General features: G+C 42.7%; 1 protein-coding gene across 1 annotated transcript; it reads right to left on the minus strand.

Annotated features, from left to right (window-relative positions):
- Positions 1-53,262: 53,262 nt before the first annotated feature.
- Positions 53,263-115,546, minus strand: LOC147465571 (SOUL heme-binding family protein). The gene is made up of 8 exons (XM_086511877.1): positions 115,295-115,546; positions 67,556-67,642; positions 67,225-67,295; positions 67,042-67,143; positions 66,859-66,963; positions 66,608-66,740; positions 66,366-66,475; positions 53,263-53,578 (listed from the first exon to the last, which is right to left on the minus strand). The coding sequence occupies exons 1-8, from the start codon at positions 115,473-115,475 to the stop codon at positions 53,504-53,506; spliced, it is 864 nt and encodes a 287-aa protein (XP_086368003.1). The 5' UTR covers positions 115,476-115,546; the 3' UTR covers positions 53,263-53,503.
- Between the last annotated feature and the right edge of the window lie 28,633 nt (positions 115,547-144,179).

A 144,179-nucleotide genomic window follows, 5' to 3' on the forward strand; every position in this document is an offset into this window, starting at 1 on the left:
AAAAAATTTGAATTTTAGGGTTTTTGGATGCACGTTTCGACTTTTTGAGATCAAAAAATGCTTTTTTGACCATAAAATAGTTTAAGGGAGGTTTTCAGAAGATGAAATTTGAGTTTTAAAATTTTTGAAAAATTTTAAATTTTTGGGATTTTTTCAAAACTGGATCAAAAAGGAGGGAAGTTGGAGGTTCCATATGGCCTACCCCCCCCCCCAACCCCCCCCCCCCCCCCCCCTCCCAACCTTCTCACTAGGGAAGAGCCCATTTAAGAAGTGTAAGACTACTTTGTCCCCCTACATTTTTGAGGGCATAGAGTGTGTCCACCACCCTCTTCTCATTGGCTGGCCTCTAATTAACCTTAATCCCAAAGGGCCCCTAGAGGGTTCATATTTTTCCTAATGTTATAAGAGTAATCACTTGGAGTAAAAGAGATTGTTCGAGATCTTGCCAAGGTTTGTAAAGTGCGAGTGTTAGCATATCAATTGGGAATTGCATTGTGCATTCTAATCCATGGTGTTTCCAATATTATCTTTTCTTCAAGCCAGGAATCAAGTAGCACATAGAATATATGTGGGCAAGTTTATCTATATGACTTATGTCAAGGATTTTGCACAAAGATTTGTCGATAGCCCTGAAGTTCATATAAAATGTCTCTATTGTCACCTTAAATTAGGTTGAGTAATAAATGACATTGGCTCTTACACTTGTCTCTAGCAAGGCCCTTTTGTGTAGCTTGTAGATTAGGCAACACATATTTTGACATCCATTGTATCGAGTAATTCTTTTGCCGGTTGTACCTAATTGATAGCCATAGTCGGTTAAATTCCCATTGTCATAAGGCCTTATGCTTCAACATGTTGATGTGAGATTTCTCTTGAGTCTATTCAATCACCTCCTACTTATACTGCTTCCCTTCCCCGGTAGTGTGGATCTTCTCCAATATATCATTTGTTAGCAAAAGATGGTATCTATGTAATCGACATCTGTAATCCAATTGGCCATGATATTCCTATCTAAGATTGCTAATTTGGTAGCTCCACTAGATGACATATCTTTCATGACAAACCGTCTGTTCCCCTTCTTTTTAAATTTAGGTATGTGTGGTTCCAATGAATATATGAGTACTAGGTTTCCTTTTTTAACTCCTTTGTTATTAGCTTAGAGTCAAAGAACTAATTATATGCTCGTATATTTGTGCGTAAATCAAAACAATAACTGCAAAACGTTGCTTACCCTATTGTTCTAGTTCTTCAAGTCTATTTGATAATTTGTGGCCTATCCATTCCAATGTATGTGCTACACTTAGTGTTTATAAGAGAAATTCCATGGACAATATAACATCTAAACCAAACACTATGGAGTTTTATAAGCTAATGCAAAATGCAGTTGCATCTCTGAGTGTGTTCTTCCCAAACTCACAATCTTTGTGAGTGTTGAGGTCAAGATTTTATTAGTGTGTTTTACTTGGCCATTAGCTTGTGGATGATATGGTGGAGACTAGTTAAGAATGATCCTGAACGCCAAACTACTGACATGTCAACCACTGAAGATGAGGGGGGTTAGGACTCCTTGGCCCTAACCCTAGCCAACCTACAAATCCTGTCCGAGGGGCCTAAACCCTAGTAGAAGCAGAAGAAGAAGAAATGCTCACCAACTTATAGAGTCGGCCGGTTGAGGGGCCTAAATATTTGAGGGGTTAAGACTTTAAAATCCTAACCCTACCAACTTGTGGTGGGGCTGAGGGTCCTAAACTCTAAATAAAGAAAACACACACACACACACACACACACACACACACACACACACACACACACACACACACACACACTTACAGATGGCATGAAGGATGATGATGTGGCGTGTTGTATTGGGAGGTCCGTGTTTTGCAGAGCTAGGTGCTGATGTGGCAAAAATTGTATGGACAACCCTCTAGGCACGAGCTATTGGACCATATTCTTTTAGAAGCATTGCTTTTCATATATTGCTTTTGTACATGCCAAGGGGCCATTAAATAAGTGGGTTGGGATTTCTCTCTCGCATTTTGCTATGTGGAGAAGTGGAGAAGAGCTAGCTAGTTGTTCCTTGTTGGAGCAATATAAAGAAATATTGAAAGGGGCACCATAGTTTGGGCTATTGCAGTAGGGGACTGGAACTCTGCCACCCCGTGTCTTGTGTGGATACTCTCTCTTTTAGTTCATTTATTTTTAAAAGCCTAAAGTTTCTTCAATCTGTTCTTTTTGGGACGTGGTGCCGTCCCATTATAGTGGTATCAGAGCTTCAGTCATGAGCTTTCCTTAAAGCATATCAGTCCTCCCAAGAACAAATAGAGCAAGCTGGCGCTTCCAAATTCTATTGATTTTTTTTTTCCTTTTCAGGTTAGAAAGATGGAAGCAGAGCATTATAGTTCCTACATGTGTCATTTGCCATTTCAACAAGCAAATTGGCCCTACATCAACCTCTATATGGAAGCTATGGATTTGGATAAAGAAGAAACGAAAAAAAGGAGAAGATGAAGAAGGAGTTTGGTTTTTCCCTAGAATGCTCTAAAAAAATGCTCTTGATGCTTTTCTATGCTGTAGAGGCCATTAAAATCTCTTCCAGGGTTGAGAATTTGGATACGCAATAGAAGTCAGAGCTAATCCTTTCAACGAACCCTACGCGTTGACATGAACGGATATTGATTTCGATGATTTTAAAAAATTAGGGTTTTCAACAGTAAATCAGGGTTTTTGTAGCATTGGTCAAAATTATGTTTTGGGTGCTTTTTGTAGACTCTAGGTAGCATGATGGAGGAACATGGCGTTCTAAGCATGGAAGATGGAAAAGCAATGAGTAGAACCACCCATCTAAAATTTTCATTGAGATTTTGAATATTATTTGAGAATAGTTTTGGAAATTTGCTTGAAATGGATTTTATATGTTTTGAACTTGTCTTGGTGCCAACAGAGATTGCTTGATTCTTGGGTTGATGCTAGTTTTAATGTTTTTTTTTAATCACTCACGGTTCGGGCTTTCTTGGGAAGACTATTTAAGAGGAAATTGTGCTTAATAGTGTCTGAATATATCATGGCTCAAGCTTTCCTAGGAAGAGTATTCATGTTAGTTGTAGAATCTCTAAACCACACAAAGTGTGGTCTAGGGAGCATTTAGTTGTACGGTTGGATCGTATAAACCTTACAGACTGCATCATATGAAGGTATTGACTTTTTCCTTTTACCATTGGCATAGTTTCTTCTTTTTTTGTTTCATCTCTCATCTCTATTGGTAATATCTCTATCTATTCCATCTTTAATTTGGGAATTAGAATTTTTTTTTCTCTCTGTCTCTAGCCTACATTTGTGCTCTATTTTGTTCTGTTTTAGAGTCAAATTCACTTGTTGTGAGGGGATTCTCTTCTGTAGCATCGTAGTATGCTTCCATAGTTTCCTGTTGCAACAAATCCAACATTTTGTATCTTCAATACAAACATCTCCTTGTTTATGCATTGTTCCTAAGTATCATTTTCAACTGAGCTACCTTCTTGGTTGTTAAAAAGCATTTGTATGGGGATAATATTGTAACCCTCATCATTGCAAAATTTGGTAGGAGTCATTTCCTTTAATTTCTTGAGATTGATACATACTCTCATATTACTGTCCTTTTTGTGTATGACCACTATGGGCGAGACCCAATCCATATGTTCTATCTGATTTAAAAAAATTGCCTCCTTCAACTTCTCTATCTCATCCTTGATTTTTCTTGCAAAGGTTTCATTATAAGTATATGACCTTCGATAAGTATATGACCTTCAATAATTAGGCTTAGCGTCATCTCGCATAGGAATAGTATGGTAGTAAAGATTTGGATCCACTCCTTTGAGGTCTTTGTACAACCAAGCAAATCTGTCTATGGACTCCTTCAAAGTTTCGAACAAAATCTCTTCTAGCTATGTAGGCCGCTTTCAATTCCTATCTAGGTTGGTTGAATTAATATGTTTTGTATCCTTTGACGCATCATAAGATTTTGTCTAGCTCTTGTAACTCTCTCATTGGCTGTTGTAAAATGATCTTAAGATTTTTTATGACATACATTTTGTCATGGGAAGGAACACTTATTGTATCACCCGTTTTTCCTCTTCCCTTTCCATTTCAATTGTCCATGCTTCTTTTAGCATTCTCTTAAGCTTCCTATATTTAGGTTTACATTCCGTTTTGGTCAACTTCAACTCTTGTTCAAATGTTTTGCTTTCATGTTTTTGGTCACCTCTTTCATTTTGTCTCTCTTTGGTTTGGTTTCAGTCACTTGTGACAAATAACAACCTATAATTTTTTCCAATATACAATCGCGCACATTCACCATCTCAAGGTATTGCCTTTTCCCCTTTTACCATCGGCACAAGTTTTTTCCTTTGTTGGTTCAATGTCTTATGTATTTGTCTTTGGTTTGATCATTCTTGGGCCAATATTTGTGCTCTATTATATTTATGGCCTTGCATTGCTCAACTGGTGTAATACACATTCCAAATCAAAGATCAATTGCAACACATGTGAGAAAACTACAAACAACTGAGTAAACTTGAATAGAGGAAGAGAGGGAGAAGAGGACAGTCAACACGACGCGGTGGGGTTTCGAGCCAAAATGCACTATCCCCAAAGATTGGCGCCCTTTTCGGTATCTCTTTATTGTTACATTGCAAGAGTACAATGTCCAAGGGCCCTTTCTCTCTCTCTCTCTCTCTCTCTCTCTCTCTCTCTCTCTCTCTCTCTCTCTCGTAGTGCTCCCAAGCTAATGTGTAAGAGTACAATGTACTTTGCAAGAGTACAATGTCCAAGGGTCCTCTCTCTCTCTCTCTCTCTCTCTCTCTCTCTCTCTCTCTCTCTCTCATGTAGTGCTCCCAAGCTAATGTGCCCAGACAAGAGCCCATGGAAACTTATTTAAAGCCCTTGGCCAAAAAAACACCAGAACAGTCGTGTTTCCAAAAGCACTAGGTACCAGAAGCAGTAACCCAAAAATTTGGTGCCCCATGGAGGAGAAATATGAACCCTCTAGGGGCCCTTTGGGATTAAGGTTAATTAGAGGCCAACCAATGAAAAGAGGGTGGTGGACACACTCTATGTTCTCAAAAATGTAGGGGGACAAAGTTGTTTTACACTTCTTAAATGTAGGGGGACAAAGTAGTCTTACACTTCTTAAATGGGCTCTTACCTAGTGAGAAGGTGCGGTGGGGTGGGGGCGGTGGGTGGGCCATATGGAACCTCCAACTTCCCTCCTTTTTGATCCGGTTTTGAAAAAATCCCAAAAATTTGAAATTTTTCAAAATTTTCAAAACTCAAATTTCATCTTCTTAAAACCCCCGTAAAACTATTTTATGGTCAAAAAAGCATTTTTTGACCTCAAAAAGTCAAAAGGTGCGCCCAAAAACCCTAAAATTCATTTTTAAAAAAAAAACTTTTGAAAAATCTTTTTTTGCTATCCAAAGATCCCCCAAAAGTAGTTCTTAGGCAAAAAGTGATTTTCTCTCTCTAGAACCCCTTTTCCAACCCCTCCTTGGTTGCAACCATCACACTCATCCTCTACTCCAACACTCTCTCTCTCTACACCATCTCCATTGCTGTAGCAAGGAAGCTCCTCTCTCCTCCCCTACCACCTTCCATTGCCACACCAAGCAAGGGTTATCCACCTTCTCCTCCCAGTGCCACACCAAGCAAGGGTTGTCCACCTTCTCCTCCCATTGCCACAAGGGTTATCCACCTTCTCATATCACTTTATCCTCTGTACATTGTAGCAACAAGCAAGGTCCTTCTCCTCCTCCTAGTTTTCTTTGCTCAACCATGGCCAACTCTACTTCGCAAAGGCGGCCAAAGGATGAGGTCACAACACTTGCATCCCACAACACTAGAGGTGTAGATGATGAGTGGGTGCCACAAGAGTTCACCAAAGGTGCTTGGGTATACATGCAACCATCTGCTATTGGCCCTCATCGTGTGCGGAATCGTGCAAACTTGGATCTTCATTGGAAAGGAAAGCTCCTTGGCTTCAAGAACCGCAAAGACAAAGGGACCGTAGCCATTGTGCAACATGTTTTCTCAATGTCAACCATGCATTTGCAACAACCACCTCGATTTCCAACACATTGTAAGTACATGTTTTGAGAATACAAAGCTAGGTGTGAAATCACAGTGTAATGTTATTATGGATTCATACTTAAGATTTGTCATGCATTTATAGTCATATTTCCATCCACGTTGGTGGAGGAGCAGCCACTACATAGTCTCTCCGACACATCCAATGCTATACATGCGGATATTGGAGCAATAATGTTTCCACATCTTTGTCCAACCAAACTGGTTCAAAGAAGGATTTTCTTCTATTCTCACTCCTATATTGTCCCTACTTCTACACAAGCGTTTGGAACGCTTGAACCCATCAAAGTAAGTGCCTTATTAAGTATGGAGTGGCCGGTGCCAGATTTGTGGTCGATAGCATCTTTCAAGCAAAAGATGATAATGGATGTCCAAAACTCTTTGAAATACTCTAAAGCTTCTAGGTCTGTGGGCTTGAGTTGGTGTTTGCCTATTCATTGTTTTGTGCACATTTTTAAAGAGTTTGGATTTTTGGAGACTACCACAATGCTTGTATGTAAAGATGCGCATAATACCGCACCTCCTTGTACATACGATTTCACTATGATCGTTGGATGTGCAAGCTTGGAGTGTGGACTTCCTTACAGAGTGTAGACGGCGCTATTGCAAGCTTTGACATTGCAGTGAAGATGCCCAACGATGCTTTGGAGGCAGTCCAAGTGAACAAGCATTGGACTCTCAGTAATGTTCGAGAACATTTGGTTATTATGGGTTTTGAGGCCCTTCAACAAGCACAATTTCGTTTACAAGGTCACAAGGTGAGAATCCTTCCACCACATTTTCAATACATCATGGTTTATCGATCATTGCATGCTTATTATAATGAATGTCCGTAGATTGGGAAGAGAATGGAAGAAAAATTGAAGGTCGAGGAGGACTGGGGGATAGATAGAACTATGCTATCGATCTTATAACTTTGTAACTCTTGCAATTTTCATATTGATCCCCGCTGTAATCAACATGATTTGCTTTGGCAAATCATGCCTTTGAATATAATTTTTTGCATTGGGATGAGAAATCATTTTTTGGTGAAAGTGCCTTTTTTTTATGTCTTAAAAAAAGGGTCCATTATAAAAGGGGGGCCACCTAACTCATTCACTATTTTCACTTTTGCAACTCTTGAGCTCCTCCACTCTCTATCTACACCCCAGGCTAGACATGGATCCTTCCATAGCCTCTGCATCTGCAACCACATCCACCCCTTTGTCACGCTTCATCCTCTTCCTCGAGGACACCAAATACAAAGGGAAGCTAGACCTCCACACCTTTTTTACTCATCTCCCTGACCTTGATGCCACAGTTGCCCTTCACATGGATGCATTTGCCGAGATTTTTGCGTTCAAGGAGGAGCACATCATAAAATATTCTGTATCTATCCCCCCACATGTAGGGATCTGGGTGCCTTGTGATCTTTTGCGTTATATACACAAAGGTGATCGCCCATTCTCCAAGCAGTTGCAACGATTCCAAGAAATTGCAACCGATGCAGGCCATTACTTGGACGAGTAAGCCCCAGGGGTGTCAGGGCTCAAGAAGCGCAAGTTGGGGGTGGAGTACCTTTCTCGGCTCGCAACATTTATCTTCTTGGTGAGCGAGGAACCTGATTTGGAGGAGCTTCACTTACCACACCTTTAGGTTGGGTCCTTTATCAAGGACACCAAGGAGCAACCTGTCCCTTAGTAAATTTGTGCTTTTTAAGTACCCTTGGGGGTAGATAAGCCTACAAGGGGCAAAAAAAAGCCTGACCACAAGGGCGCGCAAATGGCCCATCCAAAACTGATGGATGGGCCATTTGCGCGCCCTTGTGGCCAGGATTTTTTTTGCCCCTTATAGGCTTATCTACCCCCAAGGGTACGTAAAAAGCACAAATTTACTGAAATTGATTGAAATTACATACAGAACTTGAAATTACAAAGTCATTTCATTACAAAGATAATAGACACAGTAGACACAACTGTTGATCATATTGTCATTGGAAAGTCAAATCATTACAAAGATAAGGGTCTGCAATACAAAAAGAGGGGTAACTTTGGCTAATGCTTGAAGTCTTGTCGCAATTGATGTGCAAGTTGCATATCTTTTGGCTGTATTGTCACTCGCTTTGCATGTATGGCGCATAGGTTGGTATCTTCCAACACCGAAATGATGTGGGCCTTTGCAGCTTCTTGAATAGCCTCTAGTGCTATTGCTTGCATTCTATACTGATTTCCATAGCTTTGAAGCACCTCCTTCACAGTGAGAGCAAAGGGGGCGTGTCGAATCAAAAGCTCAGTCGTCTTCTGGTAGTGGCGGTGTGAGCGGGATGGAAACACACACAACGCCTCTATAATGACCCGACACACACTCTTGGGATGATACACACACACATTATGGGGCACCACTCGGCTTACACAACCAGCCTGGCCGAGACAGGAAACACACAGACGGAGTGAGAAGAGAGAGATTTCCCACTTGCCCACTCAACACTCACACATACACACTCACACACACACTCTCAATTCAGCTCAAAGGAGGCAAATTGCTATTGTTTAGACTCAATGAAGCTCAGCCCAACACCAATGGGGCAAATAGTTTACACAGTATTGAGGAAATACACCAGATACAACCACAAAGTTAAGCGGAGGCTTCACTCACCGGAGAAGATTACACAGAAAAACAGCAGAAAATATATGAGGAATTTGGCAAAATGGACAGCTCTATTGCGTCTGGAACGTCCAAAAACCCCACCCTACAATGTCACAGTGCTCAAATCCGACCTCGGATGAGCAGTTTAGGGCCAAAAAATGCTCCAAAAACAGCAAAAACACACTTGCGGTTGTTCCTCCTCTCTTCTCCACGTTTTTTTTGGTCTTCTCTCAGTTTTTTCAGTTCCCACACTTAGATTTATTAGTTGGGCACCCGTGGCCTTTTAGATGACCTCAAACGGACCCCGAACAGGCCAAAAACTGACCTCGCAGTGCATAGTTGTCACCTTTTTGCATCATCCGCACACCTGGCACTCAGCTTTTCCAAATAATGCATCCCTCAACCACGTGAAATGGCCCCAAAAAGTGGTCCTCATGATGACCTTTCTGCATTAGTATCACAAGAAAACACCCACGTCGTGTCCATACTTCTCCGCGTGCAAGTATTGACCCCGTTCGACCTCTTGACACCACTCGATGCCATCTGACGTACCTGCTTACCTCATGTCGTTGGCCCGCGGATAGATTCCTCGAGAAGTTTTACGCGCTTCCAACTCCTCCTTATTGTAGAAAAAACATAGTGGTACTGGTAATAGTGAAAATCGATGCACTATGTACACCTTGTCCTACCTGTACACATGTGGGCCCCACGTAACCACCTAGCTCTGAAAAATGGGCAATTCTTTATTTGATGCACCATGCATGTATATGTACATATGTGCAATCTCTTGCTCCAAAAAACTCCTGACAGCGGATTTCTGCAAATGCCCTTGCTATTTTTCGGCACCGCTACGGTTGTCTTGGGGGCACTTGCACATTTGCTAGCGGGCGGCGTTTAGGCTTCTTGAAAAACTTAGACTTGCGCCTGTTTACATGCTTAGGGGCTGGTTTTGCAGCCTCTTCTGATTCTTCCTCTTTCCTTGGCTGCCGATCTTGTTGTGTGGGGAGAGATCCCTGGCCTCCAGGCAATGTCTTCCCCCCAACGGCCACCCGGTGTGTGCGCGGTATTTTTTCTCGCAGCCATGGTGGCTCACTCTCTGATTCAGTGTCTGTATGGACCACCCGAGTCCTGGATGGTCCTGCTTGTGATTGGTGGCGCGACGGCTGCTCCCTATCAGACTCTGTTGTTTGCTGGCCCTCTTCTTCTCTCCAGCGCTGGGCACGTTGCTTCATTCTCCTTCTAGGTGTTATATCTTGAGGAGGTGGAGATTCAACAGTCCTTGATGACTCTCGTGCCCTACCACCATGCCCACTACCAGATGAGTTCCTGGAACGGCCAGGCGTTCGTGGCCGTTTTCTTGTGCCTTTAAGCCATGACGGCTTCTCACATCCTTGGCGGGTGTTTTTGTTGGCAGGCGGATGCTCTTTCGCAGTTTGTTTGGTGCGCACCATTTCGTTTTTGTAAGAGCTCACCTGTTCTTAAGAAATGAGTGGTTTATGAGAGCATGCAATATTTATAAGGGCCCATTTAAAAAGGGCCCTGTTCACACTAATTTTTTTCAAAAAAGTATTAATTTTTAGATAAACATGTCGCTAAGAGTTGGACCCTGCGTTCACGTTTAGTGACTCGTGCAGTATCCACTTTGATCCTTGTCGCACTCTGCATCGCCGCCATGCAGCATGCTTGGTGGGACCTTGCGACATTTGCCACTTGTTGCTATGCTCTTGACGACTCCATTTCCGCACTTCAATAGCAATCTTGGATTGTCGCGCATGCTCCATTGTGAGCTTACAAGCAAATGTTGTGCGAAAAAACCAATTGAACATCTCCTCCAAATAATTGGATTGCACCAATCCACCACCATGTCGAGTATTTTTGAAGTACACTACCCTTGCTCGATAATGGGACTTCTCCATGCCTTGAGTGCTAAAAATTTCAAGCGATCCATACTTGTGCATAAAAAATGCACCATGCGCAAACAAGATATGCTGTTCACATGAGTAAACGATCCACATTATTAAATAAAAACAATCCCTTGTAATGAATACACCATGTAAAATGACTTACCATGTAATGTGTGATGTTATTTTCACCCCAAGAAAGGGTGAAGACCTTGGTAAAATCCGTCAAGGCTTCTTGAAATGATTGGCGTTGTTCTTCTGTTGTACTATTAAGCCCATAAGCTTGACCATTTTATCAAAATGTGCCCAAACTTGCTTGCGCTTGTTTGCAAGCTCGCCATTTGAATCATTGTCGGTAGTAGCTTTGCATAACTCCTTCCAAAGCTCCCAAAGGTTACCTGCCTACTGGTTGGAGCTGTTTTGAGCATCATATCGACTTGGCTGGGAAACTTTCTTCAAAACGTGTCTAGCTTTTTGTCCACTCATTGACACTTGTTGAGCAATTTCATGGGCCTCCCCTGTGTTCTTTGCAGCAACGATAGACACATTTCCACCGTGACAGCCAATGGAATTCAAGAGTACCTCCACTCTTTCGATCGCTTCCTGGGACTTTTCCAACGTTTTCATTGTGAAAGCATAGTCAATGTGGAGCTTCAATAGCCTATCAAAAATGCGCATGAATGCGTGTAATGTACAAAAATGTACATTCGATATAGGAAATTGAAAGATTGGATTCCAAGCGTGGTCCTTTTGATCACGGTCTGGGGCATTGAGCATGGGAGATCTCAGAATAGACGCTTCCCATTCTCTACCTTCATCTCCGACATCACGACAATCTAACCCTTGTTCTGCATGCCCTTGCCATGGAAGCATGGAACCGGCCTTTGCAGTGCTCTTATGTGAATTTTTTCCATTAGGTTTGTACCCTCGAGTGCAAAATGGACAAGGCATGAGAGAAGAAGCCCCTTGTTTACAGCCAAGCAAACACTTTATGGTCTTCAAATCCCCAGCTAAGTGCCACTCCACATCATAACTACCAAAACCCTCAATCTCCAACTTCTGACCTGCAATTTGGGAGTGTATTACTTCTGTGATCCATGGAGTTCTCTCAAAAATCCATGAAAGTACTCCATTGGTCTCTTTGGGCACCACAACAGCACCCAACCACCAAATGTCTTTCTTTGATTGCACGCTAAAAGATGAGGTGGGAGATGGCTCGACTGAATCCCTTTGCTTGGTTTGCAGAAGGGTCTCGTTCATTAGAGTAACACTTAGCCTCTCTAACCTTTGTCCTTTAACTATTTGACACTCATTGAGTTTCAGCACAAAAGAGACTTTTGTGCCAAGCACTACAAAATAAATAGTGCTAAGACCTTAAACTTCATAGTCGATGATAAGAATAATACCAAAGAAAAAAGTAAAGTGTGTCACCTTCTTCAGGTAACTCGTAAAATCTAAGCATGGCTTCTTGAAGCCTTCTAAGATCCACGAAAATATTGTTCCACATTGTGTAACGAAAGCCCTTCTCCGAAGGTCTTATGGATTGTTTCTTACCTTTTCCCCTTGTCTTTGTTGCACACGAAGCATAAAGGGAAGTTGGCATTGTGTCCTCAATGTGTAGGTATGTCCCAATGCGGGAGAACACATCTTCGTTTGTGGCCTTCTTTGCGACTTGACCTTGTGAGGAACGGGAAATAGGTTTTCCACAATGCCATGTTCTTTGAGGGAATCCTTTAGGAGTTGGAAAATAGCCTGATAGGCTTTGGTGCTGATTCCAGCCTCATCACAAGCTTGTTGAACGTCATCATCACTAACCACATTTCTTAATTTATGCATAAGGTCCTTGGTGACTGCATCCTTAATGTGCTTACCTCCAGGTGATTGTAAGATAGAAATCACGTCCTGGGTATTGAGACAACTAGTGAGAAGGTTGACTCGATCATCTTGGCTTGTTCCACCGCATGCCTCCTGGATGAAGTTTCTAGCAACAAATAAACATAAATGTTAGAAAATAGTGTGAAGTAAGAATGCATCATGCAAGTAAAGACCAAATCACCTTGTGGCTATAACTCGCCGTTTGCGTGCTCCTCCCAAATATGCAAGAGTTTCAATGGATGAATACGTGCGTTTGCGTTCCCTTGCACCAAGGGGTGTTTCTTTCAAGTATGTGATGGTGTTGGTAAGCTTCTGGATGTGGGACTCCTTTTCTTGTATTTGTTGCTCAAGAGTTTTAACTACCCTCTCCGAAGAGGCAACACTCTCTTGTAATGCCGTCGTCTTGAGGTGAAGAGCTTGACATTCGTGCATCCACATATGCAAAGAAGCACCTGCACCCATACACAACCGCTTGCAATAGCCTAACAAACCTGCTTCTCCCCTCCCAAGAAATTGAAGAAATGTGGAAAGGCTATTAAACGGTGGATGGAAGCGGGTTATAGGATCGAAAGGGTACAAATGGCCATCCACCCAAATGTCAACATTGGTCTCACAAGCGGTGCGACGTTCCTGTGATGACCTTTGATCATTTAGAAATCACATCCAAATCATGCTAATCTTGTCATGGATGTCTTGATTTACTAAATCTCATGACTATCACATTCACATCACCCCTCAGGTGACTAAGATAAAATGCTACATATATTTCATCTTTTTGATGTATACTCAAACAACGAGAGAGCACTTGTAACATACTCTTGATAATATGGCGTAGTAAAATCAGCCATCACACCCAAACCACGCTGACCTTTAGAGGAGTGTCTTGATGCACTAGAATTACATACCCAGGAAATCTCACCCAACTAGGAATATTCCATATGTCATACATCAGGATGCAACACAGATGCTTACATTTGCATGCTACAAGAAACAACAAACAACGCCGTTGAGCACTCCTCCCAAACAAGCTACTAATGCATGGAGATACTCTACGACTACCTCCTCACTCCCCCTACAAATAACCTAAAAAGATCCGGGCCATGAGCTTAGAGGATTGATACAACCAAACACTCCTTAGATCACAATCAGGCGGGCACCACATGCCAATTAAAAAGAACAAACTTGAAACGACATTTAGCACTTCAAACCACAAAACTAAAAGAGAGAGAAAATCCACAGTATACATAAAGTGGCAGAGTTCCACTCCCAAACTATAGTGGCCCCAAATGATGGCACCCCTTTTGGTATTTCTTTATACTGCCTTCGCAAAGTACAAATCTCTCAAAACTCTACTCTACTTTTCCACACGTAGAGTGCCAGAGAGAAAGCCTTGCCAAAACTCAAAAGAAGTTGATGAAAAGATTCTCTTCCAGAAACTTTGGAGTCCAAAAGCTAGCACCCTCAGGGACAGTCTGTAGACTAGCACCATGTGACCAGCCTTTCATAAAACGCAGATCGTCCACATCATCAACTTCTCTATGAAAATCTTGAGAGTGTGTGTGTGTGTGTGTAGGTAGCTTTCAATAAAGGAAACCAAGGACATCAACTTAACACAAGTACAATACAAAGATTCTTCAAAAAAAGATACTTCCATTAGGTTGGTAGTTACAACAGAGTGCTTTTTAGAAGAATTTGTGTGTAGAATATAGAAATCCACACAAATGATACATGGATCCATTATGAGAAAAACAACAAGTTAGTACTTCACTCATTCACTACAGGTGTCTTGTAAGTGGGCACTTGTCATTGATGTCCTACTATATGCTAAACAAAAATAAGAGGAAAAAATACTCATGTTTTTCCTTAAAGTTGAGTAGGGAGATCCATGTAAAATTGGTTGGTGCTGTAAGGCCCAATGAGGAAGTCCTGCAAGCTGAAAGCCTCAAAATCAAAGACCACCACCTTCATATATAGTTGAAGGTGCTCCATGCATGAGAATATTGGCGGGATTTGAAGGCAGTTAGAATTGTAGAATGTGGTGGTGAAGGAGCACGAGGGGTGGGAGAGGTGGTGGAGCTGCAGGAGAATTTTCTTCTCACACCCGCCATGCAAGGTTAAAGTCCAAATAGTGGGATAGTGATTCATGTAGGGCGGTAGTTTGATTTAACTCCTCTTGCATAATAGCTTCCTACATCACTTGGCACCCTTATAGATTTAGCCAAAAATCCTGAATGGTAGGAATTTTAAAACTATGGGTAGGTTCCTACATAGATCTCAAGTGGAGAATTTTTTTGGTGTGTGTAACCCTCCATCCGAACCCGCACTAGGTCAAGAATATGACATTTTACTAATGGGGGCACTAGGCCCCCATTAGGGACCTAGCGCCCACCCTTTGAGCCCAATCTTTACAAACTTGCAATGTGTGTGTGTGTGTGTGTGTGTGTATGCGTGCGTGCGCATGTTATTAGTCTTATGTCCCTCAATAAGGGTTCTATAAGTTGATCAAAGATTAGGATTTTTAATCTTAATCCATTTTAATAATAGGGCCACTCGGCAAGAACTTGGAAGTTGGTGATGAATTCTTCTTCTTCTATTTCTATTAGAGTTTAGGCCCCTCAACCTGAATTTGCACGTTGACTAGGATTAGGTTCACGAGGTCCTCACCCTCTGGGTCTTCAGTGTGTTGACACATCAACAATTTGTGACACCCCCTCTTCTTGAAAGAAGAGTAATCATCCATGATTACATTTGAAAAACAAAAGTTAGATCAAAATATCCAAGGGTCAATCCTGAGGGTTTCAAAATTGTCCGAATCAAAATCCAATCGTGTCTATTTTAATAATAAGGCCACTCGGGCAGGAACTTGTAAGTTTGTGATGACTTCTTCTTCTCTTGTTTTTGCTATGGTTTAGGCCCCTTGCTTGGAATATGCAAAATGGCTAAGGTTAGGCTCAGGGGGTCCTAACCCTCTGAGTATTCAGTGGCTTGACACGTCAGCAGTTTGTGATAGTCTTTCACATTAAATAACCTTTCTTTAGAGCATTAGGAATAGAATGAGCTCTAGGAGGGCCTCTTTATTTGGCGGTTTAAGGGAGTCAAAGCTCTAGTATTAAAAAAGCAATCAAAGGACAACTTTTGAATTCAAATAGAAAAAATGGCTAGTTTATTTGAATTCAAAATTTTCTCCCAAAAATTAAATTTAACACCATATCATGTAACATATATGGGTGAAAGCATGTAGGTGGACCGCTTTTCCCACTATATAGTATATAGTTTTTGGGGTTGAGAAAATGGGTGGTTTAGGCGTTTGAAACAGTGGGATTAAATTCAAAATTTATGGAAAAAAAGGGTTAAAATTTGACGTGTACTAAGTGAAAGCGCTTAATGGTTAATGATAACCTCAAGGTACTTTTAAGCACTTAATGCAAATATTCTCTCGAGTCTCGTCCCTCCCTCTCTGTCTTGCTCGTTCCTCCCCCCTCTCTCTGTCTCGCCCGCGCCATTCAGGTTTTTGATTCCCTCTTTCCTCCCTCCTTTGCGTTTCTCTGCTAGCCGAAGCAACAAGCAGCAACATCACAACAACAGCAAGCAAATTCAAGAGGAGTACTTTTTGTTGGGCTGGTCATCAACTCTAGTAAAAATCCCCTGCAACAGCAACATGTATGTGGCATCATGTAGCTTGAAGCATTCTATCTCGAATATTGGTTGAATTTGAATGTGGCTAGTTTTTCTAGGTAGCATTTCCAGGTAGCATTGATCCATGTTTTAACATGCTTTGAGCAGATGTAGAAGCGCTCTATGCTTGTCTCTGAATGTGTGGAAAGATAACCAAAGGGGGCTTGGCCTAGTGGTTAAAGTGAATGGGTGGGTGCGTAAGGACCCAGGTTCAACCCTTGGCGATATGGTCTACCCTCTGTTGGGGAGGGTATTGCAAAAAAAAAAAAAAAGGAATGTGTGGCAAGATAATCGTGGATTGTAACTATTAATGATGCATGTGTGAGTTTAGAATTTATTTCTAGAATGTATATGCATTGTGCACATCTAATTGATCACCCTTGTGAATGCTTTATAAAAATGCATCATCCTGTTTGAAGCATGAATGCGGATTTTATCAACTGTGTGTGCATGCTTATATGAATGCATCATGCGGGTTCAAGCATGAATGCATTTAACTATTGATGTTGTATCTATGTGGCATTTGTGATTTTTTCCGGATGAAGAACCAGGCTACAAAAGGACCTTCAGACTCTGACAAGGGTACACCTAGGAAGGGAAAGAGCTCTACGCAGGAATCGCCTATCAAAACAGGTTAGATGCATCATGCATGCATTTCTAAAATTGGTTTTATGTCTTGTAAAATTTCTAAATTTTTTGCACATGCATGCTACAAAAAGAACTTCCGAGTCCCCCAAGGGTACACCTAAGAAGCAAAATGTTCAGCAGGTTAGATGCAGGTATTTCCCCCATGGATTCAATTAAAGTGTTGCTTTAGTAGGAAAAAGTAGTGTGCACACCACTAGTAAATATCAAGTGGGTGAACCCCACTTTTTATGGGTACAACACCATTGATAGGCTGTGTTGAAGTTGTGCACCTGCAGCACCCTTTAAAGTTGGGCATAAACCATGGTTGCATCACTACATAGTTATATTGATATGGTGCACCATCTCTTAAAAGTGATACTGGACCACTTTAAAGTGCTGGGCAACACTAAAAAGAGGTAAGGCTCTAGTAAAAACTGGCTATACAATGGGTGCATCACTTTCCAGTGGAAAACCCTAACTATTTTGTGGTGAAGCATCACTTTTAAGCGAAGCATCACGATGGTGCACCACTTTTCAGTGGTTCTACACACTTTTAAGGTACCAATAACGTTCTAGTTAAGAAGCACCACTAGAAAGTGGTGAACATCACTATAAAGTGGTGATTCTTAACTAGAACGTTATTCGGTACCTTAAAAGTGTGTAAAACCACTGAAAAGTGGTGCTTCTTAACCTGAACGTTATTTGGTATAAAGTGGTAAACACCAATAAAGTGGTGTTCACCACTTTTTGTGGTTCAAATCACATTTAAGTGGTGGTGCGTGATGGTCAACGACTTTCAGTGCTGTAGAACCACTTTTTAGTGATGCTTTACAAAAGTGCAATAATCTTTAGTTCTGCATCTTTGCTAAAAGTGGTGGTTAAGTGCTTTTAAGTGATGAAGATTTACAAGGAGATACCACATTCTATTGGTGTAGCACCACTTTTTAGGAGTGTAGCACCAATTTTAAGCTATGTACAACAATTCACATCGGTGTAGCACAACTGAACAATGGTTCAACCCACTTTTATGTGCTGGAGCACCACTTTAAAGTGGTGAAGAAAAACCAAAAGGTGATGTCACACTAGCAAATAGTGGTCTAGCAGGACTTTTTAGTGTTACCTAACCAGTTTTAAGTGGTTGAGAACAATTTAGTGGTACACCACCACTTAAAAATTTTGCAGTACCATTGAGAATGTTGCAGAAATCATTTCAACCACTTCTTATTGTTGATAAAACAAGTTTAATTATGGCTCATTACATACTAACATGCATTCATATATGTTTTTACAGGGAGGTGGACAGTACCACGAGTGGCCTTACCCACTCAAACAAAATTTTGCTTCACCAAGGAAGATTTTCATACCGAATATGGAATATGCTTGGTTGGCTAGGATCCAAAGCTCCTATGTGATGATGATTTCTCAGATGAGGAGTGGCTTAGGGTATGGCTTTACAAGCGCCACCAAAAGGAGAAGATGCATTTAAAGGGGCTGAGGCCTGAAATGTATGAAGAATGTCTCCTGCTATACCACAAAGTATATCAGGGAGCTCCCCCGAACAACGAGATAGGCGTGCATTTTGCACATGGATTTATGTGGCAGAAGTGCAAGGGCGCTGAAGATTCTGAAGGTTTAGTTGCATGGGCTGTGTATGCTGAAGGTGTTATCAAAATGTTACGCCAACAGAAAACTTTAAATAGGAAATTGGAGAAATGGAGGTCCACAAACGGTCCATGTCTTGGAAGCGAGTGGAAATTTAATGGAGAAAATATGCCTAATTACACTGACAGTACTGGCACAGGCTTTGACTGGCCGACATACTCAGGTGGACATCAATTTTCAGGGCAGGCTAAGGAGGAATTTCTAAAGAAGCGGGCCTTTGGCTCGATGGGAACATTTGGAATGTCAAATGTTCCTCGACTACATTTTCTGCGTCAACGGCTTATGTAGCACCTATTTCTAACATGAAGGCTAATGCTGCTGAAAAGTTAAAAGAGAAGCATCAATGTCTTGAAGCAATAAAAATTGCTTTAGATCAATCAAAGACAAAGAGAGATGAGCAGGTTGGTTTGATGCAAGGCGCCGCCAAGATCATAGAGAGACTGAACAAGGATATGGAGGAACTCAAGTTGCATAAGGTTGGGCTTGTACCAAACGAGGAAGCAATGGCAAAGCTTGAGAACTTGATTCAAATCAGAAAGGAGGCTCTCAAAGACATGGGACTTGATATTGAAATGCACAATCTCGATAACCTAGTTGAAGAGGTAGCACAGTTACAGGTATGTAAGCTTGATTGATTCACCTAGTAGTAGTTGATATTACTTAAAAGTGGTTAAACTCTAATTAGAAAAAAATGTTTAGAGACCATTTTATATGGTAAAAGACCACTTAAATGTGTTTATATATCACTCTTAAGTGGTACCACATAAAGTGATGAAGACTCTTGAAAGTAATGCACAAACACTTATACTGTTTTATAAAGTACGCAGTGCTATTTTTTTACAGGGTCAGCATGACACTTTGTTATGGGAAGTAGAAGTGGTGACAGGGCATCTTTGATTTGTGAAAACGATTATTAATTTGTTCAAGTCAAGAAGACTTTTATTTCTTGCTGTCACGCCGCGTGTTCATTTGGGATCGGACAATAGCTGTGTGCAGTTAGGTGATTGTGTTGCTTGTGGGATGTCTATCATGCAGACTGTTGTTACCGGTGTCTACACGCTCCCGTGTCAACATCTGTATCACCCACTTTGTTTTGTAATTGCCTGTAAGTCTCCCGGTCAGTGTCTATTTCATGGATGTGAGGAACCTTTAAAAGATGTTTTGAAGCTGCTGGCACCTGGAGAGGCAAACATGGATGAGCATGTTGGTACAGGTAATTGATGTTTTTATACCTTATGATATGAAGTTGATTGTAGATTCATTTCTTGACCATTTTGTTTCTTTTCTCCATGTAATTGCAGAGAAAGATCCAATGGAAGGCATCTTTGGATCTCCTGTTGATGGAATTGATAATATTCTGTGGAACATTCTTCTCTTTGAATGTTCACATAACTTAATATTGAGTATTATTACATACAACAGTGAACTTGTCTGATGAGGACGCGGATCTTCTTATTTTAGATGTTTGTGTAGAGATTTTGGGGCGTAGGAAAAAGAGGAGAAACACTGAAGAGCGCGCCACACCAAAGAAAAAAGCTAAGGTTGCATCCGAGCCTCCAGAGCCTACTCTAGGAGGTAAAAAATCCAAGGAGCCTTCATCTGCTCGGAAAAAGACTAACCTCCAAGCACCCAACCTTAAACCTCCCAAACCAAAGTCTTGCAAGAAACTTCTGTAGCCCCTATTAACCTTTTGTGCTTTGTAGCCTCTTTGTAATTTGGTCTTTGTACTCTCATTTTGATAATAATGAAACGACGGCTTTATTTTTTGTTCACTAGTTGTTTATTGCTCATTGATTGTCTATTTATTGTACTCATATTGTTCATTGACTGTCTGTTTATTGTACTCGTATTGTTCTTTCCGACATCATCATGAGCATCTTCAAGTAGAGCTTATTTTTTCTCCAGTGTCTCCTGCCAAGTGGACTGTTGTTGCCATAGAAGTTCAGGAAATTAATGAAATGGAAATCAATAGCCTGGAAGGTATACTTTTCAAGTGTATGGGACAACTGTATATGTCCACCCACCTTTTATCCTCTTGATGAAGACCAAGTCCCTGATTACCTCACGCGCACACTGTTTCCATGGTTGTGCAGATGGGCACTAACCCCCAATTCCCTGGAGTATACAAAGGCAAACCCCATCAGCAATCCCAAAGATGAACTTTTGAGTCTAGTCTTTGAGCACTTTGTTATAAATGGAGATGAATGAGATTGTACATCTGTAATTTAAGAAATGTTATATATTGTACATTCTTGGTGGATATGTACACGTTTTTGGATAATTGTTGTAATATACTTTTTGTAATATACAGAAGTTCTGGCACTTTACATGTCTTTGCACTATACATTTCTCTACACTTCTAAATGTCTCAGAACCACTTTTTAGTGGTGCTAAACCCCTAAAACGTGGTTAAATTTTTATTGTGTTATTGCAACAGTTTTTTTGGAACTGCAACATCATTTAATGGTGATGTTCGGTGGGAGTGGTGAAGCATTCTTAACCACTTTTTAGTGGTGCTAAACCACTTTAGCACCACTAAAAAGTGGTAAATTTTTATTGAGTTTTTTTCTGGAACTGCAACACTTTTTAGTGGTGATGTTTGGGGAGGGAGGGGGGAGTGGTGAAGCATTCTCAAAAACCAACATGTCAATTCCATCGTACGTTTACACCAATTCCATCTTGTTCAATCTTTCACTAAATGATATAAAATCAGATTTGATTTACAATTCAAAGGGCATGCTATTGTATATTGCCTCATGGTTTTCATTGGAAAGTTCGAACACTTCTCCTATGCCATCGAGCACTACAGGCTCCATAGGGAACTTTATTGCCCTTATCAAGTGGGAATATATGAAAACTACTGGCTTGTTATCCCACAGCTCATACAAGTTTGCTTGTAGGGATTTATACCAATGGCCCGTGACCATATAAGTATGCTTCTCTATCTTGTTGCCCCATGCATCAATTTGCTCATTAGTTGTTAGGCCCTTAGCTACTACACACTTCAAAATGTAGAAGTCAACAGCCTCCTCATTATTCTCTTCAGAAGTGACAACAAAATTGTCTCCAGGTGTGAGAGCATCGCTTAAGGAGTCATAATGACCTGCATAAGTGGCACCATGGAACTCCTCATCGTCTGAGTCTCCGTATGACTGGGAATCATTAGCAAGTGGCTCCAAAGTGTGATATTGCCACGTCTCCACATGTGATCTGTTCATACACCTTCTCTAATGGCCAAGCCTGCAAGGAAAACAAAAGCATGACAACCGTTTTGATCGCAATGCACAAGTGTTGTTCTCAAAATACCCATTCACACAGTGTATTGCTCTTGAGCCCTTCAATGGTTTGCATCCCCATTGATGGGATCGTTGAACATCGCCTAGCTTGACCTCCCAGAACACCCTATTGACCTCCCTCTCTTGCTTGTCATACATAGCAGTTGCTCCAGTACTGAGATGCATTCTCAAAAAAGAGACAACTTCAACTACACAAGTCAACCACACGCTATTTTGCTTCAGTTGCTCATGAGTTAGAGCCCTTTTAATGACAGCCCCAGCCCCATCATGTTCCCCCTTCCATGTCCTGAGCAAAAAAAAATCCAATTCATTTCCATGCCAGTAAGGCTCCAATATTTAGCAACAAAGTAAAACGGTCTCTTTGCTTTAAATTGTGAAGCTATGCCATCTGACCAAACCCAATGTTTTTTTAAAGCTTAGCCCTTGATCTCTCAACCATTGAGCATGTAAGAGAAAAGCATGTTGCAAAAATAAGGTGTCATGTTGTTTATCATTTGAGACAAAAAAGTGCATGGTCTTCTTTATTGCACCTGATGCGATGCGGAAATAAGTAATCAGGACAAAGATAGTGACCTGCTTAGTGTACCAATGCATTGACTGGATCTCATTTTGGTCCTTGAAGGAGTAGTTCTCTACAAAGTCAACGACGGAGACAACCACATCATCTGGAAACAAAGAAATGCAGTCCTTGAACTGTTGTGCTTGCCAGCTAAATATAAAATTGTGAGCGACATACTTCTTCAAGTGGTCTTGGTACACTCGCAAAAGTTCTCTAGGCAACATTTTCTTGTGGACAATGTCTTTCACAGTGCTCTTTCTAGCTTCATTGTTTAATCCAGTAGCACCCACTATATTTTCAAAAAACTTCACAGATACTTGCTTACTCTGCTCAACTTCTTCTCTTGGACAAATCTGAATATTACCTACACCGCATGCATTGCATGTTCCCATTAAGCATTGGTAGCTATGGAAACTATGTTCTGCAAGTATAGGGTAGAGTATAGACTCCAACAATGAAGTGGTACTCATACTTGCATTTTTGTATGCAAGACATCCATGGTTGACAACTTCATCATGATGAAGGCATATAGGGCAGCTGCACATGCAGCAAGAACCATGAAGATCAAAACTTGGAGTCCGCATGTGATTTACTATCTCTTTAAGGAAAATCATTTGTACATGCACAATACAACAGCAGGTGTAGCGATCCCTCAATTTTCGAACAAAGAACGGTTTCATAGACTCGAAGCAACGTTGCGAAATCTGAATATCTGCATACTTTGTCTTGAATCTTAAATAAAGCTCCACTTGCAATATACATATATACAAATGTTAAAAATAAACTTAGCATTCAAAACTGGTTAAATTGTTTCAAAACATTAAAAAGTGATTCTATATCACTAAAAACTGGTGTGCACCACTAAAAACTAGTAATGATACATTCAGTAGTATTGTTTTACCTGTGAAAATAATGCACCACAAATACAAATTAGTGTAGAAACTAGTAACCATACAAAAAGGTAGAATATTAAGAGGTTGTGTGAGGACAACTTAATAGTGGTGAGAAACCGCATTCAACGTAACTAAAAAGTGGTTTGGCACGACTTAAAAGTGAATTCAAACCACTTGACGGTGATGGGTACCGCCAATAAAAAATGGTGTGCACTGCTTGAATATGGTGAGCAATGATTAAAAAGTGGTGAGTAAGGACATGAAAGTTCTAGGGAAGTTCAGAACTAGCACTTAAAAAGTAGCTGGGAGGGACAAAATACTAGGCGACAGACCAGCATTAGCACTAGATAGTAGTCCAACACAACTTGAAAGTGGAGGAGCTCTTGTGAAAAGTGTTTGAGCTCACCACTTTAGAGTGGTGAGCGACTAGTTCAAAGTGGCCAGTCACCAATTAAAATCTAGCACTTAAAAAGTAGCTAGGAAGGACAAAATACTAGGCGACAGACCATCATTAGAACTAGATAGTGGTCCAACACAACTTGGAAGTGGAGGAGCTCTTGTGAAAAGTGCTTGATGACCACTTGAGAGTTGTGAGCAACTAGCTCAAAGTGGGCAGTCACCACTTGAACGCTGATTCTGGTCACTTGAATGCGGTTTCTGGCCACTTGAAAGCGGGAACTTGCCGCTTGATTGCAGTAACAAGGTTTAAGCTACCACTTGAAAGTGGTGTCTCGCCACTTGGGAGTGGTGCCTCATCACTTGCATGGCGTGATGACTGACGTAGTGACTTAGCACATGAAAGTGGTGTCTCACCACTTGACGACCACTTGAAATTAGTGAGCAACTACTTCAAAGTGGGCAGTCACCACTTGAACGTTGATTCTGGTCACTTGAATGCGGTGTATGGCCACTTGAAAGCGGGAGCTTGCCGCTTGATTGCAGTGACAAGGTTTAAGCTACCACTTGAAAGTGGTATCTCACCACTTGATGACCACTTTAGAATGGTGAGCAACTAGTTCAAAGTGGGCAGTCACCACTTGAACACGGATTCTGGTCATTGGAATACGGTGTTTGGCCACTTGAAAGTGGTGTCTCACCACTTGGGAGTGGTGTCTCACCACTTGCATGGAGTGATGACTAACGTAGTGACTTTGCACATGAAAGGGGTGTCTCACCACTTGCATGGAGTGATGACTAACGTAGTGACTTTGCACATGAAAGTGGTGTCTCACCACTTGATGACCACTTGAGAGTGGTGAGAAACTAGTTCAAAGTGGGCAGTCGCCACTTTAACGCGTTTTTTGGTCACTTGAATGCGGTGTCTGGCCACTTGAAAGCGGGAACTTTCCGCTTGATTGCAGTGACAAGGTTTTAGTTACTACTTGAAAGTGGTGTCACACCACTTGGAAGTGGTGCCTCACCACTTGCATGGAGTGATGGACTGATGTAGTGACTTAGCACATGAAAGTGGCTTCTCACCACTTGAATGCAGTCAGACACCACGTGAAAGTGTTTTATACCTGTAAGTGTTGTGTGCACCGCTTCATTGTGGTGTGACATCACTTGTAAGTGTTTACTAACAAAATGTGTTCAAACTCCACTAATATGGTTTTGGTTACCATCATAAGGTGGTGGGCACCATTCGTGCAGCAGCAGTAAAAAGTCTAAGGCACTACTATAACTGTTGCACCATGACTAAAAGCTGCTACATCACTTGGAAAAAGTGAGCTGCACCACCAAAAACTTTTGCACATGTAACACCCCTACGAGTTTGTAAAACACGTCTGTTAGCATTGGGTAAACAAGACTTTTTAGTGGGTGAACACCACTTTGTAGGGTTTACGGTGAATCATTGGTGCATTTCTAGTAAAAACTGTTTCTTAAACATTAAAACCTGTTGTAAAACATTAAAAACTGGTTCAAACACACTAGAAAGTGGTGTGGAAACACAAGTAAAAGTGCTTCAAAAACATTTAGAACTATTGATCAAATTGTAGAAGTGGTTCAGATACAATTAGAGACCACTATAGTAATGTTTCACCACTTTTTAATGTTGCAGCACCACTAGGAAGTGGTGCAAAACACCAAAACAAGCTGTAGCACTAATAAAAAGAAGTATAGAAACATAATGTTGTGGCAGTAATGAGTTGTAGCACCAATAAAAAGTGGTATAGAAACATAATGTTGTAGCAGGAATATGAGTTGTAGCACCAATAAAAAGTGCTAAAAAATATATATCAATTACCTGAGGCTCCTCAAGAAGGTGGATTGGATGCTTTACATATGAACATCTAGCTAGTCTCTTACTGCAAACGTCTTTCTTGTTGGGGAACACCCTCGTCTCATCCGTCCAAAATTGAAAGACTATGTCTTTAACAGTTTGAGTGATGTGAGTTCTCCGTGCATCATCTCTATGACACGCAGATGCAGGGAACGAACCATCGGATTCACTTGACACTATTAAGTGATGTTTGGCTGAATATAAGTTTCTTTTATGGATCCCCATAAGCTTGGCACCTTGCGGTATGCTCATGTCAGTGTTTTGCTCCTTGCTTCCACTATTCACCAACATCAACATTGCTGATTTCTTCACAAAAAACTCGTCTGAAGATCTTGGGACCTTCACATGATTCAAAGTGTTGCGGATGTTTCTCAACATAATTGCTTCCAACTCTTTGGATTTACTATGCATAGTAAGGAAGCAAGGATGTTGAAGAAGTTCATCAAAGATTTCCTTCCTACCACTTGCATCCATTCGCACGGTTAATGCATCAAAGTGTTGTACCATAGATTGACATATCCTTCGTTTCTTTCTTTCATCCATCTCCCCCGTATTGCTTTCCGTCACAAAGTTGACCATTGCCTTACGTTGCTTTCGTTTCTGAGCAGCCCAATATTCCCTCATTAATTTTCTGCGTTGAATTTGAGCTTCTCTACTCAATGACAATGAGCTGATAGACAGTTCTTCACTGTGCTCCATTGTTGCAGTACTTTCAAAGGATTGCTCTACAAGAAATACAATACAAATCATAACTACACGCTATCATTTTTAATTAATACATGGAACTTCTTGCACTAATTAGCAAGGTACTAACAAAGCATAATAAGTGTTTACATACCTCAAGAATCATCAAGTAGAAGAGGAACCTATAGAGATAGAGTTCGTGAGAGAGAGAGAAAGAGTGCTGAGAGAGAGAGAGAGAGATGAGCGCGAGCTCAGACACAAGAGGAGCCATGGATACACAAAGCTTAGCAAGAGCTCTGTGAGAGAGAGAGACAAAGAGGAGCTAGATAGAGCTCCAAGAGAGATCTCAGAGACAAAGAAAACTCAAAGCAGACAGAAAGCTCAGACAGGTTGTAGCGAAAAAGAAGAGGTGGACAATAATCCAACGTTCAGCAGTAAATTACATTTAGTCTCATTAATGTTAGAAGACTTAATTGACGTACCTTAGGAGAGTGATATTCTTTTTGAGATTTGAAGCACTTTTAAAACACCCACTTTTAAGCGCAAAAAAACAATGTCCTTGACATTACTTTCCAGGCCATCTATACATGCTTTCACCCATAAATGGAAAGAGATGGCGTGTAGATTATGGATCTATAATTTTTGCTCAAATCAGAGATCGTATGTAGAAGTTATGGAAGGCCAAAAATCATAAAAGTTATCCACTCCCGTTTTTGGGGGGAAAAGTGCATCCTTTGACCACTTGTACATCTCTCTTACACAGCCACCATTCTTGCACACATGGCATGCATCTATTTGTCAATATATTAATCACCTCCATAATCTCATGGCAAATAAAGAGGCCCCCCTAAACCAGATCCTCTTTCTAATGGTATAGCTTGCAACTATCTCTCCACTCTGCAACAAGTCAAAGATGTCTACGAAATCTGGATCTGTAGCGTAATAATTAATCATATCTTCAAAATTTTGATGATGTATCGCCAAAATGGTTGATACTTGTAGCTTTAGAGACGATGCGCCTACCATCAAATTTTTCTTTCATGTAACATGAACAATTTGGAAGTGGAACCCATCTCATTTGCTCTTCCAAGAGATGTTTCTAGGACAAGAAGTATCTAAGACTCTGATGATCATTAAACATTGTAAACTTGGCAAGAAATCTCTCCACTGAGTTAGAGTATGCATCACTACTAACAACTCCTTCTCATAGACTTAACCCGCTCCAATGTAGAAAGCATTCTACTCTCATAGGCTGCAACTGTTAGGTGCAGCGGAATGAATGTTGTATTTTCTGAAGATTAGTGATCTTTATTGCTTAAGGTTCCTTTTACTTCTTAGGGAAGGAGAGAGCCTTCTGTCTTTATGGAGAGTGCTATGATCACGAACAAAGTGAGTAGATATTGTGCGTGCAAGTGAATGAGACTGAGAGAAGGAGAGAGAAGAGATACGACACCCGAGAGGTTGTAAAACCCTCCTCCAAAGGCCCCACTCTTGTCGGCGAGAGTGGTCTAACTTTGATTGCACAAAGGTGTACAATGCGAATGCAATGGACTGATGCAACTTGGACTATGCCGATGACGACGACGACGGTGGCTGAAATCTGTGGTCTTCTAACTGCTGATTTTTCGGGACTGTTTCAGTGGCTGAAATTGACTGTTTTGGTTGCGTTTTTATGTCTGAAAATGGGGGAACATCTGCAACCAACTTGGGGGTTGATCTGCTACTGTGTCATAGGCTGAAAACTGGGAGAATCCAACTGCTGAATTCTGCGTTTTTGCTACTGCTGAGCTGGTGTTTTTGACAAGGTTGAAAAGCTGAATCTGCAAGTGATGCTGGCGTTTTTGTCAAGGCTAAAAAACACTGGCTGGGATGTATCTACTGAGGTTGAAAAACGCCAGGCAAGAGGACTTGTAGGCGATGGCTTGCTGGGAGGAAACGCCAAAGGGAAGGAGTGGATGGCGAGGGTCTACTGCTGAGGGGGGGGGACTACTGAGAAGTTGCATGTTGAGCGGGAAGCTCTTGCTGCCTCTTTTGCCAGAAAGTGCTAACTTGGGTTTGCTTATATATTAACTTAGAAAAATTTCCCTACCTACTTTTGTTGGAAAGTCACTTAAAAATGATAAGTGAAAATACCAAAAATAGGGAAAATAGGCTAAATGCAGTGGAAAATTCCCTTGATTGAATCTGATGGATTTTGAAGGGAATACTGATGATCATGATGTGTGCAACCGGAGGATATGCATCTATGCTAAGTGATTGGGCATGCACGGTCTACAAATAGACTCACAAAAGTGCCAGATCATTGCTAATCTAAACTAAATGGACTGACTGAACCCTGTTGTGGTGTAGCTTGTCCACGGACACATAGGGTTGGGATGTGTCACGTGACATCCCCTCCTTTTCAAAGTGAGGTACTGGTACCGAACTGTATGGCGTCGAGGGAGATCGCCAACAGCATCCGGAATCCTGGAAGGGATTCGTCGCCGGCCCACTTTGCTGTGTGGGTCAAGCGGTACTTGAACTTCATAAAAGTCTGCAACGCTTGCTTCTTTGGGCCGCGTCGAAAGCGACTCAAAGTCTTTTGTGGATCCTTTGATGCATCAACTTCGTGGAGTATCCTGCTTCTTTCGTCTTCAAGAATATCCATGGCTGAAAATTCTTGAAACCATCTCCAACACAAAACCATGAACATACCCATTCCATGTAAAGTGAAGGAAAAAAATCTTGTCTTCTCTAAAGACTGTGTATGCAATGTAGATGAACATAGAGACGGAGTGACAAGCCGTTCATCAAACACATGCAAACAATGAGATTGAATCTTTCTCTTATGATCTAGAGCAATCAACTGTGGCAAAACACAATGGAAATGCCCATGCTTGGTGCTCACACTTTCATGTGCTCTTTCGGGTACTGTGTCATGCCAAGGAAGAGACATGGAATGTGACTTCCTTACATACATACCTTTCAGCTTTTCATGAACAATCCGCATACATTCGTGCTCATCCATGAGAGAAACGTACTCAACATACAATATGTCATGCCTAGGAAAAGGGATCACATAACGATGTTGACTAAAATACAGGAAACCTTCACAAATGGAACACTCGAACAATGCGTGCGTATCAATCATGCAAACACATAATACTTCCTATGAGAGTTCTTTGGACCAAGGCTCAAGAGCCAAGATCGCTTCTTCGGGATCTATCAAATTGTCTTCTGGGGGATCTGTGGACCTCGACTCGAAAGCCAAGATTTATTCTTGGTGATTGATCGAATCTACAATGTCATAATAATCAATATCTAATTCTCCTAAATGATTTTCTCATGTTAAACTGATCATTTAATATGGGGAAGTGCCAGATGAGACAAAGCTAGAATATTGGTTAAGCTAGCAGACCGGCCACAATAGGGATCCAAAGGAGGGAAAATAGGGATCCCAAGGGGGGGGGGGGGGGCATCTGCAAAAGATCCATGTGCAATAATGGGATAAAAAGACCCTAAGGTTCAGCCCATTAAGACTTCCAAAATGCTAAGCTTCCAAAATTCAAAGGTTGTGTCCAAAGGTCAACCTTAAGGGAATTGGATGCTTTGTGTGTGTACAAAAAAGTGTTTGCAATTCCTACTTGGGAGGGGGCGAGCCTTGCATGTAGGGGATGAGAGAGAAAGCCACACACACACACACACACACACACACACACACACACACACACACACACACACACACACACACACACACACACACACACACACACACAAGCTCCCTTTACACAAAGGGAATGAGGGACACATGTCAGCTCCCTAGGCCAGATGCCCACAAGGTATACCCAATTCCTATTGGATGGCCTTGGAGGTGGACCAATGAGAATTAGGCTAGAGTAAATCTAGTTTAATTAATTTAAAAACACTTAATAAAAGAACCAATAAGAATTAAGTCCTCTAGAAGACTATTGGACAGTCTCCCAAGGGGTCCAATGAGCATTTAGCAGCCCAATGGCTTGCCTGATTCCTATTGGCCAGGAGGCAAAGGGGTCCAATGAGAGTTTAGTTGAATTATTAAATTACCTAAAGCTCTCACAAAAGGGAAAAGGGGGACACATGTTAGAAGGCTATCACTTATGCTTCTTAATAGTCATTGGCTTGACCTAGGGAGGTCCAATGAGGGTAGAGCAAGAGCAAATAGCAAGAGGGCTTGCCCAAGAGAGAGAGGAGGCTGATTTTTGCAAGGCATTATCACACACACACACACTCTCTCACACAGTCTATGTGAGGAGTAAAGAAGACTATCTCTTCCCAAGCTTTAATGCAGAGCTCATCACCTACTCCAAGCTTGTGAGATAGAAGCCTACATCGACACACTCTTGGCATGTGGATGCAAATCCAACCAAGAGCCAAGATTCAATGCATGCTCATCTCCTCTACCATGTTGAGGAGAGGTACATCTTTCTCGTAAGATACTCCTTCTTCCTCTAAATCTACTCTCATACCCTGCTAGCTCTCACCATCTTCGAAGGTGTGTGAGGCCTTGGGTCTGAGACCGGGGATAATTGATGTTGTGTTTGCTAAGTGTTTTGCTTAGTGCATGAAGCTTTCATCTTCATTGCACTAGCTAGTCTTGAAGGAACACAAAGAATTGTATTGTACAATGTCTCTCTTGATGGGAGAAACCATAATACAAAGCCTTTTGGAGGGGGGACCGGCTCCATGCAAATCCGGTCCTTAACTATTGTCAATAGCTTAATTTCTCTTTCTTTTGAAAGTATTGTTCATGCTATCTAACTAGGTGTTATGATTTTTGTTGCTCTCTCTATCCAAGCACTCTTGTAATTCTCATTAGGAATCTATTCTAATGAAATGCCCACTATGTTCATGCTAATTTCCGCTACACATAAGTTTTTAGGCCATTAAATGTTACATTGGTATCAGAGCACAAGGTTTCTCTTTTCTTGCTCAAGAAGCGAGGTCGTCAAGCTAGCTATAAATGGTTGGTATTATTAATTTCCTGTGAGTAAGTAGAATAGGGTTTTTTCAGCCTTGCAGTGCGCCTGCCTTTGTGCAGTTAACGGGGCATCACCGTCGAGAGCTATGGTCTTTATAGTGGAGTCCTATGGGGCTTGCCTACGGCTTAACCACTATTGAGCTATTAGAAGCTTGACAGGAGCCGGTGTTGTTTTGGTGTTGAAAGACCCTCTCTTCTATTCCTTGCAATGAATGGTATTCGAGCCAGGGGTATAGTAGCTTGAGTGCTTTTTCTTAAGGGGTAAAGAGGAGTAGCAACTAGGGCTTGAAGTGCCAAAGTACACCTAAAAAGTTTACACCTAAAAGTTGCTAGAATGGCTGACAATAGTAAAGAGAGTGAAATTAATGTTGATAACTTTGATTTTGCTAATGTCTCTCTTTTGAAAGTATTGTTCATGCTATCTAACTAGGTGTTATGCTTTTTGTTGCTGTCTCTACCCAAGCACTCTTGTAATTCTCATTAGGAATCTATTCTAATGAAATGCCCACTATGTTCATGCTAATTTCCGCTACACACAACTTTTTAGGCCATTAAATGTAACAACAAGGAGGTTAGCTTCGCTAGAAAAAGCATCCACTAACACATCATCCTTGTGAACAATCACATCCTTTTCATGCAACTCATCATGCTTGTGAGATATCACATCTTTATCATGCAAATCATCATGCTCATGAGAGATCACATCTTGATCATGCAAATCATCATGCTTATCTTTGTCATCCAAATCATTATGCAAATCATTGGCATCCAAATCATCATGCTTATCATTGTCATTCAAATCATCATGCAAATCATTGTCAATCAAATCATCATTATGCTTCACACAATCATGCAAATCCTGTGTATCATGCTTTGGAGAAGAAGAGACTGAGAGAGTCTCCTTTTCCCAAATCTTTTGCATCGGTGCCTGCACTTGAGAAAAGAGTTGCAACATCTCTTGCAGTTGTGCTTTTTTCTCACGATAAAATTCTGCTTGTCTTGCTTGGTTCTATCCTTGTCTTTTTTTTTCTGCCAAGCGTGCTTGCTCGTTCTCATGCGCTATGGCTGCCATTCTTTCTTGGTACTTACGCTCGATGGCTGCCATGTCTTCTTCATAGGTTTTTCTTTCTGCTTCTCGTTCGGCATCTCTTGCTTTGTCTTCTAACTTCTTGTCCATCATCCTCTTGTCAAAAGCCTCCATAGGAGTTAGTGCAATCGGTGTCGTAGATGGGGAAGGGTCAGAAAAACCTCCTGGTGGGGAAAATTCTTTTTCGCCTCTCTCATGCTCATCACCTCCAAGCGAAGTATCCATTCTGCTTCGAGTGATGACCATTCTGCAATCGTGGATTCTTGTGGGTTCTTGGGGTCTTGGGTTCTCAAGTCCACGAGGAACTTGGGTTCTTGCGGGTCTTGGGTTCTTAAGTTCACGAGGAACTTGGGTTCTTGGGGGTCTTGAGGTTCTTGAGGTCCTTGACTTGTGAGAATCTTGGGTTCTTGAGGTTCTTGAGGGTCTTGGGTACTTGGGGTTCTTGAGCTTTTCTTTCGCTTGCAAATTGCGTTGGAGAAGGATCTTCTCTTCACCCGAGTTCTACTCCTTTCTGTGGGCGCACCCCTTGGCGGCCTTGCGCTCACACCAAGGTTGCTTTTTCCCACCTCACGTCGATTGGCCGGCCACTAAGTGCACGGTCCGCTCTCAATGAGTGAAAAGAGACACAAGGGGAGGCTGGACAAGCCCTTCTTTCTTGGGATTCCTGTCACTCTTCAACAAAACACGATTAGGAATCGCCACGCCCAAGTAAACTTGGGTTCGTGCGATCGCAAAAAGCAAAAAAATTCTTGTGGTTCTTTCCTTGAGTAATGCAGAACACTTTCAAAGCTCTGATACCAATGTTAGGTGCAGCGGAATGAATGTTGTATTTTCTCAAGATTAGTGATCTTTATTGCTCAAGGTTCCTTTTAGTTCTTAGGGAAGGAGAGAGCCTTCCCTCTTTATGGAGAGTGCTATGTTCACGAACGAAGTGAGTGGATATTGTGCGTGCAAGTGAATGAGACTGAGAGAAGGAGAGAGAAGAGATACGACACCCGAGAGGTTGTAAAACCCTCCTCTGAAGGCCCCACTCTCGTCGGCGAGAGTGGTCTAACTTTGATTGCACAAAGGTGTACAATGCGAATGCAATGGAGTGATGCAACTTGGACTATGCCGATGACGACGAGGGTGATGACGACGACGACGGTGGCTGAAATCTGTGGTCTTCTAACTGCTGATTTTCGGGACTGTTTCGGTGGCTGAAATTGACTGTTTTGGCTGTGTTTTTATGGCTGAAAATGGGGGAACATCTGCAACCAACTTGGGGCTGATCTGCTACTGTGTCATAGGCTGAAAACTGCGAGAATCCAATTGCTGAATTCTACGTTTTTGCTATTGTTGAGCTGGCGTTTTTGACAAGGCTGAAAAAACATTGAATCTGCAAGTGATGCTGGCGTTTTTTTCAAGGCTAAAAAACGCTAGCTGGGATGTATCTGTTGAGGTTGGAAAACGCCAGGCAAGAGGACTTGTAGGCGATGGCTTGCTGGGAGGAAATGCCAAAGGGAAGGAGTGGATGGCGAGGGTCTACTGCTGAGGGGGGGGTACTGCTGAGAAGTTGCCTGTTGAGCGGGAAGCTCCTGCTGCCTCTTTTGCCAGAAAGTGCTAACTTGGGTTTGCTTATATATTAACTTAGCAAAATTTCCCTACCTACTTTTGTTGGAAAGTCACTTAAAAATGATAAGTGAAAATACCAAAAATAGGGAAAATAGGCTAAATGCACTGGAAAATTCCCTTGATTGAATCTGATGGATTCTGAAGGGAATACTGATGATCATGATGTGTGCAACCGGAGGATATGCATCTATGCTAAGTGACTGGGCATGCACGGTCTACGAATAGACTCACAAAAGTGCCAGATCACTGCTAATCTAAACTGATTGGACTGACTGAACCCTGCTGTGGTGTAGCTTGTCCACGGACACATAGGGTTGGGATGTGTCATGTGACAACAACATGGCCCTCTTGCATCAAGACACACATCACAATAAATCTCAAAGTGTTTTCGCAAATTTGGTAAAATCAATATAGGACCTGTCGTCAACTTTTCCTTAAGAGTCTTGAATGCTTTAATTTCTCATGGTCTCGAAGCAAATAGAACCCCTTTCTAAGTCAAAATATGTAAGGGAGAATAAATCTCTACAATCTTTCTAATGAACCGACTGTAGTACAAACATAAGCCCAAAAGGCTTCAAACTTCATGTACATTTTTCAAACCCTTGATGGTTTCTATTTTGTTCAGGTCCATCTTTACACCCTTTGTGGAGACGATGAGTCCCAAGAAAAGTGTATTTTTGGCAAGAAAAACTCTCTCTTTTTCTCGTTGATCACCAATCTATGTTATATAGTGCCCAAAAAACGTTTTTGACGACACCATCATGTTCTCCTTCACTCTTGGAGAACATGATGATATCATCAAAAAAGGTAACCACAAATGACCTGTACTCTCTAAAAATCATGTCCATCATCCTGTTGAGCATATTAGGAGCATTTGTGAGACCAAAAGGCATCACCATATGTAAATAAGGAGTCAAAGATGTCAGGCTTAGAGAAAGAACGACAAGATTTTTTGCAAGATCAAGTTGACTCTTTCTCTAAGGGTTGCCTATAGAGCTACCTCTTGAGCGACCTGAAGATCATACAATTGATTTGCTTCCCAGAAGCATGACACCAAACCGACTACCTTATAGATTAAGCAGATCCCATAATGAGGAAATTATGAACCAAGTGAAAGAACACATCACCTTATTGTACACCAGTGCTTCTAGTGTTAAAGAATGATGGACCTTGAAGAACGTGCATTGACTATAAGCTCTCAACAACATCACCATGAAGAACATGTTTCCAATACCGAGGATCGATGATATACTTGATAGGCTATAGGGTTGTACATGTTTAATCCACCTCAAAAGTGGCTATCATTTTATTACAATTCTCCTAGAGATGTATACATAACCTTCAGGACGTTCTTTAAAGTAGATCAAGTAAAAAAAGAGACTCGATTTCATTAATTTTGAAGTGGCAAAAGCCGATACAAGTGGGAAAGATTTTCCCTTTAAATTTTACATCATGAACAATTTCCTTGCCCTTCTCATTCTTCAATGTGGCCTTTCTTGCCCAATAATCGACCACGACGTCGTTTGTATGGTACCAAGGGATTTCCAAAAAGACGTCACACTCCTCCAAAGGCATGATGTAAAAGTCATTGTCCTAAATATCCCTGGCAATGTAGCCCAAGTTTTCCTATGAGAGATGTAATGGCCTCATCTTGTCCTTGCACTGCTAGAATTGCCTCCATTGGTGGTCCCTTTTCTTCTGTTGTGATTCCAAGTTGAGCCACCAATTCAGTTGAGATAAAGTTGGCCTCGGCTCCTCCAATACAGAAGATAAGGACGTCCTGATCTCATATTTTTCTCCGTGCTTTGCTGACTCTGTACTCTCCTCAGTGTGTTTTGGGTTTTGTCCCCACAGTCTTCCCTTTCTTTGCATACTCCTCAGCCGCTTTGAAACTCTCTGGGTTTGTCCTTTGCTTGATCATTTGATGCTTTGTTAGGACACTTTGTAAGAATGTGCCCCTGCTCTCCACAACTCGTGACACTTACCCTCTTTGTAGTACTCTACACGTTGGTTGATTGACAATTTTGGACCGGTTGGATTCTTCTTCTGCTATTTTTCCTTCTTCTTGTTATCGTTGATCAAAGTTTTCCCCATTTGAGCAGACATTGTCCTGCGTGAAGTGTACGTTGACATGTCAGCATGCATATCAAATCCTTGCTTGGTGAGTCCCATAAGTCTTTGAATGGAGTCAGACTTCTTTTGTAGGCAATATTGTTGTATCTCATTGGATAAATTGCAACAACAAAACCGCTCAATTTGTTGCTTGCAGGTAATTTTCTTAAAAGAAGAGGTTGCTAGAAAAGTATCTAAAAACCTCTGGCATAGTCGTCTAAGGTGTCTTCTTTGGTCTTCCTCAGATGATTCGATGTTGTGATGACATCCTCTTCGTATTGTTCTGTGAGCCAGTAGAAGTAAAGACGCGTTTGAATTTTGATCACTTTGTAGGTGCTTCCTGTGTAATAGTAGGGTCAACCACCATGTCTGCGCATTTCCTTTCAGATAAGATGCCACTCTTCTTACTTTAGAATGTTTGAAAAAACGTCCTCCCGTTAAGACAATGTCAAATTGCTGTATGAATGCAAGAGCCCTATGGGTGTCTTTATAGCCTAAAAATGTATCAAACTTGAGTGCTTGGCCTTTAAAATCCTTCGTCTTCTTGAGTTTCTTCTCAAGATGGTCATACTAGTTTAAATGGTACCAGTGTCTTTGCTTCTTTCCAAACATTGACTTATCTGAACCGGAACTATCAAAGGACAAGGTGTCCTCGTCACAATTGTCATAGTGTCTCCGATGCTTTCAAGAATTCGTATGGGGTTTTCTCTTCTTGGTTCGCTTATTCTTCTTGCTCTTTTGGGTCTTTTTTTCCTTTTGGTGCTTCCCGTCCTCCTCGCTGGAGTCGTAGAAAGAGGAACTTTTCGAGCTATCAGAAGGTGAAGATGAACTAGGGTCATCCGCAAAGCGTACATGTTTCTTGGATATGTGAGTTGCCTCGAAAGTAGATTTTTGACTCAAATAGTTGGGATAGTCTATTGCATGACTCTTCTTCCTAGAGCTATTTGTAGTCTTCATTACCTGTTTCTCAACAACAATGTCAAATTTATCTTGTGATTACAATTTTTTCTTATATGCACTCGGCTTTGCTTTTTGTTTCATGGCCAAATTGAGAGGTCAACGAATTGTTTCTTGGATTTGTGAGCTGCCTTGAAAGTAGATTTTTGACTCAAATAGTTGGGATAGTCTATTGCGTGACTCTTCTTCCTAGAGCTATTTGTAGTCTTCATTACCTGTTTCTCAACAACAATGTCAAATTCATCTTGTGATTACAATTTTTTCTTATATGCACTCAGCTTTGCTTTTTGTTTCATGGCCAAATTGAGAGGTCAATGAATGGCAACCTGCCATCACCAATGAATCCCATCAAGTGGGTGATTCTTCAGAATCTTTATATATTGTGGATCATTGGAGTACTTGACCATCTGATTAACATAAGTGTCAACCTGCGAATTGACATTGAAAATCCATTCGATCGCACTCAATTGGCAGAATTGGGCCATACTCTCCTTTGGATTCCTAGGAAAGAGATCGGCCCTCACTAGAACCCCTCTATTGGTCTCTTCACTCATATGAGTAGGTGGAATAGCTTCCTCCCTATCGGATTCACTACACATTGTACTATGAAAAAAGGGATCTCACCCTTTGTAAAAGAAGAATCACATGAGCTCTGATCTCGATGTTGTCAAAGAATTGGAATTAAAGTGCAATGAAAATTATAGATTAATTAGAGTAATCAATCAATTGTGTAGCAGTGAGCATATTCGAGCATGACAATTGCAAAGCATGCATTAACTTAGAATCAATCACACATCACACACATGTACCGAAACTGCGAGAAAGAGAGAGAGAGAGAGAGAAGGATTTGACACCAGTTTAGGCCAATTTTTTTGAAACCGACCCCCCATTCAAAAGGCTTTTGTATTAATAAATTCTTCTTCTTCAAAAAGAGCTTCTGATCAATACAACTAGCTAATCACACTTTTAGCTGCACATATTGAAGAGACAAAAGCTCTAAAATTTGGAAGAGTTTGCGATTAGACTTTCACTTAAAATACCTTGTTGAACTCAATCTCAAGGCCCTAAATACCTCGTGGGTGATAGGATCTGCAAGGATTAAGCAAGAATCCGGTTAAAAAGAAGATATATAAGCATTAAGAAGTAGTAACCTGCATAGTTAATTATGTCTAAACTTGAGCAGCCACAGCTATAAAGACTTGTGTGTGTGTGTGTGTGTGTGTGTGTGAAAGAGAGAGAGAGAGAGAGAGAGAGAGAGAGAGAGAGAGAGAGAGAGAGAGAGAGAGAAGATGATGAGCCTTGAGAAGTATTTTTGCTTGAGGATTGCATGGAGCTTCATGAGACAGAAAGGCAAAAGTTTCCCTGCTCTCTTCGGCATAACCTTGCAAAAAAAAAAAAAAAAAACTCCCTCTTGCGGTCCTCAAATGAAAAAACTCTAAACTACAAAGTTGTTCATCTTGCTGTTTCCAATAAGTTTGACGGGCCTTTTTTTTATACAGAAATGACTTTGTTTTTTAGTTATTCAAAAAATACTCACCCTAGATCCTTAAAAAACACTTTTCTAATTTTAGAGCCACTCCTCTGACCTTCTCTTTTGCATGGGAGGCTTGTGGACCACATCCTTTATCTCCACATAGCTTTAGGTTGGCAAGTGTATAATAACACCTTGGCTCTCAATCCCACCTTTTTGTTATGCTTCTTTTTTTCAGAGGCTTTCAAGATCTGTTTTGGACTCTCTTGGACTCACTAATATCATGTCTTCCCCCCATAACATCCCAATTGAATCCTTATCAAATTCCATTGGCACTTGTGAAGAATGCATTCAAATTTTGGAACTCTCTAGCTCACAAAAACATTCCTCTGTCCATTATACATAATTGATTCTTCTACTATTTTTATTTTCTCTCGCTAGAATGGCCAATTCTAGCGAGAGAAAATTCATTTAAGTAGACTAAAAATGAAATTTGGTGACATTATCCCACCCTTGAAATCATAGTCGTCCTCGACTATGCTTCTATTCAACAGAGGTATCTTTGGTCCATTGGATTTTTGCTTAGGATCCACTTTTAGCGCATTCAAAATCGTTCCAAAGTAGATGAACAATCTACTTGGCACTCGAGAGAAAATTTGTCGTAAGCATGTCTACCCTATTGGCACTAGAACCTTCCCGCAGTAGACTGCACGTCTACTTGGTCCTTGGGAGAAACTCTGCCGCGAGTGTGTAATATTTGCTATGCGTACACATTACATTTAAACATTAATGAAAAACTTGAGAAAAGAGAGTTCAAAGATGAGAATCATGTTTTTATTCATTGCATTTTCATTGAATACATCAATGTAAAAACATTAGGGCTTTGCATGCAATTCGTTGTAGGTAGCTACAAGTGACATACTATCCTTCAATTGTGGCTCTTGTATCCATTTAACATCTTTAAAAGGGTAGTCTTTAAATTTAAAGAGATACTTCCGTAGTATCTTACCATCACGTAGCACCTTGTCTTCGTGGCAGATGATATGCTCAAGTTGCAATACCTCTTCAGTCCCTTCAAATTCTAGAGGATCTTTTACTACTAGCTCTTGTGGTGGATCACCCTTGTAGTCCTTTAGTAGAATTACATGGAATGCATTATGGATTGGCCAATGATGGGGTAGCTTAAGTTGATAAACCGTTTCATTGATTGGTCAAAGAATCTCAAATGGTCCATAATACCTGCATGCTAATTTAGCATAGTACTTTTGATGACCTATAAGTTCTCCAAGACAACTTTTTCGCGTAGTGTGCCTTATGCGAGCTTTGGGAAAATCTAAGAGAACCCAATCATTCTCTTTGAACTGAAGAGCTCTTCTATGCTTGTCAACACTAGCCTTGTGCTTTTATTGTGCGATAGAGATAGCTTTTTTTATCTTAGCGAAAGCATTGTGTAAGTCACAACTATACTCATCAGCAACGAAGATCTTCCCATGCATTTTCAAAATGGGAGGAACTTTGGGCCTTCCTTCGATTACCTCAGAAGGTGCTTCACCTACAGAAAAATGCATAATATTGTTGTATGCATATTCTACTAAAGGTATATACTTCTCCCATTGGTTACGTTGGGTGTCTACTTCCGTTATATAGGCTTTGAGTTTATCAAGCACCATGGAGTTCACAATTTCACTTTTCCCATCCGTTTGTTTGAGGATGATAGGTTGAAAAGAAGTTGAGCTTTGTTCCAAGATTCTCAAAGAGTCCCTTCTAGAAATTGCTCGTCTTTCTAGGATCTCTATCTGAAATAATACTTGCTAGCAAACCATGATACTTAAATATTTGAGAGATAAATAGTTGTGCCATATGTGGAGCCTTAATAATCTTTTTGACAGATATAAAATGAGCTTGCTTGCTAAACCTGTCTACTCCCATATTCCCATGGATAGACTTTGGTAATCCAAAGATAAAATCGATAGTGATACTCTCCCATGGAGAATTAGAAATAGGGAGTGAGTGGAATAGGCCAAGTTGCTTCCCACAATCATACTTGATCTTTCGGCAAGTAATGCATCATGTTACATATTCTTGTGTCTTATTTTTCATTGTAGACAAAAAAAAGCCTCAATTGCATTCATTGTTATCTCTTAACTTTTAATAACACATAGCCGAGATCCATAGAGAAGATAGCCATTCTGAGCCATGTATGGTTGTTGCATCCTCCCCAGTGGTATGGCAGACATAACATCTTGAAAATCTAGTTCAGTAGCATACTCATCTACCATAGAGGTTAGATCATTGTGAAAAGCTATTGACATAGCATTGCATTGAGGTCTACGTGAGCATTGTGCTTGCAAGGAATGTGAGCAATGTGCAAATGAAATTGCGAAAGGAAATTTTTCCCACCTCATTTGTTTGTTGAAACTCTTGGATTGTGTCATGAAGTGCTTGAACACCGATGATCTGTACGAATGATGAAGGGCATCCCAAGTAAGCTATGCTTCCACGTATCTAAGTCATGTAAGATAGCCGGAAGCTCTTTTTCATGGATGCTAAGAATCATCTCATCTGAGTGCAATCGACGACTCTCGTATGCTGTGGCATGGCCTTCTTGAAGTAGTACTGCTCCAAGGCAATCACCACTTGCATCACAATGGACCTCAAATGGCTATGAGAGGTCTACTAGCACTAAGAAATGTTGAGGCGTGAGTCTCTCTTTAAACCTAGTGAAGTCTTTTCTCTTCTTCTAATGGTCCTGCTATGGCCGAGAATATTGCAATGAACCTTCTATAGTATGAGCATATTCCAATAAAACTTTGTAGCTCATATAGATTCCTTGGTTCAAACCAATCATTTATCACCTCAAGATTTTGTGGATCCATACAGATATCATCTTTTGAGATAATATGACTTGGTTATTGAATCTTCTCTAAGAAGAATTCACTCTTTTTGTGATTAATGAAAAACTTATTCTCTTCCAATGCTTGAAACACTGCTTTGAGATGCTATTTGTGTTCTTCTAAGGACTTAGAGTAGACTATGATATCATCATATAAGACTCGAGTGTAATCCCTATGTACACGAAAATTATTTACATAATTTGATTGAATGTGGCTAGAGCCTTTGTCAACCCAAAAGGCATGACAAGATATATGTATAAGCCAAAGGTAGTCCTGAAGGCTGTCTTGTGAATATCTTCTAGTACAGTTCTTATTTGATGATAGCCACTTTTAAGGTCTATTCTACTAAAGTAGGTAGATCCTTGTAGCTTATCAAACAAATCCTCAATCCTTGGGAATGAAAATTTGTTCTTCACTATCATCTTCTTTAATGCACGATAGTCTACACATATTTTGTATGTACCATCCTTTTTATGCACTAATAAGACATGAGAGCAAAATGGTCAAGAGCTAGGTCTTACCATTCCTTTTTGCACAAGTTCATTAACTTGTGACATAATCTCCCCTTGTTGATCTGGTGAGACTCGATAAGGAGGCTTGTTAGAAAGAAATCTTCCTAGTATGAGCTCAATCCTTTGGTCATCATCCCCCCTTCTAGGAGATAACTCTCATGGGGTGTTATCAATAAAAATATCAGGATGTTCATTTAGAAATGAATTTCTACTTTTCATGGATCATTAAACTATACCAATATTAGTTTTAGGAACATCCTTGACAAATATCATTTAAGCCAAAATATAACTCTTTATTGATTTATCAAAGGAGGCATGAGATACAATGAGAATGGTGTGCCCCTTCTCATTGACTCATGAAGTGATGTCTCTACCGTTCTGCTAAAATGCTACCAACCTCTCCGAAAATTTGATGGAATCAACTATACGACCAAACCATGGTGCTCCAAGCAACACATCCTCATTCTTAGTGGAGAGATGATAAAACATACCCTTGAACATGAATCCTTAACTTTCCAATCAAAGGTGTGATTGGAGTCTCTTGACCTTCAAAGGATCCTTCAACAGCATGTGTTTGTCCCATCTCATGAGCATGTATCCCTAGCTTTCATGCTAATCCCACATATATATAATTGTGTGTGGAGTCAAAATCAAAGAGGATGAGTGCATCATTTTCTCTCACCTTTCCCCATGCATAACATAGGGGGTTTCTAGGTGGAAGATAGCTCTCTTCTTGAACAGATACCAAATTCTAGGGGGTTCCTTCTTTGCATGCTTTTGAGGGCATGCACGATAAGAATGACCTTGGTTCACCACATTCAAAACATCTATTATCCTTACAATAACGCTCTATATCTTCAGGAGGTAATCAATTCTTACCTTGGTAGTTAAATTTATCTATAGGCTTCCCAATTTTGGTAATAGCATTTTGATTTGAATTTTGTCATTTTTCTTGTGGCTTGTCTCTCTTATATTTTGGCTTTGAACCCTCGTCCGAATTTTGGAATTTGATGTTAGAGGCTACCATTGCGTGGTGGATAATCTTTGAAATGGTATAGTTTCTCCAATCTTCAAGGAGCTTAGCACAAAATTGTTGCTTTTGTTCTGAGAAGCTTGTATACGTAGATTTTAGATGTAGATCCCAAAACTTCTCCACATATTTTGACATGTTCTCTCCGTCAATCACTCTCTTCTCTTCTTGATTATGTGTGATGGTGCTTTGTGAATCAGAAGTTCATTGTGAAATATGACTATTTTGTGTAAACAATCGCAACTATTCCCCTTTGTGAATCAAGAGAAAGGTGTGAGTGGGTGGTGGTTGCTTGTTTTTCCTCGTGTCGGGGTTGGGTGTGTGTAGATGGGTGCGAAATTGTTTGTTTTTTTGTCTTCCTTTTGTTTTGTTGCTTTCTTTTCCGCAAGGGTGGTTGCAATGGGTTCTTCAATTTGGTGTTCCCTCCCAACAATGCACCTTGATGGATTTGTTTGGGATGAAAGCCTCCACTCCTCTATCTTCGAACCGGTGGTTTTCATCACATTGTTGTGGCTCCTCCACCAACACCCTCATTATTTCCCTTTGGTTTTGTTGGTGGTTGCCCTACCAGCCTTCAATGCCAATCTTGCTAGCTCCCTGTTCTGATGGTGCTTTTTAATGGCCGTCTGGTGGTTGAACTAAATACAAGTATTGTGTTAATGGCTATAAACTATAGATATATCTCGCGTGTTTGATGACCATTGTTAAAGATGATATGCTTATGTTGGAAGAGGAAAATGTGAATGTAGTTGGGAGTGTGGATGAGGTTTCTAGGAAGGATATGCAGTAGCTATATGCCCTAGAAATTGTTGCTTTCCATGAATAATCAACCATACTAGGAGGTTTGGGGTGTTATGTGAAGTGTCTTTAGAAAGGCAAAAATATTATCAATTATTTCTTGGAAAGCTTGCAACTTACTTTTGTGAATTGCATGTGGAAAATAAAAAATATAAAGTATACATAGCTCGTGTACATACTTTTGGGGAGTTTGGCAAGGAAGAAAACATCGGACTATGAGCTTGGAAAGCAATGCACGACTCTGCGTCTCTCGATTGATAATGCCCAGACCTTCTCCTCTCGCGGCATAAAAACAATGCACCAGTGGACTCTAGGTCGCGTGTCTCTAGAGCTATGCACTAAGTGCCGCAACCAAGACATAAATCTAGGGTACTGGGTCCAGCACAAGGTAGTAAACCCGGATATAGCAAGAAGAACCTGTTTTTTACGAAAAACCTGTGGAACCCATTTCAAAACTTCCTGTTTCGCAACTCCATGCCTATAGGTCTAAAGACAAATGCATCTACTAACATAATATGGCGGAGGGGAGTGCCCTTTACACGTGGCGCAAACTGCTAAGTGCAAGCAAAGGTCCGATTCAAATGAGCTAGAAAGACAGTGCGTGCCAGTGCCACGTAGGATCTCTTCTCCCAATTTCCTAGCTAGGAGCGCCAAAACATAAAGGCTACTGACACGTCAACTACCTCCTCCAGACTCGCCTCTGATGCGATGCACATGTGATTCTTGAACATTCCTCTGAAGGCTTAGAAGTCGAGGCTAGCTCCTATGCTATAATTACCTTTCCCTGGCCATGGTTGCTCACCTGCTCACAACCTTCACCTCCGCTCTTCATCTGCCCATCTCGCTCTGCACCCTGTGCCTACTCATCATCAACCTACCGCATGCACCACCCTCACCTTTGCCTGTAGCATCCACCAGCTCAAGGGACACTATAATCTGCAACTCTCAATAGAGAAGAGGCTCAACGAGTCCTCAGCTACGACAGACGCATATCCTCCCGCCAGGCGCCAGCACCTCCAAGAGAGGCCGTCCAAGTTGTCCATAGCTGTGTCCAGTTAATCCATCGCTTTCTCATTGCATTCTTGCGCCCAGAAATGCGTTATTCTCTCTCTCTCTCTCTCTCTCTCTCTCTCTCTCTCTCTCTCTCTCTCTCTCTCTCTCTCTCTCTCTCTCTCTCTCTCTCTCTCTCTCTCTCTCGCCTACATACAACACGATTTCTTTTCTTGTATGGAGATCCTGCCCTCAAAAGCTTCATTTGCTAGCTCTCTAAGCCTGCTTCATTAACCTCGCTATCCTCAAAAGTTAGGTCACCTAGCTCTGACTCTGGGTCATCGCCTACACCATCTTCAAGGACTCTCGCCTGTAGCGTGCCTCTCATGGGGCACTACAAGCTGTAGCTTTTGAAAGAGATCAAAGAGGCTTAATTAGCCCTCAGCCGTGGCAGTGACAAGATGAGATGCAAAATGCGAGAAGGTATTAGTGAGTGTGTGCATGTGTGTTATAGAGAGAGAGAGAGAGAGAGAGAGAGAGAGAGAGAGAGAGAGAGAGGAATTGACACTATCGTGGCTAGCAGGTCATATGTATAAGAGAGTGCAAACCCTTCTTTGTCTGAAACTTTGGGTATTGAGAGAAGGCTGCAGCATACCACTTTTGTTGTATTTGAAGTTTTGGCATTGGGTCCGTTGCAGAACTAATCTCGCTTTCTTTATGATTATGTTTTACAGTACAGCCAACACTATTTATGGGGAACCTCATTGTTTACCTTGCTCATTAAAAGCCGTGACACACACACATTTGTTTTGAAGCTCTATGTACAATATAACAAACCCATGTTGGTTTCTTTTGAAATATGATAGTGAAGTGAAGCTTTCTCTTTGTACTTAGTTTTTTTTATATTATTGTGCACTGTATACTATTATACTTTGGCATAACCTTTGTGCATATAAGTCTTTGTAGTGTAGCAAGAGTTGGGGTGACCTTTTAAGTCTATTGATAACTCTTTGCCATGAGAATTTTTCTTGATTCTTGAGATGGAAAAGAGGACGAGTCGAGAAAGGTGATATGCTAGCCAAGATCGTACCTTGCAAACTGAGTTGTGGAAAGTCATTTTGGATGCTTTTGGGGAGCATGCTAAACAAGCTCGGCATGCTAAGCAATCCCTTGATTCTGGGACCAACTGCGTGAAGGAGTCAATAGCTGATGAAAGAAGGGTAGCTCTCAATCATGTCGAATGAAGCATGCTTATAACAAGAATGGATTGCAAGTCTTTTGGCTGCTTGATACCTTATTCGCTCAATTTTGGGTTCATTATGCACATTCATTATGTAAATGGCTATTGTGCATGTTGTTTAAACCCCTATTGTGGGCTAGAGACTTACTAGAAGATATAATGCTAACACATTCCTCTTCTTCTCAATGTTTCCAAGGTTTCTCTTTTTCAATGCTTTTTTCACTGTGCCATTGGTTTTGTGCATCAATTTGTAATGGATGCTCAAAAATTTATGTAAATTCCGTATTGTTTAGATCATATTGAAGGTCACAATTCTAATCCCAATAAGACATAAGTGACCTTTGTAGGCTGTGAAGATCAATATGTTTTTTGTTGATGCACGAGCTTGCATTCGTTTGTTGTATGGTCTACTCGCAAGTAAAATTCTTAGCAAAGTGTGTATGCACAACTTCCCAAGGGTCTCACATTCATTGCCCCTTTGTTGGAAATGTCTCGCCTCTCTCTCTCTCTCTCTCTCTCTCTCTCTCTCTCTCTCTCTCTCTTTCCCCCTCAATCCCCCCTCTCTGTCTACTTCTGTATATCTGTATGGCTTTCACACGTGTCACAGGCTACAACTTGAAGGTTAAAATCTAAAGTTTGAGTTCTCCCTTAGATTTCCCATTGGCTCTTAGGTACACACACACACACACACACACATACATACATTCAGAGCGATAGAGAAATGAGAGAGATAGTGTTAGTGTTTCAGTGTGTACTCATGATTGAGCTTGAGAAATTGTATAAGATTGTCATTTTGAAACTATTGGTAAGAGCGAGCGAGACCTATCGTTCGGTGCGTCGTGCGATATAGATTATGTTTTCACAAGTTGCATTGCTCAACAAAAACACAAATGGACCAAAATAGCCTAATAACCAAGATCATTGATGGGCTTGCATCTTGCTCTCTTTTCTTCCGCTTTCGAAGGAGCTATTGAATTTGTCATGTAATCATCAAAAGGAGCCCTTGAATCTATCATGTAATCATGAAAAGTTGTGAAAGAAGTAGTCGACTAAGAAGGATTAGATAAGGTGGAAGGCTTGAGGGTAGGAGGGGTCATGCTGTCGCTGGGGGCGGCTTCGTTTTACTTATAGATGAAGGAGATAGGAATTCAGGTGGCCACATGCGAGTGTTCTTTGAGCCTCTCAAGTCAACCGGGCAAAATAGCGAGCGCGACACGCCACTGAACATGACGTCCTCTTGCTTTGCAATGAATGCTTTAAAGTGAACTTCACTCAAGAGAGTATTTGAGGCGCACGGGGAGAGGGAGAGAGAGATAGAAAGAGATCCTGGCACCTGTAATAGGCGTTGCCCATCGGCGTGAGAGAGAGAGAGAGAGAGAGAGAGAGAGAGAGAGAGAGAGAGAGAGAGAGAGAGAGAATACCCCGTCTCCGTGTGCGCGCATGAGAAAGAGCGTGTGTGTGTGTGTGTGTGTGTGTGTGTGTGTGAGAGAGAGAGAGAGAGAGAGAGAGAGAGAGAGAGAGAGAGAGAGAGAGAGAACCATCTGATCCTTAGAATTTTGAAGTTGATGGCCATGGGAAAGAAATGAAATGATATGTTAACAATAAGATTGAGGCTAAAATGATGTATTGACTTCAAGAGGCCGTCCAAAATAATATAGCAAAAATTACCAAAATACTCGTCTACTTTGTGGAATTTTCCAAAATGGCCCTCAAATTTCAAAAATTTCCAAAGTACCGTTCTAATTTGTCACAAATTCTGAAAATGCCCTTCAAATTTTCCAAAAAACCTTTGGTTGTGAGATTAAATTTCTCCAAAGATAAAGAAATTTATAGCTTCTCATAAGAAGATTGATTGTCTATCAATACAAGATGCTATAACGAAAATTTGAGTTGGTTATGTAGGCTTTCGAGATGAAATGCGTCATTATTTTCAAACATAATTGCCCTTTTTGAAGGATCTCAATTGTCAAAAAAGAATAATGATTAGAAAATCTTGATCAATCGAGGCAAAATAGATACAAGTGTGTTTTGGGGAATTTTGAAATTTGAGGGGTATTTTGGAAATTTCCACAAGTTAGAGGGGTATTTTGGTAAGGTTTCTAATAATACATTAACGTCTTCACAAGATCTGTCACACATATGTAAGTCATGCTTTTTTGATGTAGAGATCTCTTTGGGTCATTCCAAGTTTTGTTCAATTGCAAACTTGAGACTGGAGTGGAATTTCATCTATTGCACTTAGTAATTTGTCGGTTTGTTTGAACGGTGAAAGATATAGGTGGGTCTCTTTGTGCCAGTGGTGGTCTTTTCAAGAACATTATATGTAGCCCGTACGCTTAGTTTTCCATTTTAAGACCAACACCCCTCCAGTTTTAGTTAAAGCATAAGGTTTTGTTTGTAAAGGAACCAATGGGTTGTTATAGGGTATTGTCATCAATCAATGCAAGGCTACGAAGCACTCTTAATATCATGCCGTACGTTGTCGCCGGTTCAGCGCAAGGGGAAAACGAGAAATTTTGCCCCATAATAGACAAAAATAACGCAAAAGCCCAAAAAATCGTGCAGGTTCAGAGCAAGGGGAAAAGGAAAAATTTTGCCTTGAAATAGAGAAAAATAATGCAAAACCCCAAAAAAATAATGTAAATTTATAAAATTTGCTCTTGGAAAATTTAAGGAAAGAAATTTTATATGCTTGAAAAAATGATTAGTCCGGATTGTGTGAGATGGTAAGCATGACCATTGAAGAGAGAGAGAGAGAGAGAGAGAGAGAGAGAGAGAGAGAGAGAGAGAGAGAGAGAAGACTCGGGAGCAATGTTCATGAAAAATGCATCCCATCTTAATATTGTGTCATTTCCAATTTAAAAAATACCGACATTGCATGACGAGAGAGAGAGAGAGAGAGAGAGAGGGAGAGAGAGAGAGAGAGAGAGAGAGATGCTTAGAACCCCCATAGCTTTGTAGTCTGGAGTCCCAGTCTTAGGGAAAAATGCGTCTCTCTCTTAATATCACGCCGTTTTCCCCGGTTCAGAGCAAGGGGAAGACTTATCTCTATAATGCACTACTTTGTTATGTATGTGGTCAACAGAATATCTCTTTAGCATGTGCATTCTCGGGAATTGCAGCTTTACTTCGTAGCAATGGACATACACCACATTCGAGATTTAAGATACCAATAGAAGTGCATTCTGAATCAACATGCAACATCAAAGTAAATAGTCAACTTGTAGAGCTTTTGAGATTAGCATCATTGATCATTTGGGATGAGGCTCCCATGGTCCATCGTTCTGCTTTTGAGGCCTTGGACAGGACATTGAGAGATGTTATGCAAAGTGATGCATTGTTTGGGGGAAAGGTGTTTCTCCTTGGGGGTGATTTTAGACAAATTTTGCCAGTTGTGACAAAGGAAGTCGAGCAAATTTTTTTTAAGCCTCTTTGTGTTGATCTTATGTCAACAGCCCATAAATGCACTACCTTCCTTTGGATTTGAAGCAGAGAATTGGAAAGTGAGAGTGTATATTGTCGATGATACTCCAAGGTGGCTTGGACGAAGTGTGCGATACATTGGGCCCTGTGTGTTAGGGATGCGAATCCGTGTCTATCGCAAGCTTCGCCGTAAACCTAAATGATGCCTTCTACAATGGGTTTGGTTTGATGGTGATCTCTTTTTGGGCTTGGGATTCCTTATGTTTTATCCCTTATGTCTTTGATGATTACTCTCTTATCAAGAAGCCTCTTTTTTGTAACAAAACTATTGGCTCCTATTTGGAATGAAAAGCATGTTGCGTTCTTTGTGTGTGTGTGTGTGTGTGTGTGTGTGTGTGTGTGAGACAGAGAGAGAGAGAGAGAGAGAGAGAGAGAGAGAGAGAGAGAACCATGAAAACAACTAATTAAGATCATACAAGCACAACTTATGAATACCATGTGTGTCATTAATTTAATTTGTGTCATAGTAAGAGCGAGCGAGACCCGCCGGTAGGCGGGTCACGCAAGCTAGTAGAAGACTAATGGCAAAGCTTCCTCCTGGTAGACTAATAGGAATAGCTCAAACTCCTGTTGCTATGAGAGAGAGAGAGAGAGAGAGAGAGAGAGAGAGAGAGAGAGAGACTTTTTTACGTCTAATAGAGACCAAAGTTGACCTACGAGACAAATCAGATGTACAAGGATCTATGCCCTCCATCTACAGGTAAAGGACAAAGGTACAAAATATACACAAAGTAGCTGTGATACATGGTATGTGAGAGGGAGATGGAGCGTAATTCCTAGAGGTGTAAATGCCAACATTTGGGCTCATCTTTCCTAGACAGTTTCGCCTTATCAATATTGGATCTCTAGGATCTATTTTGCAATGCAGTCCCAGGGCTTTGTATCCTAGAGCTCGTGGCCGTCTCCTAGGATTGATCGTCTCAGCTTTGCTCTAGGGTGATCCCTCTTTATGTGGTGGGTGGTGGTGGTTTGTGATCCTCTGAAAGAAGTCTCTAAGCCGTGATTGTCTCCCACCCTCTAGACTACTTTAGGCTCCCTCATTGCCTTTGGGTGTTTGTCTCTCTCTAGTAGGAACCGGCCAAACTGGCGCTTATCTCTAGACTTCATGATCGATCCATAAGGTAGGCTGACCTGTGAATAAAGTCTCATATCCGCATCTATTCTACATTTGCATACAAAGTGCTCCTCACTCCCCGCCTCTCTGTATAACTGGTAGCTCCTCTATTCTAGGGATATGATCAATCAACTTTGTTCGTCTCTATTGCTAGTTCGTGTGATGATACCTTGAGCTAGCCAATCACCACCCGTGAGCTATGTGGTATGTATGTATCCATATAGCATGGTCATTGGATGAAACCCTCATCTAGTATGGTCAAAAACTAGTCCTTATAGCACAGAATCTTCGAAGGACGAGTTTGTCTAGGTGTGGTCCTGGGAAAAAACTGTGGGGAAGCCATGAGGTGAGTGCAAAAGAGGGAAGGAAAAAGGGGGAAGGAGAAGAAAACACAGTATTGGGTGGAGTTTATAAGAGAATACCTCTCAACTCCTTATTGATCATTATAACCAAATAATGTAAGTGGGCAGACACCCAACCAAACCGGCCACGGGGGTTGAAACCTAACAACCTCCCACTTAAAGGTCAACGTGGCCCAAGTGGCTAAAGAATATAGGGGCTATCATGTACAACTAACTGTACACACGTGACGCATGACCATATCTTCACCCTATTCTCATCATCTCTATTCATAGTGCGAACCGCTCTGAGGCTAGGATCTTCGTTAGAGCATCCATTGGGTTTTCATCCGTGTGAACTTTGACTAACTCAATGCGTTTGCTAGCCAAAATATCCCGTACCACATGATACTTGACCTTTATGTGTTTTGACTTTTGGAGTGAAACACGGGGTTCTTTGCTAACGCAATCGCACTCTGACTGTCACAATGTAGCACTGGAGTCTCAGATAGAGCTTCCATAAATCATGTTTGGGCACTGCATCCAAACCACTCCTCGCCTGTGAATACAAAAATGCCTACTCCCTCAACTCTAGGCACTGTCTAGAAGTCTCAAAAGCTTTGCATGTGAGTCTGTCTGGTGGTAGCTCCCTCATCCTATGGATAAAACAGATGGCCTAAAAGAGTGCCTCAATTAAAATGGGGGAAGTAGCCAACTCTACTCTAGCAATATCATGTGATACTTAGGGCTTACTATGGAGCAAGCGTGAAATCATACATATCTATGGGCTCTCAATCTGTGTCCATGAGGTGGCTATTAATCATGAGGCCCATACTTGATGATGCACCATACATCAAAGCTGGGGTGACCAATGTGTCGAAGAGCCACCCGCATGTCCTCTAGTGAGCCTATGGTGAACCGCCTTGGTGGGCTAGCAAAGGTGACTCCAGGTACACATAATATTCACCACCTCTACCTATCCACGTGTTGTGTGTGTGTGTGTGTGTGTGTGTGTGAGAGAGAGAGAGAGAGAGAGAGAGAAGAAGATTGTTTTAAGGTCGTAGGAAACTATTCCAAGAGACCTTAAAGATCTATCCAACGAGGAGAGTTGAGCTCAAGAAAAGAGAGGAGGAGGAGAAGAAGAAGAAGAAGAATGACTATTTGCCTATGAGCACCTCTTCTTTTTTGGCAGTTTTTATTGAAAAGAAAACTTGTGCACTGGCTACGATGCAATCTGTAAAAGAAAGCTGTGCATTTTCTCATTTAAAGTACTCGTTCCACATTCAGTGTTCACTTCTAGAACCTTGATTCGAGAGTTGTTGCTCGAAATTTTGATTTGCTCAGAAGGACTCGTCAGTGATTGGCAACACTTATTTCTTGACAAATTTGATGTCAGTTCACAAGATCCCAAGGCATCTATTTAGTAGGCAAATTGGACAATTGCCCTACGTACAGATGAGAGCAGAGAGTTTTGATTACATGGACACAATGAAATATCTTTTCAACAAGTGAAAAACATTGCATTAAACCTTGTAGAGATTGAAAGGGATTGGCCAAAGCATAGAGGGATGTATCTTGTTCCAAGCTGAGAACTCAGAGTGTTCACATACCAAAGGGCACTTGCCCATCTCTTTTTGGAATGCAAGCATCCATCCCAAAAAGGGGCGAGTGCCTGTTTACACACCACCTGAACCTATTTTTCTCTAGAATGTGACAATTCACATTCCCTACAACAAGGAGTGGGTGGCCTTTTGAGTTTTAGGCCACATTCGTCTTCTTTATGTGTGAGTCTCAAGGTTCAAGACTTGCCAAACATTGGGTAGTGGAGTTTGATTGCCCGAGTCCATATCTACTCCCAATTCCAAGTTTTAAACAGTTTTGTGCTGCCTAGCAGCCATACAGACACACGCACTTGTCGCTCAAACCCGTGTCTAAATGACCTTGAGTATGGAATGCTACTAGCTAGAGGATTATGGTTGGTTACACTGCTAGTAATGCTCATATATTCCAGCCTACTGGTGCCACTAGTAATAAAGAATAAGATAGCATGTCCAAAACAATTTTGGGCATGGACAAAGCACTAGGGGATTGTTCTGTCTTAGGAGGAGGACAAGAACTTGCTATGGAGAATGAGGGCCTATGTATCCTAGTGTATGCAACCTGAAAAGCGTTCGCAAACATGAGGGTACACCTACAATTATCAACCTGTCTCTTCAAGTTCTTGAAGATTCCGAGGTTGAAGCTGTTTCTCTCTCATATCTGGTTTGATTCCAAAGGTGAATGTAACAACCCCATAGCTCTTCTTTGCAGATTTTAAGTCTTATAACTGTGGGGTCAAGGAGATGAAAACTCTATCTCATTGATAAACAGCAATCCATCAGTATATTGAGATTATTTTGCAGGGAGAAACATATTCTGAAAAACACAATTTTACCCACGATACAATGGTTTATAGGAAGATTGTATTTACAAAATCATAAAGACCGGCATTTATACAGGATAGGTAACCTGCCTGCCATGGCAGGTAAATATGCAACTACACAACATAATACAAGTTCTACGTATATTAAATCTATAATTCTCAAGCTTTCTTACCTTACAAGAAAAGAACTCCTCTTTTTTTCCCTTTTTACACAGTAACACTTGCACAAGGTTGACAAAATGTGCACTCAGGGGTCAACTAGTTCCACCTCGATTGAAATCTCATTTCGTCGCATAAAAGGAAGTGTAAATGGTGGATTGAACTGCATCAAAGAACCCACTGATTAGAAAAACAGAGAGACAAAAATGTATAACAGGATAAGTGTAAAGCCAAAAATTAAATTAAATAAGGTCTTATTCATGTCTTAATAAGCTTGGTAAAAAAGTCACTTTCCAATAGCATTTTCTTCGCACCATCTAATAAGAAACCAAATCAGGAACCAGCCTTCGGTGATCAACTGGAGTTCACGTATAATATTAAAAGAAAATAGGACACACAACAGCTAGGGAACTCCCTTGCTTTTTTTGGCACCCTTTAGGCGATCGACGTAATCACTTTAAGAACTCCTTGTTAGCTCTTCCCTATGAAAGTATGCGTAGAGAGAGAGAGAGAGAGAGAGAGAGAGAGAGAGAGAGAGAGAGAGAGAGAGAGAGAGAGAGAGAGAGAGAGAGAGAGAGAGAGAGAGAGAAATGAAATGCAATGAAATGTTATATTAACGTCTTCAAAAGGCCATAGTGACCTATGAGACCAGAAAGTTACAAGGTGGTGGATCTGATACAAAGTCAGAGTATCGAAAATAACCTAACAACAGTACAAAACAAAGATATATACTATGGGATCCTAGGTTGGTCGATGTGAGCTAAGCAAAAGACTAAGCAAAAAGGGGCGGTTTATTACAAAAAATCTAGCATCGGTCGTTGGCGAATCTCATCAATTTCCTCCATGGTTAGTAGTCTGACCGGGCATCGTGCATGCCTAGCCAGCGTGCTCCGAATCTTTTGACGTAGCCTCCGTCGGTGCTGTGTAGTCCTTCGCAGTCGTGGGCGCCTGGATTTCCCCAGTTCAATCGCTCGGTCGATCAATGTGCCGCTGGTGTGAGACGAGGGGGAGCTCTGTTGTGGGAGTGGCTCTTGCGGCTGTCCTGTGTCTGCTCTGAAGAAGTCTGTGATCCGTCTTTGAGACTAGCTAGCCCTGCCATTCATCAGGCTCTCTCTGTGTCTGCGCAGCTCGAGCAAGAACAAACCTAGGCATCTCTGATCTTCGTATCCCATTACTCTTGCGAGTGGTCCAAAACCCTCTCTGAACAGGCAATGGAAGCGGCCTCGTATCTCGTAGTAGACAGGGCAGCGGCATGTATAATGCAGCTCTGTCTCCGGTTCCATGTCACACAAGGGGCATGTCCTGGCCTCTGCTGGTACTCCGCTGTATCTCCCGGTTTCAATCCGCAGCTGGTGAGACGATGTGCATAGTTGGCCAATAGCACATCGTATCCCATGAGACAAGTGGGTATCCATGTATCTTGGTCTCATCACAAAACCATCTTCCGTAAGTTGGAGAAGGTGGTCTCTGTAGAAAGCCATCTTCGTGCCCAATTCTTGTGCTGGTTGTATCCATGTCCTCCTGGTGTCTAGTTGGGTCACATCTTGGCGGATGAGCTTGGTGATCTCCGATCGTGTAAGAATGAGAGATGGTGCATCCAATGAGTACTGGAATGGTGGCAGCCTGTCTATGCTGAACCCATGCGCCTGAAACCATGATGTCATCTCCCCATACCAGCATGTTGTATCTCCTTGTATGGCTAATTGTCGAGAGGACTCAAGTGCTATGCGAGCATATCTGTCTCTGGGAAGTTCCCATGTGCGGTTTATGAAGGAGACTGATCTGGTGAGCGCCTCCACTACTAGTGGGGGGGCCGCTAGCTCTACGCGGATAATGGCCCGTGGTACTGATGCCTTGGCTCTAATGAGCCGCGAGATCATAGAGACAAGAGGTTTCTCCATGTTCCCCCATCCGTCTGTGCGATCCGACCTCCCGTGGTGATCCAAAGAGGGCCCCCATATCTCGGCCCCATAGAGCAATGCTGAGGCCACCAAGGTGTCAAAGAGCCAGAGCTTCGTCCGGGGCTCCTGAAACTGAACCTGCGAACACATCCTCTCCAATCTACCCAGTGCTACGTGGGCTCTAGTCAGTCTGGTCTCTGCTGCTCTTCTGAGTGAGAATGTGGGTCCGCTGAAAACCACTCCAAGGTAAGTGTAAGCGTCTGTGTACTCCACAGTCTCCTGGCCGTATGTGAATGTAGGTGCTGACCTTCTGATCCACTGTGGGGTGGTATTAAACACCATAACCTTGGTTTTACCAAGGTTGACAGACAAACCACTTTCGTGGGCAAACGTATGCAGAGTATCCAGTTGACGTTGCATTCCCTCTGGGGATTCGGAGATCAACACAATATCATCAGCATATAACAGAAGTGGAATCCATGTCCCTGCCAGCTGTGCACCTTTATCCCCATCGCTATCAATGTAGTCAGAAACCTCATCCACATACATACCGAAAAGAGTAGGAGAGAGCGGGCAGCCTTGCTTCACCCCAATAGTGGAGTGAACCGGTGTAGAAAGTCCCTCCGGGGTGTGTACATGCCCTACTACTGATCTGTACAATGCCATGATCCCCCAAATGAGCTCCGTGGGTACTCATATTTCCTGTAATCTGCGCATCAATCTAGTTATGGGTACTGTGTCAAAAGCTTTGCGGAAGTCCACAAAGCTACAATAGATCCGTCTCCCATGAGATCTGCCTTCCTCGATGATGGCCCTGAGTGTGAAGATATGGTCAAGAGTAGAGAAGCCTCTCCTGAACCCTGCCTGCCCAGTTGCACGCATTCCTTCCCTCTCTGCCCATCTAGTAATCTACTCAGCTGTTGCTCAAGAATGGATGCATACAACCGTGCCAGTGTGTGCCCAATCATAATAGTGCGATAATTCCCAGGCGCCATGGGGTCTCCTGCCTTGAAGATAGGTACGATCGTAGATAGGCTCCAAGTGTCCGGTAGGCCCTCACACATGGCACGGTTAAACATAACTGCTAGAAGCTCTGCTAGTAGGTCTTTGGCATGCATGAAATGCTCAGCGACTAAGCCATCATGATCATATGCTCTCCCAGTCCTCATCCTCTCAATGGCTTTTTTCACCATCTCAACGGTGAAAAAAGCACATGTGTGTGGGCATGGGTCGGGGGGGTTGGGGAGGGGCAGTTGTCCAGGTACTGTGTACAAGGATGATGCGTACTGACCTTAGGTCTCTGTGGAGGAAATTGCGGGGGGGGGGGGGGGGGGGGGGGGGACTGCTCATGAAAGAGCCACCATGCCTCCCGCGAGTCCTGACTCAAGAATAGCTGATATAGATCCTGCTCGAGTCGAGCCAAGAAAGCTCTCTTTTTCTGCCGTACCAGGCGTTGCAAGTCAATCTGTGACTGTTTGTGAGTGACATCCCCCAATAGCACCTCCCTCTGAAGTTTGGCTCTAGTCTGGTGGCACTCCTCATCGTACCAGCTGTTCTGGGGCATGCTTCCTGATCGGCGGCTCTGCTCAGGCTGGGTGTGTGGGTATGCTTCTGCTGCTGCCTCATGCAAAGTCTGTGTCAGTATAGTAGTTAGCTCCTCCAAAGGTCGCCCCGGGTCCTCAGTGCATAGACGTCTGTAGATCCCGTCCATGTATACAGAATCCGTCTCCCGTGTGAATGTGTAGCGAGTAGGGGCTGCTACCCGTGGCCTGTGTGCTACATTGAACTGGAAAGAGATGGTCATCGACACCAGAGCATGATCTACTGCTACCCTGACCGGTCTGGGCCCAACTCTGAGATCCTGGATACTATCGGTGAGATTCGGCTGTGCCATGACATAGTCCACTGTGCTGGCTCCATGCCTGTGTGGGAAGCATGTAAAACCTCCCGCAACAACAGGAAATCTCTGTAGGCCGTTCAAGATGGCCAATCCATGTGCAGTGCCCATGTCTATCAGGTGTCGCCCATACTCAGTGTATTCCACATCCTGTGATAGTCTAGACAGGCCCGTCTCCATGACATCTAGCTCTCTTAGCATCTCCTCTGAAGTATCATAAAACACTGCCTGGTGATGGGCAGTCCTAGCATTGAAGTCCCCTAGTATGATAATGTCACCATCTCTAGAGAACTCCCATATGTCATCATCTAGAATAGAGAAAGGGGACTGTCCTCTGGGTGATGCATAAACTGATGTACTCCGGGGAAAGTAGCAAATAGCTAGGTAGAGATATCTGCCTGTCTCTGCTTTCAATCTCACCCACATGTACCTAGCCTGTTCATCCCTGCGGGTATATGTATCAGTGGCTGCAGATCCTCTCTAAATAACATTGCCACTCCCCCCGAGCCCCGTTCTCTGTTCTCTGAGCGTGTCTCTTGTCTGTAAGCTGTCTCCCACCTGTATCCACTGATGTGAGGCATGGGTTGCCCACGGGCCTGGTGTGTCTCAGAGTAAAAGATGATGTCTCTTCCAGTAAAGCTATCCTCAAAAGCACCTACATCAAGACGCATAGATCCATTACAGTTCCAGGCAGCCACTTTGAGTGTGGTCCCATAAGTCTCGCACCGTCATGTGGAGCGTCGCTCTAGTATTACCACTTTTCCATCTTGGTAAAAGGCAATCTTGCCTTGTCCCCTTGCCGCTCTAATTTCCGGCATTACTTCCTGCATATGGGCGATCTGTGAGAGGGTGAGATCATCCCCGCGAAAGATGCCAGTCTCTTTAAGAGTTGGTCTTTTCTTCAAGAAGGACTTCTTCGCTTCCATGGAGGGAAAACGGAGGATGAGTACTCTTTCTTTTGAGGTTTCTCCACTGCTTCCAGTGTGTTTCTTGATCGGGCTTCGGCGAGATCTTTCTTGAGCGACGCAATCTCTGCCTCTTGAGTCGTCACTCGGTCTTCCAGCGTACTTATCTTGCTCTCTTGGATCAGCATGCGTCCTTCGAGTATGTTTATTGTGCCCCAGAGCTTGCGGTTCATCTTGGTAGTGGCCTTCGTCATTTCCTCTTTGCACTTTTGTATGGCATCCTCTAGGGGGTCGTCTTTATCGTTCAGCTTCCTCATGCTTGATCGTCGTCCGTCAAGGGGTCCCTAAGTGTACGAGTGCACCCACACTAGCAGCGGGCGCGGTGGCTGGGCGAGTGGGGGAGTGATAGAGTGCAGACGAGAGAGAGGGAGAGGGGGGGAAGAAGGGGGGGGGGGGGGGGGGGGTAAGGGGTATCAGAAAGAAAAAGGGAAATAAAATGGTATATTAATGTATTCAAAACGCCAAATTAACCTATGAGACTAAGCCGATACAACATAGTGTGCTTGATACCATGTTCGGGGGGGGGAAAAAAAAAGACTTCCTACGCGTAGAAGAAGAGGGGGGGACATCCTACATGTAAAAGAGGGGGGGGGGGGGGGGGACCCTACGCGTAGAAGAAGGGGGGGAGGGGACACTCTACGCGTAGAAGAAAGGGGGGGGGGGGGGGGGGGGGGGGGGGGGGGGGGGGGGGGGGGGGGGGGGGGGGGGCGGGGGTTGCAGAGGCAACGCAGGGGGGGCAGTACAGCGCGAGGGTGAGGGCGAACAGCAACAGCACAGCGCGAGGGCAGAGCAGCACCGCGCGAGAGAGAGAGAGAGAGAGAGAGAGAGAGAGAGAGAGAGGAGAGAGAGAGAGAGAGAGAGAGAGAGAGAGAGAGAGAGAGAGAGAGAGAGAGAGAGAGAGAGAGAGAGAGAGAGAGGAGAGAGAGAGAGAGAGAGAGAGAGAGAGAATGAAATGAAATGTTATTTAACGTCTTCAAAAGGCCAAAATGACCTATGAGACCAAACTGTTACAAAATTGTGAATCTGATACGGGTACAAAAAGACTAGAACAAAAATACTACTACTACTATCCCCATCTGCACTTTGGATGGAGAGAGAGAGAGAGAGAGAGAGAGAGAGAGAGAGAGAGAGAGAGAGAGAGAGAGAGAGAGAGAGAGAGAGAGAGAGAGAGAGAGAGAGAGAGAGATGATGAAATGAAATGTTATATTAACGTCTACAAAAGGCCAAAATGACCTATGAGACCAAACTGTTACAAGATACCATGTCTAGGTACAAAAGAACTAGAACAAAGATACTACTACTAGAATCCATCCTCATCTGCACTCTGGATGTCGAGAGAGTATGGCTCGAATCCTTTATTGTAGTCTCTATCGATGCTGTGTAGCCCCTCTCCTCAATCGTGGCTGTCTGGATCTCCGTAGCTCCAGTGCTCAGTCAATGAGAGTGTCGGTAATGGTCGAATGAGTGTGGACCGAGCTCAGCAGTAATGGCTACTCCTCTGGCTGTCCTATATCTAGTGAAAAGAAATCTGTAATCTGTCTCTAGGATTGTCTCTCTCTATCTCTCCCCAGTAAAGTGTCTCTATATCTGTGTAACTCTAAGTAGATATAGCCCAAGACATCTCTGATCCTCATAACTCACGACCCTAGAGAAAGGACTGAAACCCTCTTTGAATAAGCAGTGGAAACGGCCCTGTATCTCATAGTACACTGTGCAATGACATATGTAATGTAGCTCTGTCTCTGGCTCTAGCTGGCTTAAGCGGCATATCCAGCTATCTGCTCGTATCCCTCTGAATCTACCAGTCTCAATCTCCAACTAATGTGGGGATGTGGGTAATTGACCAATGGCACACCGCAAACCATGAGACATATGAGAAATGAAATGAAATGAAATGAAATGTTATATTAACGTCTTCAAAAGGCCAGGATGACCTATGAGACCAAACTGATACAAAAGTGGTGAATCTGTTATAATGTCTGGGTATCTTAGTACTAAAGTACTAAGTGTGAAAGTGTGAAAATAAATGTGAAAACTAAATACAAAGTATTAAATAAACTTCTTAGGAGCATTCTGGGTGTTTGGCTAGAATGCTTCTAATCCTTTGTTGTAGTCTCCTCCGGTGAAGTGTGCTTCTGCATCTCGGTTGTGGTCGTCTCGATTTCCTAAGCTCAATCGCCCTGTCAATGAGGGTGCCTTTGGTATGAATGTGGGTACTCCTTTGTGTTCGCTGCTGGCCTCTTGCTTCTCCTTCCATTCCTGCTTCTCTCCATCCGAAGAAATCTGTGATCTGCCTCTGAGGTTGTAGTGCTCTTTGTCTTCTCATTAGATTATCCCTGTGTCGATGTAGTTCCAGTAGGGACAGGCCTAAGCATCTTTGATCCTGGTATTGCATGACTCTATCTAGAGGTCCAAAGCCTTCTTTAAATAGGCAATGGAAACGCCCACGTATCTCATAGTATACGGTGCAATGGCATATGTAGTGTAATTCTGTCTCCGGCTCCATTCCGCATAACTTGCAAATTCTGCTCTCAGGTGGGATTCCCCTAAATCTTCCAAATTCAATTTCCAGCTGGTGTGAGGATGTACGAATCTGACCAATACCACATCTCAAACCATGAGACAAGTGGGTATCCATGTAGCTCGGGCGAATCACAAAACCATCTTCAGATAGCTGTAGGAAGTTTTCTTTGTAGTCGACCATCTTCGTGCCCAATTCTTGTGTAGGGTCTACCCATGTCCTCTTAGTGTCCAACTGTATAAGATCCTAGCGGATGATTTTATTAATCTCCGTTCGTGTGATTGCCATTGATGGAGCCTCAAGAGAGTATTGGAAGGGGGGTAATCTTTCCATACTGAACCCGTGTCTCTGAAACCACGAGGACAGTTGCGCATACCAGCATGATGTATCTCCTTTCATTGCTAACTGTTGAGAGGATTCGAGGGCCAATCTAGTATATCGGCAATTATTTGTATCCCACAAACCATGTATAAAGGACACTGATCTGGTAAGAGCTTCAATTTCTATCGGAGGAGTAGCTAGTTCAGCTCGGGTAATCGCGTGTGAGAGAGAGAGAGAGAGAGAGAGAGAGAGAGAGAGAGAGAGAGAGAGAGAGAGAGTGTTTTGGACATGTCTTTAGTGTTAGTATACCTACAATGCCCACCTATTAGTTTTTTCCACCATCATGTATGTTGCACAGTTTGAAGACCCCCATATGAGGAGAAGCCAACAGGGGTTCGAGGGCAGTGCCCTTGAGGCAAATTTTGAAGGAATATTCCTAAAATATTTCCTGTAATATTAGGCCATATGTACATGCCATTAGTACTATGGCTGGTAGTCGGCGGTCCATGGGCGGTGGGTTGGCATAATCAATACCACACATGCCACACACACACACACACTCTCTCTACCAATCACCCGTATCACTAATGAGGATGCAATCTCCATGAACCATGGCAATTACCTTGGCAACAAGTTCCTTACTCATTGATATGACTAGTGGCTTTCTTGTCAACCTGGGATTTTGGAGAGCGGTCATAGAGGGCACTTTTTGATGGGAAGTGTCTATCTTTTATGTAAAAGGTACAGAAGGAGAGATCTTGAGCTTTCGCAAGCAACATAGATCAGGCACCATAAGTGGATATCACTCTAGGTAGGTACACCGTGTTGATGAAGTCCAATTGTAGTATAATTGGCGACGATGATGGTGTTAGCTACCTTGTGCCAGTGATAAATGCAGGTGAAAAGTCATTTGCACGTACCATGTACTGAGCTTGATACATCAACACTTCCCCTCAAGCTCAACTCCATCTCTTGTACTCCATGCATGCTCGAAATCGCCTCAACTTCTTTGCTCCCAGGGCCTTCGTGAAGATGTCTACAACTTGCTCATCTGCCCCCGCATACCTAAGGTTGATGTTGCAAGCCAATACCTTGTCTTTGATGAAGTGGTAGTGTGCTTTGTCCTCGCGTGAAACGTTGGGTTCCGTGCCAACTGCATGCTACCTAAGGTTATCGCAGTAGATGACAACCGGCCTCTAGACCTGTATACATGTTGGCATTGTAGCACCCCTATACTTGGCATTTGTACTCGACAAAGCAACCCTCGGTTTCTTGTTGCCACTCCACGTGATAGCAATGGTCCCAAGTGAAAACATGAATCGGCTCGTGGATCACCGATCAAATAGACTATCAACCCAATCCGCATTGTGTAGTCAGAGTTGCACCTCCATGCCACCCTATAAAAGGTGCATAACCGAATGTAGCACTCACATGGACCCTAGGCTCATTTGTGAGCTATCTTGTGTGATCATCACAATTGGACTCTAGGCCCTTGGCAGCTCACACACCCATATGGGTGTGGGCTTGGTGGTATGGGACACAAGCCGAGGCTAGCCTGTTGGTTGCAGACTCCTAAGCTCGAGGGGGAACCCGTATTGGGCCTATGGCTGGGAGATGAGCTTGATGTCCGCTCTCTACACTCGTTTATGCGTGAGTATGGCTTGTGCCATGTCATGTGTGCGAGATGGATCAAGCGAGGGACTGACACTGAGACCAGCCCGTAGGACGGTAGACTTTAGCTTTCACCCGATCTTTACAATGTTAACTTTACGACACAAAGGAACTTCACGAATAAGCCTGTGAGACTGGAATTCAACACTTCAAAACAAAACACGGCTTGGTAGCTAGAGCGCTCCCAAGTAGACAACGACACCATGTAGGCCCCAAAGACTGGCGCCCCTTTGGGTAATTCTTTATTCTTACTGCAAATAGACGATCCGAACACTTACACCTAACTCTCACCAAGCTGTCAAAACCTATCCATGCTTGTGAATGCAGGATTTTGACCCAATTTTACCAGCATAAATGGGACAATTCCCCTTTGAAACGGACTAGTTTCATGCAAAAAACTATGTTTTCGCAATCCTTCGCGATAGAACTGTACGTACTTGTGGCGGATTAGCAATCAGTTAATCTGGTTCCTGTACAGAAGCCTCTTGCCTTGGCAAACGTGCATAAAACCCCAGAACTGTACATGGTCATCTGAGAAGCCCAACTAGTGGGGCATTAACATATGAGCAAAGGGGAGAGAGAGATGCACGAGAGAAAATCATCGCGTCAGCCCATGAGGGACTAACACAAAAGGAGAAGTTTACACCAAAAGTGGAACCCTCAGGTAGGTCTGTCCCTCCCGAGCCAGTTGGCTCGTTGTGAAAGCACTGCCAAGAGATCTTCGAGCTGCTGAGGAGTGTCATGTCCCTTGAGGCAGTGGTGGAGTGTGAGAGGGCTAGAAGATGAGGTTGAGGGGCAAGTGGGGGAGATGGGAAGGGTGGGAGGGGAGGATGGTGGAGAGGGAGGTGGAGGCGGAGCCAAGGAGTGGACACGCAGGGGGGAGCGGGAGACTAGCGACGACGAGGATGAGGTGGAAGGAGACTCCTCAGGTACATCCTGCTATAGAGGGTCAAAACGGTCCCTGTAAGAACCCAATGTTGCGGGCCTATTGTAGGTTGGCCACTACGGGGGCTGTATGGCGAGCATGTCCTTGGCGGTGGTGGCCATGTACGTGCTGCCAGCCATCAGCTGACTAGCCACCCATCTCTAAAGAGGTGCAAGACTGTGCACCCTAGGTCTTTGTCTGTTGTGCCTTGCCAGCCTTGGGATGCTGAGTGTGTAGCGCGGGTCGAGTCCTCCCACGAGGCAGGCCTTTGCAAGATTGACCGATCTGTTTGCATATGAAGCACTGGTTCAGGAGTCCCGAATACTCCACGCTCTGGAGAAAACAGCCGCCACTCACCTTAGGTAGAAGTACTATCTCCAGAAGCGAGTGGGTATCCCGAACTAAAATGCGTACCGTAGGTATATTGGTAGCGACTGAAGCTGCCGTACGCGGGGTCTCCAAGACTGTCCCAATCTTGGATAAAAGCTAGAGGTACTCTCTCCTCAGACCGGGGAAGCAAACTGAAAGGGGTAAATCTGCTTCCTGGACAAGAACATCAAAACTTGGGTCAAAGCCAGAGCGCCACTGTCAAAAATGAACCCTAACTGCTCGGATGGCCAACGGGCTCATTGAAATGATCTTGGAAGCCATCTTGGTTGTCTCAAACTCTGGTAGTAACCACGCACGAGAAGCTGTACATCGATGATCTTTCCCACCTCCGCGAGAAGGGGGCCTAGTGGAGGCCGTGGCAGAGTTACCGAGGAACGCGTTCCCAGAGGCCTAGAGCACCGGAACGGCGTTCTGGCAGGGCATGATTACGTGGAACGGCCCGATAAGGATGGGCGTTTCGGATGGTAGTCTGGTACCGAAATGGCTGGCTGGAACCATGGGGGAACAGGCCGGAATGGCACCAACGGGCAAAAACGGCCAGTTTTTTGAAGTTTAAAGTTTTAAACATGGGAGCCTTGGAGGGGAGCAAAGCTTATAAACTACACCCCCCCTAACCCCTTTCCTTCATTCAAGTCTCAAGCTCTCAAGCTCAACCAAAGCTCTCAAGATCTCTCTCTCTCTCCATTGCTCTACCATCTACGGTCTACCCTCAAGGCTCAAGCTCTCTGTCCCTTGCTCTCAAGCTCTCAAGCTCTCTCTCCATGAGTCCATTGCCCTCAAGCCTCCCCCTTGCTCTCAAGGAGTGAAGCCTCTCTTTCAAGCTCTCAAGGAGTCAAGACTCAAGCTTCTCTCTCAGGCTCTCTCTCAAACCCTCAAGGCTCAAGCTCTCTCTTTCTTGGATAATCCATCATCCATGGCCTCTTCTTCTTGTACAACCCCCTCCGTTCATGTGGAAACACTTAAAAGAGGAAGGAATGGTCGTGGTGGGATGAAGTGACCTCAGAGGGCACCTTGTCAGCGGGGGGAGGTGCTTGTGCATGGGCATGCAAGCTATGCTCTCACACGCCGAAAGCTATCCTCCCATGTCTTATCTCTTAACTTCTACTCTTGCAATTATTTGAAAGCTCTAATCTGTAATTGCATGTGTTATTGTGTATGGGCATTGTGTTGTGTATGTACTATCTCTTAACTTCTACTCTTGCAATTATTTGAGAGCTCTAATCTGTAATTGCATGTGTTATTGTGTATGTACTATGACCGCAGCGCCGCACATCACAATCAAGTCATAATAAGGTTGAATGGTCTTCAAATCGTGTTTTTTGTGGGTATTGGAGTCAAAGGACTCTAGTACTACTCTTATCCAAACACATAACGCTAAAAATTGCCTTATTTGGATGTTTTTTATGCCTCCCGTTCCGTGTCGTTCCCGTTCCAGACTCTTTCCGTTCCCCCTTCCACATGGGAGGCCCGTCGCCATTTCCGTTCTATGTTCCGGGTAACTCTGGACCGTGCACCTTGCCTCTGCTAGGCTGGGTGCCGATAATCTTGCAAATGACAGAGGTGGCTTAAAGGGCTCCACCTTTGTTGCAAGGCTCTCTTGCTCTATCAGGGATAAAGCAAGTCGGATGGTGGGCTTGCAGGGTCGGGCGAGGGGGCTTCGTCTGAGTCCGTCTAGGGTGGAGTACGAGCCTCTATCTATGTTTGCTGCCGAGGAGGAAAAAGACGAATCGATGGCGAGGGGGTCGAGTCGAAAACAAATCAGCACCTGCAGTCAGTCGGGGGGGGGGGGGGGGGGGGGGGAGGAGGGGGGGTTCCTCTTTGACTGCTAAATGAGGAGTTTGATACTGTCTGCAGCTCCCCATCTCTAGTAAAAGCACTTGTAAATATAAGTGCCCACAATCCATTTCTGTCATAACAATATTCAATTTTCAGCCTGCCAATCTGCCTGTATCTTCAGCATAAGCTCCCCCACCTACATTGCAATACACTCATGTATGCCCAGCTCTATGTATAGATTCTGATATGCACATGACAGCTCAAAGCAAGAGAATAATGGGCTGCCGTCTTTGTATCCAATTAGCCACATTAAAGCATCTTTCCATCTCCCCAATGTCGGCTCCAACAGAAAGCTAAATTTTTACTTGTCAGGAAAATTAATAACTCCTGCTAATAGTTTGCACTCCACTGTTTCAAAAGATACCAACTCCCTTGAAGGAAGAGGAACAACAAAATAGAAATGGTATCACATTTGATTTGTGCAACAATACCCTTATCTATAATCTACATATGCTGGCCACTATGGAAGTAGCTCTCACTCAAGATACAAGGAGGTCAAACATGAACACAAGATTTAACAAACCTGTGAAATTTCTGCTTGTGCAGACTCCTTTACTTGTAGCTTAGGATCTCTTTCCAAAAACTTCCGTAGCTCTTGTTCTCTAGCCTTTACCATATCATCTGTCACATACCCTAGAGCAAAAGGTAACAGATTATGCCTTGATAAGGCTTCAGAAATAGCCTGTCAGGAAACTTTTAAGCTAATTGTTAAACAGGAAAATACAGAATCTTCAGTCTTAAGAACAACTTTCACAGATCCGGTACCTGAAAACGCTGTGACTGCTACGACCTTTGATGGTACCCTCTTTGTAGTGACAGATTTATCAATAGGCAGTGGTACATTATCACCATACTTGGATGGCATTACGAATGCCATTTTCCATTGCCCACCATCTGTCTATTACACTCATACCATGTGACAAAAATAAAATGAGTGAAGGCTGGGCGAGAGCACAGCCAGACACAGAGTAAGCATTTGACATTTTTGGTTCTATAACACAAGCAGAAATCATTACTTGTTGAGATATAACAGGGGTCGTCATCTCCATTTTCTCGCCTTCAGACTGAATTCTTGACATAAGAACTGGTGTCGTCATCTCCATCTCCTCCTTTTTCAAGTTCTAGCATCCCAAAGAAATTACCTCAGATTTCCATCAATGCTTCTGAAGCAATCTATCTATCAAGTTTGAAGAGCATACTTTGCCAAAAAGATAGGCAGCTAAAGTGTTGAATCCTTGTGAAGAACCATAGAAATCGAATCCACTCCTTCCTGGCATAGTGGTCTCTGCCACAACATAAGACTGGCATGATAGGATGAATGTCAGCCGCGTTTAACTTGGTACATAGACTCAATCAATCTGTTGATTCAGTCTTCCGCATACCTGAACTTCACGAACTTCATAATTCTTTTCTCTTCTCAAAACTTGATAAGGAATTGTTTCCAAGTCTGGAACTGCATCCAGTCATTGCATACACACAAAATTCATTAAGCACATTAGATCACACAATATTCATTAAGCAGATGAGGGTATTTCTGCACATCCTACAATTGACTAAGAGAGGAGAATCAATCAGCAAAAGGAGGCAAACATAAAAAGAAGCATATCACTCTATAAACATGACGAGTAAACAACCTACAGATAATAAATAGATGGGTTGAAACAAATTAAGAAACCATCTAATCTGAGAGACTACTGCTTTTCATGCTCATACCCGACATCAGTGCCTCTTCCAAATTCCTTGCTTCACCTCTTCGTGGATTTGCATATTTGACAGCCTCTGAAGTCAAGCTCTGAATATCTGTAAACACATGACAATACAAGATACTTTTTGCTCAACTACAAAATTCAATCATAAAATATCATGTAATTATCAAAGAAATAAAGGAAAAATGTCACTGAAGGAACATAATAAAATCAATGGCCCTTCAGACAGTCAATACAATACCATGGGAAAACCTGCAAAGCCAAAGGGAAGCAGGCAAAGCAAGGCACAAATTGAGAGGATACCTGCTCTGTAACAATCTTATCGATTAGAATACAGAAAGAAAGAAAGATAAATAATGTTTGTAAAAGACCAAAATGGCATATGAAGATGGAAATGGCCTATGAGACTCAGAACATTGTACAAGTGTTCTGCCTCATAGTTGACTACAACCTGGGAGTAAGCAAGGACAATGCACTTCGTGCATCTATGGGAAGTAACATAGAGAGGCTATTCCACAGCCTCTAGCCGTCAAGCTTTTGCAATTTTCTAGTTGGTTCACGCAGATCTTTGTGAATCTATGCAGACTTCATCCCTAGGGGGAGCTCTTTTTTTAGGCTATTGGTGAATGATTTTGGTCACTTAACTTGGTTATATCTCCTCAAGCACTCGGACAAGGCTTTTGAGATCTTCAAGAACAGGCAGACTCTTGTGGAGAAGAAAACAGGCAAACGAGTGAAGACTGTTTGTGCAAACAAGGGTAAAGACTTCACCTCCAATGCTTTGTGCATTACTGGCCCGATAATCGACCACGGTGTTGTTCTCGTGGTACCAAGGGATTCCTACGAGGATGTCACACCCTTCCAAAGGCATGATGTAAAAGTCCTCGTGCCCTAAATACCCCTGACAATGCAAACACAGTTTGCCAATGACAGGTGTAATGGCAACATCCCGTCCGCGTGCCACTAGAACTGCCTCCGCCTATGGCCCCATTCTGTCGGGCGTAATTCCAAGTCGAGCCGCAAATTCTAGTGAAGAACGGAGCCACTGTGTAGATCCCGGCTGGGAGGCCTAAACCCTAAGAATAAGCAGACGAAGAAGAAGAAGTTCCTACCAACTTATGGGACCCCGTCCGATGGGGCCCAAGTGACATAAAGGCATTAAAATAAAGCAGGACCAAGAGAGACACACACACGCGCGCGCGCGTGTGCGTGTGCGTGGAACTGATGACGTGGTGACTGTACGGAATTTGTGTCAAGCCATTGAAGAACGGAGCCACTGTGCAGATCCCGGCTAAGGGGCCTAAACCCTAAGAATAAGCAGACAAAGAAGAAGTTCCTACCAACTTATGGGACCCCGTCCGATGGAGCCCAAGTGACATAAAGGCATTAAAATTAAGCAAGTCCCACACACACACACACACACACACACACATGCGCGTGGAACTGATGACGAGGGGACTACACGGAATTCCGGATTTTCCGATGACTGCTGACGTGGTGGAACTGTACGGATTTCCGCGTTTCACGCTGACTGTGCTAACCTGGCAGCTTGTACGGATTTCCGTGATTTACGCTGGCTGATTTTCAGTGCCAGCTTTTGGGACAATTGCTTTTGAGTTTGAATACTTTTCATGTAAACTGCTTTTGGGCCTAGGGCCTTTAAATATGAGGCTAGGGCTCTCTCTCTAGCACTCTTTTAGGAGAAGGTGCAAAGCGTGGAGTACCGGCTTATACTGTGGTGATGCAATATAAAGAAATACTGAAAGGGGCGCCAAGGTTTGGGGCCAATACTCTTTGGGGTGGAATTCTGCCACTTCGTGTCACGTGTCGTCTCTCTCTCTCACTTCAATTGTTATTGAAGTGCTGAAAGTATGTTCAGTTTGTTCTTTTCCGTTGGCACGTGGTGCCCGTCTTGCGATAGATTTAGAGTATATGTAATGTGCAACACAGGTGATTGATGGTGTATGCCCAAGATGAGTGCTCAATGCTAACTCAAGGTTCCTTTTATTTTATGAGAGAGTTCCTTTTACTTATGATAGATGTGCAAAGACTAGAGAGAGAAGAGAATGATATTGTGCACCTACACGCAGTAGAATGCCACAGAGAGAGAGAGCCCATAGTTTATATCTAAAGGCCCCAGAACATCTAAAATCAGTATACAAGAAAAGCATCAAGCCCAAAAAGCATCTGATCCCAAAGTTTTCGCCCAAAAGCTACCAGCACCATTCGTGGACGTCCGTACAACCTACCAAGCCATCCGCCAACGCAAAACGCAGGCGTCCGTACAGTTGTCACACCACCAGTTTTTATGCAAGGAATTGTGTGTGTGTGTGTGTGTGTGTGTGTGTGTGTGTGTGTGTTCATTGATTTTTAGGCCCTATTGAACGGGGTCTTATAAGTAAGCTTGGGGTTAGGATTATTAATCCTAACCCAACTTGTTATTTGGGCCACTCGGCAAGGATCTGTAAGTTGGTAAAGACTTCTTCTTCTTTTGCTTCTGCTACGGTTTAGGCCCCTCGGCCAGGATCTACACGTTGGATAGGGTTAGGCTGAAACCGGCCCGTAGGGCGGTAGGCGTTGGCTTTCACCCGAAATTCTTTACTTTAGACACACACACAGAGCACTTTGCAAAGAGAACCTGCGACGGGAATTAACACTTGAATACACACAACTCGGAAGCTAGAATGCTCCGAGCAGACACCGACAACTTGTAGGCCCCAAAATTGGCGCCCCTTTCAGTATTTCTTTATTCCTTAGGAGGGTAAAGTACAAAGAAGAGTCCTGGGAATCCTTTGACTGTATCCCACTAGATACCGCCTGTTTTGGCCAAATTTCGGCAGCATAACAGCCCCAAAACTTGCACGAAACCAATTCCCCTGCTGGAACTCGCTTCGACTGGCGTATACCCTCTGATTCCTATCCAAAAACAGTAAATTCAGCACGCTGTATTTACTGGTTTTTGCCCTGTTTTCAGCCCCAAACAGTCCCCTAACTGTCCTCTGCCAGTGGGGCACGATTCCCAATGGTCCTGGAGTCCGTATGGCTGAAAAACAGTGAAATTACAGCGCATACACAGCGCTGATTTAGCACCTGTTCGGTGAGGTTATGACCCTCACCAGTGCCTGCTTTGGGGCAGCAGCTAGCTACCCCTGTTCCTACTCAAGGAGGCTCTTGCCTCAGCACAAAAGCATGAACCCACACAACTGTACATCAGTCAAATGAATAGCCCTCTTGTGGGGCATCACATAACTGCACGTAGGGGAGAGAGAGAGCAGTGTGTAGTGTGCAGGGCATCACTCCTAGCACCACACTGTACATGAGAGGGAAAGGAAGCACTCCATAGCTCTTAACCTGTGAGACAGATTGCATAATGAGGCCTTCCCAGCTTAAAAATTCAGCGCCCATTTTTCTGGAAGAGGCAAGTGCATGAAAATGTGACACTTGGCGCATTTACAAGCATTTTCCCGTTTCGGGTTCGCCGCTTAAAAATATCCTGACCGGTTGCCCAATTGACTTCGCGGCAGAGTTGCAAAATGTTCCCCTAGTCATACCAGAGGTAATGACGCGAACACATTTCACGGCCCAAAATAGCAGTTCCCTAAATTTTAGGAGATGCTTCCGTTGGGCTCCCACTGGTCTTCTGACCATCTATCCTCATTGGGACCGCATCCAAAAGTGCAATGTGGCCCAACTGTCGGATACTTTTTGTTGGTAGTCCCACCTTGACTTTACGCCTTAATTGAGTTCACTTCCTAGTATCCACCAACTTGCTAAGTGCGACGGGGGAACCTATATGATCTTGCTCTGAGCCTAGACATCCTCTTACCATACGAATTCCAGTGCCGACCACTTCTCGTCTACGGGTGAATGTACCGTTCACATTGGCCATACAATGTCCGACCGTTTGCTACTTCAAAAAGAGGGTCTCAAAACAAATAAAATAAGCCCCATTGGAAAGAAACCAACAACCAAGGTTAGCAGTTGCCACATCTTTGTGACATGGTTAATAACTGCCACGTCCTTGTGACATAGGCTGAGGGAGCCCTAACCCGTTAGGTCTTCAGTGGCTTGATACGTCAACAATTTGTGACATCTCGCCTTCTTGAAAGAAGAGTAATCGTCTGCGATTACATCTGCAAAACAATCTAAGTCAAATAATAACTATCCGAGGGTCATTCATATCAGAGCTCCTGATATTTTTGCATAGAAAAATTAGCCATCACACCCAACCGCGTTGATCTATAACGAGTGTCTGGATGCACTAAAATTACATACCTAGGCAATCTCACCCGATTAGCAATATTCAATGGTTGGCACATCACGATGCAATATAGATACTTACATATGTATGTTACAAGACACAACAAATAGCGCTGTTGAGCACTCCTCCCAAACAAACGGTCTTAGGCATGAAGCTATTCAACGACTACCTCCTCATTTCCCCTGCAAATAACCTAAAAAGGTTCGGGCCGTGAGCTTAGAGAACTGATACAACCAAACTCTCCCCAGACACCCGCGGGGTCTGCATCATTCAAAGGTTTTCTAGCATACAATTAAACACTTCCCAGAGACTCGCTCTGCATCGTTCAGAGGTTTTCCAACATAGAACTAAACGCTCCCCAAATACCTGGTCTGTGTCGTTCAGATACTCCTTCCAAGAGTAAATTACAAACCATTGAAACCAGCATCAAAACCAGAATCAAACAAACTCTAATTGGCACCAAGGCAAGTTTAAAATAGATAACATCCACTTCAAACAAATTCCAAACAGTACTTTCTCATACAAAGCAATTAGAAAATTGATTCGAACAGCCGAACTTTAAGGACGACCGGCTTGTCCTTCTGGATCAAAGTGATCGTACGATTCTGGATCTCGAGTCTCACGGCATTCTTGTCGTACCAAGGCATGCCCAAGAGAGCATTGCAATTGCCTAGCTTCATGATGTGAAAATCTACCTTTCCCTGGTATCTTCGGATGGTCACTAGAAGAGCATCAATGAGAGGTACTGTCACAAACGGGAGCGTATAACAATATAAAATATACTTGGATAAATAGAATTTATCACTTAATACTGAAGCCATAGTATATAGAGAGACAAAAAAAAATTATATATATATATATATATATATATATATATATAGAGAGAGAGAGAGAGAGAGAGAGAGAGAGAGAGAGAGAGAAGATCGACACAGTATTGGGGACCAAAAGATGGGTTGGTCCCCCCTGTGTAATAGTATCTTTATTAGCAAGAAGAAGTCTATACAAGCACTTGAACCGAACGTATTACCACGTTCGTTCTAGAATAAGACTTGATGGTTCCCGGAAGCCTCAGCTTCCAATTCCTAGGGTCGAGCCCCATTCCAAGGAACTCCCGTCCCTTATTCCGAATCCTCGAGAATCAAGGTTCTCGCATATGGATCTCACCTTCCAGACTCAGGGCATGGAGTCCTTGAAACTCTCTTCCAACTTGGTTTCCGGAGTCCTCTTCTTGCAGAATACCTCTGCTTTCTTAGACACGAAGTCCTTCCCTTGGGAATCTCAACTTTCGGATATATGGAAGAACATCCTTGAGATACAAAGTGGGTTCGCTGTATTGTGAACCAATTTTTAACATACGTTTAGAAAATGCTATGGCTAGAATCCTATCTGCCTAAGATTTTGCAAGCAATCATTGATGCTTGCAAGGTGAATCGTTTTTTTTATGACCTCCGCAAGGAAGACACGCTAATGGGCCTCAGGAAAACAGTGTTAGTGGTAACACTGGCAATAGGAAAATGCGGAAAGAAGTGCCACAGTGCATAAGGGATCTTCGGATCGAAATAGTCAGCTTGAGCAAAGGCCCAGAACAAGAAATTTCTACAAGTGAAATGAAAGACTTTGTAACAGACTTGGACACTCCAAGTCAAGAATCTACCGTGACAGTACCAAATAACCACTTCAAAACAGTTCACAGATCACAATTTATTCGACGCTGGCCCGGCGGAGTTCCGTGCCTAGAGATATTGGCCCCAAAGACTGGCGCCCCTTTCGGTATTTCTTTTTGTATTAATCTGAGTTCAAAGTACAAGAGTGCGGGCAGGCGCTCACACTCAGACTCTACATCCAGATGCTCTGAGTTGTGAGAGGCCTACCTGCTTATTTATAGATTACAAGGGATGCTAAAAGCAGAGCCCAAAAGCTGAAAATTAAAAGCTTTTAAAATAAAGCAAAAGCCTTCTGCTTTTCACCATCTCTCTCTCTCTCTCTCTCTCTCTCTCTCTCTCTCTCTCTCTCTCTCTCTCTCTCTCTCTCTCTCTCTCTCTCTCTCGGGAATAAAGCAAACAAAAGCTCTCTCTCTTTCTTCAATTGCGTAGCATAAAGCAGCAAAGTTGCCGCTGATCAGCCCGCCAAACACGGAAGTCCATACAGCTGCCGAAAATCACGAAATTCCGTACGACAGTGCCACGTGTCATTGCCCTCAAATGCTCTCTCCCCTATTCTACAAAGTTATCATCCCCCACCAACATGGATTCATCAAGGGAAGATCTATATAAGATAACATTCTGGAAACAATAGTTGGCATAGAGTATGCATGCTCCACTAAGCAAGAGTGTATCCTGCTGCAATTGAATTTAGAAAAGCTTATGATAGGATCACATCATCGGAAGTCCGCAGCCACGTCAGCATTTTCTACCAGGGTGTCCTCTGCCGCCCAAGCATGACACGTCACCAATTTGTGGCAGACTCTATTTACCAAAAGAAGCCGTGCTCACATGAGATGAATGCTCTATGATTTCGACATTCCCTTTGCAGAAGGAATACGAGAGGGTTCATACCCTCGGGACTAATAGCGCACAATTACGTGCAAGAACACATATCTAGATTGATTTCTAGGAAGATTATTCTTCTCGAGCTTGAAAAGACGGAATTAAGTTAACAGATTCTTGGATAAGGAAACTTTTGATCTGTTGGAAAGACGTGAATGACGAGTTCTTACGTTGCTCATAAGTTTGATGATTGGCTAAGGATATCCTCGCGGTACTGGAGGAAGGACATGAACCAGTAAGGTAAGTTTTGAATTATTGAGTTTTTGTTTGATTTAATTTTTGAGTTCTCTTTTGAGAAAGGATCGGCTCAACTCACCATTGAGCAAGATTTGGAATTTTTTCGGTTTCTCCCCAGGCAGTTTGTTGAGATAGGCATGGGACATCCCTCTACACCTCATTTGAGTTGATGTTGACACCTTAGTATATTTGCTGTAAACACAAGAATAAGCCATGTATGGGCATTTGTGCCAGCCGTGTAATATCAAGGCCCTATATAAAGCCTTGTGTTGTACATATAGTATAGGCTATGCAATATGATATCCTACTTTTGTGTGTACATCAATTTGTCCCTTTAGTGGTAGTGCATCTTTTATTAAGTGTGTGCAGCTCACTGTGTAACAATGGAGCCTCTCAACTTTGAGCCTCCTTGAGCTCCCTTTCCCCTCCCGATCCTTACACAGTTCAGCTGGACCTCTACAATTGAGGACAACTATTTGTAAGTGAGAGGGATGTTGCTAAATTGGCTTTATCTGACAGAAAAATAATTCTAAATGAATTATTGGATTTTTAAGTGAGGATTTTCTCGCTTTGGACACTAGGAAAAATAATTGTAAGTGAATTACTGGAAATATAAGTGAGAGGGTTTTTCTCATTGAAGACATCCGAGTACAGATATTTCTAGTGCGTCATTTAGAGTAATGACGGGAGTACTGTGAACGGGAATATTTGTAAGGCCACCAGAAATGGGTACTTCTGATGCATCACATTGGATGGGTAACAGGGAGCATCCGGAACAAGTATTTGACCATCCGGGAACGGACATCTCTGATGTGCCATAGGATGGGTGACAGAGAGCATCGGGAAGGAGATTGTACCATAAGTTCGGTAGGAAGGACTAGGTGAGCGTATTCGTGATACTTCACAAGGTGGGTAACAGGGGCATCGAAAAGGGAATATCCCATAGTCGGAAGGAAATTCCGAACTGTTAGATTTATGCACAAGGAAGAGCAAGCACTTGAATGAAGATTGGTTCAGAGGAAACTTTGAGGAAAAACACATGCTTTCTGAGAAAGCGGGTTGCTTTTCGGGAAAGCAGATGCTTTCCTGCGAGGAAGTCTATGTTTGCATTGCATTCGTGCATGTGGTTGCATCCAAGGATGCCTGGAAAGTGTTGTGTAAGAATTGTTTTCAACTTATAAGGTTTTGTTGAGTTTTTGGGTAGGTTCAGACCATTTTAAAAGCAACCCAGCCGCCCACTTAATAAGTGGGCAGCCAACTTGCAAATAAAAGCAACAAAATCCAGCGCCCCTTTTCTCCCTCTATTCTAGTGAGAGCAAAAACGATCTCTCTCTCCTTAATGGGGTGTCACCAGGAGGTGTATTTTTCATGTTGCCTTCTCTAAATATGTACTACATATTTTTATTTATTTTTATTTATTTTTATTTTTACTTGTTTTTCCCGGAACCCTTGAAAAGGTGCAAGTGGACATTGCATAGCCAGTGTGAAACGGCTGCGGCCAAATAGGGTCGAGCGAGTTAGCACTCGGCACTAAATTCTGATGAGTATGAAAGCCTATGTGCGCCAAATGAAGTCTGGGCCACTCGGAAAGTCACTTACAACTTTATAGGTGAGTGGGAACTAGGGAATTACATCAAAGGGGCAAAGTGGACACTTGGCAGAAGGAGAGCAATCTGTAGGACAACTCAGCTAGAAGGGGTGCTCATTTTGAACTGGGGGCTGTTTTGAACTCCATAAGTGACCTACAGTGTGTGTGTGAGTAGTGGGTGCAGGTTGACAGCTTTAGAGGAAATCTTGCCTTCTCCTCTGTCTCATGTAGCGCGATGATTTGCTCTCGTGCATCTGTCTCTCCCATTTGGCACATATGGTGATGCCCCACTAATTGCGCTACTCAGATGAATATGTACAGTTTTGAGGGTTTGTGCACGTTTGCCAAGGCAAGGGCCTTCTGAACAGGAACCGGATTAGCTAACTGCTAATCCCCCACAGGTACGCACAGTTCCATCGCGGAAGATTGCGAGTTTGGAGAGTTTTCTTGCGTGAAAACTCGTCCAATTCACAGGGGAACTGTCCCATTGCGTGCGGGAGCCCTTGGGACACGCGTAGGCGTGTTCGCTCTTCTAAAAACGATCCGAAACAGAGAATTACAGCCTGCTGTGTTTTTCTGCAGGTTTAGGGTTTCGCACCTAAATTGCAAGGGAACACCAGGGGAGCTCTGTGAGAGCCTTGGGATGTGTGTACAGGGTCTTGGGCACCTGACAACAGAAAAACAGAAAATTACAGCACGCTGAAATTCTATTACAGCTCACCACAAAGCTCCCAAATTGCGAGGGAATCCGTCCTGGACAGGTGTTTTTCACCTACAGGGGTTTTTGTGCCGTTGTGCTGCCAAAATCAAGTCAATAACGTGCGTTTTCAGCCCTCGCCAGGTTTGGACAGCTTTGTGAGAGTTTGGTATGGCACCAACTTTGAGGGCCTGCAGGGTGTCGGTGTCATCTGCGCAGTGACATTCTAGTCGTTGGACGCAACTGCATTCTCTTTTCTTCTCAGTGCTCTGTGTAAAGTTAACAGATAATTGAAATAGTACCGCCCTCTACGTTGTACAGGCCGGTTATATGGTTCCATCGACGAAATAGTCACTTTTTCTTCAAAAAGTGCACCGTGGATTGTTATGGGTGAAAGCAACACAGAGCTCGTCGTTATGGCAGAGAAGAGAGACCAAGCACCTGAAGAGGGATCTTCCTCACATGGCACAGGAAAGTTCCTCAAGAAGAGGACAGGTTGTTTAGAGCTCAACTGCGTTGCTGCATGGACATGTTTCAGCAATTGGCTAGCAACCGAAGGATGCAGGAGTTCTTATAGGCTCCTATATAGGACAGGGAACTGAGCCATTGCAGGAAAAAGAGATTTCCAATGCGCAGAGGACTCATGATGCTCGAGGGAAAGCCCATGTGGTTGAGCAACCAGCGGTGTCCAATGATCCAAAGAAACTTGCTTTAGCTCGACAAGAACCGTTTGTGAAAGGTCAAGGGAGTAATGAACAGGCTATGCGTCAGACCCTTCCATTACCTATTACTTATCCTGGTTATTTTGGAGATGGTTCAGTGTTTCAAGCTATGGCTGGACCTTCCACAGGTTATATGCCAGGGAATGTTGGGGACAATGCAAACAGGCATGGGTAACCCTATGTACGCGAACATGGGTGTCCAACTAGGATTTCAAGGTGCCTAAGGTCAATTTAGAGTGCCTCGAACACAATTTGATATGGCTGGTTTTTCGCAGCCATACGCCCAAAATGTAGATATGACAGGTAAAATAGGTGATGCGAGTGCTGGAATGGGCAATCGTGGAGCACCACTTTTGTAGGCACTTGTTTATGATAATGTGGCTCCTTTGAGTCAACCAAAGGATTACAAGGAAGGTGGGCAGGGAGTGAAGGTTGAAACTTTCAGAGGAATTGAAGATCAATTAAAGGCTTTAACCTTCATACAGCAGTTTGATGCAGCTTATGCTGGAGGAAACTTCAAGGAATCTTCAAAGATACGCAAGGCTGCCACTTTCTTGAAAGGGAATGCGCTTCAGTAGTGGACCGCATTGTTGAACCACGGTCAAGCCCCAACAACGTGGGTCCAATTCAAACATCTTTTTGCGCCTGCATGGTTGACAAACACTTTTGAAGTGGATGTGATGATAGAATGGCACGAGTTGAATGCTAAACAGTGTGCCAGTCACCTCTTACAGATTTGTGCCATTGTCATAACAGATTGAAAAGTACTGTTGCAGATTGCCCAAGAAAATTAGGGACTACTGCACAAAGACTACTGTCATGAATATGTTCCAGTTGATTGAGAATGCAAGAGTGGCTAGCAATCTGTTGACGGGAGATTCCGATGGATTTAATAGCCACAAGAAAGGGTCCCAGGGCAAATAGTTTTCAGCCAAGGGCAATGCTGCAACAAAGCCTTCTGTGCCTCCCACAAAGAAGCCCTCCACTAAAGAAGCTGATACGTCCAAGAAGCAGTCTAAATCTTCTTCGGGACGAGGACAAGGACAAAAAAGGCATTTTTCTAGCTAAACTTTTGAACAAAGGAAATCTCTAAGGGAGGCCAAGAAATGCTACATTTGTGAAGAGGAAGGACATTTTGAAAATGAATGCTCACAGAAGAAGTCACGGGATAAGGATGACAAGTCAGACCATAAAAGGAAGAAGCCAAAGCCGAGTGTAGGACTTGTCCTAGATTTGGTTGAAAACCAGCCAAACATAGATGCCACGGAACTGTGCAGAGCTTGGGACAAAGTTAGAGCCCAGACAGTGCTAGTCTTCTTTGATCCAGGAGCCCGTGCAAATTTCATATCACCAGAATTGGCATCAAAGTTGGGCATTTGTGCAGAGGAGATGGGTATGACAGGTGAAGCAGTTTTGGTATGCCCAGGTCATTCAGAGCCTGCTACTCCCATTTTGGAAAGCTTTATCTGCACATTCAAAGCTATGTGGATGATGAAGAATTTCATATTATGCCACTTGAGGGCTGTGATGTATTACTGGGTATCCCATGGTGTTACAAGTTGCATGCTATGGTGGATACTTACAACATAAAGATTACCCTTGTACATAGAGGGAAGACTCATGTCCTTGATGTAAAGCTTAAAGGCGAGTCTGTTCCAATTGTTTCTGCTTCTGCTATTTCATTTGTAATTAAGAATCATCTTTCTGCGTACTTGATCTTTGCAAAAAAAGTACCTGAAGTTGTATCTAATTTGTCTACCTTTGATAAAGACGGGTCAACTATTTGAGTGGTTTCAGTGATTGTTTTTCGAACTCTTTGCCGGTGGAGTTACCTCCTGAGAGACCTGAGGATCATACCATAGATCTTGTGCCAGGTTCTAGTCCACCGAATAGGCCACCATACAAGGTTAGTGCAGCCCAGTAGAAAGAGATTATGAGTCAGGTCAACGAGCTTTTAAAGAAGGGGCTGATTCAGCCCAGTTCATCCCCTTTTTGTTCGCCTGTATTCCTAGTGCAGAAGAAGGATGGTTCATGGCGCATGTGCATTGACTATCGTGCCTTGAATAAGAAAACCATCAAGAACAGGTTCCCCATACCGAGGATAGATGACATTCTTGATCGGCTTGAGGGAGCGTCATTGTTTACAAGGATAGACAGAGTGGGTACCATCAGATACGCATTAGGCCAGAAGATGTCCATAAGACTGCGTTCAGACAACATTTGGTCTCTATAAGTTTCTTGTCATGCCATTTGGTCTCACAAATGCTCCTGCCACGTTTAATAGAATGATAGACATAATTTTTAGACCACGTAGAAACTTCGTGGGTACCTTCTTTGATGACATGATTTTCTACTCAAAGTCCGAAGAGGAGCATTGGGATCACTTGACCGCAGTTCTCAATGAGTTACGTAAGAGCAGGCTACTCATTAATGCGAAGAAGCGTGAAATCTTTTTGGAAGAGATTCACTTCCTTGGGTACATTGTTTCAAAGGATGGGGTACGTATGGATCCCGCCAAAGTGGAAGCAATTAGGTCATGGCCAAACTTGAAGTCCATACATGACATTTGAAGCTTTCTAGGCTTATGTTCCTACTACAAGAGGTTCATCCGAAATTTTGCTGAGATTGCTTCTCCACTCCATGCACTGCAAGGAAAAGGAGTTACTTTCAAGTGGATAGCCAAGGAAATTTTAGCCTTCAAACACTTGAAAGAGAAGCTAACCTCATCCGATAATCATTTTGCCAAATCTTTTGAAACCTTTTGTGGTCCAGTGTGATGCGTGTGGCCATAGTCTTGGTGCAGTTCTAATGCAGAATGGCCGAGTAGTCGCATATGAGAGCAGAATTTTTCTGAAGACCGAAAGGAACTTGCAAGTCTATGAGAAAGAATTGCTGGCAGTAATTCATGCTCTCACTAGTTGGAAACACTACTTGCTAGGGGCTGATTTTGTTGTCCAAACAGATCATCAAACCTTGCGATATTTTCTCACACAAACAAAGTTGTTTGAGAAACACATGCGGTGGGCAAACATCTTGTCAATGTTCCATTTTCAGATTGTGCATGTGCAAGGGAAAAAGAACGTGGTGGCTGACGCGTGTCACGAAAGCCCAGCAGTGTCAATTCCGTACCATTGTGAACTAGACGAAATGAAGACACAATATGCTGAAGATTCAGATTTTGCAAGGATCTATGATCAACTTGTTGATGGGCTACATCATGAGCACTATATACTTAAGAATGACCTTCTCATGATGCATGGAAAGTTATGCGTCACTAAACAGTTACGGCCAAAGGTTTTGATGGAAATTCATGCTCCACCTTTTGCTGGGCATCGTAGAATTGATGCGACAGTGAAAGCGGTTGAGGCATTCTTCTATTGGCCAACTTTGCGTCAAGATGTTGACACATTTGTAAGATCATGCTTAGTTTGCCAAAAAGTCAAATTTGACAGGCAGAACAACTGGGATTGTTGCAGCCATTGCCGATCCCTGATAGGCCATGGGAAAGCATAGCGATGGACTTTATCTTTGATCTTCCAAGAACGCAAACAGGCAATGATCGGATTTGGACTATCATTTGTAGGTTCAGTAACAGGCCCATTTCATTCCTGTTAGGAAGAAGATAAAGCCAGAACACATGGTTGAGATATTCATGAGCAATATCTTTAAAAATCACGGGATGCCTCAATCAATTGTCAGTGACAAGGTATGAGGAGTCTTTTCTGGAAGGCATTGTTTGAGAATATGGGCACTGCGCTAAAGTTTTCATCTTCGTTTCATTTACAAACTGATGGACAGTCAGAAGAGGCGAATTCTACTGTCTTGGATCTTCTCAAATGTTATGTGTCAGAGCACAAGGCAACTTGTGAACACCATCTACCATTGGCTGAATATGCTTACAATAACATTGTGCATACGTCAACAGGTGTTGCTAAATTGGCTTTATCTGACAGGAAAATAATTCTAAATGAATTATTGGATTTATAAGTGAGAGGGTTTTCTCGCTTGGAACACCAAGGAAAAATAATTCTAAATGAATTATTGGAATTTTAAGTGAGAGGGGTTTTCTCACTAGAGACATCCGAGTACAGAGAACTCCTAGTACGTCACTCAGAGTAGCGACGGGAGCACTGTGAAAGGGAATATCTGTAGGCCATCAGGAACCGGTACTTCTGATGCGTCACATCGGATGGGTGATAGGGAGCATCGGAAAGAAGTATCCGACCATCCAAGAACGGACATCTTTGATGCGTCATAGGATGGTGACATAGAGCATCGTGAAGGAGATTGTACCGTAAGTTCGGTAGGAAAGGACTAGGTGATGGGTATTCCTAATGCGTCACAAGGTGGGTGATGAGTACATCGGAAAGGGAATATCCATAGTCAGGAGGAAATTCCAAACTGTGTTAGAATTGTGCACAAGGAAAAGAAAGCACATGAATGAAGATGGGTTCAAAGGAAACTTTGAGGAAAAACGGATGCTTTTTGAGAAAGTGGGATTGCTTTTCAGGAAAGCAGATGCTTTCCCGCGAGGAAGTCTATGTCTACATTGCAACTGTGCATGTAATTCCATCCAGGGACCCCTGGGAAGTGTTGTGGAAGCATTGTTTTTAACTTATAAGGTTTTATTGAGTTTTTGGGCAGTTTCAGACTATTTTTAAATATGCCAGCCACCCACTTAATAAGTGGGCAGCCACTTGATAAATAAGGCAACAGATCGGCCATCGTTTTCTCTCTCTTTTTTTGGCAGAACGGCGCCCCCAAAAAAAAAAAACAGCCGCGATCTCTACGCGAGCAGCTATTCGTGCCCGTGGCCAGGAGCTATAAAAGCATCACATGCCCTCATTCAGAGAGGAGGATCAGTTTTTGCAAGAAGGAGATGCTGTTGCAGAGTTCACCCGCAAAGAAGACGTGTGCCGATGATGCACCCGATGTCGCCAAGACTCAGTGCGCGAGTTCCCCCGCGAAGAAGTGCCTACGGAGCGTGTTTCCATCGCGACAAGTTGCTGTTTTTCTCTGTTTTCAGCCCATAAATGTCGTAGACGGGGCTGATCTACGAGAAGGAACCCGAGAACACACCTCTTTTGTGTCTGGGATTGCAAGAGAGGATTTTCTATGTAGAGATCTCTTCCAGGGAATTGCGTTTTGAGAACCGAGTTGCGTTTCGAGAGTCGAGACTTAAAGGTAACAATTTTCATGTTATGAACTCTAAGTATTTGTTTTGCAGGTGTACTTCCTCCTACTGAGGGAGTAGGAGCAAAGGAAGGCATGAGCCTCTGCGGGAGAAAATGGCTCTGAGGAACTAGAGCCAGATCAGCCCAAGGGTTTCGTACTCGAGTTTGGGAAGTAGATCCACCGATCGGAGAGAGGTAGTCTCTCAAGTTTGTGATCCGGAAGTTGGGATTCCCAAGTAAGGACTTCGTGTCCGGGCAAGTAGAGTTGTTCTGCAGAAAGAAGACTTTGCAAGCAGAGTTGGAAAAGAGAGTTGCAGGGATGTTGTCACAAAACGGGAGCGTACACGAGCACTTAGAAAATCTGACAATTATAATTTTTTGAAAACATGAGAGAAGGGAGAAGATCGACACAGTATTGGGGACCAGAAGATGGGCTGGTCCCCCCCCTTTAAGAGTATTCTTTTATTTAGGGAAATTCTTATACAAGCACGAGAACCCGCGGAAACCCCTCCGCTCTGTAATCTTAGACCCGAAGGTCGTGCTTTCCCGTAAAGGGCTTGGGCACAAGGCCGTTCCTTCCCGTAAGGGACTTAGGCGCGAAGCCGTACTTTCCCGTAAGGGACTTAGGCGTGAAGCCATACTTCCCGTGAAGGGCCTTCCCGTAAGACGAGAGATTCCTGCAAAACAAACCACACAAACACGCGACAACAATTCGTATGGCGAATCCACAATAGATACCTGTCGCTCTTGCGCGGGAAAAGCGACTTCCGTGCTTCGTAGTCTCGCGATCTCTTGCGGCAAAGTCTTCTCTTGCTGATGTTGGTACCTCCCCTGAGTGAGGGCATGTGGTGCTTTTATAGCTCCCTGGCCACGGCACGAATAACTGCTCGCGTAGAGATCGCGGCTTTTTTTTTTTTCTACCCGAAATAGGGAGAGAGAATTCGTTGGCTGGTTTTGTTGCTTTATCTTCTAAGTGGCTGCCCACTTATTAAGTGGGCGGCCGGCATATTTTAAAATTGGTCTAAACCTGCCCAAAAACTCAATAAAACCTTACAAGTTAAAACCAATGCATTTAACAACACTTCCCAGGCGTCCCTGGATGCAACCACATGCACGAAGGCAATGCAAACATAGATTCCTCGTGGAAAAGCGTCTGCCTTCCCGCGATTGTTCCTGCTTTTCGTAAAAAGCTTCATTGAACCCATCTTTATTCTTGTGCTTGCGTTCTTACGCGTATTTTCTTACTCAGTTCGGATTTCCTCCTTAGCCTACGGGATGCCCCCTTACTGATGCACCCGTCACCCATCATGTGACGCATCAGGGGCACTCGTAACCCGGCCCTTTCCACCGAACTTACGGAAACTCCTTCGCGATGTTTACCGTCACCCATCAAATGACACATCAGAGTTGTCCGTTCCTGATGGCAGTTCCTGTAGCTACAATCTTGTAACAGTTCTTAGTGCACATAATAAAATATCCAAAAAAATAATAATCATTAAAAATAAGAAAATAGTCCAATTAGCAACATCCCTCTGGCTTCTAAACAGTTGACCTCAACTGTAGTGCTTGGACATATACCCCTAGTATCTCGGGATAAGCTGCTAATTCCTCCTGCGTCATCCACTGAGCATCTAGATTCGAGTAGTTCTTAAACTTAACCAAATACTTCCGTGTTATCTTTCCGGATTTGAGAGGCCGCTCTTGATGACTTACTATCTGCTCCGGTTGGAGTATTTCTTCTGTTTCCTCAACCTAAGGAGGTTCCTCAGCACTAGGCTGGCTTGGAGGCGGTCCCACATACGGCCGGAGTAAACTGACATGGAAAGCATTATGGATCTTCCAATTAAGCGGTAGCTCTAATTGGAAGGTGACATCATTCACTCGCTCAGTGATCTTAAACGGCCCATAGTAACGGGTAGAAAGTTTTACCACCTTCCCCTTATGAGATGCTTGTTTCTTAAGTCTTGCCTTCTCAAACTTGAGTAAGACTAACTGTCCAACTGTTAAGTCTAGATTCCTTCTGTGCTTGTTTGCAGCTTTCTTATGCTTTTCCTGAGAGCGTAGAATAGCTCTCCTAACTTGCCCGTAGGCGGTGTCCAAATCCCGGACAAACTCATCTGCTGCAAAGATCTTATCCTTAGTTAAAAGGATGGGTGGAAGCAAAGGCTTACCATAGAGAATCTCAAAAGGTGCTTTGCCCGTCCGATGAGTGTATGGTATTGTTATACGCATACTCGACAAGAGGCAAATATTTCTCCCAGTCAGATTGCCGGTCTCACACATAAGCTTTTAACATGTCCAATACTGTGGAATTGGCTATCTCACTTTGCCCGTCCGTTGGAGGATGGTAGGCAAATGAAAAATTCAGCTTTGTACCAAGATTATCCATCAAGGCACGCCAAAAATTTCCTGTCATGCGAGGATCTCGATCGCTCACAATAGAGTTAGGCATTCCATAATGCTTAAAGATCTGTGCTAGAAAGACCCTAGCCATATGATCTGCTTTGATCGTTTTCTTGACTGGTATAAAGAGTGCTTGCTTGCTAAACCGGTCCACAATGGTCCAGATCACGTCATTTCTAGTCTGAGTTCTAGGGAGGTCCATGATGAAGTCCATGGCAATACTTTCCCAAGGTTCATTAGGCGCAGGCAATGGTTGTAGCAACCCAGGCGTCTTATGCCGATCATACTTCACTTTTTGAAAACCAAGCATTCCCTGACATACTTATCAATGTCTGCTTTAAGGCTAGGCCAAAAGAAATATCTTTCCATTGCTAAGGTCGTAGGGAGAATACCCCGATGACCCGCATAAGGCGAAGCGTGTGCTTCATCCATGATCTTCTTTCTTAATGGTTTCGCCACACATATGGCCTGATGGTGGTAGAGATAACCGTCCCGAATGGAATAGGGAAACTCATTCTCTCCACGATGTAGCTTTTCCCAAATGGTGGAGAAGTCTGGATCATTCGGATACAAATCCGGTAGTGCTTCTAATTCTTGGTGATACACCGAAGTGATAGCGTTCACCCTTGGCCGCCTAGACAATGCGTCTGCGACTACATTCTTACTCCCAGCCGTGTGAAGGATCTGGAAGTGAAACACAGACAAAAAGTTTGCCCACCTCATCTGCTTCTCAGATAGTTTCCGCTGCGTAAGAAAATACCGCAAACTCTGGTGATCAATCTTGATCACAAAATCCGCTCCTAGAAGATAGTGCTTCCAGTTGGATAAGGCGTGAATCACAGCCGAGAGTTCCTTTTCGTAGATTGATGCATGCAACTCTGCATCCTTAAGCCGTCTACTTTCATAAGCCACTGCATGGCCTTCTTGGTTTAACACTGCTCCGATGCAATCGCCTGAAGCATCGCAGTGAACCTCAAATGGTTTCCTCAAGTCAGGCACTATCAAAATAGGTCCATGGCTTAGCAAGTACTTGAGCCGATCAAAAGCTCCTTGTTGTCTCGATCCCCATCTGAAAGGAATCTTTTTCTTTGTCAAATCATGAAGTGGTCCTGCTACATGGGCAAATCCTCGGATAATACGAACATAATCCCAGGAAACTACGTACATCATGTACCGTAGTGGGAATAGGCCAATCTTCTACCACTCGGATCTTGGCAGGATCCATACTCACTTGATTGTGAGAGACTATATGGCCGAGATAGTGTATCTCTGAGAGAAAGAACTCACTCTTCTTTGCATTCACATGCAACTCATGCTTTCGCAATTCTTGAAACACTAAGTCCAAGTGCTTCCGATGTTCCTCTTCTGATTTAGAGAAGATGAGTATGTCGTCAAAGCATACTCCCGTAAAAGCTCGATACGGGCTGAAAATGCGGTCCATCATGCGATTGAACGTCGCAGAAGCATTGGTCAAGCCGAAAGGCATTACCAAGAATTCATATAGTCCAAAGGTTGTGCGGAAAGCAGTCTTATGGACATCCTCAGGGGCGATCCGTATCTGATGATACCCACTCTTTAAGTCTATGCGACTAAAGACACTTGCACCTTGCAACTTATCAAGTATATCATCAATCCGAGGGATCGGAAAGCGATTCTTGATTGTGATCTTGTTTAAAGACCGGTAGTCTATGCACATTCAAAACGTGCCATCTTTCTTCCTCTCTGAAAGTTTGAATTTGAGTAGGAGAAAGGTACTTAGTTCGCTTGCCAGTGCCCTCTGGCTTCTTAGAATGATCATCGTCTCTAGATGGAGGACGTTTTCTTCCTTGGCCCCCTTGGTCATCGTAGACCCCTCTTTGTCTTGCACGATAAGTGCTATGCTCCATCTTTCTGGGCGTCCCAGTTGAGTGCAAATCCTCAGCAATGATTGCTGACTCCATCATCCTCTGCAGAGTATCATGCGGATACACTTTCATACTCTTTCGAAGCTGCGGTTGGAGACCCGCTTCGAACTTTTGTTTCTTTTCCTCGTCTCGGCAATCTTCATGAAGGGAGTGACCTTCAGAAGAACCGACCAATACTTGTCCACATAAGTCATTACTCTTTCATGTTCCTTCTGGGCAAGCCAATCCCATTCCTTCCGTATGTCCTGTTCGAAGTCAAGTGGAAGAAATTGTTCATAAAATTCAGATTTGAAGCTCTCCCAAGTTCTGGCTTGAGAACCTTCCAGAATCTTGGCTAACCACCAATTACTTGCTGATTCCTTGAGGTGCATCCCCACATGGCGTAATTTGGATCTTTCTGTTAAGTGCCCATTGGTAAAGGCGACTTCAAACTGTCTGATGAAGGACAGTGCTTTGGAGATGTCTCTCCGTCCGTTGTAGGTTTTGAACTTGATGTCCTTGTCGCCCGATTTGAAGACTCTCATGCGATGTTGAGACTTGCGACCATGCTTCTTGAATCGAGGCTTATCTTTAGGTTGATGTAGGGTAGTGGCAGTAGTAGCGGCTTCCTTCTTCTGACGAGATGATCGAGAAGTAGAAGTATAATCAGGAGAGTAAGATGGAGATGAGATAGAGATGTCCTTGCTCTCGTCTAGCAAAGAGAGCGCTTTTTCCTGGCCTTTCCTTGAAGTAGGCCGTTCATTCCGATCCGTAGATCCTTTGTGCACCTCGGCACGTTCTTCTTCTCTTGCCTCTTGTGGTCTCACGCCAACAGTGTTGTCTGGATGCTTGGCTGCATCAGTTCCATTCGTTTTCTTCATTCCGCCCAAAAGCTTTTGGACGTCTGGCAACAGTAAAATTTGTTGCAACTCCGCAAGCTGAGCTTGCACTTGTTGAACCTCCTCTTCAACGCTTCTCCCTTGGCTCGACATGGTTCTTCCCGTTCTTCCCGGAATCGTCCTTCTTTGCAGAGAAAGAGAGGAGTCCGAGCTATGATACCACTGTCACAAAACGGCAGCGTACACGAGCACTTAGAAAATTTGAAAATTATAATTCTTTGAAAACATGAGAGAAGGGAGAAGATCGACACAGTATTGGGGACCAGAAGATGGGCTGGTCCCCCCCCCCGTTAAGAGTATTCTTTTATTCAGGCAGAATTCTTATACAAGCACGAGAACCCGAGGAAACCCCTCCATTCTGTAATCTTAGACCCGAAGGACGTGCTTTCCCGTAAAGGGCTTGGGCACAAGGCCGTTCCTTCCCGTAAGGGACTTAGGCGCGAAGCCGTACTTTCCCGTAAGGGACTTAGGCGTGAAGCCGTACTTCCCGTGAAGGGCCTTCCCGTAAGACGGGAGATTCCTGCAAAACAAACCACACAAACACGCGACAACAATTCGTATGGCAAATCCACAATAGATACCTGTCGCTCTTGGGCGGGAAAAGCGACTTCCGTGCTTCGTAGTCTCGCGATCTCTTGCGGCAAAGTCTTCTCTTGCTGATGTTGGTACCTCCCCTGAGTGAGGGCATGTGGTGCTTTTATAGCTCCCTGGCCACGGCACGAATAACTGCTCGCGTAGAGATCGCGGCTTTTTTTTTTTTTTTTTTTTGCGCTGTTCTATCCGAAACAGGGAGAGAGAATTCGCTGGCTAGTTTTGTTGCTTTATCTTCTAAGTGGCTGCCCACTTATTAAGTGGGCGGCCGGCATATTTTAAAATTGGTCTGAACCTGCCCAAAAACTCAATAAAACCTTATAAGTTAAAACCAATGCATTTAACAACACTTCCCAGGCATCCCTGGATGCAACCACATGCACGAATGCAATGCAAACATAGATTCCTCGTGGGAAAGCATCTGCCTTCCCGCGATTGTTCCTGCTTTTCGTAAAAAGCTTCATTGAACCCATCTTTATTCTTGTGCTTGCGTTCTTACGCGTATTTTCTTACTCAGTTCAGATTTCCTCCTTAGCCTACGGGATGCCCCCTTACTGATGCACCCGTCACCCATCATGTGACGTATCAGGGGCACTCGTAACCCGGCCCTTTCCACCGAACTTACGAAAACTCCTTCGCGATGTTTACCGTCACCCATCAAATGACACATCAGAGTTGTCCGTTCCTTATGGCAGTTCCTGTAGCTACAATCTTGTAACAGTTCTTAGTGCACATAATAAAATATCCTTTAAAAAAATTAATCATTAAAAATAAGAAAATAGTCCAATTAGCAACATATGTCATGCCCTGAGTCTGGAAGGTGAGATCCAGAGGCGAGAACCTTGGTTCTCAAGGATTTGGAATAAGAAACGGAAGTTCCTTGGAATAGGGTTTTGCCCTAGGAATCAGAAGCTGAGGCTTCCGGGAACCATCAAGTCTTATTCTAGAACAAACGTGGTAATACGTTCGGTTCAACTACTTGTATAGACTTCTCCTCAGTAATAAAGATACTATTACGGGAGGGGACCAGCCCATCTTGTAGTGTGTCAATCTACTCACTCTCTATCTCTCTCTCTATCTATTTCTCTCTATATCCTCTAGCTTCAATAATAAGTGATAAATCTTATTTATCCGAATGTATTTTATATTGTTATGCGCTCCCGTTTGTGACAATAGGTAAGGCACCATTCGAGATAGTGGAAGGAGGGAAGAAAGTCCCGCCCATTTTACAGACTAAGGACAAGATATTTGAGGCAGACTAAGGACAAGATATTTGAGGCAGACAAGTATGTACAAGATATGGAGGAAACATACAGGAAGATAAAGATTGCTGTCGAGAAGACTCAGGCAAAGAAAGCTGCTGATCGTCACCGTCGTGAACTTGTATTTTCACTTGGTGATTGGGTGCTTTTGTGCTTTGAAAAGGCTAGGTTAAGAAAAAGGAAAGGCAAGGAACATTTGTTTCCTAAGCTCAGTATGCAATATTATGGTCCTTTTCAGATTTCAAAAAAGATCAGCAATGTAGCTTACAGGTTGAAGCTACCAGAAGGCTGGAAAATACATAATGCTTTTCATGTCAACCTTCTAAGACCCTTTGTTGGTGACGTGCCAGAGAATATGCTTGATGAGGAATAGCCCAAAGTGAAAAAATTGGATGAGATCCTTGTTCCTGAACAGATATTGGCACTTAAGGAAAGGAAGGCTAGAGGAAAGATTGCAAGATGCTACTTGGTGAAGGTCAAGAACTATCGATCTTTGGATGCCAAATGGATGAAAGAACCTAAATTGGTTGATTCACCTCAGCTATTGCAACTGTATCTTGAAGCCTTTCAGATGGAACCCACAGTGACTTTGATGTAGCCTTTATGGAGCAAGGCGAGAGCATGGTTCATGATGCTCAAGAGAGTAGTTAAGCAATTGTATCTACTCTTTCCATACAAAATTTAGCTAGAGAAGTTTATGCTTGAGAGTACACTAGAAGACTTCTATGCTTGATATACGTGTGGTAGCCAGGTTGGTGGGATTGTTTAATCATCCAACGCTACATTTCCGGAAGCATGTATATCTTGGATTCCCATCATAGAATATATGTGATATCAGGAGATATCCCCATGTAGTATTGGCATGCAAGCGAGGTCGCTTGCAGTATTTCAAGGGTGGGATGTGTCACCAGGAGGTGTATTTTTCATGTTGCCTTCTCTAAATATGTACTACATATTTTTATTTATTTTTAATTTTACTTCAATTTCCCGGAACCCTTGAAAAGGTGCAAGTGGACATTGCATGGCCAATGTGAAACAGCTGCGACCGAATAGGTTTCTCACATCAGGAGTCTAGGTCGCTTAGGTCGGGCTAGTTAGCACTAAATTCTGATGAGTATGAAAGCCTGTGTGCGCCAAATGAAGTTTGGGCCACTCGAAAAGTCACTTACAACTTCATAAGTGAGTGGGAACTAGGGAATTAACTCAAAGGGACAAACTGGACACTTGGCAGAAGGAGAGCAATTTGTAGGACAACTTAGCTGGAAGGGGTGCCCATTTTGAACTTGGGGCTGTTTTGAACTCCATAAGTGACCTACACTGTGTGTTTGAGTAGTGGGTGCAGGTTGATAGCTTTAGAGGAAATCTTGCCTTCTCCTCTGTCTCATGTAGCGCGATGATTTGCTCTCGTGTATCTCTCTCCCATTTGGCACATATGGTAAGGCCCCACTAATTGGGCTACTCAAATGAATATGTACAGTTCTGAGAGTTTATGCGCGTTTGCCAAGCCAAGAGCCTTCTGAACAGGAACCAGATTAGCTAACTGCTAACCCCCCACAGCTACGCACAGTTCCATCGCAGAAAATTGCCAATTTAGAGAGTTTTCTCGCGCGAAAACTCGTCCAATTCACAGGGGAACTATCCCATTGCGTGCGGGAGCCCTTGGGACACGCTGTCGAGAAATTTGCGGTCTTGCCAGGAAAGCACCGAGCTTATGGCTGTGAGAGTTTGTGAGAGAACTCAAAAAAAAACTATATGAAGGAGTTAAACCATAGATGCCATGAAGACTAGGGTTCGGAAAGAAGTGCAATAAAAAAAGACCAGCTCTTTCTCCCTTGCACTCACACACACAAAGAAAGAACACAAAAGAGAATGTCAAAACAACACAAAGATGAAAACATCAAGGCTATGGTCATATCGTATCATAGGTAATATAAAAGGGTTAAATAGATGAGTTTAATGCCATTCAATCTTGGTTGACCAAATAGGTAACGAATTGTTCTTTGGAATTGTAGTTTTGTGCTTACCATAATATATCTATATATTGTCTAGTGATTGGGATTAATTGCGTGTACAAATCCTCTTGGTTCATAGCAAGATAACTACGCTTACGTCAAAAAAAAAGTTATAGTCTATGAGAGGTAGTATAATGGCATCCGGTGATACAAGTATTTCATTGAGCCTTTCTGGGGCAAAGAGAAACACTATACATTGTTAAAAGTGTATTTTACGGCTAATCCATACGTTAATTCTAATAGATCGTACAGAGTGAAAACGATAGAAATTATCATCATGTGGATTATTCATTTAGGATAACTCTAGTATGTGCAAAATGTAGATATGAGAGAAGAGAAGGGAAGAGAAGAGAAGAGAGTTTCCCTCCCAAGCCCTATTCTTGCCCGTAAGCAATAAGGATACTGCGGGGAGAGATGTACCTGTAGCAAAGAGAACCTAAAATTTGTAGAGAGGATGAATTACTAAGAGTGAGAGAGATAGGTTTGGTTAAGGAGACAAGATTAGATATATATATATATATATATATATGTTGGATTAGAGATGAAAAAGAAAACAACAAGAAATCAAGAAAACATCAATGTAAAGCACATCTTACTTGACAAACCCTTCGGCACCATTATTGATGGAGAGAGAAGAAGAGGAGAGAATTCAACTTTGATTGATACGCCAAGTCCAAGACCTTTTTTGATTAGAGTTGATCTTCCAAGGATTGCGAGCAAGAATGGCTAGTCTTCCTCTAGGAAAAAGTGTAGGCTTAGGCTTATGTTAATGGCTAAGTACAATTTGGCATTACTACTCCCCCAAGGGTTTACACAAGAAGAGAAGAGCCAATGTGAACAGAAACTGGAAAAGCTTGAAATGAGCTGTCCCTGCATGATGTGGGCAGATTGGGGTCCAGTATTTTGATCATATCTCTTCAATCGTGGCTCCAAATAAAAAAGTAAAAATATGGGCAGAAAATTCAGTTCATTAGCTACGACTTCCATTTTAAAATCTTTTTCCAATTCGGATTGGAACCTTGTGTAAAAAAATCATCAAAATAGGGTCCATTTCTGGCAGCAAAAGTCTTCCTGTGGTCCCCTTAGTGTAAACTTTCATTTGATTCCAAAGGACACCTCATACCATATGAAAGCATGACATTGCTCCTTGACAAAGTTTTGTAATCATGCTTGCAATAATACATTAAAATAAGTGTATCTTTGAAATCATGCCACCTAGTGTCCCATTAGGATTTGATTCCCTCCTAGTAGCTATTTAAAAAGAAATATAAGAAAAATATGAAAAATACATAGAATATTGGAGTTTACCATAGATATAGGATCTAGCTAGGGTGTGAGATGATAATGAGATAGTAGAAATAAAGAATCAATGCTTTTTTTCTCCAAGTTAAAGAGGCAGAGCTATTGACGCTTTTTCCATAGTATTTTCTAATGGTAAAGTAAGAATAGGTTACCCTTGAGATAAATAATAGGATGAGATAGAAAGCATATTATTATACTTAAATATGCATATGTACATTATAGAAAATATAATTATGTTTCTAAAAAATTACAAGATAACTCTTGTAGCATGTGTTCCCACTATGTACATGTCACAGCACGACAACGCGTAGGAGTGTTCGCTCCGCTAAAAACAATCTGAAACAGAGAATTACAGCCTGCTGTGTTTTTCTGCAGGTTTGGGGTTTCGCACCTTAACTGCAAGGGAACACCAGGGAAGTTCGATGAGAGCATTGGGATGCGTGTACAGGGTTTTGGACACCCAACAGCAAAAAAACAGAGAATTACAGCACGCTGAAATTCTGTTACGGCTCACCAGAAAGCTCCCAAATTGCGAGGGGATCCGTCCTGGACAAGTGTTGTTGGCCTACATGGGTTTTTGCACCGTTGTGCTGCCGAAATCAGGTCAAAAATCTGCGTTTTCAGCCCTCCCCAGGTTTGGACAGCTCGATGAGAGTTTGGTCTAAGTGTCCGGATCGTCTACTGTTAATTGAATAAAGACATACCGAAAGGGACGCCAACTTTGGGAGCCTACAGGGTGTCGGTCTCGTATGCGCAGTGACATTCTAGTCGCTAGACGCAACTGCACTCTCTTTTCTTTTCAGTGCTTTTGTGTAAATTTAACTGGTGATTGAAATAGTACCGCCCTGTACGTTGTACAGCCTGATTATATTGGGTGCCCCCCTTTGGCCAAAAACAGCCAACGTAATGTTTTTTAAATCAGGCAGCAGCCAGCGCAAAGGGTGTGCCACAGGGCTGCAGCTTAGGAAGAAGAGAAAGCCAACGCTAGTGGAATAAGGAAGCTGCTGGAGATTTCAGCCATGGAGTCGTCGCCGCCGGTGATGCCCTTGGCTGCCCCGAGTGTACCAAATGTCGCCAAGACCTAGTGCACAAGTTCCATCGCGAAGAAGGGCCTACGGAAAACGTTTCCATCATGACAACTTGCTGTTTTTCTCTGTTTTCAGTCCATAAACTTCATGGACGGGGCTGATTTTGCGAGAAGGAACCCGAGAGCACACCTCTTCTGTGTGTAGGATTGGAAGAGACGCTTCTTTGTGATGAGAACTCTTCCGGGGAATTGCTTTTCGAGAACTGAATTACGTTTCGAGTGCCAAAGCTTTGGAGGTAATGTTTTTTATGTTATGATCACTGAGTATTTGTTTGCAGGTGTACTTCCTCTTCGCGAGGGAGTAGGAGCAGATGAAGGCATGAGCCTCTGTAGGAGAAAAACGCTCTGAGGAACTAGACTAGATCAGCCGAAGGGTTTCGTACCCAAGTTTGGGAAGTTGTCACGTGACACATCCAACCCTATGTGTCCGTGGACAAGCTACAGCATGACAAAGGTTCAGTTTAGTCAAGTCAGTCTAGAATAGGAAGTGATCTGGCACTTTTGTGAGTCTGTTCGTAGACCGTGCATGTCCAGACACTTAAGACTAGATGCATATCCTTCAATTGCACACAACATGATCATCAGATTACAGTCAGAACCCATCGGTAGCATTTTTACAATGCATTAGACCTATTTTCCCTATTTTTGACATTTTTCACTTATTATTTTTAAGTGACTTTTGTTGGAAACTAGGTAGGGCAATTTTGCTAAGTTTGTATATATAGAAACCTAGCGCTAGCACTTTCTGGAAGAAGAGGCAGCAGGAGCATTGCTCAACAGGCACCTTCTCAAGCAAGACTACCCCCAAGAGCCTGGCATTTTCTTCCCACAGCAGAGCCAGCGTTTTCACCTCAGATCGAGCCAGTGTTTTCTTCAAGAGCATAACCAACCACCGTTTGCACTTGCAGCAACACCGGCAGTATAGCAGAACAGCAAAATGCCCAGCGTTTTTGCAACAAGAACCCAGATCAGTCCCTAGCATTTTTGGATCACCCTAGACCTCAGCATTTTTGCAGTTCCGACACGACAAGGCAACAAGAAGACCAGCGTTTTCAGTTTTCATCAGTTAGCACCCGCATTAGAAGTCCCAAACCTCGCAGATCTCACCTTCCCGCAGCAGATCCTCGCCGCACGGTCAAATCCCGTGTAGTTTGTAGATTCAGCCCGTAAAACGCAGATTTCAGCCTCTGCGTTTTCAGCGCGTCGTCGTCGTACCGTCGTCATCGACATCATCACCGACATAGAGTCATAATTCAGCAGATAAAGATTTGCAGATTTCAACCCTTAGCATTCTCAGATTTCAGCCCGTCTTGTCGTCGTCGACATCGTCGACAAGTCCAAGCATTGTAGAGATTTGTGCAATCATAAGTAGACCGCTCTCGCCATAGAGGGTGGGGCCTTCGAAGGAGGGTTTTGACAACATTCTGGTGTCGTATTCTTCTCTCTCCATCTCTCAGTCTCAGCACCTTCATTCACAGTGTCCATTCACTTTGTTTGTGTCCATTGCACTCTCTAACTAAAGGAACGGAAGGCTCTCCCTTCCATAAGTAAAAGGAACCCTTGAGCACAATTTGGAGCACTCATCTTGAGCAAAGTTCTAACATTCATTCCGCTGCACCTTACATTGGTATCAGAGCCTTGGCAGTGTTCTGTATCACTCAAGGAAAGAACCACAGAATTTTTTTTGCTTGTTGAGGTCGTACGTAACCCAAGTCCTCTTGGGCGTGTCAATTCTTAATCGTGTTTTTGATAGGAAACCCAAGAAAGAAGGGCTTGTCGAGCCTCCCCTTGTGCCTCTTTCCACTCATTGAGAGCGGACCGTGCACTTAGCGGCTGGCCAATCAACGTGAGGTAGTAAAAAGAAACCTTGGTGTGAGTACAAGGCCGCCAAGGGGTGCGCCCGCAGGGAAGAGTATAGCTCGGGTGAAGAGAAGATCCTTCTCTAACACAGATTGCAAGCGAAAGAAGAACCGCAAGAACCTCAAGACCCTCAAGAACCTAAGAACCCAAGACCCACAAGAACCCAAGTTCCTCGTGAACTTAAGAACCCACGACTTCAATGGATGGTCACCACCCAAAGCGGAATGGATACTTCGCATGGAGGTGGTGAGCATGGAAGTGGAGAAGAAGAATTTTCTCCACCAGGAGGTTTTTCCGACCCTCCCCCTTTCCCATCTACGCCAAGAATTGCACTAACTCCTATGGAGGCCTTCGACAAGATGATGATGGACAGAAAGTTAGAACGCGAAGCACGAAAAGCAGAAAGAAAGGCCAACTTTGAGCGTGAGCGCAAGCAAGCACGCCTGGAGGCTGCAGAAAGAAAAGCAGAAATACAGCATGAACACAAAGAAAGAATGGCAGCCATAGAGCATGAGCACAACGAAAGGAAAGACGCCTTGTTCCGATTCTTTTCTCAAGTGCAGGCACACATACAAGAGATTTGGGAAAAGGAGACTCTCTCAGTCTCTTCTTCTCCAAAGCATGACACACAGGATTTGCATGATGATAAGCATGAAGAATTGCATGATAATGACAAGCATGATGACTTGCATGATCAAGATGTGATTTCTCACGAGCATGATGATTTGTATGATCATGATGTGATTGTTCACAAGGATGATGGTTTAGTTGATATTTTTTCTAGTGAAGCTAACCTTATTGGAGTTTCGATCAATCATGAAGAACCGATCTTGGCTCTCGAGTCGAGGTCCAAAGAACCCCCTCAGGAAGATTCGATTGATCACAAAGAACCGATCTTAGCTTTCGAATCGAGGTCCACAGATCCCCCACAAGAAGATTCGATAGATCCCGAAGAACCGATATTGGCTCTCGAGCCTAGGTCCCAAGAACCCTCACACGAAGTATTATGTGTTCGAATGATTAGTCAGCACGCATTGTTCGAGTGTTTCATTCGTGATACTTTCTGTCACAAAGTGATGACGTGGCGGACAGCAGAAACCCTAATTTCTGCCAAAAACCCTAAAATTCCTGCAAACCCTAATTTCTGCCAAAAACCCTAATTTTCGAGAATTGCGGAGGCTAAAAAAAAATAAAATAAAATAAAAATCTTTTTTTGAAATGATGAGCGACGCGAATTTTGCTTTTTTTTATATAAAAAAAGAAAAGACTCTCTAAAGAGAGAGAGAGAGAGAGAGAGAGAGAGAGAGAGAGAGAGAGAGAGAGAGAGAGAGAGGACTACTGCTTTTGATTTTAAAAGCTTTTGGGGCTCTACTTTTGGGCATCCCTTGTACCTTTAAATATGAGGAGAGGGCTTCACTTCTCAGAGCATCTGGACGCAGAGTCTAAGAGTGAAACCCTAACCGCTCTCTTGTACTTTGATGATTGATTAATACAAAAAGAAATACCGAAAGGGGCACCAATCTTTGGGGCCAATATCTCTAGGCACGGAACTCCGTCGGGCGAGTGCAAATCTATTGTGATCTGTGAATTGTTTTGAAGTGGTTATTTGGTGCTGTCACGGTTGATTCTTGACTTGGAGTGTCCAAGTCTGTTACAGTGGTATCAGAGCACGGCCGATTTCTCTTCTACGGGAAATCCGATCCTCGAATTTTTTTCCCGCGGCACCTATGGCTTCAAGCAATGATCAGTCGACTCCCTCTGCATCTGGAGATGCGGGCTGGGATCACAACGAAGATTTAGACAGAGAGTATGGCCCGCCTCGGCCTACTCAGGCGGAGCAAAGAGAGATAGAGCATCGTCAATTGATTGGCGATGCAACATAGATGATGCTCAATTTTGCCAAGGACCCAAAGATGGCAAAATATATGAACCAGACCTCTTTGGAAGAGGTACAGATGGAGTGGCAGAGAACCACAACACCACTCCCGAAACCCGCTCTCAAGAAACCTTCTGCCTCCACGAAATACGGGTCACCGCCGCATTGCTACCACCATGAAAGGGGTAGAGAGATATTTCTTTTGGCCGAGACTCAAGAAAGATGTGGAAGAGTTTGTGCGCAGTTGCTTGGTATGCTAGAAGTTCAAGTTTGACAGGCATAAAGCACAGGGATTGTTACATCCTTTACCCATACCCACCCGCCCCTAGAAAAGTATTGAAATGGATTTCATTTTTGATCTCTCGAGAACACAGAATGATCACGATGATTTTCCGATTACATGGCAGTCTGAGACAATTGTCTCAGACAGAGACCCCAGATTTATGAGTTTGTTTTGGAAGGCAATTTGGGAGTTGCAGTTGCAGTTCTGGTCATCGTTCCACTTGCAGACTGACGGGCAATTTGAGATTGCCAATTCAGTGGTTTTAGATTTATTGAAGTCTTGTATCTCGGATCAGAAGACTCAATGGGAAAAGAACTTACCTTTGGTGGAATTTGCCTACAATAACACGATACACTCTTTGACGGGGAAGACGCCATGTGAGATTGTTGAAAGTGCTTCGAAGGTTCCATCCTTCCTGAGCACGAAAGATTAGATATTTGAAGCGAATGAATATTCGCGAGATTTGGATACGGCTTTTGCCAAGGTTCGCGAGACTTTGCAGGAGTCTCAAGAACGACAGAAAAAGGCAGCGGATCGCCATCGTCGCGACTTGAAACTGAAGGAGGATGATTGGGTGCTCTTACTTTTGAGAAGGCACGCCTAAGAAAGAAAAAGGGAAAGGAGAGGCTTTGTCCAAAGCTTAGTATGTGATACTACGGACCTTTCCGGATTACTGAAAAGATAAATGATGTCTCCTTCCGATTGAAACTGCCAGATACTTGGAGGATTCACAATGCATTGCATGTGAGTCTCTTGAAACCTGTTAAGGGTGATGTGCCTGATGATGGGGAGCTTGATGAGCAACCCGAAGTGGAAGAAAACGAGAAGATCCTTGTTCCTGAACAGATTTTGGCACATAATGATACGAAGAAAGGTAAAGTCTGAAGGCGGTTCTTGGTTTAGTTCAAGAACTTTCCTGCATTTGATGCGAAGTGGATGGAGGAGGAGGACCTAGCAGATACTCCTTGGATTGTGAAACTTTACCTCGATGTTTTGGTTTAGCATAGTCTACTCCAAACGGAACCCAGAAACTCAGCTTGGCCGAAGATCTGGTGTAGTGGGATGCACAAGAGGGGAGTTACTCCGCTCCTTTGTCAACAGATGCCTCAATTTTGATACTAAAGTCACTGATGTCTCTTTGAGCTTCAGGGATACTGAGAGCTGACAGTATTCTGATGGATGACTTTATGAAATGGAATTCCTGACTATGATACTGATTTGTTCTTGACTTCTTGTGAGTGCAGGAACTGATAGACGAAATGACTGCAGCATTTTGGTCTGATTGATCTCGAATAGACATGGTTGCAATAGGGGTTAGTCAATCGGACATCGATGAGGTCCCGATTGGACCTAGATGTGATTGCTAGCTACATTGCCGATAAATCATGGTCTAAGATCCGAATGAATGTTGAATGTCATGTGATGTCCTGTGATGTCTGGTGATGTCCTGTGATGCCGTGTGATGTGACTGTCGATTTTGTACATGTGCTAGATGTGTGTTCCTAGTACGTAGGTACTAACAGTCAGTGTCTGCTAAGACGGTTTATGGCTTTTGTCGGTTTTGCAGGCGTAATCGCGGTCGATTACAATGCTTTCAAGAGGGGGGTATGTCACAAAGTGATGACGTGGCGGACAACAGAAACCCTAATTTCTGCCAGAAACCCTAAAATTCTTGCAAACCCTAATTTCTGCCAAAAACCCTAATTTCCGGAAATCGCGGAGGCTTTTTTTTTTTTTTTTTTGAAATGATGAACGACACGAATTTTGCTTTTTTTTATATAAAAAAAGAAAAGACTCTCTAAAGAGAGAGAGAGAGAGAGAGAGAGAGAGAGAGAGAGAGAGAGAGAGAGAGAGAGAGAGAGAGAGAGAGGACTACTGCTTTTGATTTTAAAAGCTTTTGGGGCTCTGCTTTTGGGTATCCCTTGTACCTTTAAATATGAGGAGAGGGCTTCACTTCTCAGAGCATCTGGACGCAGAGTCTGAGAGTGAAACCCTAACCGCTCTCTTGTACTTTGATGATTGATTAATACAAAAAGAAATACCGAAAGGGGCGCCAGTCTTTGGGGCCAATATCTCTAGGCACGGAACTCCGCCGGGCCAGTGCAAATCTATTGTGATCTGTGAATTGTTTTGGAGTGGTTATTTGGTGCTGTCGTGGTTGATTCTTGACTTGGAGTGTCCAAGTCTGTTACACTTTCCTGTATTTTAGTCACCATCCTTATGTGATTCCTTTTCATAGGCATGACATATTGTACGATGAACACGCTTCACTCATGAATGAGCACGGATGTATATGGATTTCTCATGAAAAGCTGAAAAGTATGCATTCAAGGAAGTCACATTCCATGTCTCTTCCTTGGCATGACACAGTTGTAGAAAGAGCACAAGAAGGATTGAGCATCAAGCATAGGTATTTCCATTGTGACTTACCACAGTTAATTGATTTAGATCATAAAGAAAAGATTCGATCTCATTATTTGTATGTGTTTGATGAACAGTTTGGCACTCCGTCTCTATGTTCATCTACATTGCATGCACAGTCTTTAGAGAAGACGAGCTTTTCCAGTCACTTTACATGGAATAGGTATGTTCATTTTTTTGTGTTGCAAGTGGTTTCAGGAATTTTCAGCTTCGGAGATGCTTGAAGAAGACGGACCTACGTCCATAGACAAAGATGAAGCATTGAAGGAGACTCGGAAGACTTTGTGTCGCTTTCGGCGCTACCAAAGAAGCAAGCGTTGCAGACCTTTATGAAGTTGGAGTATCGCATGACCCACGCATTAGAGTAGGGCCAAAGAAGAGTCCTTTCCAGGATTCCGGATACTATTGGCGATCTCCCTCGACGCCATACAGTTTGGTACCAGTACCTCACTTTGAAAAAGAGGGGATGTCACGTGGCACATCCAACCCTATGTGTCCGTGGACAAGCTACAGCATGGCAAGGGTTCAATTCAGTCAAGTCAGTCTAGAATAGGAAGTGATCTGGCACTTTTGTGAGTCTGTTCGCAGACCGTGCATGTTCAGACACTTAGATTAGATGCATATCCTCCAGTTGCACACAACATGATCATCAGATTACAGTCAGAACCCATCAGTAGCATTTTTACAATGCATTAGACCTATTTTCCCTATTTTTGACATTTTTCACTTATTATTTTTAAGTGACTTTTGTTAGAAACTAGATAGGGCAATTTTGCTAAGTTTGTATATATAGAAACCTAGCGCTAGCACTTTCTGGCAGAAGAGACAGCACGAGCATTGCTCAACAGGCACCTTCTCAAGCAAGACTACCCCCAAGAGCCTGGCGTTTTCTTCCCACAGCAAAGCCAGCGTTTTCAACTCAGATCGAGCCAGAGTTTTCTTCAAGAGCATAACCAGCCAGCGTTCTGCACTTTCAGCAACACCGGCAGCAACAGAACAGCAAAATGCCCAGCGTTTTTACAACAAGAACCCAGATCAGCCCCTAGCGTTTTTGGATCAGCCTGGACCTCAACGTTTTTGCAGTTCCGGCATGACAAGGCAACAAGAAGACCAGCGTTTTCAGTTTTCAGTTTTCAGCAATTAGCACCCGCAGTAGAAGTCCCAAACCTCGCAGATCTCACCTTCACGCAGCATATCCTCGCCGCACGGTCAAATCCCGCGTAATTTGCAGATTCAGCCCGGAAAACGCAGATTTCAGCATTTGCATTTTCAGCGTGCCATCGTCGTACCATCGTCATCGACATCATCACCAACAGAGTCAGAATTCAGCAGATAAAGATTTGCAGATTTCAGCCCTTAGCATTCTCAGATTTCAGCCTGTCTCGTCGTCGTCGACATCGTCGGCAAGTCCAAGCATTGTAGAGATTTGTGCAATCATGAGTAGACCGCTCTCACCATAGAGGGTGGGGCCTTCGGAGGAGGGTTTTGACAACATTCTGGTGTCGTATTCTTCGCTCTCCATCTCTCAGTCTCAGCACCTTCATTCACAGTGTCCATTCACTTTGTTTGTGTCCATTGCACTCTCTAACTAAAGGAACGGAAGGCTCTCCCTTCCGTAAGTAAAAGGAACCCTTGAGCACAGTTCGGAGCACTCATCTTGAGCAAAGTTCAACATTCACTTCCGCTGCACCTTACAGAAGTAGATCCACGGATCCGAGAGAGGTAGGCTCTTGAGATATTGTGGTTAAGGTCTTTCTTTCCGTCTTGGAACAGTTGGCCGATCATTACATGCACGAACAAAATAGTTCATGTTCATACTAGCAGTATGCTAATGGTACTTAACCTGCTTATGGAGAAGTGTATGCTACAACCATGACTTGCTACTGTAGTGGACAATCCACGTAGCGTACTTGATAATCATCGACCATCAGAATACTCCTCGGAGAAACTGAGAGCAGCCGAACGCATTTGAAATAGAGATTCTCGTATTGGAATATCATTGCACACAAAAGGGCGCTCGAATGAGGTATCTCAAATGCCAATCCACTTCCTAAAAAGGAAGTTGACTCATCTCATTTTGGTTAGCAAAAAAAAAATCAACTGGTAGTTGACTCACCTTGACAACAAGGTCTGCATCTTCATGTGTTATCCGTGTACTTGAAAGTGTACATAATACTCGTGCTGTGTCAGAGCTTTTGTAAACTCGGGAGATTTCCTTCCCTTCGTAAGATTCTCAGAGAAAACACGTTCAACCACATGATTGCTCGACTTGGTTCTAGAGAAAACCTGCTCATCAAATAAACTGGGATTCAAACCTGGAATCTTGTGAGCACAGGCCGTAGCCATCTCTTTCTCCTTTTCTCATAAAGAGAGTGTTCCTTCACTTGTGAGAAAAACACTACCCTATCTTCCCTTAACGGGTAGGGGTGGTTCCTTCATGTAAAGATTCTAGTTGCTAATCCTTTATTAATTACTTGAACTCATGATTAAAATTTAAGAAACTTGAACTGTACTCAAAAACAAGACTCAAAAGACTCTGTGTTGATTGATTGAATGTGTAATACAAGGGTTCATTATATAGGAGACGAAGAGATACAATTGAAAAGACACGTCTCCTAGTGAAGAGACATGACTTTAGACGTAAAGACATCCTTTCGGCGAAGATCTGCAGCCATTGGACGAAGAGTCGTACCCGTAGAGCGACGGGGTGTGACCAATCGTTGAAGGGGTGTGGCTTTTGGCGAAGAGACACGTCTCTTGAGCGAAGGGTCATGACCATCCAAGCTAGGGGTCCTCCTTGGCATGGCACTTCGCGTATCTGCAACTAGGAGTAGATGTAATACTGTTAACATAGTCACAATCGTGACATTCCCTTCCATTTAAAATGAGAGCCCGTGTCAAAGAGATGACTTCTGATGTTGATAGAACCCTGGAAAAGCATTAAATCTCAAAAAATCTTCAATCGTTGAGTTATCTGAAACCTTTGTCTTGAACCTTTGCTTCTTGCAAAACCTTTTTGCTTTGACTGTTAAATCCCATGTCATTGAATTGTTCAAACACTTTTTAGAGGAATCTGGCATAATCAGATTGATTGCAACAAGAGATTGATCTTCAAAATTATTCATGGGATGTAAGATTTCTAGTTCAAAATCTTCCAGTAACTGCGAAATATTTGGGGAAGAGAAAATCTTCTCAAGGTACTCTTTAGATGGGGTAACTTCAACTTTAGTAATCACTGGAAAGGATTTTGGCTTGAGAGTGTAATCATCTTCCAATAATATATCCCAAAATTCTTAAGAATCTTCTTCAAAAATTGCCACTTCATGACTTGCAATTGGCATATCATCATCCAGCAAAGAATCAAAGAAAGCATAGTCGTCTTCAGACTCAGAATCTGCAACTATGTCCTTATCTTTGTCTGGTAACGAAGTATCACTTGGAAAAACTTCTTCATCGATAATAATTTCTGCATCTGCATCATCGGAAATCATATTCGTTACATAATCCACTATATCATGTTGTTTGACTTGTACACGTGAAGCTTGAATCACTCGTTCCGCAGGATAAAGCCCGTGTAAAATCAGTTCACGTCCATTTTTTAACAAATTGATAGTATGTCCTCAAAAGCTAATTGCGGGATTATACTGAAATAACCAATTCTGACCAAGAAACATGTCGTAGTAAGACAAAGGCACGACTTCGGAATCCAGTTGATCTACATAAGTTTGAATCTCGAACTGCAATTGTCAAATTGTCTCATCACAAGTTAAAATTGATCCATCTGCTATTTTCCACATCAGACGTCTTCTGAGTTGGTAAGCCAAGCTGTCGAACTATCTGAGTGCTGACAAAATTATTCGAGCATCTGCTGTCCACCAAAATATTGATGGAGCGACCATTGATAGTTCCAAGAAGGCTCGAAACTTGCTTTGAGAGAGGCTCCACAATTGAAGAATTGCACTGAGCATGCTTCATAAGAATAGTCGTATCCTCTGAGACACGAATCGTATTGACCACAAATTTTCCTTTATCCTTAGCAAAATCTGGTTGTTTAGAATTCGAAGATGTTTCCGCATTGGAATTTCTTTTCAAATTAGACGGATTTGGTCTCTTTGGACATTGATACCATGTATGGTCACCACCGCAAATTGTACATAAACCATCCTTCTTTGAAGTTGAAGATGCATTTGACGAAAGCCATGCTGAGTATTGGAATGCTGTGAGAAAAAATCACGTCCTTTACCACAATCAAGTGGAGGAACATTTGAAGAAGATTTGCTTTGAGATTTTCGATCTTGAGCATAGAACCTTGAAGTTGAATAAGGTGCTATGGCTTGCTGTCTGAATTGAGATTGTTGTTGCTGACTTTGGCTATAGCTTTCTCTACGATCGCGTTGTGAAAAGCGAGCGCTGTTTGAAGATCTGTCACCAGGAAGAAAATTCCGTGTAGGGCGCCGATTATCGCAAAGACGCTCCACATAGGCAATTGCAGCATCCAAGGTGGTAGGGTTGTATTTGTGCACATCGTCCTCTAGGTTGGGTTCGAGTCCGTCGATAAAGCTGTGAAGTTTATCAAAGGGACTAAGGGCCCTCTATCTCCAAAGTTAGCCTTTGGAAGTCTGTGATGTACGCGACCAAGGAACCTGTCTGGCTCAGGCGGTGAAGAGAGGACCAGACATGAAAATCCGCATCGGCAGGCTCAAACGCCTTTCGAATAGCACACGGAATTTATCCCAAGAAGGTGTGTGTTTACCATCAGCAACCCGTCGTTGCCACCAAAGAAATGCTGTGTCCTTGAGCAGAGAACTAGCAACTGTAACTTTTTTACTCTCGACCAAATCTATGTTTGATAAGTAAACCTCCATTTTGAATAGCCATTGCTCCAGCACGCACTTGTTGCGGCAACTATTATACGGCTCCGGCAGTTTAACATCAAGCTTCTTCTTCTGTGCAGTATTAAAAATTTTATAAAGTAACTGAAGTTCGCGATTGTCTACCTCTTCAGTTGGATCTGGCTCATTTGGTTCGTCCACTAAAGCTTCTGAAGAAGGTGTTGAATCAGCATGTGTAGTCCGAGAAGTTGTAGGATGATTCCGGGAATTGTTTTGCGTCTGCATCTGATCCAAACGAGTGTGTAGTTATGCAAGACTTGTGGAAAGTGTGGCCATCTGCTCTTTGATGCGAGCGAGGGCGCCTTCCGACTGTTCGACGCCATCTTGTGATCTCAGCATGGTGATTTCTCAAAAGGAACTCTCGAACAAGTGCAAAGGCAGGTTCTGGGATGGGTACTCCTTCTGAGACGGGAGGACCTGGCGAATCCTTGGAGGGAATTCGTCGGTACTACTTCTTCGGGAACTTGGTCTATATACAAAATTTACAGAATGGGCACATCCTGAAATTCGTCCACCATCGTGCGCGGAGTACCGTGCTTGCTGAGGGGCTAGCGTTGGAGGAAAGGGTGGGAGAAGCGTGTGTAAGGAGAGAATGCTGCCTGCTCGTTTTTTTTTTTTTTTAACACTTCGTAAGTTATAAAGTAAAGGGGTGCTTTCACATGAGTTTAAAAAAAATATGAGGTTGGCCAGCCAAGGGAACTAATTAAAGGTTTGGTTATGGGTAAAAAAAAATATGCGATGCTTATTTGCTGACGTTAAAACAACTCCAGCGAAGAGAAAATTGAATGACGCGTTATCAGCAGCCAGCGCATCGTTTTCCAAGGGGCAGCCAGCGTGCAATTCAGCCAGTGTAAAGACTTTGCCAAACTTTTCCGCTTGGAAGATTGCGCATGAAGGGCCAGAAGGATGCGACCCTTAAGGCTAAAGGGTGCCAACGATTGAGTGCAACCAGGAGCAAGGGATAGTGTCCGTTCACATGATGGGGCACGGGAGGCGGCGAGGCTGTGACCAAGGGGTACCACCAAGAGGAAGGGGTGCCTGGGAAGGGGTGCTCACGGAAGAAGAGGCATGGCTCCTCGCAAGAAAGGGTGCGAGCACAGGGGTGCGAAGGAGTGCAATCCGATGAAGGGATACGCAGGGTTCTCCGGGTACGCCGCACACATACACATCTCTCTTCTGTCTTTAAATAGAACTGGAGTGATAAAATTCAAGTTATCTCATATGGTCGTATATACCATCTTTCTGCTGCTTCCATGCAACTCCGGGAAGGGTAAAGTGTAGCAGCAAGGCACTGTAAAGATTCTAGTTGCTAATCCTTTATTAATTACTTAAACTCATGATTAAGACTTAAGAAACTTGAACTGTACTCAGAAACAAGACTCAGAAGACTCTGTGTTGATTGATTGAATGTGTGATACAAGGGCTCCTTATATAGGAGACGAAGAGACACAAATGAAAAGACACGTCTCCTGGTGAAGAGACATGACTTTTAGACGTAAAGACACATCCTTTCGGCGAAGAGGTGCAACCATTGGGCGAAGAGTTGCACCCGTCGAGCGAAGGATTGTAACCAGTCGTCGAAGGAGTGAGGCTTTTGGCGAAGAGGCACGTCTCTTCAGTGAAGGGTCATGACAATCCAAGAGTAGAAGTCCTCCTTGGCATGGCACTTCGCATATCTGCAACTAGGAGTAGATGTAATACTATTAACATAGTCAGAATCCGTGACACTTCATAGGGAGTGGTTTCTTCATAACATCCTACCCACGCATCAAAAGTACCCGTTCCTGGTGGCCTTCCAAATATTCCCGTTCACAGTGCTCCCGTCATTACTCTGAATGACGCACTAGAAATATCTGTACTCGGATGTCTTTAGTGAGAAAAACCCTCTCACTTATATTTCCAATTATTCACTTAGAATTATTTTTCTTGGTGTCAAAAGCTAGAAAACCCTCTCACTTAAAAATCCAATAATTCACTTAGAATTATTATTCTGTCACATAAAGCCAATTTAGCAACAGGTACCACCTTCTGAGTTTGCCCAGTGGCTAGCTCGGCTTCAAGTTCTCCACCCTGTGAATCATAGTCAAAGTCCATCTGCTTCAAGAAGTAGGGATGAATGACATTCTCGATAGCTCCTGGGTCAAAGAAGATAAGGGCTCTCAACCCATTGATTTTTCCATAAGCTCTGATTATTTGCCAAGAATTCTGATTATTTAGCAGGGCGCTCTTCTGCTGCAAACTCCAACTTTCCTTTCATAAGCTTATATCCGACCGCAGCATGGTCCATAAGCTCTTGCATTGTCGATACTTGTTTAAAAAGACAGTATTCTTGCAAAGGTGATGGAAATCCAATGGTATATCGCTTGCATTGGTCCCCCAAGGGAATCAACTTGAAGGAGGACACCGGAAGGTAGATGTCGAGAAACCGTTGGTTGTACTCTTCCATAATCTCCGTGGCAAACATTTTCAAGTTTTCCCATTCTGACAAAATCTCGACTTCGAACAAGGTCATATAACTTCGAGCAACAATAGTCTTGAAAGCTTGCCAAGTCCTTAGAGCATGCAGTTGTGTAGCGATTGAACTCCACCACTACATAGCATTAACTTTGAGAAACCCCGCAGCTCGAAAAATCTTTGATTCTTCTGTGTAGTTCCCCAAAGCATAGATGTTGTCGAATTGTTGGAAAAACTGTAAAGCTTTCTTCCGATCTTTCACTCAGAAAAAGTAAAAAAAAATTACTATCGTCCCAGCATCCTTGAAATCTTTTAGCTGGTTGGGTGCAAACCCGGACGTGGATAGTAGGGATATCCATAAGGGCTCCAACCATTGTACCGAGGTGGCGGTGGTGGTGGGGAGGTGGTGGCAGCCGTGTGGCAAAGGCGGCTGCACTTGATCAAGGTCAGACGGTTGTACCATGTTCCTAAAAACTCCCCCAATTGGAATAGAGTGTTAAGTCAGTCGGTTGGAGCCTCTTGTACTTTTTGGTGCCGGAGCAGATGGTACCACCTCGGGCATCAGAGGGGGTAACATGTAGTTCGGGAACTACTGAAAACTTTGCAGCATCGGAAAATTCTGTTGAGAATGTCGTGAAAGTATGTCGTGAAGCTCGTCGAGAAGAAATTGCAGGTACTCTGTAGAATCCAAAAACGCCATGGTGCTCTGTCTATTCTTGGTAGGACCGGTATGCTTTCAGAAAAGCACACGATTGGAGCTCTAATACCACTATAACGGGAGGGCACCACGTGCCAACGCAAAAGAACGGACTAAACAGACTTTAGATGCTTCAAAACAACAAAACTAAAAGAGAAACTCCGCACAAGAGACACGGAGTGGCGGAGTTCCACCCCAAGAGATCACTGGCCCCAAACCTTGGCGCCCCTTTCCGTATTCTTTATATTGCTTCAACTCAATACAACACCTATGGCTCTGCTCTGCACCTACACGCGGTGGAATGCCAGAGAGAGAACCAACAGTTGGCCCCAAGCCATCTAAGTATACATGAAAAGCATCAAGCCCAAAAGAATCTGGTCCAAAAGTTGTTGCCCGAAAGCTGCCAACACAATTTGCGGATGTCCGTGCAGTCTGCCTCGTCATATCCAACACAAAATATGGGCGTCCGAACAGCTGCCACGTCATTAGTTTTAATGCAAGGAATTGTGTGTGTGTGTGTGCCTTCCTTGATTTGCAGGCCCCATCGGACGGGGTCCCATAAGTTAGCCGGGGGTTAGGATTATTAATCCTGACCCAACTTGGTATTTAGGCCACTCGGCGAGGATCTGTAAGTTGATAAAGACTTCTTCTGCTTTTGCCAGGGTTTAGGCCCCTTGGCCGCGATCTGTAGGTTGGGCCCTAGCCCATTGGGTCGTCAGTGGTTTGACATGTATAATGAGACTGTGACAAACAATAACCTTATTTGTTGGTTTCCTTCTCTTGATTTTTATTTAAGTTTACCACTTACAGAGAGTAAGTTTTTACAGAGAATTTATTTTGAAGTTCTCTGCTTCTCTCCTGAGCCCTCCCTCTCTCATCTCGCACTCCCGCGCTCCCGCCACCACCTGCTTGCCTTCAGAAGCGTACGCCGACGCATAGCGTTCTTCGGAGTTCAACTTTTCACGATCGAGAAGTGCATAAAAGGCCTAGTTTCGTGGGAAAATTTCAGTTTTTCACGCACTTTGCCGTGGATTCCTCCAGCTCGGATGTGCAGCGTGACAACGTGCCAGGTAATGTTTAAATTCTGTTCACGCATGCTCTATACACATGGATTACAAGTACTTTCCAGAGCTTCGACTAGCGTGCTACCGCTCTGAAAAACGCGAACGTTCAGACGAACATTTGCTTGGCCTCTCTCGAAGGGGTCGTGCAAGGGCTTAGTTCCTGACTTACCGCTCTGGAAAAGATGGCTCAGTCGACGACTGCGCGTATTTCCGAGGGTGAAACCCATCCCCAGCAACTGCGGACGCAGATTGCTGCTTTCGGGCATTCACAGGGTGGTCCAGCTGCCACAATTCCGTACAAAACTACAAATTTCTCAGGGGAGGAGAAAGAATGTACGGAATTGGCTGTAAATAACTGGCTGCATCAGTGGACCAGATATTTTGACCTCCATGGGGAGCATGATGAACGGAGGATTCAGACGATTCCTCTCTATTTGCGCAGTAAGGCGCTTACCTAGTGGCGCGACATGACAGACAAACCTACGATGTGGGCTGACTTCTGCGTGAAATTCAAGAGGGATTTCGCCAAAACGGATCCTTTGAAAGCTTACACCAAATTGCAAAGGCTTTCGATGAAAGCTATATCTTTTGATAAGTACACGACAGCTTTCAAAGAAACGCTCACCTTTTGCAAGGTGGATTCCACGCATGCTATGCACATGTACCTGCTGGGATACATGAAGATTACCGTTGGACCTTAATCAAGGACAAAGCCCCGATTGACGTCGAGCATGTAGTGGCAAAGGCCAGGACGTTCCATTTGATAAATGGAGAGAATTATGAGAAGAAAAGAAGTTCAGACCATCAATCCAGTGAGGGCGCTTCGAGGAAGCGACCTCGATTCCAGCAAAGTCAAAATCACCGCCGAGATCTTCTCAGGAGAAGAAGAAAGCCAAAAATGCTTCAATTGCTGATGCAATGAAGAAGGGGGCTTGCTTAAATGTGGCCAGACGGGTCACCAAATCAAGGATTGTCCCAAGAAGAAGACAAAGAAACCACAAGGCCGTCGTTCGGTTCAGATTCACGAGATCTCAGATAACTCTGATGTCATTCAAGTTGAAATCCATCATCTAGTGCACAGTTCATGTACTAATTGTACTTTTAGCACCAAAGTGTTCGATAAGCACGATCTTTTCCGTTTCCTCGAGAAGACCAATGGTCACGACGTGACCATACTCCTTGATAATGGAAGCTCACACAATTTTGTGGATACAAAATTGGTGCAGAAACTGAGCCTGCGGACACGGGACAGTGACCATGAGTATCGCGTGAAGATGGCTCATGGCGAGGATACGGATGTATAGAATCGGATGGTTCCAGATTTGTCGCTTGTGCTAGCTGATAACAAAGAGAACCTGGATTTCCACATCATGCACTTGGATAAAGCAGATGTTATTTTAGGAATTCCATGGTTTTATGATAAACAAGACTCATTGTATATAGACTATGTACATCACTCTCTTGTTTTTGTTAAGCAGGACACGCCTCATGTATCTGTGTCGCTTTGTAATCAGAATTCTGTAAATAATGGTTTTGCAATACCAGTTGATACTGCTTTGGAAATGTATAAAATACAAAGTCTTCTCATGTTGACTTTCATCAATGTGTACCATCTCCTTGGTTTGATTCATTAGTGCTTGGTACTTCTGCCATTGGATTTCGTAAAAATGTTTCATTTTCTTCTGTTGAACTTGGGGATTCCGACGAATTCAACCTTATCAAAGAAATCATGATTGATTTCAAGGATGTTTTTCCTAATGATCTACCTTCTGGCTTGCCACCTTCGAGAGGAGTAGATCATGGCATTGAGTTGGTGGCTGGTAATCAGCCCTTCTCAAAGCAACCCTATCGGTTTAGTAAAACCAAGGAGAACGAGATTCAGCAGCACCTGAAAGATTATCTCGACAAGGGTTTTGTTCGACCAAGTAAATCCTCGTGGAGAGCGCTAGTGTTACTCTCTCGAAAGAAGGATAACAATATGCGCTTCTGCGTGGATTACAAGGGGTTAAATAAGCTCACTATTAAGAACAAGTATCCGCTCCCGCATATGGACGATCAGATAGACCGGCTCCATGGAGCGCTGTACTTTACGAAGATAGACCTTCGATCAGGCTATCATCAGATACAGATCAAACTGGAAGATATTCCTAAGATAGGTTTCCATACGCGTTATGGTCACTACGAGTTTTTGGTCTTGCCTTTTGGTTTGACCAATGCTCCAGCTACGTTTCAGCAGATGATGAATAATCTCCTGAGACCGTTTCTAGGCAACTTCGTTGTTGTATTTCTCGATGACATCTTGATCTATAGTCGAAGTTTGTATGAGCACTTAGCGCACATACGCGCTGTTCTCGAAGTACTAAGAGCTGAGAAGCTTTATGCTAAGGCTTCCAAGTGTGAATTCTTCAAGAAAGAGCTTTTGTATTTGGGTCACATCATTATTCGCGATGGAATTCGCGTTGACCCTGAAAAGTTGGATAAATTGCGAAATTGGCCAATTCTAAAGAATGTGCGCCAAGTAAAGTCCTTTTTAGGCGACCCCCTTCTTCCAGTACACAGCTCGGCTGGGTCGCCACTAACAACGCAGAGAGAGGCTTGTCCTGCTGCAAAGATTCACTAGTGGGAGGGTCGGAGCGCTTGTGGGCAGCAGACAATCGAGGAGTCACCATGTTCCAGTGGCTAGTTGCAGATTGAGCTACTGCAATCGGGAGTTGTCTAGTGCATAGCGACCTCTTGGCACTACGTGCCACCTGTGAACACCCACTTGAGACCCAGCGTCACGGTCTGTGGGACTGTCCCATGCCATAGCAGGTTTGTCTTCGGCCTCTCGAAAGTATATGCCGCCTGTGACCACCCACTTGAGACCCAACGTCACTATCTGTGGGACTATCCCATGGCACAGCAGGTTTGTCTTCAGATCCTTCGGCTGATGCATGCACTTGCTAAAGCCAGCCGGTACACTTGGGGTGTCGCAGCTTGGTCCACACTCACGGGCTCAGCACTTCGTTTTGAGATGGCTTCAGTCAGCAGGATGATTGTGATCGAGACTGTCCATCACATTTGGCTGGAGTTGATCCATACACTCAGGGGCAGTTTGAGAGACTTTAGGGCAGCTCAGATCGCATGCGGGAGCACCACGAGGCCTTCTTGCGACTTTGCCACCTAGGGATCTTCTTACCATGGCTCATGGCGAGCCTAGATGGAAGTACCGTCCACCAATGTGGTTGTTTCCTCCTCCCATTTCCTGATTTGGTCATCATTGTACATTCCTTCACTTTTCATTGGGAGGGTCTCCCCACATTTTGATGTAGCCCTCTCTAGCAGGGCAGGTTGTAGCCCATTGGGCAATTTTCTAAACTAATGGAAGGATATTTTTCTTCCAAAAACAAAATAGACAAAGCGATGAAGACAGGAGCATGACCGATGCACGATGGACTAAGGGTGGCGGTGGCTAATAAGGTCGGGTCTAGGAAACGAAGATTCTTTGATAGAAAATTTTAGAGAGGTTTTTTAGGGGTCTTTTCTCGAGTGATGATACCCAACATTGCCAAAGAGCTATGATACCAATGTAATGTGCAACGAAAGTGATTGATGGTGAATGCCCAAGATGAGTGCTCAATGGGTGCTCAAGGTTCCTTTTACTTCATGAGAGATGTGCAAAGATCAGAGAAAGGAGAGAATGATATTGTGAGTGAAGGTTTTATGAGAGAGAGAGAGAGAGAGGAGTAACACTAGATGGGGTCCCAAACCCCCCTCCAAGAGCCCCCCTCTCTTATCGCTAGAGAGGTATTTGCTTTAGATTGCACAAATGTTGATACAATGGTCCTAAATACTGAGATGCTGATGAGACCTTGCTACTGATATGCTTGGATTTGTGAGGCTAAGGGCTGAAAACTGAAAACGCTAGGGTAACTGATGGAATTTACAACTGCGATGAGGCTATGGGCTGATCTATTGTCGTTGATGTCGGTGATGGGCTGAAAAATGAAAAATGTTGGCTGCCACGAGGGCTGAATCTGAAAACGCTGATACTAATGGCAGGATCTGCGATGGTACGGCGAGGTTATGGTTGAAAAGTGAAGATGCTGGTGTTGATGGGGTGTTGTAGGCTGATCTGGTGCTATACACTAGAGATGCTGAGAAACTGCAGGTACTTAGTGCTGGTATTGAGGGTACTGACTCATACTAGAGAAGTGACCCCTAGGGTAACTTATATAGGAATTAAAGCTAGTCCGGCAATGCCACTAAAAACCCACGATTTCTTGAAATGTCACTTATTAATAAGTTAATTAACTCACTTATAAATGGTGCTCCACATGCAGATAAATACCTAAGCTTGGTACTAATACAACAGTATGGGAACAACCCCCAGTGCCTACACCTAGCAGACATTGGCTATGCTCATGTTCAATCATAGGGTATGCAACTAATCTAAAGTGCATGGACATGCACCTCCTGCGTACAAGCTCACAAGGCTGCCAAAACACTTCCTAGGTTGTCCTAACCCTAGAGATAGGAGTTAGCTTGTCCACATGCACATAGGGTTAAATGTGCACGTGACTACATAAGAGTTTCGCCTCTTGTCAGTGGTGGTTCTAGAGTTGATTAGGGAGAGAGGTTTGTTTTGTGGTTGTATCCGGTCGCATGTGAGATAGTTGTGCCTTTTCTTGCAGTACGAGCCATGTGTGCGCCCACCCGATGGGCTAGCTTAGGGCAAGACCCCTATGCCTAGGATTTTACAAGGTCCAAGTCTTTGTTTGCTCACTTTTTGTTGGTGTGGCATAAATGTTGTCATGGGGACGGCACCACGTGCCAATAGAAAAGAACAGACTGCACAGACTTTTAGCACTTCAATAACAAGTGAACTGAAAGAGATAGACGACACGAGACAGGGAGTGGCAGACTTCCACCCCAAAAGAGAGAAGTGGCCCCAAACCTTGACGCCCCTTTCGGTACTTCTTTATATTGCTTAAACTCAGTACAATGTCGATACTCACGCTCTGCACCTTCACTCGGAAGAGTACCAGAGAATGCGCCCTCTGCACATATTTAAAGGCCCTTGGCCTATGAAAAGCAGTAAAGTACCCCCATTTATGGGTTGTGGTGTTTAGTGTTGTATGCAATACCGAAGCCAACGTTTAAGGCCGGACACAGATGTAGTTTTTGCCATGCTAGAAAAAAGTGTATCAGGCACACTTCCAGGAGGCTCAGACAAAGGGACAGGAGACACAGGACAATGGTGCGCATTGGTGAAATAGTGCTTCACATAGCATGGATAGACACTAATCGCTTGCCACCATTCCAGCATAACATGGATGCCCAACCAATCGACCTCTCACACAATGAGGGGTAAAGAGTATTCATGCAGAAAGATGATATATTACAAAAACCAGTTCAAAAGCATTTCCGAAAATAACACAGACACCAAGATATACACGGACAGATTCATAATTTGTCCTCTAGAAGAAGTAAACCCACAACCCCAAATCCCCCCCCCAAAGGTATGTACGACAACATAATTATACGCGGACCTACTGCGCTGAGCCTGAAGGGTAGCTTGGGTGGAGAGAGCCAGAAGCAAGGATAGGCGAGCACTCCTGTTGAAGGGCGCCGGAAGTGAAAAGACACTGCTGCTACTTCCGCCGCTGCTGCTCGTTTCCATAATTCCGTACTGCAAGTGGGCACCAACCATACTGGCTTCTTTCGCTAGCTCCATCCTCTGTGTGATTGTTTTGGAGAGGGAGAGAGGGAGAGAGAGAGAGAGAGCTGCAAATAAATTGCCAAGTGGCATAGCGAACAACCATTAGAATGCAGTTTAAATACGAGGGGAGCAAAGCCACGTCGTAACGCAAGTTTGAGGTGAGCCATGTAACTCAGCGGTGAGGGTTCGAACTTCGGACGTCGACGCTCCCGGGCTGAAGCTCTCAACTTCTCCATGGGGGAATCTGTGCCCATGGTATGACCCCTTGAATAATAGTTATCCTCCTTACCTTCCCCCAGTGTTGATGGCAACATAAAAAGCAAAGCTATAGCATTTCCATCCTCACATCCTTCACAAGAGGCTCGACATCTAGTTGGCTGCACTAGGACTTAATGCCATCTACCCTTCTCACAACATTTTTTCCATTGTATGAAGGTCAAAAATTTTCACTAGCACGTCATTAGAAGAGCTTGTTTAAAAATTACCCTTGTATACGAAAGGGAAATAAAATAGGGTATGTGTTAATGGAAGGGGATTAGATTAAGGTGCCCATCTAATGCTAGAAAACACAGACATGTTACAACTTTGAAAATGAGAAAGTAAAATGTCAAATAGCTGTCTCTTCTAGCCTTCATGTACTTTCCAAATGCTAGTGAAGTTTTGACCTACACTAAGATTTATAGGTAGGAATTCTACTTATATAGTCCACAAAAATGTTTCCTTCCTATATTCTTGACCAAACATGTTGCTAAGTTACCAACATTTATTGTAACTTTGGTGATATTTCATCCTTAGAAGGGCAAAATCAAAGTGAGTCTTTCCATAGGAAAAAGTGGTACTTGTGAGAATAGGGTAGCCTTTAATTTCTAATATTGTCGGTTGGCGATCCACTATTGTCCGCCACGCAACACCTCCTACATTTCACTGGGGGTGTTTGAACCACCTCCTACATTCTTCGAACGCCTTTTGGACGTAGTCCTGCTACCTTTTTGACAAGGATACTAGCAACACACATGTGCTATTATTGGCTATCCTCATGTGTTGCAAGAGCAAGTTGGCCCTTTATTTGCATCGCCCCTAAAGCGCCTATGGGGGAGCCCTCTTAGATGTTTCTAATCAAATGCAATTTGAGCTCAATAATCTTCAACCCATGGGGTCCGCGCAATAATCCTCACCCATAGTGAGGTGTGTCCTAAAGGGAACTCACACGCCACCACTTAGCCACACCCTCGGGGGGTTCACTATGTGTAAAACTACCATATCACGTGCGTTCAAGACAAGTTTGTAAAACCCCTTATCTGTGAATTTTTAAAAAAAATATAATGTACCATCTTCTTTTAAAGACCGTAATTTTTTTTCAAATTTGAAAAAATAGTATCCTTTTATATATTTTTTTTTGTAAGTTTGAGAACTTTAAAAACCCTTCTGTTGAACTCACGTGATAGGTTACATTTTTCTTAGGTGACCTCCCCGAGGCCACATCCTTCCTTTGTTGGGATAAAGGCGGCATGTGCCTTGCCCGAGGTCGGAGGTCCAGTGTCCGATCGTCACTAACTTCATTGGCCACTACTTTATTATTTCTACATAAAATAATAAGGGGTCTCACTCATTTGGTTTCTTAACATCCATTTAGCAAATATGTGTGACATTTCAGAGTCTGTAAAGATGATTCTCCGTAAGAGACGAAGGCCTCATTCATGCCGATACTTTTGTTGTTGGAATTGTGGTCACATAGGGCACATCAAGCATCTATGTTTCAAACGTATGACAAAGGAATGGAGATGTATGTGTGATGCGTGTGAGATTTTGACACAGGCTAGAGAGGTGGTTGAGTATGTGAGTGACGGTGATGTCACGTTTACCTCTAGTGTTCCTCTTGCTTACATGGCTGGTACTAGTGGCACTTCCTCCTGATGGTTACTAGATGTGAATGCGGTCTTCCATATCACACCATGTCGTGAGTGGTTTAGTACCTTCTCTAGTCGGAGGCTTGGCAGCGTTCACTTGGCTGATGGTTCAACATATGACATAGAGGGTGCAGGAGATGTATGCTTGTTATTACCTAGTGGTACATCTTTTACGCTACCGCATGTGCATTATGATCCTAAGATCGCATAGAGTTTGATCTTGATGAGATAGCTAGCAGATTGTCTCTATAGCATGTATTGCTTTGAGACCAGTCTTTTAAGTTGTGTTTGTGGATTGCTTATGATTGCGAGAGGAGCTAGATATGGATTTTTTGCTCCATTGGACGTATCTGAGGTTCAAGACGATTTCGTCTTGATTGCATCATTGACATGTGGTATGCAAGAGACAAGACGTGTCTCATTCAGAGTGAGGTCTAGAATGCTCAGGAAATAGAGCTTTTCAATGTGAAGTTCATGTCAGTAGACCCTAAAGAGGCAGAGGTAGAGAGGTCGTGCTCTAATGAGATACAATAAGTGTCATCGGAGTTTGTGTGGACAGACATAGAGGGGGCTTGTTCCTTAAAGAAACTAACAAAGATGGACGACATGGAGTTATTTGGATATGCTCATGATCTTGATGACGTGATGCATCTCAATAGGGGTCCAAAAGGAGGTAGTCTATCAAAGAGCAATGTGCATCTAATGGAGCTTAAAATACCTTACGGTTAGCTTCATTAAAGACCTCCAATGGTTAGTGTTTAAAGTCCTTTGACCTTAGGCAAGCTAGGGCTGAGGTTGAGGTGGGAACCCGACCTAATCTTGAGGTGCTTGTCGTGCTTGATGACTAAGGTGCAAGCTTGATGACTAAGGTGCTTGAGGTGCTTGATGACTAAGGTCCTTGAGGTGCTTGTCATGCTTGATGACTAAGATACTTGAGGTGCTTGTCATACTTAATGAGGAGGTGCTTGAGAAGCTTCCCATGCTTGGGAGGTAAGGTGCTTGAGTCAAAAAGAGACCCTACAAACTGAATGAGGAAGGTGCTTGAGAAGCTTTCCACGCTTGGGGGGTAAGGTGCTTGAGTCAAAAAGAGACCCTACAAACTTAATGAGGAAGGTGCTAGAGAAGCTTCCCATGCTTGGGGGGTAAGGTGCTTGAGTCAAAAAGAGACCCTACAAACTTAATGAGGAAGGTGCTTGAGAAGCTTCCTATGCATGAAAGTCCCAAAGTTAGGGCCGTGGAATCTTTGACTTAACCTTCCACTCATCCAAAGGGCACATGAGACACATGTCAGACTCTCCCTATGCTTAACCACATGGTGTGCTTGAATGCTATTGGTTGGGCTAAAGAGGGGTCCAATGAGCTTCTAGTTCCATCCAACAAATATCTAGATATTTTCAAGCTCTCTCTCTCTCTAAGGGCTAAGGAGAACACTTGTCAAAAGACTACCCATGTACTTGAATGGATGCTACATGTGATTGGCTAAGGGTAGAGGGGTCAAATGAGCTTGAAACATGTGTAAAATCTACAACTTACCCCAAGCAAGCAAGGGGGGTGCTGGGAGGATATACACCACACACACGCACACACTCATTTCGTGGATTCATTCTCACTTGGTGAAAGTAGAGAAACTCCACCTCCTTCTCCAAGCTTGTGAGAAGTAAGAGCCTACACGAACACTCTTGGCTATGGAATGCAAATCCAACCAAGAGCCATGCTTCAATGCTTAAGCTTACCATCTTCATTACTATGCTATTATGTATGCTAGCAAGAAGAGTGATGATAAGGGAAGAACTATTTCTTTATACTATGGAATGTTTCTTCTTCCTCTTCCCTACCCTCATTCCCCGCTAGCTCTCTCCACCTTCGAAGGTGTTTGAGGCCTTGAGACTGACGCTTCGGATATTTAATGCTTTCTACAAAGTTTATGTTATGCTTGTGATGCATGAAGCTTTCCATCTTCATTGCATCACCTAGGTCACAAGGAACACAAAGATTGTATTGTACCAAGTCTCTCTTTATGGAGAAACTATAATACAAATGCCTATTGAAGGGGGGACCGGCTCTGTATGAACTCGGTCCTCAATTGTTGTCATGTTCTCTAAACTCTCTCTCTTGAAAAAGTGTTGTTCATGCCAAGTTAACTAAGTACCATGTTTATATTGCTACCATCAATTAAGTTCACCCGCTATGCTCACAAAGTAATGTCACAAAAGTGCTTTATCTAAATTCCTAATTCTGCTACTCTCAAAGTTCATAGGCCATTTCCATTACATTGGTATCAGAGCATTTGGTTTCGCTTTTCTTTCTTAAGAAGAGAGTTCCTTAAGTAGCCTATTAATGGTTGAATTTGTTAATTATTTTAGGGTAAGTGGGATTGGGATCTATTATCGATTTTGTTGAGCCCACTATGTGGGATATGGTGCACACCTCCGAAGCTTTGGTCTTAATAATGGAGTCTTGCTAGACTGCCTACGGCTTTACCATTATTGAGCCATAAGAAGTCCGAAAGGAGCTATCGATCCCTCGGCAACTACGATATGTTAGACTCACTCCACTACTCTCTATAATTAACCAATTCAAGCCGTGGATGTAGATACTTAAGTGCCTATTTTCAAAGGCTAAGAGGAGTATCAACTAAGGTTTTGAATTGCCAAAGCATACACTAAGTAAACACATAAGTTCAATTAACATGGCTGACAGTAACTAAGAGAGTAGAATGAACATTGATAACTTTGATTTTTCACATGAAGGTGCCAATGATGATCCCCCCATGTTTGTTAATTATCTTGTCACTAGGTTGCAACAAGCTATGGGCAACCCCGCTTTGCAAGCCGAAGCTACTCAACAACTTTGTGCTTATGGGATTGCCTTGCCTCTCCAAGAGGAGAGAGAGCTTAGGAGGCCTCTTGATGAGACCCCCAAAATAAGACTCTCTCCCATACGAGAGGAGGAATCCAAAGAACAAGAAAGTAATGAATCCCTAAATTCCTCCGAAGATGTGGCTCCATGAAGATGGCGGACTAAACGATCGCCAACTCCTCCCAAGAGAAAACGGTTAGCCCATAGTCCTTCTCCTCATCACTTCAAAAAGGGAAGAGAGGAAACAAAGGAAGAAAAGGACAAGAAAGAGGTCACCCTCTTCTCCTTCTTCTTCACCTTCCTCCTCTTTCAACAAAAGCAATAGTTATTCTCCTAGAGAATACAAGAGGGGAGGACATCGCAAATCTTATCCTACATGGCGAAGGTCACAAAAGCTCAAGAAGTTCAAAGAGGGAGGAAAGAGTATCTCTTTTCTCACCTATGATGGTACCTTTGGTGCTACTGACAAAGTATTGGCCTTCATCCAACAATTTGATGCGGCCTTTGGGGACGAGGGCTTCACGGAGTCCTCCAAGCTACGCCATGTAGCTATGCACTTCCAAAAATCAGCTCGTCAATGGTGGGCTAGCCTTCGTGGCAACGGTGAAGCCCCAAAGACATGGAGAACTCTACGAGTTTCCATCATGAAGCAATTCCTTGCAAGTGATGCAAAGGAAAAAATGCTTACCAAATGGTGAAGTTTAAAGATTCTCTCTCATGAGTCTATCCACAAATATGTGGACAAGTTTTGGGATTTACATCTCAAGGCTACTATCTCTCAAAAGATAGACTTTGTCGAGAAAAAGCAACAATTTTCTGCGGGACTACCCAAAGAGATGACCGAGTATGTCAACTCTCAACGGCCTGATTCTATCACCAAAGTAATCCACCACACCATGGTTTCTTCGCGCATCAATTTCCAACAAGGAGCTAGACGGAATGTCAAGCCCATGGAAAATAAAGACAAAAGTGATGCCAAGGGGAAAACCAATGCCCAAAATTCTTACCAAGGCTATTTCAACAACAATTGGTCCAAGGAGAAGGGAGTTTACAAAGGTAAATATAAACTCTCTCCTAAAGAGCTAGAAGCTTTTCGTAAGGACCACAAATCTTTTAAGTGTGGGGAGCAAGGCCATGGTTATCGTCCTTGCCCTAATAGAATTGCTCGCAATGAGACTCCTAGAGCCTCTATGTTTGAAGCTCCAAAAGAGGATGCTCATTGCCAAGGATTTCTCATTTTCTATGCTTGGAAAAATATGCAAGAGCATGATGCCTTTATTTTGTTTGACCCTGGTTCAACTCCACGGAGTTGACCACCAAGCTAGGCTTACAAGACCACGAGATGGGAGATACATTAAAAGCCGATGGATCTATCAAGGGACAAGACATCTCAATTACTCTCTTAATTGGAAAATTGAGGCTTCATGTCCAAAGCTATGTGGACAAAAAGAATTTCTTCATCTCCCCTCTCAAACATGAGAATGTTATTGTTGGGGCACCATGGTTTAACCGCATGGCTTCCAACATGAAGTTCCCTGAAAGGAGAATCTACTTCACCTACAGGAAAAAAAGAATGTAGATAGATGCTAATGAGTCGAGGAACACCATATCCTTGCATAGAGTTTTCTAATTTCCTAAATGGATCTCAAGATGTTTTCATTGATGACATCCCTAGTGAGCTACCTCTAAATGAGGGATGATGACCATGCAATTGAGCTCCTACCAAGAAGCTCATTGCCTAACAATCCTCCCTATCGATTTTCACAAGCTCAACAAGAGGAGATCACGAGGCAAGTGCATGAATTGGTGAAAAAAGGGATGGTGAGGTCTAGCTCCTCTCCATTTTGTTCACCCTTGCTTTTAGTGCAAAAGAAAGATGACACATATCACATGTGTGTCGACTATAGAGCACTAAATAAGATCACTATCAAAAATAGATTTCTCGTGCCGCGGGTAGAAGATCTATTTGATAATTTAAAAGTTTTGGTCTGACAAATGCTCCAGACACATTGAAACTCCTGATGGACAAAAATCTTCAGGCCATTCAAATTCTCTTGAGGAGTACAAGCGACACCTCCAGGTAATCTTTCAAGTTGTGAGAGAGAATAAGCTTTTCATTAATCAAAACAAAAGTGAATTTTTCCTACAAGAGATTCAATATTTAGGTCACATTATCTCTAAAGATGGCACCCGTATGGATGCAACAAAGTTAGAGGTAATAAAAAGATGGCCTAATCCATGGAATCCACAAGAGGTACAAAGCTTTGTAAGTATATGTGCCCATTACATGACTTAACAAAAAAGAACGTTAAGTATTCATGGATTGCAAAAGTGAAAGAAGCTTTTGAAGAAGCTTAAGGAGAATCTTATCTCTCAACGTGTGCTCACACTGCTAGATCTCTCAAAGCCATTTGAGGTCCAATGTAATGCTTGTGGTAATTGCCTTTGAGCTATTTTGCTTCAAGAAGGGAATACCATAGCATATGAGAGTCAAAGACTCAACTTTGATAAGTGAGTATTGGGCAAATACAAAAAAGAGCTACTAGCTATTCTATATGCCCTCAACACGTGGAAACACTATCTCTTGGGGACGCCATTCATCCTACGAATGGATCACAAAGCCTCAAGAACTTCATGACACAAAAAGCAAGCTCTCCGACAAACAAATGAGGTGGAAACATTTTATTTTGCAATTTAAATTTCATATTGCTCACATTGTTGGCAAGCACAATCAAGTGGTCGATGCACTTTCACAACGACCAAGGGTAAATGAGGGGTCTATAGCAATTCAAATGATCTATCTTTTATGATAGATGAGTATGCTACTGGTCGAGACTTTAAGTACGTAATTACAGCCTTTGCAATAGGGAAGAAAAAAGAACCATTCACCTTGAAGGATGGTTACCTTCCAAGTGGCAAAGTCTATGTGTTACCCACTCATACAATAAGAAAGTAATGTATGAATCCCATACTTCTCCTTATGCAGGGCAAAGAGGGATTCCATAATCTAGTCTTGGAGGAGTAGAAATGTATTTCTATTGGTCTACCATGAAAAGTAAACATACAAGAGTATGTTTCAAAATGTGTGGTACACCAAAAGTTAAAATTTGATCGAGGGAAGCAACTTGGATTGTTTTAGTTGACAGGCTTAACAAGAAAACACACTCTATGCCTGTCAAAAATACTATTAAGGCACATCAAATGGAAACCCTCTTCAGATCTCAAATTTTCAAGCATCATGGCTTTCCAACACCCATGGTGTCGGACAAAGATCCTAGAATGACCAGTAAGTTCTTGAAGGGTCTCTTTGAGAATCTAGGAAGTAGATTAAATTTCTCTTTCGGCCTATCATCCACAAACAGATGACCAAAGTGAAATAACTAATCTAACGACTCTTGATATACTAAAAACCTATGTCATGGAAGTCGATCAATGTTCTCAATGATAGAAGTATCTACCTCTTATAGAGTATGCGTACAATGATATTGTACATACTTCTATGGGGAAAGTACCTTTTGAGGTTAAAGAAGGAAGATCCAAAAGTCCCTTACTACTTAAAGTACATGGGAAGATCTTCGCTGCTGATGAATATAGCCAAGACCTACAAGAATATTTTCCAAAGATTAAAGGGGTTATATCCATCTCACAAGAAAGGCAAAAGGGCTGTTACTAATAAGCATAGAAGAGACTTAGCCTTTAAGGAAAATGATTGGGTCTTGCTAAAGTTTCTCAAGGCTCATCTGAGGCATACTACGGGCAAGAGTCCTACGGACCACCAAGAGTATGATGCTAAACTAGCAAAAAGATACTATGGTCCTTAAAATTCTTAAGCTAGTCAATGAGATGGCTTTATCAATTGAAGTTGCCAAACCATTGGCTCATGCACAATGTTTTCCATGAGAACCTACATAAGCCTTACAAAGGAACACCATCAAAAGAAGCAATAGTTGCAGACTCTCCAAAAATCGAAGATCAAGAAGAAATACTTCAAGCTAAGTCCATCATATGACATGAAGACAAGGTATTATGAAACGGTAAGATTATCTGACGATATCTTATTAAGTTAAAGAATTATCCTTTCAAAGATGCTAAATGGATGCAAGGAAACTAGCTTAAGGATAATATGAACCTTGTCAATGCTTACAATGCTGCACTAGTGTGGGCATATGAAAATGCATTTTAAATGAAAAATGTTTTTGTCTTATAAGACTAGTTCTCTTTTTATTGTGCACAAATTTGAATAGTATACATTCTTAGAATCATGTTTGTGGTGACGACATCTCCCAAACACCAAGTAGAACTTGTCACTCTACTTTGGAAGTATGATATGGACCAAAGGGCGGACATGCTTGCAGCAGCTACGTCTCCCAAGCACCAAATGGACTAGTCATCCATCTTGGAATGATTTCGTAGGGTAAAAAGGGATGCTCTACCTGCTAAGAAAAATGGACTAATGACTAGGCTTTATCTTCTCTACCTCATAGTCGAGGACGACTATCATTTCAAGAGAGAGGTAATTTCATAAAATATAATATATAATTTTACCAAATGATTTTCTCATATTAAACAAATCATTTAATGTGGGAGAATAAAGGGGAACAAGAGTTATAATATAGACATGTGCTTCTAGACCTATCTCAACACGGGACCAAAAGGAGAGATGGTTGCATCTCAATAGGGGTCCAAAAGGAGATGGTCTATCAAAGAGCAATGTGAAATAAGTGCTTCTAAACTTACCTCAGTAGGGGACTAAGAGGAGAGATGGTAACATCTCAATAGGGGTCCAAAAGGAGGTAGTCTATCAAAGAGCAATGTCTATCTAATGGAGCTTAAAAGACCTTAGGGTTAGCTTCATTAAAGACCTCCAATGGTTAGTGTTTAAAGTCCTTTGACCTTAGGCAAGCTAGGGCTGGGCTTGAGGTGGAACCCAACCTAAGCTTGAGGTGCTTGTCGTGCTTGATCACTAAGGTGCGTGCTTGATGACTTAGGTGCTTGAGGTGCTTGTCGTGCTTGATGACTAAGGTGCGTGCTTGATGACTAAGGTGCTTGAGGTGCTTGTCATGCTTGATGACTAAGGTACTTGAGGTGCTTGTCATACTTAATGAGGAAGGTGCTTGAGAAGCTTCCCATGCTTGGGGGGTAAGCTGCTTGAGTCAAAAAGAGACCCTACAAACTGAATGAGGAAGGTGCTTGAGAAGCTTTCCACGCTTGGGGGGTAAGGTGCTTGAGTCAAAAAGAGACCCTACAAACTTAATGAGGAAGGTGCTAGAGAAGCTTCCCATGCTTGGGGGGTAAGGTGCTTGAGTCAAAAAGAGACCCTACAAACTTAATGAGGAAGGTGCTTGAGAAGCTTCCTATGCATGAAAGTCCCAAAGTTAGGGCCGTGGAATCTTGGACTTAACCTTCCACTCATCCAAAGGGCACATGAGACACATGTCAGACTCTCCCTATGCTTAACCACATGGTGTGCTTGAATGCTATTGGTTGGGCTAAAGAGGGGTCCAATGAGCTTCTAGTTCCATCCAACAAATATCTAGATATTTTCAAGCTCTCTCTCTCTAAAGGCTAAGGAGGACACTTGTCAAAAGACTACCCATGTACTTGAATGGATGTTGCATGTGATTGGCTAGGGGTAGAGGGGTCAAATGAGCTTGAAACATGTGTAAAAGCTACAACTCGCCCCAAGCAAGCAAGGGGGGTGCTGGGGGGATATACACCACACACACGCACACACTCATTTCGTGGATTCATTCTCACTTGGTGAAAGTAGAGAAACTCCACCTCCTTCTCCAAGCTTGTGAGAAGTAAGAGCCTACACCAACACTCTTGGCTATGGAATACAAATCCAACCAAGAGCCATGCTTCAATGCTTAAGCTTGCCATCTTCTCCATCTTCATTACTATGCTATTATGTATGCTAGCAAGAAGAGTGATGATAAGTGAAGACCTATTTCTTTCTACTATGGAATGTTTCTTCTTCCTCTTTCCTACCCTCATTCCCCGCTAGCTCTCTGCACCTTCGAAGGTGTTTGAGGCCTTGGGAATGACGCTTCGGATAGTTAATGCTTTCTACAAAGTTTATGTTATGCTTGTGATGCATGATGCTTTCCATCTTCATTGCATCACCTAGGTCACAAGGAACACAAAGATTGTATTGTACCAAGTCTCTCTTGATGGGAGAAACTATAATAGAGATGCCTATTGGAGGGGGGACCGGCTCCGTATGAATCCGGTCCTCAATTGTTTTCATGTTCTCTAAACTCTCTCTCTTGAACAAGTGTTGTTCATGCCAAGTTAACTAAGTACCATGTTTATATTGCTACCATCAATGAAGTTCACCCGCTATGCTCACAAAGTAATCTCACAAAAGTGCTTTATCTAAATTCCTAATTTCGCTACTCTCAAAGTTCATAGGCCATTTCCATTACAACTATTCATTGTTTGTGCTTTATAGACACTATTCTAGTGAGGAGACGTGCCCTAGGGAGCATGGCTTGAGGATGATATGCATAGGGGGCCCTATATCTACCGAGTGCATGGAGTCATCATCCGTGCCCATCATTGGTATCTAAGCAATACGGATGGGAAATCCTTTGCATGTCTTTCATGTTAGGTATTTCTCTCTCAGATCTTAGGGACCCAAGCATGTGCATGGTCACCTACATATACAAGAGGCCGTAGCTTGACTTACACAAAATCATGCCTAAGAGGGCTCATCCAATGCACATGGGGGAGGAGAATGGATCATGTTTCATTGCGGCGTCGGAATCTTCCTCTACAAACCAATTTGGTGCCTTTTCCCTCCCACAACAAGTCGCTCCCATTGATATATTGCCATAGCCAATTAATTTATACTAATTTTAAAGCAAGCACCCTATGGTTTACCTAAGGCCATTCAATGGCCCTTTCTCATGCTCCAATAGCAAGGTAAAGAAAAATAGATTCAAGGCAAAGAAATTGCTTGGTTTCCAGCAAAGGATTGGTTCTCCAAAAGGGTGTATTGGAGGTGCGGCATCATACAATATTCTCCTAAGAAATTTTTCTAAAAAATGTGTGTGTATCATCGACTTTTTTTCAAAGCTTCTCACGTGGAAAACAAATTTTTTTGTTATATGGCCATTGCATGCAAGTGTACGATGAGAATGGGTTTTAGCCTATGACCTCCTCTATGAGGGTATTACCTCGTGAGATGGTTACCTATGATGGGTATGAACCTAAAGGGCATGAGCACCATGTGAGTGAATTTACGAGCCAATATAAAATCTTCGAAAGTGTATAAAGAAGAGGTTATGCCTATAAAAGAAGGCTGTGTAATCTCATTTGTGTGTGTGTGTGTGTGTGTGTGTGTGTTTCTCTCTCATCCCCTACTAAAAGGGCTCGCCCCCTCCAAGATAGGGATGTGGGAAGACTTTTAAGTCTTCCCACAAGCATCCAATATTTCCTTGACCATTGGACATAGCCTTTGAATTTTGGAACCTTAGTATTTTGGAAGTATTAATGGGCTAAACCTTAAGATCTTTGAAGCCCATTGGTGCACATTGCTCTTTTGCGGATGGTCCCCCCCTTTGGATCCCTATTTTCCCTCCTTTGGATCCCTATTGTCACCAGTCTGCTAGCCTAACCAATATTCTAGCTTTTTCTCCCCTGGTACTTCCCCATATTAAATGATCAGTTTAACATGAGAAATCATTTAGGAGAATTGGATCTTAGTTATTATGACGTTACCTCTCTCTTGAAATCATAGTCGTCCTCAACTATGGGGTAGAGAAGATAAAGCCTATTCATTAGTCCTTTTTCTAAGGGGTAGAGGATTCCTATCTTACCCTACGACATCGTTCCAGAATGGATGACTAATCCATTTGGTGCTTGAGAGCCTAAGTTGCCGCAAGCATATCTAGGCATTAGTCCTATCAATCTTCCATAGTAGAGTGATAAGCTCTACTTGGTGTTGGGGAGATGTCGTCTCCTCCACAAACTTGATCCTAAGCATGCATACTTCTTAACATTTGTGCACAATAAAGAAAAAGAGAGTCTTATAAGACAAAAACGTTGTTCATTTTAAACATTTTTACATTTGCTTACTCTAGGGAAGCATTGTAAGCATTGACAAGGTTTAGGTTATCCCTTAATTTTATGCCTTGCATCCCATCTAGCATCTTCAAAAGGATAGTTCTTAAACTTAATAAGATACTGCCGGATAATCTTACCGCCTCTCAATACCTTGTCTTCATGTCGGAGAATGGACTTGGGCTGCAGCACCTCTTATTGGTCCTCGATCTCCGATGGGTCTTCAATAGTTGGCTCTTGAGGTGGCTCTCCTTTGTAAGGCTTTAGTAGGCTCACATGGAAAGCAGTGTGTATGAGCCAATGACTGGGAAACTTGAGTTGATAGGCCATCTCATAGATTGGTCTAAGAATTTGGAAGGGACCATAGTACCTTTTTGCTAACTTAGCATAGTACTTCTGGTGTCCCGTAGGATTCTTGCCCATCGTGTGCCTTAATCGAGCCTTGGGAAATTTAATCAAGACCCAATCATTTTCTTTAAAGGCTTGGGCTCTTTTGTGCTTATGAGCAGCAGCCTTTTCCCTTTGCTATGAGATAGAGATAACATCCTTAATCTTTTGGAAAGATTCTTGTAGGTCTCAGCTATACTCATCTGCAGTGAAGATCTTCCCGTGTACCTTAAGTAACATGGGACTTTTGGATCTTCCCTCAATTACCTCAAAAGGTGCTTTTCCCATGGAGGTATGCACAATATTTTTGTAGGCATACTCCACTAAGGGTAAGTACTTCTCCCATTGGGACCTTTGATCTACTTCCGTTACGTAGGCTTTTAGTAGATCAAGAATTGTTAGGTTAGCTATTTCACTTTGGCCATCCGTTTGTGGCTGATACGCCAAAGAGAAGTTTAGCTTGTCCCTAAATTCTCAAAGAGACCCTTCCAAAAATTATTGGTCATTCTAGGATCTCTATCCGACACTATGGACGTTGGCAAGCCATGGTACTTGAAGATTTGTGATATGAAGAGGGTTGCCATTTGATGGGGCTTTGATAGTCTTTTTGACAAGTATAAAATGAGCTTGTTTGCTAAACTTGTCTACTATCGTCCATATTCCCATATTCCCATGGATAAACTTAGGCAATCCAAAGATAAAATCCATGGATATGCTCTCCCATGGTGAATTAGGGATTGGCAAAGGTTGAAGCAATCCAGGTTGCTTGCCTCTATCAAACTTTGTCTTTTGGCATACCACACATTTAGAAACATACTCTTGTATGTTTGCTTTCATGGCAGGCCAATAGAAATATGTTTCTATCCCTTTTAGGGTAGACTGAATCCCTCTTTGCCCCGCATAAGGAGGAGCATGAGATTCATACATTACTTCCTCACGTAGTGAGTTAATAACGCATAGTCTATTTCCACAAAGAAAATAACCATATTGTAAAGTAAATGGTTCCTCTTTCTTCCCTAATGCAAGGGCGGAAATCACATCTCTAAAATCAGGATCAATAGCGTACTCATCTATCATAGAAGATAGATCATTATGAGTTTCTATAGAAACCGCATTCACTCTCAGTCATCTTGAGAGTGCGTCGGCTACTTGATTATCCTTGCCAGCAATGTGAGCAATATGAAAATGAATTTGTGAAAGGAAATTTTCCCACCTCATTTGTTTGTCGGAGAGCTTGGTCTACGTCATGAAGTACTTAAGGCTTTGGTGATCCGTCCGTAGAATGAAAGGAGTCTCCAATAAATAGTGCTTCCACAAATCTAAGGCATGTAGAACTGTGAGGAGTTATTTTTCATATATGCCTAGATCTTGCTCAATGGGGTCAAGCCTTTGACTTTCATAGGCTATGGCGTGCCCTTCTTGGAGCAAAACAACTCCAAGGCAATCACCACAAGCATCACATTGGACCTCAAATGGCTTTGAGAGATCCAACAGTGTAAGCACAAGTTGAGAGATAATCTTTTCTTTAAGCTTCTCGAAAGCATTGTTCTCCTTGGCAGACCATGTATACCTAACGTTTTTCTTTGTTAGTTCATGTAATGGTCTTGCAATTTGTGAGAACTTTTCTATGAAGCGTCTATAGTATGCACACATACCTATAAAGCTTCTTAGTTCATGTAGATTCCTTGGATTAGGCCCCTCTTTTTATTACCTCTAGCTTTGATGGATCCATTTGTATGCCATCTTGAGAGATATTGTGACCTAAATACTGAATCTCTTGTAAGAAAAACTCACTTTTCTTTCGATTAATATAAAGTTTATTCTCTCATGAGACTTGAAATATTACTTGGAGGTGTTGCTTGTGTTCGTCTAGCGAATTAGAGTAGATGACTATATCATCAAAGAACACTCCAATAAAGTTTCGGTGAGGCATGAATAGCTTCTCCATCAAGCGGTTAAATGTAGCTGGTGCATTGGTCAAGCCAAACGGCATGACAATGTATTCATAAAGACCAAACGCAGTGCGAAATGCGGTCTTTACAATGTCTTGATCCAACTATCCTTATTTGATGGTAGCCACTTTTTAGGTCAATCCTGTTAAGTATGGAGCCTGATTTACCCTTGTAATTTTCTGTGGTACAAGCGCACATTTGTAAGGCCCCCATTATGAGGAGAATCCATCGTGCGTGAAGGAAAATCACTCGCCGGAAACCAAAATTTTCACGGCCAAAAATCAGGAGCAACTTTAGGGGCCTCGGGGGCGGAAGCCCCCGAGATTTTTTTTCCCTCATCGGAATATTATTGCTGGACGGGGGCCGAAAAGTGGTCGGAAAACAACCGGTCGGTTGGCCAGTGTGGTTGGTAGTCAGTAGCCGGTGGCCGGTGGTCGGAAGTCAATGGCCGGTGGGGGCCGATGGCCGAATTCAATGGCCGGCGGCCGAATTCAAAAGCGGACTTGTCTTCTCAAGGGCGGCCACACATGGGTGGATTGGAGGATCCGATTTGGACTTATCTACACAAGGGCGGCTACACATGGCTGCCTCTCATGAGAGAGGTCATGAGAGGCAGCCGTTTTGGCCTATAAAAGGAGGCCATTTTTACACACATTTCATAGTGTGAAGTTGATGCAACAAGGTGAGTGTGAGGTGATGAGAGTGAAGCAAGGTGGGAGCTCCATTAAGGGTATAATCCCTTTGTAAACTACTTCTTGTTTTGAAGTACTAAAGCCATTGAGTGGCTGCTTTCCCGTGGACGTAGCCCACATTGGGTGAACCACGTATATCGTGTGTAATCTCTCTCTCTCTCTACTCTATAATCTCTTGTGTGTGAAATCTATCTCTCTCCATTAAGTAATCTACTCAAATATCTATTTAGCTACGTCATATTTCCTAACAACTGGTATCATAGCAAGGTTTGCTCGTAGCTAAGTTATCTCAAGGAAAGGATTCCTTGAATTGAGTGGGAGTTATGGCGGAGGAAGGGAAGCTCAAGATTGAGAAGTTCAACGGCAAAAACTACCAACATTGGAAGATGCAGATTGAAGACTATCTCTACTAGAAGGACCTCTATTTGCCACTAGGCGGTCTTGCAAAGAAGCCCGCAGCGATGGTAGATGAAGCATGGATTGTCCTTGATCGAAAGGCACTGGGAACAATCCGGTTAAGCTTGGGGTCAACGGTGGCCTTCAATGTTTCGGAGATGAAGACCACGGAGGACTTGATCACTTCTACAAGAAACCATCGGCATCCAATAAGGTATTTCTTATGAAGCGCTTGTTCAATCTAAAGATAGCAGAGAATGGTTCAGTTGGAGAACACCTAAATGACTTTAACACAAATATAAGTCAACTTCGATCGGTGAAAATCAATTTCGATGAAGTGCGAGCTCTCTTTATACTATCATCTCTACCGGATAGTTGGGACAGCCTTGTGATGGCTGTAAGTAATTCTATCTCTAGTACAAATACTCTTAAGTTTGATGATGTTGTGGGTGTTCTCCTAAGCGAGAAAATGTGAAGGAGAAGTACAGAAGAATCATCAAGTGCTGCACTATCAGTGGAAACAAGAGGAAGGCCTAAGGAGAGGTTCAAAAACCAAAAGGGTCGTGATCGCTCAAGGCGGAGCAAGTCACGCACAAAGTTAGTTCTTGAATGTTGGAACTGCGGCAAGAAGGGCCACGTCAAGAAGGATTGATGGTCCAAGAAGAAGAAGGAGACAGAGTCTCAAGACAACAAGCCAACATCGGAGGCCAATGTGGCAGGTAAAGTAGAGCAAGATGCTCTAATTCTCTCATTAGATAATGTGTCTAATTCCTGGATAGTAGATTCCGGGGCTTCATTCCATGCGACACCACACAAGAAACATTTCCAAGACTACACCAAAGGTAACTTTGGGTATGTATACTTGGGAGATGATGAAGCTTGTGAGATTGTCGGCAAAAGGTACAGTTTTTGTTAAAACTGCTAACGGAAATAAATGGAAGCTTAAAGATGTTAGGCACGTTCCTTCTCTTCGCAAAAATTTGATCTCTACAGGACAATTGGACGATGAAGGTCACAACATTGCATTCGGAAACAAATGGTGGAAGATCTCAAAGGGATCTTTGGTGGTTGCCAAGGGAGAAAAGGTCAGTACACTTTACTTGTGTACTGTTAGCACGCAACCTTTAGCTTGTGCAACAACTACAGAAGTTGACAGTGCGCTGTGGCACACCGACTTGGGCATATGAGTGCCAAAGGAATGCAAATGTTAGGCATGTTCCTTCTCTTCGCAAAAATTTGATCTCTACAGAACAATTGGACGATGAAGGTCACAACATTGCATTCAGAAACAAATGGTGGAAGATCTCAAAGGGATCTTTGGTGGTTGCCAAGGGAGAAAAGGTCGGTACACTTTACTTGTGTACTGTTAGCACGCAACCCTTAGCTTGTGCAACAACTACAGAAGTTGACAGTGCGCTGTGGCACACCGACTTGGGCATATGAGTGCCAAAGGAATGCAAATCCTTCAAACATAGAAGCTTCTACCAGGTTTGAAAGAAGTGGACTTAGAGTTTTGTGAAGATTGTGTTTATGGTAAACAAAAGAGGGTAAAATTTCAAAAATCAGGAAATGAAAGAAAAAATAAAAAACTTGAGTTGGTTCATTCTGATGTTTGGGGTCCTACAAGTACACCATCACTTGGTGGCTCATTGTACTATGTAACATTCATAGACAATGCGACTAGAAAAACATTGGTTTATGTCATGAAGAATAAATCCGATGTATTTTCCATATTTCAAAGGTGGAAAGCCTTTGTGGAGAATGAAATAGGTACCAAAGTTAAATGCCTCAGATCCGACAATGGAGGTGAATATTGCAGCCAAGCTTTTGAAAGCTTTTGTGCTAGCAATGGCATTCGGAGGCAAAGGACAACCCCAAGGACACCTCAAAATGGTATTTCGGAAAGGATGAACAGGACAATCATGGAGTGAGCACAAAGCATGCGGCTCCATGCAGGCCTACCGCTTGAGCTTTGGGCGGAAGCTGTAATAAGTACGTCTGTGTACTTAATCAATTGGTCACCCTCAATGGCATTGGATGGGGGAGTTCCAGAAGAGGCATGGACAGGTAAACCGGTGAATTATGCATTTCTCAAAGTGTTTCGGTGTGAGGCTTTCATGCACATAGATAGAAGCCTAAGATCAAAGCTAGATGCAAAGTCCAAAAAGTGTTTCTTCATTGGCTATGGAGAAGGTGACTTTGGGTATCGCCTATGGAATCTTGAAGATGGTAAAATCTTAAGGAGTAGGGATGTAATTTTTAACGAACAAAATATGTACAAAGATTACCTGGAAAGAAAACAAACAAAAGAAACAGGTGATGAGTACATGGAGCTTGAGGACGATGAAGACTCAAGGACTACAAACGGTGACAATGTGCAACAACGTCAACCAAATGAAGAGCCTCAACCTATTCCCCAAAGATCTACAAGAGCAAGTAGACCTCCAGAAAGGTTTGTGCCTTCCTTCAACCATCTCTTGATCTCAGATTCTGGAGAGCCAGAATCATACGAAGAAGCTATGCAACATGAATCCAAAGAAGAATGGACGAAGAGCATGCAACTGGAGATGGACTCACTACGTCGCAACCAAACATGGGAGTTGGTTGAGTTGCCTAAAGGTAAGCGGGCACTTCAAAACAAATGGGTGTACAAGGTGAAGGAAGAAGAAGATGGGAAGAAAAGGTACAAGTCTAGGTTTGTGGTAAAAGGTTTTTCTCAAAAGAAAGGTATTGATTTCAATGAAATATTTTCTCCTGTTGTAAAAATGAACTCAATTAGGCTTGTCTTAAGCCTTGTGGTTGTCTCGAGCAAATGGATGTAAATACAGCATTCCCTCACAGTGACTTAGAGGAGGAAATCTACATGCTTCAACCAAAGGGGTATGAAGTAAAAGGTAAGGAGAAAATGGTTTGCAGATTAAAGAAGAGCTTGTATGGTTTAAAACAAGCATCAAGACAATGGTACTTGAAGTTTGATCGATGGATGTTGGATCATGGATTTACAAGATGCAACTCGGATCACTGCGTCTACACAAAGAGTTTGGGAGATGGGAAATTCATCATCCTAATGGTGTATGTTGATGACATGTTGATTGCAAGTGCTAACATGCAGGACATCAAAGACCTAAAAGAGGAGCTGTCTAAATCTTTTTGAATGAAATATTTAGGTGCTGCAAAGAGGATACTTGGTATGAAAATTTCAAGGGATAGGACGAAGAAGACAATAAAGCTATCTCAAGAAGATTACATCAAGAAGGTACTAGCAAGGTTTGCAATGCAAAATGCAAAACCAGTTTCTACACCTTTGGCTGGTCACTTTAAACTAACGAAGGATATGTGTCCAAAGACACAAGAGGAGCCTATATGTCTAAAGTTCCATATACTGCAGCGGTAGATTCTCTAATGTATGCTATGGTCTGGACAAGGCCAGACATTGCACATGCAATGGGAGTTGTGAGTAGGTTCATGGACAACCAAGGTAAAGAGCATTGGTAAGCTGTGAAGTGGATACTTAGGTATCTAAAAGGGACAATAACAAATGCTTTGTATCTTGAAGGAGTTGATATTTTTCTAGCAGGGTATGCTGATGCAGATATGGTAGGTGACAAAGATACTCGAAGGAGCACTACTGGCTATGTCTTCACAGTTGGAGGCACAATAGTAAGCTGGGCTTCAAAGCTGCAAAAAGTGGTCTCACTTTCTACCACGGAAGCAGAGTATGTAGCAATGACGGAGGCAAGCAAAGAAATTATGTGGCTTCACAGATTCTTAGAAGAGCTTGGATTCAAACAAGACAATTGTGTCTTGTACAGTGATAGCCAAAGCGCTATCCATCTTGCGAAGAACTCAGCCTTTCATTCAAGGACAAAGCACATTGAGGTGAGATATCACTTCATACGCACTCTTTTGGAAGAGGGACATCTAAAGCTAGGAAAGGTGCATACAAGTGAAAATCCTGCAGACATGTTTACAAAGGTGGTCAACAAGGAGAAGTTAAGCTTTTGTTCATCTTCAATCGGCATTCAAGGATAAGAAGCCAGGATGGAAAGCAGTCACAGGTTTGGTTCGGAGATCGGTCTCCAAGTGGGAGATTGTTAAGTATGGAGCTTGATTTACCCTTGTAATTTTCTGTGGTAAAAGCGCACATTTGTAAGGCCCATATTATGAGGAGAAGCCATCATGCGTGAAGGAAAATCACTCGTCGGAAACCAAAATTTTCATGGCCAAAAATCAGAGGCAACTTTACGCCTCCCGAGATTTTTTTCCCCCGCCGGAATATTATGGCCGGACGACGGCCGGAAAGTGGTCGGTAGTCAATGACCGGTGGCTGGTGGTCGGAAGTCAATGGCCGGTGGCCGAATTCAAAAGTGGACTTGTCTTCTCAAGGGCGGCCATACATGGGCAGATTGGAGGGTCCGATTTGGACTTATCTACACAAGGGCGTCTACACATGGCTGCCTCTCATGAGAGAGGCAACGCTTTTGGCCTATAAAAGGAGGCCATTTCTAGACACATTTCATAGTGTGAAGTTGATGCAACAAGGTGAGTGTGAGGTGGTGAGAGTGAAGCAAGGTGGGAGATCCATTAAGGGTATAATCCCTTTGTAAACTACTTCTTGTTTTGAAGTACTAAAGCTATTGAGTGACTGCTTTTCCGTGGACGTAGCCCACATTAGGTGAACCATGTATATCGTGTGTACTCTCTCTTTCTCTCTACTCTATAATCTCTTGTGTGTGAAATCTATCTCTCTCCATTAAGTAATCTACTCAAATATCTATTTAGCTACATCATATTTCCTAACAAATCCTAGTGAAGTAGGTCGACCGTTGTAGCTTATCAAATAGGTCTTCAACCCGTGGAACGAGAAACCTATTCTTGATAGTGATCCTATTTAGTGCTCTATACTCGACGCACATACAATATGTGCCATCTTTCTTTTGCACTAATAACACGGGTGAACAAAATGGAGATGAGCTAGGCCTAACCATGCCCTTCTCAACTAACTCATGCACTTGCTGCATGATCTCCTCTTGTTGTGCTCGGCACTAGTTTAGTCAGAATCTAGGGTACTTGGCATGCTAATATGCAAGCCAAATTCTATGCCTAGCAATACCTTAGTTGATATGTATGTCAAATGTTTTGCTTAGCATAGCTTTGGTAGGTATAAAGTTGAGCTTGGCACTGGCTTGGTTGATATCTAGGCCAAATATGGTGCTTTGGAAATGCCTTGATTGGTATGTATAAAACATGTTATATTATGCAATGCTTTGACCGAGATGTACCCCAAATGTTATGCTTGAAAATGTGTTAGTCATTATTCATGCCAAATATGGTGTACTTTAGAGGACAATAAGAGCTTGAGGAGCATCTTGTCCACAATGGCATCTCTTGCAGTGCATTGCTAGCGGGGTATGTTGGTGGAATTGTGCTTAGAACTATGGTGGTTGATAACTAAGCCTAATGTTATAATTAACAATGCTTTGGCTGATATTTATGCTGCAGGTGGTGCACTTCGAAGAGAATTGGTTACAGGGAATGCCCAACATAATTGTGGCAAGGGAGCTTTGGATTGTTTCACTAATGGTCGTCAAAGCCAAAGGTCATGTCTAGGAATGCCTTGGTCGATATATGTACCAAAAGTGAAACCCTTACAAAAGCACATTAAGTTCTTGATGAGCTTTTTATCTTGAAATTCATGTTTGGCAATGCTTTGGCCTATATATATATATATACACACACACACACACACACACACACACACACACACACACACACACACACACACACCAATTGTGGTAGAGACCAATGCTTTGGCATGAAGGAGGTGTCACAAAGAGAGAGAGAGAGAGAGAGAGAGAGAGAGAGAGAGAGAGAGAGAGAGAGAGAGAGAGAGAGAGAGAGAGAGAGTCTCTAGAACCGATCAACCTTGGCAATGAATAACTGAATGTGTATACAATGGAGGCAAGGGATTGCTTATATAGCAACCACAAAAAATTTCCCTACCCAGACTTTGACAAGTCAAAGTAAGTAAAATAAATACCTAAAAGCCAAAAGAAATAATGGGATTACATTGGGCAGTTCACTTGAGATGCCAAAACTCTCTAACACCCTTTCTGCAACTCATAGTGGACATGAATAGTAAGACCAAGTCGATGACTAAGCTACCATGGACAACCTAGTAGAAGGCCTTGTACTACTTGATACACCTCGGTTTTGTTACCCTCGACTTTGTACCTCAGAAGAATGCCATCTTGAGCATCAGTTGACTTTTTAGAAAATTTGAATCATAGACCACACTACATCCAAGAGTCCCCATTCGTGAACTATGAACCCATCACGTCCAAAAGAATAATACTCCAAGATAATGAACTATGGAATTGTCCATAATCAAACCAACAAAAATAGATTGATGCACTCATACATAGTGTTTTAGATATGTTTGATTGGTTCCCTGCCAGATGCATGTGCCTTGAACTCTGACCTACGGGTTCAAATACCAATAACTTGAACTCCAAACAAGGGTCCAAATTAATTATACGGAGCACTGCTTGTCATCTTTCACAATTGATAAAAAATATTCCAGTCCATTCTTGATCATAAATGCTACCCCTCCTTGCCCTCTTTGTTTATTCAGATTCTTTGACAACATCAATAAATGTACATTGTAATCCTCCAATGAATAGGTCCTTATTTTGATGTCATAGTTTTCAGCCATACAAAATGTTTGTGCTTGTCATCTTTCACAATTGATACAAAATCTTTCAATCAATTCTTAATCATATATGCTACCCCTCCTTTCCCTCTTTGTTGCTTGAGATTCTTTGACGATATCAATGAATGTACATTGTAATCCTCCAACCGTTAATCCTTTGTGTATCATGCTCCCAACTTTCAACAGGAAGTACAACCTTGGCTTTGCTTGTTAGTTCATCTATGCCAATCCCGACATTCCATAAGGATCCATTGCAATTCCAAAATCATACTTTATATATATATATATATATATATATATATATATATATATAGAGAGAGAGAGAGAGAGAGAGAGAGAGAGAGAGAGAGAGAGAGAGGAAAGGGACAGAGAGAGATAAAGAGTCTCTCTCCCTTTCCTCTCTCTCTCTCTCTCCATGTGCTCATGGAGAGAGAGAGAGAGAGAGAGAGAGAGAGAGAGAGAGAGATGTATAGAGGGAGACCGGATAGCAATAGAGAGAAGGGAAGAGATAGAGGAGAGAGACAGAGAGAGGTAGATTGATATGGAGAGAGAAGAGAGATAGAGAGAAGATTATGGAGCGAGCTTTTGGAGTGATAAAGCAATAACAAAAGGAAGCTCATTCCAAAGCTTGTATGGAGCAAACTTTTCCTGCTAAAAATGGTAATCAAAGCGATAGTAAAAAAAATCTCGCTCCAAATCCCTACTCACTACTTGAAAGTATATTTTCCTTGAAATGGAGGACCAAATATAACATAAGAAAATTTGTTTCAAAGATTAACCACATAATAGAGGTAAGTAAGAAATATTACTTTATTATTTTTCACAGTAGATAAAATTGTGTCTCATCATTGATTTGAGTATGGTGTCATGTGTTCTTTGTTCTAAGAAAACACACACACACACACACACACACACAATAATATAATACAATATATGAGTGCGATTGAAAGACCAAAATGAAAAATAAACATGTTTGTAAAAATGTAAAATCAGATGTGTGATCCTTTCCAAAAGAGAGAAAATGTAAAATTAAGGCAAAAGAGATTGTAGTAGGGCCAACTCATTTCGACCTTTGAGGTCTCATTAGGGAAATTTTTACAATCCCTTGGTGATATATTTATACGTTGAGCATGGTAACTAGAGTTTGTGAGGTAGACCTTGGTTATTGCTTTAGTGGCTCCAAAAATGTTCATTTAAAAACTAGGAGGTGTACAAGAAGGGATTCCATCAATAAGGTGGTTGAAGGTAGGAGTCAAAAGGTAAGTGAGACAGGGATGAGTTTATGACATCTGAAAAGAGGTACAAATGAATTATTTATTCTTTATGAATTTAAATAAGTCTTATGACACTTGAAAAGTGGTTCCATTAGACTATCTGTACATTGATTGCTTCAGCTTTCATTTGAAAAGAGAAGGATAGAGAGTTTATTAGAATAGTAGCCTTTGAGTGGTTCAACTTCCATTTTGAGAGTGTAGGATAGTACTTTTATTGAGATAGTAACTAAAAATTAGAATAGGTTTTGGGTGTGGCATCATAGGTGAATAGAGCCTAGGTGAAGAAAGAGTGGATTAAAACATTGGGTTGAGGACTACATCTGGGGTGGAGAAAGGTTAAATAGAAGATCTAGATTTGTTTAGAGGGAGGGTTAGGCGACAAGGCTCATTAAAGAATTTCATTTTGGGGTTGCATTGAATGGGTAGAAGGGTTTCCCAAGGAGAAGTTGAGAAGGGAATAATGGTGGTTTAGGTGAAAAAAGAGCTGATTAGTAGGTAGTCCCAATGTTAAAGATCAGCATATCTAAAAACATCGAAGTCCCTAAGATTTGGGTTTGTGTCAATAAGAATCATAAATGTAGTCAAGAACAATAGGCAAATAATGGGGTATTTGGAGGGTGAGGGGCTAGGAAGCTATATTGGGCTTTGTGTCAAAAATAAGCATATATGTAGTCTAGAACAATAGGCAAATAATGGGGCTATTTGGAGGGTGAGGGGCTAGGAAGCTATATTGGGGTTCCTCTTTGGGATTGTTTATATAAAGAAAGATGGGGCCAATCTAACCTATAGTTTGGGGTGACTACAATGATAAGGGTACATCTATCATTTAGGAACCAAGTGCAAGGTACAGAAAGGGCTAGATGAGTAGAAACTCCAGGCATATATTTGAACGAAGAAATCATGGGGTAACTTTGATGTTAGATTGGAGCATGTTGAATTTCTTGGACTTAGACTAAGTTTTCAAAAGAGATTTATTGTGCATGAGGAGCAAGGCAAACACCATAGGAAGGGATCAAATAGATAAAGGGTGTGAAAATTTAGCTAAAAAGGATTTTAAAAGGGGATACAAGGCAGTGACTTTGGGTAAGGATTTGCCAAGGACCACAAAGTGTAGAGAGAAGCAAGATAGAGAGGAGGGAAGGGTAGAAGCTCGAGGAATTTAGACGGATTTGGCCTAAGAAAACACACACACACAATGTAATATAATATATGAGTGCAATTGAAAGAACAAAATGAAAAATAAATCATCAATATGTAAACACGATATTTATATCCAAATTCAATACAAAAGCAATTACATGGTTTTGAGTGTCTTCTTCTTGAACATGATGGTTTTTCATGATATGGTCCTGTTGGATTCGATAGTCTCTTAGAATGAAGAGATCTTCCATATGTACTCATTCTAATGAGAAACAAATAAAATATAAGAGTCAACAAAGAGATAACCCCTTCGTTAAAAGGACACAATGGAGAGAGTGCCATGAAATTATAGAGTACTTACATGCCGTGAAGTGTCCACTTCTTGAATCATATGGTATATCACCACATAACTTTCATTGTAAAAACCAATCATATGTTATAAGCTCATTAATTACTTCAAAAACATATTATATGTGTGGGATTGTATACTTAAATTAACTAGGGTAGCACTGCAAAGCTCCCACTATAGCTAAGACATAGTTTTTAGATTGATAATCTGGAGGTTCATGCTCCTACACTCCTTTGTTCTCATTAGTTGGCATATTAATTGTGTAGTTAGAGGGACCTTGATAGATTTCTAATGCCTGGTTGGTCTAATTTTCCCCCTTATGGGAGCCAATAACATCAACAAGATCATCGTCATCATCATCCTTTTCATTGTATGATGTCATCATCATCCTTTTCATTGTATGATGATCCCCCATCTTCTGCATCTTGTTCTTTGTGTTTATCTTCTTCGTCATCTTCATCCTCATTATCATCTACATTTGTAGGAAAGTGCTCAATGTGAGTCTTCGGATTTGTGAGTGTACTGGTGTAAGCAAATCTCTTTGCCTCCGGATCATCCTTTATTATTGCAACCAAATTTTGTAAGTCTTCCAAGTTCATAGTTAAATTTCCCATCAAAATATATTATGTCCACTAATGACTGATAAATGTATTTATCAAGAGTTGATTGTTTAAGGACATTGTGGGATTCTTTTAAAGTGGTCAAGCTAAGGTGGCAATTTTTTGATCCAACATTACAAGCTGTGCAACCATATCCTTGATTAGTCCCCATTTCTCAGCAGTTAGAGCTAAATTCTATAGCTTAATTTTCATGTTTTGTTGAATTTCTTTGATTGTATTTGTGTCCCAATCACTCTAACATTCCTCTTTAATGAGATAATCTTTAAGCTGGAGTACCTTCTTTTTGTCTTCCATCATTTGTCCTTGAGCATTGACAATTGTGCTCCATCCAGTTTGGATAGTGGCAACACAACCATCAGTTATGGTGTTCACATCAATGTCTTCTGAATCACCAGAACATTGTATGTCACAACTAGTTCCCTTGATGTATCAATAATCATGTCCCCCATAGCATGTTGTTTTGTAAGGCCTGTAGCCTATCTAGAAGTCTTTTTACTAGGATAGAGGTGGCTGTAGTAACTTGTCTGGTGACACCTGTAGCTTATCGAGTTGTACCAACTTGCCACATCTCTCCTATCTGATTTGAGATCTTTTGTAGCGCGATAGTGCTCTTTAGGGTTATACTAGGTAGCATAATGTTTGTGGTAGCCAAAGTGACTATTGCTTCAATAATAGCTAGTTTTGAATTCTTCTTAATTGTAGTGGCTATTGGTCAGATTGATCCCAAAATTCCTTAGTGCGCGTCTGCTTCTTAGTTGCTAGCTCTAATGCAAATCTCGCTTTGTGCATTAGGTTACCAATGCCTTCTACTCTGTTTGTAATTCAAAACCTGTAGTCTAGTTCTTTTGGGATTTTGATCCACTCAACTCCAGTAAGGCATACTTGACATTCACATGCTCAAGAATGTTGGTTTCCCAGTACAGATACTACCACACATACCTTTCAATAAACTTTATGTCTTTGCTTTAAATGTCTGTGTCACAACACTGTTAAAAAAAATTGTACTAAGATTTATGGTCTTTTTTTTAATTTATGGCTCTTTCAAGAAGTATGAAGATGGGTTCCTAACATGCACATGAGTCTCTATGTGCACCGTAGCTGGAGGTGAAGGTGTTGAGGTAGAGATAGACAACTCTACTGCAGAGGATTTTGTGGGTGCAGGAGGTAAGTGAATGGTTGCGAGGTCACACACCTTCCTTAAAGTTATTCTAATTTGATCCATGAATGCTCCATAATTTTCACATCTTTGGAAGATAGTAGCCCTTATTGATGTGGAATTCATAGATTGGATTTTCTTTATAATGATTACTAGTGGGATACCCAAGAAGATATGTGTTTTAATGCACCACTAGTAGTGACCGTTATTGACTTTAGATCTATTCTAATTATTTGGCAATTGAGATTGGAGTATGGAAATTCTCATACATCATTTTGAATGGTGTCATGCTAGTTGTAATATTATAGGCTGTTTTATATGGCCAAAGTTTTGTTTGAAGCATGTCATCCCGGGTGTGAGATTCCTTCTGAACTATCTTAGTTAGAATGGTCTTAATCGTCTTGTTGCTACTTTTAGCCTGTTACTATATTTGGGATAGTATGGTGTAGACTTTTGATGCTTGATTGAGAAGATTTTAGCTAGAATATAAGTAATTTCATAAATGAAATGGGTCCCCTAATTTAAAACTATCTCAATTGAACAACCATATTGACATACAATGTGTTCATATAAAAACCAGGCCGTGGACTTGGCTGTGTTGTTGGGTGACCCTTTACCTTCAACCCATTTGCTGACATAACATGTAGCCATGACTATATACTTATTCTTTTTGGGAGCGACCTTCTTGAATGGTCCCATGAAATCCAAACTTCCTAATGGCATATTGTGGTTAGAGGTGTCATCTCTTCTATAGTGGGTCTACTCATTCTTTAGAAAACATCACGTGTTTTGCAAAAGGCTTTGACATATGACATCATGCTTTGCCACCATAACCCTTCTTGCAAGCTCTTCTTATAAGTAATTTTAGTGGAAAAGTGTCCCCCTGAACTTCCACTCTGAGCTTCAATGATAATCACTTGCATCCTTCTTTACATGGGTACACATCTCAAGTTTAATGGATTGAGACCAGTTCTTTGGAAAACCTCCATACTGCAAAAAGTCATACACATCCTATCATTTTGGATCTGATCCCATCCATTTTCATTCTAAAATATTTAATCATCCACTGGTTTATCCCATAATGATGTTGATGACATACCTTTAGATAGGAAATCGGCTCCACAACAAGCCTTCACAGGTTTGTTAAAAATTTTATATTCAAATTCAAGCATGAATATGACTAATCTTTCTTTGAATCACCACTTTGT

The sequence above is a fragment of the Adiantum capillus-veneris genome, chromosome 1 (genome assembly GCF_014529385.1).
Source record: "Adiantum capillus-veneris isolate H3 chromosome 1, ASM1452938v2, whole genome shotgun sequence".
NCBI lineage: Eukaryota > Viridiplantae > Streptophyta > Polypodiopsida > Polypodiales > Pteridaceae > Adiantum > Adiantum capillus-veneris.

Coding starts and splice junctions, on each gene's coding strand:
- LOC147465571 (XM_086511877.1), bottom strand. CDS start 115,475: ATGGAGCTAGCGAAAGAAGCCAGTATGGTTGGTGCCCACTTGCAGTAC. Junction 66,741..66,858: donor CCCCTGTTATATCTCAACAA/GTAATGATTTCT, acceptor TGAGTGTAATAG/ACAGATGGTGGGCAATGGAA. Junction 66,476..66,607: donor AGCAGTCACAGCGTTTTCAG/GTACCGGATCTG, acceptor CTTTTGCTCTAG/GGTATGTGACAGATGATATG.